General features: G+C 40.3%; 4 protein-coding genes across 6 annotated transcripts in view; 3 read left to right on the top strand and 1 right to left on the bottom strand.

Annotated features, from left to right (window-relative positions):
* dnal1 (dynein, axonemal, light chain 1) overlaps positions 1–2898 on the bottom strand; it is a 5686-nt gene extending 2788 nt beyond the window's left edge. Inside the window, exons 1-6 of the mRNA XM_085767808.1 lie at positions 2821–2898; positions 2263–2301; positions 2023–2132; positions 1447–1502; positions 1294–1349; positions 688–814 (exon numbers count right to left, since the gene is read on the bottom strand). Of these exons, the coding sequence (XP_085623934.1) occupies positions 688–814; positions 1294–1349; positions 1447–1502; positions 2023–2132; positions 2263–2301; positions 2821–2823 (391 nt within the window). The 5' untranslated portion in view covers positions 2824–2898. The remainder of the gene's footprint in view (positions 1–687; positions 815–1293; positions 1350–1446; positions 1503–2022; positions 2133–2262; positions 2302–2820) is intronic.
* An 11145-nt stretch (positions 2899–14043) lies between these two features.
* Positions 14044–65562, top strand: gphna (gephyrin a). Of its 2 annotated transcripts, XM_085768296.1 has the most exons (24): positions 14044–14203; positions 22944–23022; positions 23128–23185; positions 25888–25980; positions 28175–28269; positions 28382–28448; positions 30731–31051; positions 31822–31923; positions 34085–34222; positions 37593–37635; positions 39488–39625; positions 41642–41734; positions 41958–42013; positions 47160–47279; positions 47386–47444; positions 48158–48311; positions 48404–48525; positions 49678–49765; positions 49866–49939; positions 50301–50365; positions 59623–59726; positions 60858–60954; positions 61082–61220; positions 62271–65562. In XM_085768296.1, exons 1-23 carry the CDS (start codon positions 14140–14142, stop codon positions 61213–61215), a joined length of 2364 nt encoding a protein of 787 aa, XP_085624422.1. In that variant the 5' UTR covers positions 14044–14139; the 3' UTR covers positions 61216–61220; positions 62271–65562. The 2 variants fall into 2 exon arrangements, with proteins under 2 accessions (XP_085624422.1, XP_085624423.1); XM_085768297.1 differs by lacking the exon at positions 31822–31923.
* A 2565-nt stretch (positions 65563–68127) lies between these two features.
* pals1a (protein associated with LIN7 1, MAGUK p55 family member a) lies at positions 68128–114307 on the top strand. 2 transcript variants are annotated; one of them, XM_085766636.1, is made up of 18 exons: positions 68136–68358; positions 92014–92345; positions 94983–95160; positions 96146–96246; positions 97713–97820; positions 99339–99416; positions 101659–101799; positions 102689–102850; positions 103785–103862; positions 104060–104243; positions 104350–104421; positions 105375–105446; positions 107956–108123; positions 108230–108319; positions 110025–110137; positions 111783–111893; positions 112014–112190; positions 112221–112239. In XM_085766636.1, exons 2-17 carry the CDS (start codon positions 92154–92156, stop codon positions 112188–112190), a joined length of 2025 nt encoding a protein of 674 aa, XP_085622762.1. In that variant the 5' UTR covers positions 68136–68358; positions 92014–92153; the 3' UTR covers positions 112221–112239. The 2 variants fall into 2 exon arrangements, with proteins under 2 accessions (XP_085622760.1, XP_085622762.1); XM_085766634.1 differs by having other exon boundaries at positions 68128–68358; positions 112014–114307.
* A 4119-nt stretch (positions 114308–118426) lies between these two features.
* LOC146964502 (protein Daple-like) overlaps positions 118427–144179 on the top strand; it is a 26571-nt gene continuing 818 nt past the window's right edge. Inside the window, exons 1-5 of the mRNA XM_085768130.1 lie at positions 118427–119084; positions 121347–121459; positions 126576–126684; positions 142202–142271; positions 143887–143945. Coding sequence (XP_085624256.1) covers positions 119025–119084; positions 121347–121459; positions 126576–126684; positions 142202–142271; positions 143887–143945 — 411 coding nt within the window. The 5' untranslated portion in view covers positions 118427–119024. The remainder of the gene's footprint in view (positions 119085–121346; positions 121460–126575; positions 126685–142201; positions 142272–143886; positions 143946–144179) is intronic.

Genomic DNA, 144179 nt, shown 5'->3' on the forward strand with positions numbered 1-144179 from the left:
GTTACGAGTGGCCGTTATAGGGAACTTTCACAGACAACAGGACGGTAAAAACACGAGCTACGGGTTACCTGGAACGCTACCAAGTCGTAGTTGTGACTTGAAGCTGTAACTTACGGTTTCAAAAGCCTGCCTTGAACACAGCATTAGCCAAAACGGCCGTGCCGCTGTTATCTGCTTTAAGTATGGATTTATTGAGTTATTAAAGCGACTGAGCGTGATGCAGCTGCAGCAGCGCACAAAAGTCGCACTGAACGAACCTGGTCAGCTCGTATTCAAGGGTGGTGGTGAGTTTAAACTGACTTCAGTACTGAGCCTTTCCCCTGTTGTTGGCCATTGTCCTTAGTTTGTCATCTCTAATCTTACACACATCTCGTCATGTTTTAGTCGTCAAAGAACCGTGTTTATCTCGTCACCGTCTCGTTATCGTCATGAAAAAAAGAGGCGTCAACGAAATAATTTTGTCATTGTCATTGTTGACGAAAACAACACTGCTACTAAACCTTAGAGAGCACTGCAGGCCTCAGTTAAGCAAGTTACACTGTGAAACACATTTCCTCAGGTCACAGGTCACTTAACCACATAAATGCACTTTGAAACTATGACTAAACACAACATAGCCATTTTCATATCATTATTACTGTTGTCTGCTTCATGTGTTGAGTACGTATATTTATGAATGTATCTCACCCCATTCTTTCACCAGGTTATTGGACATGTAGAGGACTTTCAGATTCTTCATGCACTGGATTCCCTTCAGTTTCTCTATCGAGTTATAGGAGATCCATAACTCTTCCAATGTGTCCCCTACTGCCTCCTGTACACACACACACACACACACAGTGAGAGAGAGAGAGAGAGAGAGAGAGAGTGAGTGTTGCATCACTGAGGCAATTTTATTTGTATAGCCCATTTTTACAAACAGTTTGTCTCAAAGTGCTTTACATGGTCATAACAACATCCTCTGTCCTTAGACCCTCACATCCACTGAGGAAAAACTCCATAAAAACTCTTTTAACAGAGAAAAATCTGAGAAAGCTCAGGGTGAGCAACAGAGGAGGGATCCCTCACCCAGGACGGACAGACGTGACATACGTAGATGTTGTTTATAACACAGAATATGGAAAACACAGAAATGTTAACAAGAGCTGATGGAGGAAGCTTCTGGTGGGAGGAAAGGCAGGGCAGGGAAGGCAATGCATTTTCAAAATAGCATCATAGCATGTCTTTGTGTGAAAGAAAGTCACACTTGATCAATGGAACTAGTCAGTTAATTGTACCTCATAGGTAACTTACCAGCCCAGTCAGTGCCTTTATATTGTTCCTTCCTAATGACAGTATTCTCAGGTTCTCTAGACAGACACAATATAACACTTCATTACACCACCACATTTCTGTTGAGTATGTGTGTACTGTATGTCTGTAAGTGTTTATGAGGTCAGTACTCACTCAGGCCATTGAGATTGGTTATTTTCTCAATGCAGTTTGTGGACAGAGACAGCTTTCTGTGGTGAACACAGGACAATAACTGATCAGGTATTTCAATGATGATATACTTATCTGCTTTAAAACTTAGGTGATCGAACACTTTAACTGTATTGACTGTATAGTAGTTTGCTCTTGGTTTATCTGCAACTAAATACATTGAGAAATCAGTCTGTTAACTTCATTTTTAAAGTTTTAGCCAATTCACAGAATTGATTTATTATGGTGTTGGCTTCAGTATTACAGCTCAAAAAATTTGAAAACATTGAAGGCAATGCCCTGGATGTGTTCTGGATGATGTGTTGTCATCTAGTTTGCCCATCAGTGGAGTTTTTTTTTTTGGTTCACATAGTTTATCTCATTAAATATGATGATTTAGTTTGTTAATTAAGCTGCTGTCAACACTAAATAGTGACGATAATCAAAAGATATCCGTCTGCACAACACTGTCAAAGACTGTGTAATGCTACCCTGCTTTATATGGAACATATCAGACTATATAATAAGTCATTTAAAAGAAAAAAAAACAGCAGGGCTTACTCGCAGTTGGAGAGTGTGGAGAGAGAAGCATCCATCTTCTCTATAGGAGGAATCTGACCGTACAGTTTTACTGCTTCAGCTTCGCTCGCTTTAGTCCCTGACTTTTCTTCCTACACACACACACACACACACACACACACACACACAAAGATATATATATATATATTCCAACTAAATAACTCTCAATCATGGCTTCTATAGACTACACACAGGATTGCATGGTGTGTGTGTTTCTCTTACCCATTTGGCCAGTGCTTCTCTCACAGTGGTTGCTTTAGCCTGGAGACATTAAATAACATTAAATCAGACAGGGAGACAGTCAGACAGTCACATGGGCTAATGTTATCATGTGATGAAGACAGAATAACACACAGGTACCATACACACACGCTAGTGAAGACATCACATCCAACATGTTATATTTAAGAATAACGTTACACACTCATTTCCATTCCATAGTTTTGGCTTCAACACTCATCGTTATGATTAACTATCGATTTACTAGTTGTAGTGTGGTTCCCAGTAGAAGAGTTAGCCACAGGACAAACCACAGAACGGACACAAACATAATATGGAACAGAGTTGATGTTAGCCAGCGATTCAACGATGGTTTAACTGACAGTCAGTGTTAGCTTACAGGCTAATTAAAGTTAGCCAATATTAGCGCACAGCCATAACAGTGTGTCATGTAAGGTCAAACGTGGCTCTCAGATACGAAGTCACTGCATGTTGGGACAGGTGAGTCCACTTAAAGTTGTTTAAATGAGCTGAAAAACATCGGAAAACATCCACACTCACCATGTTGATGGTTGACGCCTGCTCTGGTTGCTATGGCACTGACAGGAAGCTACCAATCTGCGCCTGCGCACATAATAACATTTATCCGCAGATGGACAGAACAGCAATGGGCTGCTGGTTAATTACCTCTGTTGATAGTTTATATAAATGTAACTTGTTTTATTGTGGAAAAATCCATTGATCTTGCAAACGTTATAGATTAAAATGAGATCTACATACATCTAATGTAGCCTGTTGTATTGTCAATCTACATGGGAGATTAACCCCCCCCCCCGTGTATCTACTAATGGTTCGAGCTGACATAGATGTGAAGCTGACAGAACTGGGATAATATACACAAAAAGTGGATGCAAATGGCTAAAAGAAAACAAAACCCTCCCTGCAAATCATATGCTTCTCTGACTCTATTCCTGTTGTAGCTACACCTGCTAGCTAGGCCTGTGTAAATGATGTAAAATGATTCAGGTCAAGTATGTGCTTGGAGATGGGCTCGGTATCTGACAGCAGCTGATGCCATTTGTACCGCTGGTAAATATCGCCACCCAGTGGCAACTTTTCAGTATTTCATCCAAATCTGTTGCAAGGCCTTTGACTCTTTGACTTTAACCTTGAATTAACTTTGGAGATTTCATCCAATTTCAACTCTTAATGTGACTATACTTTGAATGGCTTCTATACAGTACACCTGATTATGTAAATAATAGAATTAATAGTTTTACATTCAGGAAATAATATCCTATTGTACACATATTTTATATTTTCAGCATTAGAGATGAAAATAGTGTCAAAACTAGGGAAAACATTTAGTAGCAATAACAAAACAATACAAAAAATTGAAATTGACAATAAACAGTAGTATTTAAAGTAAATGTGTCTGATATCACTCTCATGTTAAATATGGGCAATAAAAACACCTGAACAATGCTTGTAAATACAGTAAATCTGCAATCATTGTAATATTCACAAGAAAATACAACTCTGCTGTATTTTGCTTCAAACATGTTTGTGCTGTTGTCATGTTTGAATGGCATTGTATGTCAAGCATAGCCTACTGCATGAAAATATACTGCATTAGAGTAGAGTAGAGAATACTTTATTCATCCCTAGGAGGGAAATTCAATATATATATTATATGCAGTATATCTGCAGTATAATGCAACTAACAATGGCTCTGACTTTATATATATTTAACAGTTAAATATCTTCCTCTTCCTTCCACAATGCCCTCAATTAACCAAGTCATTTTGTTGCCTGAACTTCACCAAACTGAAACTCTGCAACTGAAAACTGAAGCCAGAGAGTCTTTCTGCTAGCAGAGAGTTTTTGGCAGAAAGCCCTAAAGGTCATCTTATCCTGACAGTTGTCCCAGAACATCTAGATCATTCCCGGGTTTCCTTCCCTACCTGTTTCACTAGCTTGTATCTGTGATCTGATTCCTTCATTCACAATCCAAAGCTTGTGACCTGAATCTAAATTTTGAACCTTCTCTTGTTACACGTGCACATGCATCATTGGCTGTCAGTGGAAGAAGTGAGCTCATCATGACCGCTCGTCTAGCCGGCATGTGTTGGGTGTCACAATGTGACAGACCAAAACACACAGCTCACAATACATCCATTGCAACTCTAGAGCTGATACCCATCTCAGAGGCGTTGTTGTCTACAACATTAACATGTTTGCTGACGTACATGTCTAAACAAACTGAAGGAAGAGATATCGTCTTGACTGTGAAGCATTTGTCAGTACATTTGAGAGCTACAATGATGACCGAACCAACACCTACCAGAAATCTGTCAGAACTGTTTCCTATTAAAACCTGTCAGAGCTGTTAAAAATCCTCTCTTCCATGTCCATCCCATGTTCCATTTGGACAGAGCTCTAATCAAATAACCAGGAGGTGGATTTAGATCAGTCACAAGGCGCTCTTAAACAGAGAACGTGACGTGTAACTGAAACCTCAGGTTTAGGTTTGCAGTCATTTCCTGCTCTGACGATCTTGTCCTATATGCATAGAGATACTGTATACTCTCTGTGTCAGTATTTCACGGTTAATTAAATGAGACTGAAGGAAATTCAGATCAAAGTTGTGAAGGAACAACTAGCCTAAAAAGTACAGAGATAGAGAAAGGAAACTCCTTAGACATTTTAACTATAAACATCTCCACAAACATCAGAAATGTATAGTGACATGAAAGATGAATGCATAGTTCTCCTTTGTATACAGTAGTTGTGTGGAAAGGGATATTTGGCCCCTCACCAACTGTGACCGGTTTTGATCCTTACGGGTAAGAGGGAAAGAGTACAGTTTCAGCTCAAGTGACTGCAGTGTGTGGAGAGGGTGGGGCCTTGAATGGTTAAGCAGTATAAAAGAAGGTTGACATGCATCAAACATGAGTTTCCCTGACTGAGGATACAACAAGCTGCTGAAGCAATGAAAAGTTCACACACAGTTTCTCCCAGCAAGCAGGACCAGTCAGATTCAAATAGGACTGGAAGGTCAGGACGATGGAGACCGAATGTTACTGAGAGTAAAAGTCGAACTTTGGGGATCAGCGTCCAACGGATTGACAGGCCATTTGCTGGAGAAATCAAAATACGATCGTCCATTTATCTCCAAGCAGCTGCAAAAGTGGCCGACACTGCACGTGCCATGACCAGATCAAAACATCTCCTGGGGCTGGCTGCACCAAGACAGATGACAAGCCTCCTTCTACCACCTATCACCAGATCAAATGCCATCCATGGCAAAACGGAACGCACTGCTGCTCTAACTGAACATAGGAAGGGTTCAACAAAACCAACATATAAAATCAATTTACCAACTGGACATGTGGTAATAGGGAATGCAGTGTTGGATACACAGTGTGGCAATGGAAATGAAGAGTCCAACAAATATGACACAATCAATGCTGCTCTTGCAACAGGACAAAAAGTACCGTACCTTGACTCAGAATCCAGTTCCAGACCGATGAAACAGACTTCAACCCCAGCAACAGTGGACCTTCCAGGACGTCCAAAGAAGAATGACAGTAGTGATCCCGGTGCCAGCGACAGTGGTACAATGATGGCAGTCAAGGTTAAACATGATGCCACTCTATGTGAAGCAGTAAGGAAACAAAGAGTTTTTTGTTCCAGCGACTCGGCTATTGAAACAGAATCAATGGGCTCTGAAGACAAAGGTCATACAGAGAGGATGGAGGAGGACAGTGATAATGAATACTACACTGGACAGAGAATCACAGAATGGGTCCTTAAAGTCAACTCCAGCCTCTTCACAACAGAACATGATGAGCTCAAACACTTAAATCTTGCAGAGGAGCAAGATGTGGCAACCGTGAAGATAATCTACACTGGAGATTGAGCTGATATACTGGTGTAAATGCATCATTTCTGTTCATTTTCACTTCTAGTCTCTTTTACAGATATGACTGTCATATGATTATCATGTAAGTGAAGTATCTTGGACATCAAGGAAGATACTTGGTGAACTATTATACAACCTCAAGAGTGTACTTTCATGCTCATGAATTATTTCTTCTAACCACTGCTGGACTGGTAATGTCAGTATCACAATTTCATCAAGTATATAGTATATAGTCTGAATAAAATGCAAATCTTCAAACATGTACATCATTTTCATTTACATTAATCAGTAAAATATGGATACATGGATATGGTTAATGAAAGGTTAATATAAGTCTAATGGTGTATAGGGCTGTAACCTCTCAGTCAACTGGTCAATTTATTGGTCGATACCATAGGTCGATACGTTCTGGCTCTACCAAAATTCTGATTGGTCGATTTTTTGCCATGTAAATTTCATCAGGAGGACCAGCAGACCCGGCCTTTCTTGATTTCTAGTCAAAATTTCAGGGCTTCAGTCGACCAAGAATTACTTTGGTTGATAACAGCCCTAAATGCTGGTATTATTGTTGAAAATCTTGTATGCACAAACTTTATGTGCGGGGCTATTCAACTTGCTCAGGGCCATATTTTTTTAAGCTAAAACCTTTTTTTTTTTTTTTTTTTTTTTGCCACATTGCAAAATTAACCTCATCATTGGATAAGAAAGAGAATAAATAGGCCTCCTTTAAGTAATCAGGTCAGGTGGTTCATTTGATGTTCTGTGCAAAACAATCTGTTAACAAATGTGAACATGTAGAGGCAAACAACAGCAATGAGAAGGCAAAAGTTGAGTCCCCTCAAAAGTTCAAAGTCTGTGTGTGTAGTATAAAGTTGACAGTTTGGAAAATTTTGACAACAGGGACTACTGCCTGGACTGGTCAAAAATGTCTAGCAATAAGGCTGGCGGCTTTCAGCCTCTCTGTGGTTAGAGGATTTTTGTTGAAACAAAATAAACTTGAGTGACCGGTTGGAGATGATTTGCAGCTGCCAGTTGAATAGCTGTGCTTCAAGGTGTGTTTGCGTGATTTCAATCCACCCATGGGCTATATAACTCCACTTCATTAAAGTAAAGACATGAATGAGAATGCAAACACACTGGCTGACACACTTCACAGGCACCAAATGTTGCATGCTGTTAGCTTCTTTCCAAATAGGCCTACTTCAAATTTGTACTACTGTCCTAAAAGTGCAGACCATTAAGTGAGCAAAGAACCATAGAGTCAAATTGAGGAGGCTATTGTATCTCATTAGATGTGCACCATCAACTTTTAATTAACTTTCCTCCTGGTTACACAGAATCACTGTCCTGGACTCCTGGCTAGTGTGCAGCAGTTAGCATGCCAGCTACAGTCATTTGAGTGGCCACAAGACCAGGCTTCTAAAACCAGATCACATGGCTTCAGAAACACCCACCCCCTTAAAGGGATAGTAGCATTTTTTTTAAGCCCCTAAGTACTTTAATTGCAGTAGAAGACTCTCTGCACTCCTCCCGTTAGCAACACCAGCCCATAATAGCCCTGCTCAGAGATTTACAACATACATTGTTGTGAATGGACCCAAAGAAACAGCCTATTTTCGTGGCCTAAAAGAGGTTTTACGTGAAAAAAAATACACAGTTCCATTGTTCGCTATAATATAATTTTTTCCAGCCCTTCAAAGTGCAAGAAAAACGCAGTTTTTATTTGGACCTAACCAACTGCTGATCGGCGGGCGCTAACCCTGGGCCGGAGGGATATGTGAGAGGCCGTTTCTTTGGGTCCATTCACAACAATGTATGTTGTAAATCTCTGGGCAGGGCTATTATGGGCTGGGGTTGCTAACGGGAGGAGTGTAGAGAGTCTGCTACTGCAATTAAAGTACTTGGGGGCTATTTATAGATCATACAACCCCACTTTTAAAAAAAATGCTACTATCCCTTTAATTCAGCATGCACCTCTTTGTTTGGTTAAATTAAGATATAATTTTCTTCAAGATCTTGTTTATCCTCAGTGCCAAAACTTGATTCTGGTTGGGCTCCACAGGGTTCTGTATTAGGGCCGATACTGTAAGGCTTTTAATGACAAAGCTCCATCTCATCTGAAAGACTTCATTGTTCCTTATTGTCCTACTAAAACACTCCGCTCCCAGAAAGCAGGTCTGTTAGTGACTCCCAGTATCTCTAAAAACAGACTGGGAGGTAGAGCCTTCAGTTACTGTGGAACCAGCTCCTCTTGACTGAACAATCCCCATTTATCCCATATTACATGTAGTAAACAATGTTCCTTGTCTGCAGTGGTGGACAGTAACGGTAAATTTACTTGAGTATGCTACTGTACTTAAGTACATATCCAGAGGATTTGTACTTTACTTGAGTATTAGATTTATTTGGTACTTGGTACTCTACTTGGTATTTGGTACTCTTACTTGAATACATTTCCAAGACAAATATTTTTACTTTTACTCGAGTTAATTTCTAGGAAGGCTGAAAAGTAGGCCTACTTGTTACTTTCAGGTCTGCGCTTTTTTTTTTTTTTTTTTTAAATAGGCTACTATTAGACACAAGCTGTGTTTGTCAAAGAAGGAAACCCTAACCCCTAAAAGCAGCACATCAGTGCAGGTGGTTTCAAAGAGTTAATTCTCAGAAACAAGAGTTAAAAGGTCCTTAAATTCATTTAGAAAAAATTATAGTAATTCACTGATGTGAAAAATAAGAAATGTACTCTTACTCTTATTTTTACTTAAAGTAAATTTAAAAGCATGTACTTTTTGATACTTAAGTACCTTTAAAAGCAAGTACTTTTTTACTCTTACTCAAGTAACATGTCAACTGAGCTACATTTACTTATAACAGAGTAAATTTTGACCAATAGTATTTGTACTCAAGTACTGGGGTCGAGTACTCTGTCCATCTCTGCTTGTCTACTACTGCATGTCTGTCCTTCCTGGGTGAGGGATCCCTCCTCTGAGGGTCTAAGGACAGAGGATGTTATGATACTGTGTGTGTGTAATGTAACAGTGGACAGACAGCGGAGCACCTTCTCACACAGGCTGCTCCAGCTCCGCTGTCGAAGGGACAGATATAGGAAATCTTTTCTGCCACATGCCATCACACTGTATAATAACAGCTAAAAAACTCTGGTCATAACTTACAGTCACTACGCACTTTATTTTTCTACACACAGTTACACACATTGCACATTTTCTACTTTGCACTAAAGTCAACGCTGCCAATTTGTTGTTGTATATACTTTTGTACATCACATTTTATTTTATTTTCTATTTCTATTTTATTATGTATAGTTTGTTCTTTATATTTTACTATTTTATGTATAGTATGTTCTTTATATTCTTATTCTTTATATTCTTATATTATATGTTGTTATCGTCACTGTGTGTCTGTAATGCTGCTGCTGCACTGTAATTTCCCAGCTTGGGATCAATAAAGTCTATCTATCTATCTATCTATCTATCTATCTATCTATCTATCTATCTATCTATCTATCTATCTATCTATCTATCTATCTATCTATCTATCTATCTATCTATCTATCTATCTATCTATCTATCTATCTATCTAAAAGAACTTTGAGACAAACTGTTCGTAAAAATGGGATACAACCATACTTAATTGCTATTCCAGTGTTGTTGTTACACGCCGCTCTAAATCCTGTGAGCGCCATATGAGCAACAGTCAATTATTTGTTGGATTGTCATGCCTTTCAATGTCCACAAGTGTCTTTAATGTTCCTCTGTAAAGCTCAGGATAATATTTCTAATAAACAGTGTATATACCTGTGACACCAAACTGAGGAACTAAAAAGAGTGAAAAAGAACAACTGCCACAACTTATATGACAGTTATTTATTTATGTCCATTTCTTTTATTGTCCCTAATTGTACACAGATATAGAACGTCTTACCTAAAATGGCAACATTGGACATTCACATTCACAGTAGGCTACAGTCACGAACACATGGCATACCAAACAATTGGACACTGCTGCCCCCTCATGGACAGCTATCAATTAACTCCTCCTGGAGTTACAACACCTTGTAAATTTCAACATTTCATTTCATTTCACAGTTGTGTTGTGAACAAGTGATGTCTTAGCAAACCTAGAACTTCAACTGTGCATTCAGAGTCATTTTTTCTGAGTTAGAGCATTCATGAACTTGACCAAACCAGCAAACATTTTCAGGCATTAAGAAAAGTCTATTTATCTAAAAGTCCAGTCCAGGTTTGGGTTACACCCATAGACTGTAAATGAATCCATCACTTGGTTTGAATGCAAAGTCTTCCCTAAATTATATGTTAATAAAAGTGAGTTATACCACTAAAGTTTAAGTCAGGTAGTGAGGACTACGCAAAATGTATCACAAAACATAGTCAAACTACAATTTCATGTGCCCAGTGATTTTTCAGATATTTATTATATGTATTCCTATATTCCTTTCCTTTTTATTAATGTCAGTATACAGTACAGGGAGAAATGTGCCTCACAGACTGGTACAACTACAGTTTGTTTAAAGTGAAATTGATTATACTTTTTGTGTAGTGTGCAATAGAGTGATTTATGGTAACCTAACTGGCATTTAGCCTACTCATTAAGGCACGTTTATTAGCATAATGTTTCAAAATTTAAGGTATGTGTGTTACGTGGTCTAAAATATTCACAAAGAATCATATAGGCTAGATTTAATAATGCAACTTTATGCAACAATAAGCAAGTCGTATGAGTTCTTGAGCAGCTTTGATGACCCCTTAGAGGTAAAAACATACTGACCCAGAGTCACTGAGTTAACTCAGTGATGCACAGTGATGTTTCTGACTGACTGAAAAGAGAAAAAGTGGTAAGGGCACCATGAACAGTTTTTTTTTCTAGTAAAGAATAGTCTGCTTCACTCACTTACATACAGTATTACATTATTATAATAAAATTATTATAAAACTACAGAGGTAGCTAATCATACCAATTGGAATTTTGATCATGATCATACAGTCAAGTAAATCATCTTATTACGATAATATGATTTGGTTCATCTTTAAAATACAAACCATGTGATCGTCACATGGCAATCATTTTCTGTAGTGCTGACAACTGAATGTATACTGTAGGTTATTGTGTTTAACTTTGCAGGCTACCACCCGTAACCATGTTCTGTCACACATCCATCACATGACAGAGCCTGTGGTTCTTCACTCCAAGAAATATATTACACTACTACTCAGTCCCAGGACTCTTGTTTGTGAAACTTGTCTTTAAAGGGATAGTAGCATTTTTTTTTACAGTGGGGTTGTATGATCTACAAATAGCCCCTAAGTACTTTAATTGCAGTAGAAGACTCTCTACACTCCTCCTGTTAGCAACGCCAGCCCATAATAGCCCTGCCCAGAGATTTACAACATACAGTGTTGTGAACAGACCCAAAGAAACGGCCTATTTTCGCGGCCTAAAAGAGGTTTTACCTGAAAAAAAAATACACAGTCCCATTGTTCACTATAATATAATTTTTTCCAGCCCTTCAAAGTGCAGGAAAAACACAGTTTTCAGCAGTTGGTTAGCTCCAAATAAAAACTGCGTTTTCCTGCACTTTGAGGGGCTGGAAAAAATTATATTATAGCGAACAATGGAACTGTGTATTTTTTTTTTCAGGTAAAACCTCTTTTAGGCCGTGAAAATAGGCCGTTTCTTTGGGTCTGTTCACAACACTGTATGTTGTAAATCTCTGGGCAAGGCTATGGGCTGGCGTTGCTAACGGGAGGAGTGCAGAGAGTCTGCTACTGCAATTAAAGTACTTAGGGGCTATTTGTAGATCATACAACCACACTTTAAAAAAAAAAATGATACTATCCCTTTAATATTTTAGGAGGTTCCCTCTATAGAAAAAGAGTTTCCCAAGTGAAAAGAATTATAGGTGAATGTTCATCCAAATGATAGTTACAACCTCCTCACAATTTCACAATTTCATATCCTAATCCCAGTCATTGTCTGTATTCACAGAATGTATATAAGGGTGGAATTTACTTAGGCTACTTGGAGTAGCTACTAGAGCAAAAATGAGCTGTGGGCTCCTACTGAGTATAACTTCCTTCCATCAGGCCTGCTGGAATACTTGATGTGGATAATAGTTTGTCTGCAATGTTTGATTGCAGACAAATACATAGCAGCTGCAATATAGGAAATTGAGTAATTTTTTATTTAAACAATGGAGACTTTTGGAACCATTTACATTTACTTATTTGGTGGACATCTTCATTCCCAATTGTCCACAACAGTAATGCTTCAATAGACTACAACAAACTTTATATTGCTGTGGATGCCACAGACCCCAATTATCTATGTTGCAGTAAATAATCCTGGTGTGAGATAACATGACTTTCTTCTGTTGTCAAATGCCATGACAGTGATAATCTTTATGATGAAGACATTTTGCTGACATTGTGTAGGCCCACAACTCATTTAATAGACATACAGGGAACTAAGAGGGAACTGTAACTTTAAACAATCCACCATCCATTCTACCCTGAAAAGTTTTAGCATCTATTTTTGTGGTGTTAAAATGTGGAATAGACTAGATGAGGATATAAAAATGTGCAATAACTTAAAACAATTTAAAAGTAAGTACAAACATACACTCTTGGACAGCTATAAAGAACTTGACAGCTAATTTTACTCTTTTTATTTATAATCATGGTCTTATTTCATATTAAAGCAATATGTTTTTAATCATATGGAACTATATACTGTATGACATGAATCACAATGTAAGGGGGGGCTGAACTTGATAAGCTTTGCTTCCTTCAGCCCCATCTCAAACTTGCACAGTTATCATGATTGTTTTGTTTCTTGTTACATAGATTGTTTGTCTTTTGATGTGCTTGTTCAGGGCCGTTGTATAGGGGAGAAAGGTGATGATAATTCTAGGGGCCCAGCGCCCAGTGGGGCCCATGAAAAACCCCAGTAGGCCTAGTCTAATCTTTGTATGACTGATTTATTCTGCGTAAGACCCTGACAAATACTCTTAGTACACTGTAAAAACTCAACATCTTTCCAAGAATATTTGTCTTATTTCTTGTCCAAATGTCTCATTTCTAGTCAAAACTAATCTCTTTCCACTTAAAATAAGACTCATTACCTAAAAATTTACTTGTTTTTAGATCATTTTCACTTAAATTCACAATAAATAGAAAAATCTGCCAGTGAAAGTAAGTTTTTTGTGCTTGTAATAAGGAAGAAAAACTTGTTCCACTATCAGATTTTTTCTACTTATTCCAAGTGAAAATCTGCTTGAAAGAAGTAAAGAGTGTCTAAAAACAAGCTGCTTTTAATATGATGTCTTATTTTAACTATAATGAGATTTGTTTTGACTAGAAATTACATTTTGACTAGAAATAAGACAAATATTCTTGCTAAGATACTTGAGTTTTTGCAGTGTAATGCTGCATTAGCATCAAAACAAAGAAGGCTAAATAAAAAATGATAATACATAGTAGTCTAAGAAAAAAAAAGGAAAAGTTAGGGGGAGGGGCCCACTTTAGTATTCTTTAAGGGGGCCCAGAATTCCTAGCAACGGCCCTGTGCTTGTTTGAGACAAATAAAAATCAAATAAAAATCAAATCAAATCAAATCACAATGATAGCCTAACGTTAGATATTTCCCCCCCCCAAAAAACTCTATGTGGGGCTTCCTCAAAATACTAGTAGCCTACAGACAAGTCTTTTGGGGGGTGTCCCCAAATTTTCACAAATTAGTTGGAGGACATTTACACTAAAGGACACAAGTAGGCTACACATACACACACACACGCACACACACTCACACACACACACACTCGCTCTCTCTCTCTCTCAGAGTCGTCCTCCAGAGGTGCAGCAGCCCGCACACCACATTGTTTCTATGTACGTGCAGTCACAGTGCAGACAGAGGTTGTAAACATGGCGGCGGACGGGATGGTGCTCACCAACCACGACCATCAGACCCGAGTGGGCATTCTGACGGGTAAGTTTAAGGACCTCGCTGTTTGATATGATAAATGCGATTGAATTGAATGCATCTAATCTTGACAGTTCATCTCTGAGAACGTTTTAGCCGTGGGCTGCTTGATACGAACCAGTCGGGTATCACGATTACAAGTTGTCTTCGCTGCAGCAGCAGCAGAGCTAGCTAATGTTTGCCAGAATGCTAACCCGGTGCCGTTGACTGTCATTGCACTAACCAACGGTGCTCGGTGCCTGCAAATGTCTGACATGTCGGACAGATGTGTGAGGAAAAAAGCTCCCTGGACCGACTTTATTTGCAGTTCTGTATTGCAGTTTGACACATTAATGTTACCGTGTAATAATGGCTGGCTGGCTGGCTGTCATGTTCGGTGTTTTAGTTACTGGATATACACGACAGACAGTAGCTACACTGGAATATTTGATGTATCGTCAAGTAGGAAAAAAGACCCACATGCAGAGACTTTCAAAATTAGGGGGCTTATTCCCATGCGAGCGTGCACTGCAACGGGGTTTTACACCGAAATTGCGCTTTTATTTTGAAAGTTAACCCAGCTTTCTTCCGATTTTGTTGTTGCATGTTGCAATCTTGACGCAAGGGAGCGTTATTTTTCCATCAATGTGCCCGTTACCGAGCCTATATATATATATATAACGTTATATCAGTTGCATTATTCATGTCCCATTGCAGATATCCGATATGTTGGCATTGGCAGCTAGTAATGGTGCTGTTAATTAATTAACATTTCTTCTGACAGGCTTCTGACAGCCATTTCGTTTGGACCCAATGTGTGTGTATGTGTGTGTGCGTGTGTGCGTGTGTATTTATCCAATGCAGAAAAGTAAATACATCGCACGACTAGTTCTACCTATTATAAGCACATCAGAAATCAAAGGGCATGCACTGCAGCGCTAAATGCTAAATGAATTGTGTTGCTACAGGCCGATTCTGCAGCTGCACTCTAGTTTGCTCAGCGGACGTTTTATCCCTGAGTCGTGCAGCGGATACTGTAGGACTGGGACTATAGTGTTCAGTCAGTATGACAGTCACCACCAGCACTAGCCGTGGTGAAGCCTATATACTTGCCTAGGCAGGGGGAGTCAGACGTGAGGATAATGCTAAGAGAGGAAACGAGCCAGCAGCAGCTGACTGGGACTGGGAAGTCTGCCGTGGGTTTCATGAGCTACAGTAGCGTTTCAGCTAACAGCAGCTAACACCTGACAGCCACCACCAGCTGCTGTCACCTCACCTGTTTATGGACCTGCTTAATAATCACTTCATGTGTCTGCATGCAGGGCCGGCCCTAGGATTTTGGTGCCCCCCCCCCAAACAAGATTTTTGTTTGTGGCCCTCCTGCACTCTAAGCGCAAACACCAAATCACTGGTTAAAACTACAATACAGACATGTTTATGCCCTCTGAGGTTTGAGGCCATTTTCTCGACTTTTACATTTACATTTTCTTAAATTTATCTTTTTATACTTGCAGATGTAACAATACTCAAGTGTTTTATGTCTAAATATTAGAACCTCCGCTCTAAGCACACTGAGGCCAATTTATCCTATATAGAACACTGTATAAAGAAATAATTTAGGCCAAATGCTGGAAATTTGAGGTCTGCTTTTTGAAAGATTTCAAATCCCTTGTGAAAACACACCTTCAGTCATGAGAATTAACTGTTTTTTGGTGCTTGAAATAGGATATGAATACAGTAATAGATAAGTGTAGAAAACAATTCTAAAATGAAATTTTGTAAGATTGCTTTTTGAGCACAAATGTTGTCATTCTGCCATTCTATTTTCACCAAATGTGAGATAAAAAGAAGCTGAATATTGACTTCAAATTACATATAAAGCTCATAGCGTGCACATGCAGACCTCAGGATGTTTAAATGACTTGAATGAACCCCGCTACTTTTCTGATCATGTGGACCCCCACCTAACGGCTGTGGCCCTAAACAACCGCATAGAGTGTTTATGACAGGGGCCGGCCCTGCATGTGATGGTGTGTGTGTGTGTGTGTGTGGGAATGTGAGGGGGCTGTCGAACAAAAATGGGAAATAATAGGCTACTGACTGACAGTGAATATATTAGAGCTAGTGCTTCCTTAAGCCAAATTACATGTAGGCTAATGGTTCAATTAGCATGGGAGAAAAATTTATAATAGGGGATTTATTTATTTGGCCCGCTGAGGTAGGCTCACTGGCTCACTACTGGGCAGAAGGAGCCTTGATCCACCAACCTACACTGGTGTAACACGGTCTAGTTAGTAGAAGCTAAAACATCACTGGCCATCACTTCACCAAGAAGCTGTGACCAAATGAGCAAAGAAAAGGAAGATCCTACTCTATAATCTCACATCTCTCAACTATGGCCCATACTTTTGCAGCATCTCCATCTCCTTAAGGCCACTTTATTTTGACACTGTACTGTTGTTTTGAATACTCATTAAAACAGGAGCAGGAATATGGTTTTTTTTTTTTTGATAGTTTGTTTGACCTGCCAATTTTGATTTTGGCTGATTGTGATTTTCTCTCTAAAAAAAAACATTGTTCACAGTTATGCAAACATTTTGTAATATTTTGGACTTTATGTAATGGAGCATTCATTTGTACTGTATGGGTGTCAAAAAACTTAACTATAGCTAGATGAAGGTCTCTCTCTCTGAGCAAGGATGAACTAAAATCACATGACTGCTCTCTGGTTACAACTCCTGACAGTGCTGGAGATGTGGATGTGGACATCTTAAAGGGATAGTTCAACATTTTGGCAAATTGGCCCATTGCCATAATCGCTATAGTCATAGCAGTAGGTTCGTTACCTTTAATTATCGGTGTAAGCTATTTTTAGAACGGAGGAGCGGAGCGGCAGGCGGCTCAGGGCTATGCTATGGAGGCTAAGGGAATTTCTTGGTTTTCCTCATCAAACTCATCAAATACACAACCCAACAACTCCAAAACGCTGTCGTGGACAAGTTGTGACCTGCACATTCACCACGCTATGAGATAATAATGGAACGTTACGAGACGGAGCTGTTTTAGAGGTAAATTCATGCAAAACCGCTGATGCGCGTTGCGTTCAGGGACACTTTTTCAGCAAGCAGACTCTGTATTTACCCTGTATTTACCTCGAAAACGGCTCTGTTTCGTAACGTTCCATTATTATCTCATAGCGTGGTGATTGTGCAGGTCACAACTTGTCCACGAAAGCGTTTTGGAGTTGTTGGGTTGTGTATTTGATGAGTTTGATGAGGGAAACCAAGAAATTCCTTTAGCCTCTGTAGCGTAGCTCTGAGCAGCCTGCCGCTCCGCTCCTCCGTTCTAAAAATAGCTTACACCGACAAATAAAGGTAACGAACCTACTGTTATGATTATAGCGATTATGGCAATGGGCCAATTTGCCAAAATGTTGAACTATCCCTTTAACTTGACCTTAGAGGTATTACTAAAATTCACTCACAGATGACTTCCCTGAAAAGCAGCCTTTTCTGATCACCAGATAGATTGGTGCATCTCTCCTCGCTGGTGTAATATCACCTCATGTCTGAGTAACGTTAGTGAAAACCACATGCCCTGTTCTCAGTTTTATAAATATATTGCAGTATTTTAAAACTGACAAATGACAACCGACAAGAGAAAAAGGTGTCTTGTGATCTTGTTTTCCCATTTGCTCTATGCTTGTTTTATACAACACAAGTTAAAATTAAAAGGAAATTAATTTGTTTTAAAATAAATATATACTTTCTGTATTAGTTGTTAATCGATTCATTTTATTTTATTAATTATTATTATTATTATTATTTTTCACTGGCTTCTGGATAGTTGCTCTGTGTTGACTGACAGGTTTTCTGTCTCTGTGCGAGTTATAGCTTGTAAGGGTTTGGTCATGTTTGTTGATATTATCTTGTTCAGTGTGTTTCCAGAGCAGGTCACAATGATCTCACTATCACATTTGAATCATCAGTAATAAACCTTTCCGTGAGCCAACCAACTCACTATTTAGTCGCCTGAACATTTTGAAATTCAGGGACTTAGTTGATTACATTACAATACAAACCATGTACAAAGCAAAAAATAAACTTCTTCCTCAAGATATCCAGAATCTGTTTAAAATGAAGGATTCCAGTTATAACCTGAGAAGACCACTATTATTTGAGAAACCAAAGACTCGAACTACTGTAAAAAATCACTGTCTTTCTGTTAGAGGGGTTAACATCTGGAATAATTGTCCTGAAAATATTAAATTATGCTGTACTCTAGTCAGCTTTAAAAAACTTTATAAGAACAACATAATTTCTCGTTACAGTATGGAAAATTAAGTTCAATGATTTTGTACTATTTTGGGTTATGCGCTGTGTACAATTCTTTATTTTGTTGTGATCAGAAATTTAAGTGTACTGATTAATTTCAAATGTCTGTGATCTGATCCTATTGTATTAATGCGTATATATATTATATTATTTTATTTTATTTAAATTTTTTAAGGTAAAAGGGGTAGGGGTATATAAACTTTGGATTCAACCTACACCCTTTCGGTTATATAAGCTTGATATACCGAAATAAATACATTCATTCATTCATTCATTCATTCATTCATTCATTCATTCATTCATTCATTCACATCATACTTCTAACTGATGAAATTTACAGTGATTGCACCTTTTCAAATACTTGTGGGTATGTTGTAGTAGGTGCTGCCAAACCTGGTTCAGGTGACATATCTATATATATTTCATTTGCACACACTTTACATACCTTTACATTTCTACAGTACATTACATGTTAACAATATCAGTCTTTATTAGGGACTTCTTGTTTAGCTCGGCTATTAGCATGTTTGTTTGAATTAACAGCAATTAGCAGTGTAGAAAAAATATACAAGATACTTTGAGGTAATTTACAAACACTGTCTCCATTACATAGTTTATCCTCCACTGCCATTCAATACGTCATTTGGTCAGTTATTTAAACCAGCACTAAGGAACTTTTCAACCTTCATAAAATATTTTCATAACTTTTGTGATGATACATCGACTTACAACAAGTTGAATGACACCTCTGTCGTGGTCTGAGGGGGTCTGTATCATTATGGTCTGTATCTCCTTCTCTGGCACTAAGCAGCTTTGAGGAGCATGGTAGGAACCCGGCTCTCACTTTACTTTCACTTTTGCGAGTCACAACAAGGAGGGAACAGGCAAAACGGCACTTTAGCAATGGATTATGTTTGTGTTTTCACTTTGAAATGATCCACTGGAAACAGAAACTTAGTTTTGATGTCTTCTGTTAATTTTAATGCAGGATATTTACAGGGCTTCACGCTAGTGTTCATGGGAAATGGAGTCTTCCTTCAGGCAAAACACTACCGCTTTGGTCCACAGGCGCCGCCAAACTCAACCAAAACTGAAAGTTCTTTAGTACTGCTTTTAAAATCATAATTTAAAAACATTGAAATATATAATAAATAGACTTGTGCTATACATTTAAGAGTATATAAGAGTACTTACATTATCTCAAATGTATTAAACTTGTTTTAAGAGAAATCTGTGGTAATCAAATTAATGGGATGGGTTAGGATTTGGTTGCCTGTGACTGACATCATATCCATAAGCTCTGAATTGGTACAGCAGTAGTTGGTAAAATGGAAGTATAGTAGCATATATACTGCCTACTGCCTATTAAATAAACGAATTACTACTGTAGTATGACTTAAAAGCTAAAAACTGTTTTTAGGTCATATTTTTTCAGGTGAGAATTTAAAGGGACAGTTGAGAGAGAGTAGGTTCATTAACTTTAATTGTCGGTGCAAGCTATTTTTAGAATGGCAGAGCAGAGCTGTGAGCTGCTCAGAGCTACGCTATGTAAGCTAATGAGATTTCTTGGTTTCCCTCATCAAACTCATCAAATACATAATCCAACAACTCCAAAACGCTCTGGTGGACAAGTTGTGACCTGCACATTCACCACGCTATGAGATAATAACACAACGTTATGAAACAGAGTTGTTTTCGAGGCAAATGCAGAGACTGTTTGCCGACTTCCCCCGACAAGGCATCAGCGGTTTTGCAATTTACTACGAAAACAACTCTGTCTGGTAACGTTCCATTATTATCTCATAGCGTGGTGAATGTGCAGGTCACAACTTGTCCACCAGAGCGTTTTGGAGTTGTTGGATTGTGAATTTGATGAGTTTGATGAGGGGAACCAAGAAATGAGCCTCCGTATAGCGTAGCTCTGAGCAGCTCACGGCTCCGCTCGGCCGTTCTAAAAATATCTTGCACCGACAATTAAAGTTAATGAACCTACTACCTAAAGCCATGGATTGTGGCAATGGGCCAATTTGCCAAAATGTTGAACTATCCCTTTAACTACGTAGACTTACAATACTTGGTCCATTTGCAAACCTGCTGCAATGATATTCAAGATGTCAGGACCAGTCTACTACTGTACAGTGATGTTAGGAACTGAAAGCTCCACCTCCACCATTGTATTTTGAAGAGCTGCAGTGCATCATGGGGCAGTTCAGGATGAACCGTATTCTCACAGCACATGCTCAGAAATTCTTGCTCATCTACTATGCATCTGGATATTTCTCACATACACAAATTCATGCACCACGGCACATACTCATTTTAACGTCACAAGTATGAATAGTACATGACATGAGTAAGGTGGTTCCAAACACAGTCCTGCTCTTCAGAAACCTATTAGTGGCTGACCATGGGGCTACATGCTTTTTTAGGTACAGCCTGTCATGGTATGGTATGGTATGGTATGGTATAGATACTGGAAAGAGAGACTGACAGCGGACGCTGCCCAAAAGGTACGGTAATACAGTATGTAGCGGCATCTAATAAACCCATTATTGTTGAATTTCTACAGTCTTTACCTTCAGACAGAGCCACACTTGCTGTCTTATCCTGCCTACAAGTGTATGCAGTGTCAAGTTTTTACATTGAAAATTCATAATGTCTGTATTCTACCCAAACTGTATACTACCAAAACTCCATATGATTATGTGATCATGGATTACAACTGCAGTTTTCTTTTTGAACATGGAATGATGGGATTGCTTTTTCAGTTCAAAAAACACTGTTAAATTGTAATTGGACACAAAAAATGCTAAATACAAGATAGGCACAGTTAAACCAACACTAAGGAACTTTTCAACCTTCATAAAATATTTTCATAACTTTTGTGATGATACATCGACTTACAACAAGTTGAATGACACCTCTGTCGTGGTCTGAGGGGGTCTGTATCTCTTTCTCTGGCACTAAGCAGCTTTGAGGAGCATGGTAGGAACCCTGCTCTCACTTTACTTTCACTTTCACTTTTGCGAGTCACAACAAGGAGGGAACAGGCAAAACTTTAGGCACTTTAGCAATGGATTATGTTTGTGTTTTCACTTTGAAATGATCCACTGGAAACAGAAACTTAGTTTTGATGTCTTCTGTTAATTTTAATGCAGGATATTTACAGGGCTTCACGCTAGTGTTCATGGGAAATGGAGTCTTCCTTCAGGCAAAACACTACCGCTTTGGTCCACAGGCGCCGCCAAACTCAACCAAAACTGAAAGTTCTTTAGTACTGCTTTAAAATCATAATTTAAAAACATTGAAATCTATAATAAATAGACTTGTGCTATATATTTAAGAGTATATAAGAGTACTTACATTATCTCAAATGTATTAAACTTGTTTTAAGAGAAATCTGTGGTAATCAAATTAATGGGATGGGTTAGGATTTGGTTGCCTGTGACTGACATCATATCCATAAGCTCTGAATTGGTACAGCAGTAGTTGGTAAAATGGCCTCTTAGTGCTGACTCCAAAAACTCCAGTTGAATCAAACTGGGCTGTGATCACACTTCAACAAGTATAGTAGCATATATACTGCCTACTGCCTATTAAATAAACTAATTACTGTAGTATGACTTAAAAGCTAAAAACTGTTTTTAGGTCATATTTTTTCAGGTGAGAATTTAAAGGGACAGTTGAGAGAGAGTAGGTTCATTAACTTTAATTGTCGGTGCAAGCTACTTTTTTTGTCTTTATTGCCTTTTCAGTTAAAAAAACACTGTTAAATTGTAATTGGACACAAAAAATGCTAAATACAAGAGAGGCGCAGTTAAAAGTCTGGATAGTAAAACATTAATGACATTTCTTTTTTTGTTGTCTGTCTTCTTTTTTCTTTTCGTTTTTTACAACTTTTTTTTTCCCATCTTGAAAATATGGACATCAATGGTTAAACATTTGTTACATAAGTTGTAAACCCACCCCCCACCCTCCAGGTGGCATCCCTCATTTCAAACATACAGTCAACCACACAACCAAATAAACCGGCAACAGATAGACACTTAACTCACGAGTGCATATAGATAAAGCCAGGCATACATGTCCTCTTCATCTGTTGGAATATACACTGTTTCCAAATATCTGAATACTTAAAGAGGAAACCAAATACAGAAATAAATAGACATAGACACACACTGAAGCCTCAAACCAATCTGCTTTGATTGTTGTGGCGATAATAGCAACATTTTGGACCTCTGGTAAAAAAGATAAAAATGAATCCTGATAATCATAATTCAGGTATTTTTTTAATTTTATTTAAGTATCTTATGAATGTCAACTCTTTCAATCAGTGTGTCACGGATCAGTGTTAGTGTTAATATGTGATAATGTGTCCCATCCGTACTGCCAGAGGTGGTCTGTGGTGTAACCTGAACTTCTCTCCTCTTCAGTCAGTGACAGCTGCTTCAGGAACCTGGCTGAGGACAGGAGTGGAGTCAACCTGAAGGACCTGGTCCATGATCCCTCACTGTGAGACTATATATGAAATCTATGCATGTCTGCACACACACACACACACACACCAGCATACACACACTTGTATTACACTTACTGTATGTGTGTCACCTCCTGCAGGCTAGGAGGAGTCATAACAGCTTACAAGATAGTTCCAGATGAGATCGATGAAATCAAGGTATGTATTTTTTGCTTTGAGCACCGTCAACAACATCACACACAGGTTATGAGACGCAACAATATGCTGTGGTAACAGTCTTGACTTAACGCTTAAAGGGATAGTAGCATTTTTTAAAAGTTTTTAACTTTTAAAGTGGGGTTGTATGATCTACAAATAGCCCCTAAGTACTTTAATTGCAGTAGAAGACTCTCTGCACTCCTCCCGTTAGCAACGCCAGCCCATAATAGCCCTGCCCAGAGATTTACAACATACAGTGTTGTGAATGGACCCAAAGAAATATTTCCACGGCCTAAAAGAGGTTTTACGTGAAAAAAAATACACAGTTCCATTGTTCGCTATAATATAATTTTTTCCAGCCCTTCAAAGTGCAGGAAAAACGCAGTTTTTATTTGGACCTAACCAACTCACGTATCCCTCCGCCCAGGGTTAGCGCCCGCCGATCAGCAGTTGGTTAGCTCCAAATAAAAACTGCGTTTTTCCTGCACTTTGAAGGGCTGGAAAAAATTATATTATAGCGAACAATGGAACTGTGTATTTTTTTTCAGGTAAAACCTCTTTTAGACCGTGAAAATAGGCCGTTTCTTTGGGTCCATTCACAACACTGTATGTTGTAAATCTCTGGGCAGGGCTATTATGGGCTGGCGTTGCTAACAGGAGTAGTGCAGAGAGTCTTCTACTGCAATTAAAGTACTTAGGGGCTATTTGTAGATCATACAACCCCACTTTAAAAAAACTACTATCTCTTTAACTTAACGCACTCCCACTGGCACTAACCCTAACCCTAATCTTTTTTCGCGGGGCGGTGTGTGGTGTGGCGCAGTGGGTAAAGCGGCCGTCCCATGTAGAGGCTCCTCCAGTCCTCACCGCAGGCAGCCCCGGTTTTGAACCCCTCTCTCTGCCTCCCCCTTTCCTGTCTATCTCTACTGTGAGCTATCAAATAAAGGCAAAAAGCCAAAAAATATACTTAAAAAAAAAAGTTTTTTTGCTAGTTGGCAGGGCTGTCTGACATCATCCAACATTTAGCCAGTGAGGATTTCTCAGTTCAGTCCTCATCTAGTCCCTGAATGCAATGAGAACATGATTTTGTGTTGATCTCGTACAAGGCAGCTTGTAGTGACTTGTAGAGTCTTCATTTCTTATTTCTTTCTTTAGGCCTTGAATAATATTATTTGTTGAGGTTTCCCTCCATTTGAAATGATACACAGAGAGTTAGAAATTCAGAAGAAGTTAATAGTTAGTGAAAGCATTTATAAACTGTGATTAACTATAAACTCTGAAGTGCAGTGATGGAGGTTTTTTATTATTATTATTATTATTATTATTATTGTCCAGGATCTTCAGAGTGTAGTTCACTGTAGATAATCCTATGTTTTTGGTGAACAAAAGCTAAAGGCAGAGATTCAAGATTCAAGATTCAGAAGTTTATTGCCATGTCAACAAGTAGAAACAAGTTGATAGGAATGTGTCTTGGTTTTTGCTCTCACAGAGAAACAATACAATACAATACTCCCACCACAGGTTCAGAGTAAACCTGTGGAACTTGAATCAGTAGTCAGTTAGCAGAGCAAGTACTGTCAGGTCTTGGGTTCCTGTCCAGCATTGGGTGGTGAATATCCAATAAGTGTTGTATGTAGGGATGTCACGATTATAGATTTTCTTTGTACGATTATTGTCAGAGAAATAATCACGGTGTTACGATTATCATGATTATTATGCATTAATTAATTTACATCATATGAATGGGTAAAATCAAATACAGTCAAAATATAATTACAATACTAATTTTTTACTCTAAATATTTTAAGTCTCTCTTATTAATATATAACCATTAACCAGTTATTAATCCTGCAGGGGAAGTGTTTTAAAGGTGTACAGAAATGGCCGTTTGTCCCGTTTGTCGCGCCGAGTTGTCACGAGCTGCAACACGAGTTTACCCGAGTAAGGAAAATGAATTTGATTGGTCGTTATCGAGCGGGCGGGATATTCAAAGTTTGGGGCGAGCCCGAGCTCCGTGTGTGTGTGCGTGTCTCAGACGTTTGAATGACGGATTACGGATCCAATATCAGTGGCTAGTGAATCGTGTACAGGCTGACGTATAATCCGTGCGCCTGCATTATCCAATACGAAAAAAAAAAACTACACTAAAATACACACTTTCATCACGGATTTACTCAAAAATAGAATTTTGCACAAAGTTTGGCCTACATCGTCTGATAGATGAGTTATTACACTAATTTTATGACCCAGAGTGGGCTCAAATTCAATTTTCTTTTCTGTACACCTTTAAATATTCAAGTCATTAATTGTCACCAACACCAAATGTTGAAGTTTGTCATTGTTTTTTTTAGCACAAATGACTCGCTAACATTTAAATTCCTACCAATCGTATGTTAGGTTAGGTAAATGGACCAGTATTTCTTAAATTTTCCTTTACTTTGGTGCACATCTCCCTCTGTGTTTCCAACATAATCTTTTTTGGAAAGTGACGGTATTTAGGCATCTTTACGATTAATTAATTGTGGCGTTTAATACCGCGATTAATTGTGAAAACAAGTAATTGTGACATCCCTAGTTGTATGTATAAAAACACTTAAGCAGAATGTAGGTATTTGTCAACACTAGGATTAGAACCCAGGTTCCTTCTTTGTTGAGATAACATGGTACAGACGTTAACAGTGTGTGTCTTTACTTGTGTACAGGACACTCTTCTGGAGTGGTGTGATGAACAGGAGCTGAATCTCATTCTTACTACTGGAGGAACTGGCTTCGCCCCACGAGATGTTACACCTGAGGTACACACACACACTGACTGCAAGAGTTTATAAAATGAAAATATGAAATATATACATCAAAAAGAATTTGACTTGACTCAAAGTGATTGTGAAGTCGACCATATCATGACAAACACATAAAGGAGGATAAGGATACCAAGAAGGGTCCGATACGCTATAATAATAAGACTAAAACAGAAATGTAACTGGCTACAGCAGTGGTTTCCAACCTTTTTTGGCTCGTGACCCCATTTTGACATCACAAATTTCAATCAAGATACGTCAGCTCAGATATTTTTATATACTTCATTTCATTTTATTTTAAAGCAGAAGTAAGCGATCCGGTCGTTTTGGCTAATGCTGCGTTCCAGGCAGGCTTTTGAAACCGTAAATTACAGCTTCAAGTCACGACTTATGACTTTGTAGCGTTCCAGGCAACCCACTCGTGTTTTTCCGACCTGTTTTACCTGTGAAAGGCACTATAACGGCCACTCGTAACTTCCGACCCGTGAACTCGCACCAGATCGAACTGGTACGACTTCACAGGTCGGAAAAACACGAGTTACGAGTTGCCTTGAACGCACCATAACGTCTTGTCAGCCGATGGAGTCAGCAGCCCCCCGCCCTCGTCATGGATCTATTGGTCCTCGTCCCTACGTCACCACATTCAGGCGCATCCCTTGGCTGCACACACAGCCCTTCATGCCGTTCTCTCTCCTCATTGGATAAAAATTGTAGGATACAAGAAAAGTTTTCTCCTCGGCTCAGAGCAGAGCAGAGTGACTGACAGACCCGTGTTTCAGACCAAACACTCTATGTAAGTGATTGCTGTCGGAAGATACAACTATTTAAGACTTATATTAAAGGGACAACGAGGAGTTTTGGAAAAGCAAAGTGTTTTCACACTACATTTATGAGCCTCCGCGCGCACCGTAGAATTCTTTGACCAGCGCAAGACGGACTCATGTTGTCATTCATCAATAATTAAAGTCAGAGGTTCAAAGAGGTTCAGTTACCGTCGTAGTTCCGACCATAAACGGCGATTCCGCGGCGTTATTCTCATTAAGGAAATGCTGGTCGAGCCGCCACCACTAATAATAACAAAATAACGATAGAGACAGAACGATATATTTATCGAAAATGGGCCCATTAACAAGTGTGGGTAGCGGAGATTCATCCACATTAACGTGAGACTTTTTTATAACCGAATAGAAACTCCTCGTTGTCCCTTTAACACAAAAATATCGCTTACTTCTGCTTTAAACCTAATATTGTGGGGCAACATTATTTGCAGCCATATTAATCTCTGTGGAGGTTCCACAGGTTGGTTTCTTCATTGCCCAGGAAAAGAAGGATACCCTTCTTGGCTGCCTTTGAAACAAGACAGTTTAGTTGCGCTGCTGTGAAGGAATGGGTCTTGGAAAGCAGCCCTCAGGGATGCTACAAGGAAGCTGCCCCTGAACAGGGACACAGCTACTGTAGTGATGACACAATAGTGACCAATCAGCAGTCTGCACTGTTTTGCAGTCACCTTTTAGCTTGGAAAATTATACTTATTTATTTAAAGGTTTAAAAATCAGCGACAAAGCACATTAATAAAACATTTTAACAAATGTAAACATGCCAGAATTAGCCAAAAGGCTATCTGTTGTCCCTGGACTGATGTTAAGAGAGAATTCTAAGGATTCACTTAGAATCTGATACCAGGTATTGTGTACAATGTAAAGCTGAAAACCAGAAAAAGGAATAGAGTGGAGTTGAGTGGAGGCAACATCATGCTGTGGGAAAGGTTATAGAGGCTAAATTAGCAAGTACAGTATCTCTGTTGAACCAGAGCCAGAAAACATGAGAACCAGTTGTGTGAACATTTTTGCTATTATTGATATGTGAAGTTTTGAGTAATTACTAAAAAAGTGAGTTGACCTTTGACCTTTTTGAACCAAACTTGAAGAAATTCCCAAGGGGTGTTGCATTGTCATTGCGTTTATTAGGCCCAAACTACGTTTTGTGCGGTCAGGATGACACAAATCTAATAGGTTGATCCTTGAATCCATCTTAACCAGGGTTCCCATGTGTCCTGGAAAACCTGGAAAATCGTTGACCAGGTCAGAGATACTGGGCTGGGATACTGAGTCCTTGTGTGTGTGTGTGTGTGTGTGTGTGTGTGTGTGTGTGTGTGTGTGTGTGTGTGTGTCTGTGTGTGTGTGTGTTGCAGGCCACCAGAGAGGTGATAGAGCGAGAGGCTCCGGGTATGGCCCTGGCCATGCTGATGGGATCACTCAACGTTACACCACTAGGCATGCTGTCCAGGTGAGGACTTGATGTTTTTACTGCTACCGAGCACTAATCTGTCTCATTCTAATGAGATTATTGTGCTCGGTGTCCCCTCCTGCTCTAATCTGCTCTCTGCTGCTGTTTCCAGGCCGGTGTGTGGTATCCGTGGTAAAACTTTGATCATCAACCTGCCAGGGAGTAAGAAGGGCTCTCAGGTACAACTCTTTGCCTTAATGCTTGACTCACCTGTACCTTGTCCTTGTTAGAGTGCTATGGGTCATTACTCATCTGAAATGATCAAGAGCACACACTCAGTACGTTTACATGACACTTGAAAAAACGGAATTATTGCCTTAATCCGACTTTAACTGGACAACTGAAGTGCATGTAAACACCTTAGTCCGACTGAAATCGGAGTTGGAGCACTCCGATTAAGACACCCAGATAATGCGATTGGAATTCGATTTTCTCCGTCATGTATACGCCTTAGTCGGAGTATAACTGGACAATGCATGTGCGCATGCTCCACAACCGTAGAGTCGGCACCAAGTGGAGCAGAGAAGCCGCCTGAATCCCGCAAAGTAAAGAAAAAAACCCAACAACAGCGCTGATTCAATGCATTTCACACAGCGCAACCAGCAAGAGGGTTTTATTTAAAAAAAATAAAAGAGAGAGAGAGGGGGGGTGGGGGGGCTGCAGTTGAGAATTTATTATTACGCTCACTAAGTTGTTTATATTCAGTTTTTTACAAGGTGACCCCGTCAGTTATTCGGTTTTCTCAGTTGCATGTATATTGAGACAAGGACAGAAGTCCGACTTGACGCCAAAATCGAATTTTGAGCATAGCTCGATTAAGCTCTGCATGTAAACGTACTGACTGACTTTAAGATCAGAGATTAGATATATGGGCCTGGAATTCCTGCCCTGCAGTTAGCAACTAGCTGCTTAACATAAGAGAACATTTAGCAGCTGAGGATATTTTACTCAAGAGTGGAGACCAAAGAAGAGCTAGTAGAGAGAGCACAAACAGATCAGTATGCATCCAAATGCATGCTAATGTAGCTCTGTGGCAGCTGCTCTTCTAAAGCTAATAGAATGCCAGTGTTATAATGTCAATGTTCTGCTGGATTCAACTAGCCACAAAATAGTAACAACAATAAAAATAAACTTGTGTTGATATCTACGGTATATCTTGATTATATTAACATAGTTATGTTATAAATAACAAAGCATGGATCTCTTATAGTCCAGCTACTTCCACAGAGCAGCAATGAATACATCAGTGAGTGGATGCACCTCATCAGCCTAGCTGCCTAAGGTGTAAAAAGGATTCATCACACGCACATTACACCTGTTGAATATTTTCTTTTTTTTTAGAACTTTTAATTTAAACATTTTAGTCATTTTACAGAACATATCCTGACATATGGTTTCATATAATAAATGATTGACAGGCTGTATAGCGATATAAGTTACAATTAAAATTAATAATTTAATAAATACATAACAAAATACAAGAATAATAAAAAAATATATATAAATCAAATTAAAAAAAAGGGAAAAAAGGGGAAAAATTAAAATAGTCTTTTATCATTTTCAAATTATACTACTTTGTCCTTGGGGTTAAAGGACAATTCCAGGCGAATTCAACTCAGGGGTGTATTTTTCTATCATTTTAGGTCTAAAAGAAGGAATCTGAAGATTTTCAGTTTAATCGCTCCTGTTTTGCGGTAGTTGCGTCTGTCCCTGCATCGCCACGGCAGCAATGAATGGGAGTGGATGTAAGTTCTGCTGTTTAGGCTGTTTCCAGAGTCTCGCGTGAGCCCGAAGTTGCAGTGCTCGGTGTGTTCAGGTGCAGTGGGAAAAGCTACCGTTTGTGTCATAAACACAGGAATATCAACTCTTTACTTGCGTCAAGTAAAAAAAACTTCTCGGCGCATCTTTGAGTAGCCATCTGACACTGTCTGTGGAAAAAAATGTACACTTCAAGCAAGTAAAGAGTTGATATTCCTGTGTTTATGACACAAGCGGTAGCTCCTACTGCACCTGAATACACCAGCACTGCAACTTCGGGCTCGCGCGAGACTCCGGGAGACTTTGAATTAGATCTAGTTTTACAAACATGTCGGCTTGCTTGAAGTAAATAAACTTCTCGGTGCATGTTTGAGTCGCCATCTGACGCTGTCTGTGGAAAAAAAATGCGGCTTTGAGGGCTGTAAACTGCCTAAACAGCGGAACTTACATCCACTCCCATTCATTGCTGCCGTGGCGATGCGGGGACAGACGCAACTACCGCAAAACAGGAGCAATTAAACTGAAAATCTTCAGATTCATTCTTTTAGACCTAAAATGATATGAAAATACACCCCTGAGTTGAATTCGCCTGGAATTGTCCTTTAAAGATGTTACATAATCATTGCCGACTAGTGTCATTTGTAACTGTCAAGTCATGTCCTGTTGAATTTGTCCTAAATTAGATTGAATTTGTTTTCTCCAGGAGTGTTTTCAGTTCATCTTGCCCGCTCTGCCCCACGCCATCGACCTGCTGCGAGAGGCCACGGTGCGGGTTAAAGCCACACACTCGGCCCTGGAGCAGCTGCCCTCCCCCTCCCCTCTGCTGGCCAACACGCACACCAACACCAACACCCACGCCAACACCCACACCCACACCCACACCCACACCATGGAGCGTGGCACCCAGTGCGAGGAGGAGGAGGAAGACGAGGAGGACGACCGGAGGAGAGGTCAACATGCACACAACCACCATCATCCTCAGCATGGCTCTTCCCACATCACTGCAGCTGCCATCGCTGCCAAGGTAACTGGATGTTGAATGAAACTTTAATTGATCATTGATCACATTGTAAACATTGGATCATTGCAGCTACAGGCTCCTGTATTGTAGATACTTACATGCTACAGGCTGCCACAGGACTGCAAACAAGAGTAAAGAGTAGTAGTAGTAGTAGTAGTAGTAGTAGTAGTAGTAGTAGTAGTAAAGAGAAAGTATTAAAAGTAATAGATAAGAAATAATGATAGACAGCAGATCATTCCAGGGTTTATGTCTACCCCTCAGATTTCATGTGAAAATGTTACAAGTTTTAAGTTTAACTGACAAAAGCTGCTGGTTTAGGAAATATTTTAATAGTAGGCTACTTGGAGACATTTCCTTGGAGATTGATTGGATCACAACTTGTCTACCAGAGTGTTTTGGAGGTGTTGGAGTGTGTATTTGAGGAGTTTTGAGGGAAAGGCGAAAGTTCCGTTTTGTGAGCAGCTCATATCTCTGCCCGGCTCGCACCGACAATTAAAGGTAACGAACCTCCTGCTAAAACTATAGGGATTTATGGCAATAGGTGAATTTGCCAGAAATGTTGAACTATCCCTTTAATGGCCAATATAATGCTGGCAGGATTTAGAGTATCATCTTCAGGTGCAGTGGGTATTTCATTCAAATGTGAATATTCTTTGTAATCACATGCATTTCATCTCATTCACCTGTCTGTATATACCCACCTGCATCTGTCTGTCTGTCTGTCTGTCTGTGTGTGTGTGTTTGTGTGTGTGCATGCATGTGTGTCCCATCAGACAAGCCATGCTGTGGTCATGGCTAAGGGGGGTCCCTACCTGCCAGACAGTTCACCCACCCCACCCTCTCATTTCACCTGTTCCTGCACTCATGACCAGCAGGTGAGACACTCGCACACAAACCCACCTTCCTCCTGCCATTCATCACTTGATCAGTCCTCTGTCAGAAACACAGGGCTGAGCCCACAAAGTCTTTTCAAGGTGAAGCCCATATACCTTTAAATATGAAGCATGATGTAGTTATTTTAAGGGTCACCGATATGTAAATACTGATGTGATTTATGGTTTCAGACGAGAGCATCAAGCTTATGGAGAGTACTGAAAACATGTTTGATACCTCCATTATGAGAATGAAGACATAACATTATGAGAAGTTGTACTTTTTATAAGAGAAATGGTTTAATAATAATAGAATAAGGTCGTAATTTAATAAAAAACAAAGTCATAATCTTGCCATCAAGCAATCAAACAGGTGAAAGGACAGTCAGAGCAAACTAAGTATAGAATCACAATCTTTTCAATGTTCCAGTGCTGATGATAATGATCAGCCAAAACATAACGCTTTATCTATAACCTAAGCTAAAGTAGAACTTCACAATATGTTCCATGTTCCTCATGTTGATACTGTACATCCCCCAGTCATATATCGGTTTTGTTCTCAAAATGTCTCTTTTCCCTCATTGTGGTCAAATCTCCATTCAGCATGTACATGTTTAGAAAGTGTAATTAGTGCACCTAAATCTGTGCTTAATCAGTATTCTTATTTTAACTATTGATCAAATGCCTGCATGGAAGATGTGGTAGTCAACAGCTTATCCTTCAGCTCTGTAGATCAGGTGGCTCACAGCTTCAGTGTTTTGGTTCGTCAGGCTGTCAATGTAAACACTTTGATTAAACCCACTGTATCACTGGCCCAGCACCAAGCAGCAGTCAAAGTTAGTAGCTAGCTGGCAGCAGATATTTCTCTCAGGAGTTGATGGAGACCAAAACATTGATCTTAATTTCATTTGATCACCAGAAACACTGGGAATAGAATCTAATATTTCTCTTTGTCAGTGGGCTCCAGGCGTCAAATGATGCAGCTTTAACACTCAAACATCTTTAGTAAATGTACAGTGGTTTCTTTGCTCTTACGTACTGCTGTGCACACACAGTAAAGGTCCTGGTTACTGAGAGGAGCCACTTGTTAAAGGACACGCTGACATCACTGTAATATATGATAATATATAATATATATTCAACTGATAAGAACTCATGATCTCATTTTTACTGTCCCACTGTGGTGAACAGGAGTTGAATCACATTTGATTATAAGAGGAAAACACTACACAGATTGCACATTCACAATGAGCTGTGTGGATCTCATATAAAGTGATGCAGACCAGCTACATACAGTATGTCATCAATAAAATTATCCATATTTAAATAAGGCAGTTTTACCCATGATGTCATTAATGATGGAATCAAATAGGGGTGGGCAAAAATATCGATATGGCAATATATCGCGATACTTTATACCGCGATACGATATCGATATTCAATATTTAAATATCGATATTTTTTTTCAAAAAAAAAAAAAATAATAATAATTTTCAATTTTTTTTTTCAAATAATAAATCATGTTTCAGACGTAAATCCAGTACGTCTTCCGCACCTCTGCTCCGCGAGGTGTCACTGTACTGCTACCTCAGACAGTGTGTTGTTCATGCAAATACAGTATGTTGTTGTAACTTGCACTTGTATAAAATGGCATGGATAATTTGAATTACATTGTTTTGACTTTGATTGTTTTGTCCCATGAATTATCACTATCGTCTGATGTACTACATACAACTCGGATTTTAAGATGCATAATGCCTTTTACATTTTTCAGTGAACTATGTAGAATATCGTAGAATATCGCAATATATCGCGATATATCGCAAAATGTGGATATCGCAATATCGTATCGTATCGTGACTCAAGTATCGTGATGCGTATCGCATCATGAGGTCCTTGGCAATGCCCACCCCTAGAATCAAATGTTGGCAGCTGATTTGTCTGTCACAACACTGTTATCCAGCTCTGAGGGGAAGGAAGGGCTGTCTGTGTTCTCATCAGTTGTAAAGGAAACAAACATTCCTGTCATTCCTCCATTTGCATTACCAAAATCCAAGTGTCATGTAGACACGGCTTTAGCTGAGAGTAAAACAACTGAAGGAACTTCTTTCAGTAGCATTAAGTGTGTATGTGTGTGTGTGTGTGTGTGTGTGTGTGTGTGTAGATCCCGGACTCGATCATTTCTCGAGGCATTCAGGTGCTTCCACGAGATTCGGCCTCTTTAAGCTCCACCCCTTCTGAGTCACCACGGGCAACACAGGCGACCTCCCGCCTTTCCACCGCCTCATGCCCGACACCCAAGGTACACACTAATCTTTGCACACGGCACGCACACACACTAAGGAAACAAAAAACCTTGATCTTGATTTTCACCTAAAGCAGACAAACACCTACAGCCCTACAGTAACAACACACAAGCTATTATGATCTGTTGTGTCAGTCATTAAAGCAGAAGTAAGCGATATTTTTGTGTTAATATAAGTCTTAAATAGTTATATCTTCCCACAGCAATCACTTATATAGAGTGTTTGGACCGAAACACGGGTCTGTCAGTCACTCTGCTCTGCTCTGAGTCGAGGAGAAAACATTTCTTGTATCCTACAATTTTTATCCAATGAGGAGAGAGAACGGCATAAAGGGGCGGTCCTCTCTGTGTGTGCAGCCAAGGGATGCGCCTGAATGTGGTGACGTAGGGACGAAGACCAATAGATCCATGACGAGGGCGGGGGCTGCTAACTCCGTCGGCTGACAAGACGTTATGGTGCGTTCAAGGCAACCCGTAACTCGTGTTTTTCCGACCTGTGAAGTCGTACCAGTTCGATCTGGTACGAGTTCACGGGTCGGAAGTTACGAGTGGCCGTTATAGTGACTTTCACAGGTAAAACAGGTCGGAGAAACACGAGTTGCGGGTTGCCTGGAACGCTACAAAGTCGTAAGTCGTGACTTGAAGCCGTAACTTACGATTTCAAAAGCCTGCCTGGAACGCAGCATTAGCCAAAACGACCGGATCGCTTACTTCTGCTTTAAACATGCACAGTGCTGATGGATTTTATAATTGGTCAAACCTCCTCAATCACAACACTTCCTGTAGCTGTCCAATGTGCAGGACCAGCTGTGGACCATTCACCTCAGACACCTCAGTCTGGTGTGAGTGTCTCTCCTGGTTTCAGGTCTGGCCTCTGACCAAAGTGGATATCTCGTCTGTTTTAAGTGATTCTGTCCGTGGCAGCTTCTCTGCTGAGCTGCAGCAGGAGGACACGGGGATGAACGTGGGAATTAATTTCCCCCCTTGTTGGCGTGGAGCTGTCCAGGCTGAAATCATGACGCTCCCTCCACCACACCTCACCTCACCTCTGGGGGGTTTGGGCGTTGGTTGGCACTTCTCTTTTCAGCCTACACTCTACACAGTGTTGCATGTCAGTTTCATCAGTCCATGGATGAAGCTCTGATGCTATTTTTCATACTTTTTCTTGCCCATGTATATGTAGTACATGACAAAAACCAGTAATGGACAGTTCCTGTGTGATTCGAGTTTCTGCTTATTTCTTGGATTCCCAAACCCTTTTCTAATGTTTTTTTTTTTATTTTTTTTTTTTTTTAAATCTCTTATCATAACAAACTCCCAGTATGTTAGAGGCTACGAATTGGATTTCATGACTTGAAAAGGAACAAACAATTAATTTGGTGACGTGCTTGGACCCAACTTAACAACAACATGATCACCTACACGCAGTTAAAGGTTATTCAGTACGCCTCCTGAATCTCTGTTCAGCACTCATGCAATAGCAATACAGTAAAGCTGCATACAGAAGGTTGTAGTTGAATTCCACAGCAGTGAGCTCACCTTTACTTAACAAATTAAAAGTCTTGGGACTTGTGTGATGCTTGGAAATGAATGGGCGTGAATGGGACTGTGAGGTTCAGCAAACTGAAATATAAATATCTTCAGTTGTTGTACATTCAAGTAAATAATTGTCCCAATCAGTGCACATTGAAGGATTCTCATTAGGAAAATCTGCAAAAACTCAAATTATGCTGGAATTGTCTTTGAGGTCAATTTGAAATTACCATTATTATTTGATTTACCTCAGTTTCAGAGAAATCCATCTTTATGTGAAAATTGATTACATAGAGGACAGGTCATTTTTTAATAGCCTCTGTCATGTTAGCATTTCTTTTCTTTTCTTTTCTTTTCTTTTCTTTTCTTTTAGTTCTAAGTATATTTTTCATTTCAGAAACCACCCAATTTTATTTTTGTGACCTGTTTTTAATTTGCTGTGACTTTGTCTGTGTTTACCTGTTGTCTTGGTACGAAAATAGTCCAAAGTTCAAAGTGAGTACGGTATGTTGATTATGTTGGCTGAGATGATATCATAGCAGTGATGGACAACACACACTGACACCTGATCATGTGTCTTAAGGACAGATTTGTACTGATGAGACTTCTCACTCATTCCTGTTTCTATTACAGTTTTTCTCAGTTGGTTTGGCTCATTTCTCTAAACAGAAATTACATTCTCAAAACTAGATCATTTGCAGTTCAGCACAACACCATAGATCACTTGCAAAAGCTCATCTTTCTCTTAAAACAGTTCACTCATGTGTCAAAACTAAATTTCCTTCTCATACAAATAGTCAGTTTCCCCAAAATGCATCGTCCCGTTGGCGTCGTGTGAGCACTGCAAGTCAAAATGTTTAGATGTTTTGTCACTATGGCAGAGGACCTCATGTCCTCCTCTCAGTCTGAGCCCAGTCCCTCAGTGACAATAGTTAGTGTACAGTTTTGTTTGTCTAGCTAACAGAATACAATTGTGTATAAAACAACAATTTTATAAATTTAGGGTAGTAGCCTACAAGGTTTGACATCACACATTGCACTCCTACTGTCAAGGAAAGGTAGCCATTTTATTCACATGTAAAGTAACTTCCATTCATCAAAATGTATACAGCATAATATACTGTAATATAAACACATAAACAGAAACAAGGAAAATGATGAGTAGCCTACAGTGCTGTAAATAAATATATGGTATTCATGGTTTTTGTAATAAAAGTCAGGGGCCCACGTTGGTATTCTTTCAGGGGCCCCAGAATTCCTAGCAACGGCCCTGATTATATAACTAATTACCAGGAAAAGTAATTATTGCGTTCTGCTTTTTTTTTTTTTTTAATAAAATGCTCAAGTATGTAAAATTAGTAAGTAAGTAGTAATGTTCTTGACAAATTTTGACAACTGAACAGACTATTGTGCATGTGATGAGATGATCAGTTTAGATCAATAAAATCTATTCACTTGGACATTGTGCTAACTGCAGGCTATCTGTACTTTATCATTTGCAAAGATGTACGAAGACATTTGCAAATTGATGAAATGAATGAGAAATACAATTCTGTTGTGAACAATTGCCAAGTTATTTGGAGGTTTGTCTGTGTTGTTTTGAGAAAGTAATTTCTGTTTCGAAAAATGAGCCAAACCAACTGAGAAAAACTGTAAATCCTGTGTTGCATTGTTCTGTCAGGGAATGAGAACAAACTTAAGACCTGTGCTCGTGCTGGTTTTAAATGTCACAGTTAAACTCTCTGTCTCTGCATTCGACACTAATGGACATGAAACCCTTTGCTGGACTGTCCTGTCATGAAGACAAATGTAGAATATGTGTTTCTCTCTGCAGGTTCAGTCACGATGTGGCAGTAATGAGAACATTCTGAGAGCCAGTAAGTCCAGTGTGTGTTTGTGTGTGTGTGACTTGTATGTGTGTTTCATAGGGCTGTCCCCGTCAAGGTGTTGTTGCAGTTGACTGAATATTTTTTACAGAGTACACAGTAGAGAAAAGCAGCAGCGACAATGTGACTGTGACCTAGTGAACTGTAGACGGTCCACTCCTGAGATGAAAACCAAAGCACAGTGGTGGAAGTAGGGAGAGGTGAAAGAAGAAGAGAGACAGACGGGCAGTCAGGCAGGGACCACAGGTCTTTAGATGTCATCTTTGTGTGGGTGTGTGTGGGATTATTTGGGTGGATTTCCTCAAAGAAACATGCAGCTTGCAAAATGTGCAAACTCAACTGTGAAGCTATACAAGACTATTACAACTCATTAGAACCAGAGAAACCCTGGCCTGTCTGTACCACATGTGTGAAGAAGTGGTGGTTTGGCGATAATGTAAAGAAGGAGCACACCCACACCTTCAAAGTGGCCAATAGGAAAGCAGTGCATTTTTTGATGACCAATGACAAAATTACAGAAAACGGTGAACGCTCAAAAAAAAAGAGCTAAGACGGTGATTTTTTTTCAGAGTTTTCATTGGATGGGCAGTTGATGCCTCTGTGTGCCTGCCTATAACCAAGATACCAACTTTAAAGGAGAATTCCAGCCATTTTTGACCCCTAAATCGTTGTCCTGATGGTCACCCGGTGTTGGGGGGAGCAAAAAACGCGACTAAAATTGATGCAGGCAAACCAGAGTTACACCATGGCTAGACGACGCTAGGGATAGCTACAACGCTAACCCATGGGGGCAATTCTTTCAACCACAACAAACACTCAAAAAACAATCAAATATCTCTGGTACATGACTGGAATCCTTATGACACACCACTGAACTCATATAGCGTACAGTATTAACAGTATAAACTTGTGCCTTTGCATGTAGCCAGCCACTCACCTCAGATAGCCGAACTCTGAAACATCCTGGAAAGACATTACTATCCGATCACAGAGCGCCTGCTCTCCCCGCCACAGAAACAAACACTTTTTCCTTCTTGTGATGATTTCTTTACAAAAATAAAGGGTCGGAGATATTTTGGACATTACCACTGCACTGCTCCACCGTTTATTTTTGTAAAGAAATCATCACAAGAAGGAAAAAGTGTTAGTTTCTGTGGCGGGGAGAGCAGGCGCTCTGTGATCAGATAGTAATGTCTTTACAGGATGTTTCAGAGTTCGGCTATCTGAGGTGAGTGACTACGTGCAAAAACACAAAGTTTATACTGTTTATACTGTACACTATATGAGTTCAGTGGTGTGTCATAAGGATTCCAGTCATGTACCAGAGATATTTGATTGTTTTTTGAGTGTTTGTTGTGGTTAAAGAATTGCCCCCATGGGTTAGCGTTGTGGCTATCCCTAGCGCCGGGTAGCCATGTTGTAACTCCGGTTTGCCTGCATCAATTTTAGTGGCGTTTTTTGCTCCCCCCAACACTGGGTGACCATCAGGACAACGATTTAGGGGTCAAAAATGGCTAGAATTCTCCTTTAACTTTCACTGCTGCATGGACATCTGATGTTTGTACAGTTCAGACAATGAACAAAGACATTACAGCTGTTTAGGTGAAACATTAGTCATGAATCAGACGTGACTGTGCTCAGAAACTGAACCCCATCTTCATGATCCACTCCACAGTAGATTTATCAGTTAGTGTCAACTATGAAGATCTGCTGTACGTCATGAACCTGCCAGCCTTGCAGCAACAAGTTGTATCACCATGGAAGGTTTAGAAGGTGGTGTATGCTAGAGTTTATAGTAGTATTTATTTACCCACTGTGTGTGTGTGTGTGTGTGTGTGTTTAGGCCACAGTGCGGTGGACATCAGTAAAGTGGCACGTCGCCATCGCATGTCCCCTTTCCCACTGACGTCAATGGACAAAGCCTTCATCACTGTTCTAGAGATGACGCCAATTCTGGGAATTGAAGTCATTAACTACAGAGGTCAGTCTGCTCTTCTTTTCTTTTTAGTCTACTTGCCAGCCCATAGGGCCCCATTGTGAACCCGGAAATGTTGAGTACCCCAAAGTTTTATGTTAGAAATAGATAGTATGGGTCCCCAGTATTCAGAAACTGCTGGATGCTAACTTATATATATTGGGCAATTAGCATAACATATATAATTAGCATAAATTAGCATAATTGCCTATATGGGCAATATTTCAACAAAATTGACTTGGCTGATCTGGGCAATATTGGAGTGGTTTTAGGGGTTATTGATGATGCTGAATCCATTTCTGACATTTTCAAAATTCAAAATGGCTGTCTAAACCGGAAGTGACCAGATTTTAACAGCCAGTGGGCCGATTTTGATGGATTTCAAAATCTGGTCACTTCCGGTTTAGACAGCCATTTTGAATTTTGAAAATGTCAGAAATGGATTCAGCATCATTAATAACCCCTAAAACCACTCCAATATTGCCCAGATCAGCCAAGTCAATTTTGTTGAAATACATGCCCATATATGCAATTATGCTAATTTATGTTAATTGTGTCAATTATGCTAATTGCTCATAAGTTAGCATCCGGCAGTTTCTGAATACTGGTGATCCATACTATCTATTATTTCTAACATAAAACTTTGGGGTACTCAACATTTCCGGGTACTCATTGTTGGCAAGTAGACTATTTCTTAACACGGGGAAACTAAATGTACAGGTCAACTAATATAAACCTTTAAATTGTGCCTGTGCGTGTGTGTGTGTGTTTGTGTTTGTGTGTGTGTTTTTTTGTGTGTATGCATCCGTCCCACATTATAAGGTGGAGGTGTCTCTCTCCAACAAGGAGAAAAGGTGTTGGTGGTAAAAGGTGCAAATACTGATACTAATAACACAACATAACATAACTAATACAAATAATAACAATGTCGTGGTGGGAGCAGCATGAACCAAGCCCCACAGGAGAATAGGTGGTGGTGTATGTTGCAGTGGAAGTTTTGTTTCAATTCACTAAATATTCAGAATATTTGGAGAACAATCCAATGAGTTTTTTCCTGCAATGATCAGGGAGGGTGCTGCAGGAGCATCAGTATCATCTATCTCAGATCTTATAATGTGTGTTAAGTGTGGGATTCCTTTGATGCAGCTTGATTTGTTTCATAAGAAGTAATGCTGTTTTAATTGCTTTTTTAAATGACTGTTTTCTAAAAAAAAAACATGTTTATGTGTTATGTGAGACTAATCAAAGCCTCCTGAAAGGACCGAACTGACGTAAAGGAGGAGGCAACAGTTACTGGTGACTGTAGCTTGAAGCAGACAAAAAGCAGCAAGTTGAAACTGCAAGAATGTTCACAGTTTTTAAAGGGATAGTAGCATTTTTTTAAAGTGGGGTTGTATGATCTACAAATAGCAATAGCATTCACAATAATGTATATTGTAAATCTCTGGGCAGGGCTATGGGCTGGCGTTGCTAACGGGAGGAGTGTAGAGAGTCTTCTACTGCAATTAAAGTACTTAGGGGCTATTTGTGGATCATACAACCCCACTTTAAAAAAATGCTACTATCCCTTTAAAGTTACTTGATTCTTCTTTTTTTAATACAAATTATTATTATTATTATTATTTTTTTACCTGGCCTGAACTTCACATGTTGCTGCACAGGATTGTCAGGTGGCATTACATTAATACACTTTGACCCCATAATAAAGTGTGGTCTCAGTTTTTGTTCCCTAGCCACTGTTGAGGGCTTTTTTGATGGTGGGTGTCTATGATGGTTTGTGTTATTTTTATAATATTTACACAGCAATGTGCATGTGATTCTTCTTCTGTTTGACTTTGTTGTCTGGAGCTATTTTAAAGATGTAGCAAAAACTGAAAAGGCATGTGTAGTCTCCAGCAGTTTGGTGCTCAAGTAATCAAGTAATACACTTATTATAGTCATTATTATTGTGTGTCTAATGAAATGTTTCCTGGTACTGTATGGCTGCTACAAAATGTGACGTGTTTGGGCTGTTCTCTGCAGACGGTTTAGGTCGAGTGCTTGCTCAGGACATCTACGCCAAAGACAACCTTCCTCCGTTCCCTGCCTCTGTGAAAGATGGCTACGCTGTACGAGGTGGGATCACTGTGACCATCTTGTATTTTACACCTGATAAACATCACATCAGAGATGCAAATGTCAAACAGGATCCATGTCAGGAAAGTCTTTACTTAGGGCACTGTTTTTAAACTAACTGTCATCAGGACTGCCTCTTTTGAGATAAGAAGGTCAGAATGAAAAGTCATTGTCTACAATGTCCATAATTAACATGATTAACATCATTATCATTGACCTGTAGCTGCTGATGGCCCAGGAGATCGCTTCATCATGGGAGAGTCACAGGCTGGACAACAGGTCAGCTCTAATACACTAACAAACAGTACCTGGTACCACACACACAGTCAACAGCACTGTTGAAGGGATATTTCAACATTTTGGCAATTTTTTGCCATAATCCCTATAGTCATAGCAGTAGGTTCATTACCTTCAATTGTCAGTGCAAGCTGTTTTTAGATCGGTGGGGCAGAGACGTGAGGTGCATGGTATTTCCACAATCCAACAACTCCAAAACGCTCTGGTGGACAAGTTGTGACCTGCACATTTACCACGCTATGAAGTAATAACGTATAATTATGTAACATTACGACTTATGAAGCAGCAGCTGTGTCTGGAATGTAGGTCTGGCCACACATTTGCCTTGAAAACAACTCTGTCTGATAATGTTCTTCCATTATTATTTCATAGCGTGGTGAATGTGCAAGTCACAACTTGTTGGAGTCGATTGTGTATTTAGTTTGATGAGGGAAACGTGGAAATACCGTGCAGTTCGCGTCTCTGCCCCGCCGATCTTAAAACAGCTTGCACCGGCAATTAAAGGTAATGAACCTACTCCTAAAACTGTAGGGATTATGGCAATAGTCAAATTTGCCAAATGTTGAAATATCCCTTTAACAGCACTGCTAATTCAAACATTATCAGTAAGTTTAGTGTGGCCATTACTGAAGCTACTGACAGTAAGCCTGCTGGTTGCAGGACTAATAATGGCTCTAATGATGTTACTAGAAATAAAAGTGCAAACACCATACCAATGCTTTGACACATCTGCCATGTAGAATAACATCTATACCTCTACACCTGGGCAGTGACTTACAGAGCCAACCACACACATTAAACAAAACACATGTGTTCAATATCACAACTGATCTGAGAACAGAACAGTGGAATCCTTTAGCTTGTGTTGGCTCTCTGCTGGCCTCTTACTGGTCAAAGATCCTGGGATTATGCTTGGCACACGCAAATGAGAGTGGCACGGTGGTAAAGTGGTAAGCACTCAGCCTCTCTGCAAGAAGATCCACGGGCCCAGTTGTTCAAAGGTAATCCAATCGGATTTTGGATAATGGATCGGATCAAACCTTGAAAATGGGTTGTTCAAAACCAAAAACGGATTCTGAAATCGGATTAGATCACGTAATCCAATCTTGGTTTTGATCTGGATAAAACCCTCAGTTTGTGTTGTTCAAAACTTTTCAGTAGGATCGGGATAACTTTGATCCAAAAAATCAGGATTATTCTGATCCCAGCAGTTTGGTGGATTCAGGGGGGGGAACTGGTCAAATAAACAATATTCATAAAGTAGAACAGTGTAGAACACTGTACAACAGTGATTAGTAAATAATGTTAACTTTTGAATATTCTACAACTGAAAAACTTTTCCCCAAACTGAATTTAATGAAATTTGAAGTTTGAATTTTGAAATTTGAAGTTTGAATTTTAAAATTTGAAGTTTGAATTTTGAAATTTGAAGTTTGAATTTGAAACACATGGGGAAATATTCACAATTTCACTAATGAACTGTATATTTGCTTTTTTCAATTTATTTTAACAGCCCAACCAGATGAAGTCTGGCTGTTTAAAAGACATTGAAGAAACAACAAAGAGCACAGAAAACAATACATACACTCCGTTTTCAAATAAACACACTTTGAGAGACCTCATGCTGCTGTTCTACCTGTTGTTAACAGACCAATCAGCCTTCAGTGTGATGCACAGTCCCATCTAGAGCACTCATTATCCGAATTTGGTAATCTTGAAAATTTGGATTTGGATCAGACTGATCCAATCCAACTTTGCTTTGAACAACTGGGATAAAAGTAAAACAGATTACGTGATCCTGGATAGCAAAAAAGGGGATTTCAAAATCCGGATAATTTTTATCCAGATTACACCTTTTGAACAACTGGGCCCTGGGTTTGATTCCTTTTTGGGTGGAGTTTACATGTTCTCCCCATGCCTGGGTTCTCTCTGCCTTCCTCCAACAGGGTTAGGGTTAGGGTTAGGGTTCACACATGCACACTAGGTTGAATGGTGTCTCTAAATTGCCCATACACCTGAATGTGAGTGTGTCATTTATCTCTATATGTGGCAGCTGGGATTGGCTCCAGCCCCTCTGCATGGATAATCGGGGTAGACAATGGATGGATGGATGAATGTGCACAGGCCCATAACATGCCCCCCCCCCCCCCCGCTGGACAAACCTCAGTGTCAGAAATATTAGATGATGTGGATGATAAATTAATCAACCTCCCAGAGACAATAGCAGAGTCTAAATCACAAGATGAATACCAGATCCTTTATGGGGCAGAATGCTATTTCAGATGCAAGGAGAGATATCGCTTCCCCTTTGATATTATTTTAATTGATGTCTATTTTTAGCTTTAGCTGGTCGAGCACTACTTGCCTTGCTTGTCCTGATGGCGCACCACTGCTCTAAACCAGTTACATCACTGGTGTCGCTGCTCTGAATCGGCTCATTCACTCACATTTAAGCCTGTCGGCAGCAATTCAACGAATGGAGAGAGCTCCTCCAGAAAATCCTCCTGTTTAATGGAAGGTGCAGAGTGACAAGATGTGAACACACAGCTCTACACATCTGCACCCAGTGGTTGTTTGTTGGCTTCAGAATCCATTCTCTCCTGGTCATATTTTTAACCTAATTTGATCAGAAACAAGAGACTACTAGTCCAAAGTGAAACAAATGTATGAGGATTCCTACCTATAGAAGTGTATTTCCCACAGCACATTTATAATGTACATAAAAAAGAGTCTGTAAGATAAATAATGCACTGCAGCTGCACAGTTCACACATGCAGACAGTGCCTAGAAATGAACGGTCATATCAGCCTGAATCACTCCTCCTGTGTTGGCTTCACGGTCCATCCGTTCTGTGGGGAAGAACTTTCCCCTCCTCCTCAACCAGAGTTCATCCAAGCAAGAAGCTGTGAGGTCAGATTTCCTGTAGAAGTATAAGCTCAGTGTCCATGATTAACTTGGAGTGGAGTCAGGAGCAGGATCAGCTGAATGCTGCCTCTGTTCTCTAGTGTCTGGTGCACTTGGTTGCATCTTTTTTGTTTCTTGAAGGTTTTTTGTCACTTTCTACAATTTCAACACTTGATGATGTGATTTTTCACCACATGACTCAAATGATGTTGTGGTGCAGTTGTTGTCCTCTGCACCTGAGATGCACTCCTCTCCTGCAGATATATATATATTTATTTATATATATATTTGTAAGTATATTTTTTGGCTTTTATGCCTTTATTTGATAGCCATAGTGAGATAGACAGGAAAGGGGGAGGCAGAGAGAGGGGGAATGACATGCAGGAAAGGTCTGCCCGACGCGGGATTCGAACCGGAGACGCCTGCGTTGAGGACTGCAGCCTCTACATGGGGCGGCCGTCTTAACCACTGCGCCACGCACCGCCCCTCCTGCAGATATTTTGAATGGAATTTGAATTAAATTGTTTATTTCGGTCACACAACACAAACATCAAAGTCAACCATTTTGCATGGACAGGTTAGCCAGCACATATTATCATACATAATTACACCATACATTTTACACAAAAAAGTCATACAGTGACGGAAAAGGGAAGCCCAAGGCTTATATTTACCCATCCTATACACTCCTATGTGACGTGATAGACGTGAATACAATCGCGCTAGACGCTCCATTCGCGCCGCCTCCGCCTGAATCGCGTGTCATCGCGCCATTTACATTGATTTTCAATGTAGAGTTGCCGCTCCTTTCGCGTCTATCGCGTCCGGTGTGAACGCCCCTTTAAGATTAGATTACCTAGAATATCAGTACAAAGTTGAGACGAAAAGAATGATTGACTAATGACTAATTTTACATTTTAAGGCTTTGTTAAAACTCAACAGAGAACTACATTCATCACTGAGCCTGTTCCATGTGTTACCTCCCAGAACTGAAACACATTTGTATTAATTAGGTCTCACTTTACACATTTTGAAAGTCAATAACCCTCTCAAATTATAACATCTTTTTCTTAATTTAGATAAAGGAAGAATACAAACCGGAAGGCTGTTATTCTTTACTCAAATATAATTTCTAGGGCTGTCAGAGTTAACGCGTTAATCGCGATTAGATTAATTAAAAAAATTAACGCGATTAAATTTTTTAATCGCGGTTAATCGCGGCCCATTTTGTCCTCTGTCTGCTGGACTGGAGGACTGGAGTGTGGGACCTCCAGTCCAGTAGGTGGCGGTAAGGCACCTTCAAGTTGGTTGCTACACAAATATACACAGTCTAACATATATCCACAGCTCCATCCATTGATTTTTTGACGGCTTTGTTGTCAACAAATGCACATGGCCATGTATTGATTTTTTGACGGCTTCTGTTGTCAACAAATGCACATGGCCAGGCAGAGGCGTAGCAAAGTAAAGGGCAATTTCCACTGGATGCAATTCGTTTCAATTCTGTGTGAGTTTCATGCATCATGTGTTATGATTAGGTACTAGGCCTGCTCTGGTCTAAAAGTTGTTTGTCTAGAGATTATAACACTTTGGAGGGTTGAAAGTCCAAAGCGCCATATATAATATTTTTAATAGAGATTAATCGCGAGTTAACTATGGAAAAAATGCGATTAATCGCGATTAAAAAAATTAATCGTTTGACAGCCCTAATAATTTCCACTGTTTTTAAGAAAACAAAATCTTATAAATAGTAAATATTAGTTTATTAAGCTTGCTAAGATCAGATGAGACCATCTCAATCTTCCATCTAAAAGCATTTTCCCCACGGGGGAGGGGGGGGTTACCTCTGCCAGGACTACATTCTAGCTTATTGTTAACTTCTGTGAGATCTTTTTGGCTTTGTTGTTCAGTTGAACTGAGATAGATGGAACTTACTTGTTGAAACAACCATGAGTATAACACTGGCAACAAGCATGGATTTCAGGTCCAAGGAAACACCCACCTGTTGGTCTGAGCACTGCCGTTAAAGCTGTGTCATGTCAACATTGAGTAATTACACTTTCTGCAACATAACTATGACCACAAAAAGTAGTACTGCTATTAGTATTCCTGCTGATGCACAGGGGAACAGTAATGAAATTTCACACATTTCTGAAGTAATGTATTATCCCAGCACCGTTAAAAGCCATCAGTCTCAATAATGTGTGTGTGTGTGTGATTGCAGCCCACCCACACAGTGATGCCAGGTCAGGTGATGAGGGTGACGACTGGCGCTCCGATTCCCTGTGGAGCCGACGCCGTGGTGCAAGTGGAAGACACGGAGCTGCTGAGGGAGTCTGAGGATGTAATTACACCGCTCTGGATGTTGATCGCTATCAGTTTAACCCAGTGCTGCACAGTATGTGTTGTGAAGCAGGTGTGTGGCGGTACTGACAGTGTGTCTGTCACAGGGTACAGAGGAGTTGGAGGTGAGGATTATGGTCCAGGCCCGGCCCGGACAGGACATCAGGTAAAAAAACAAACAAACAAGTGGACCGCGCGATATTTTTTTTCGTAGGATGAGTCCGGGAAAGTCCCGCCTTTCCCGCCGTTCCCACCTCTGATTGGCTAGATGGGCTCTCGCCTGATTGGTTGTTTGTTTTGGTTGTGAAACGGCTGTGAAACGCAGGCTGTCGGCAAAGCGTGATAAGTGCCTAGATCTACCTGGACTCAATGGCACAATTACACTTCTCACTCAAACTCAAAATGTAAACCTGGACTCTCTCTACTTATCTGGCCTGTCTACACTCTACCTGGTCTTTTTACTAAACTTAACCAACTCCTTTCTTCATTGCCTAAACCTAACCAATGGCACAATTACACTTCTCTCAAACTCAAAATGTAAACTTGGAATATAAATTTTAAAAAATTAATTTTTCGGAATGTGAAACCAGCGGGGATCGAACTCGGATTCACCACACCGCAGGCGAAAATGCAAACCGCTACGCCATGGCGTCTGATTACATATAATACTTCAGTTGTGTGTATTTTAGTTTACTACAGTACTGTTGTGAGATGACGTCAATCGGAGGAGAATTCATCCAGCCAATCAGAGGCGGGGAAGGCGGGACTTTCCCGGACTCATCCTACGAAAAAAAATATTGCGTGGACCGCAGTGTCTGAAAAAGCTGCTGTCTGTTGATTATGAATATAAAATATTTGTGTATGTGTGTGTGTGCTCAGGCCAATAGGTCACGACATCAGGCGAGGGGAGTGTGTTTTGGCTAAAGGAACACACATGGGCCCGTCAGAGATCGGCCTGCTGGCTACAGTGGGGGTGACTGAGGTCAGCGTGCACAAGTTTCCTGTGGTGGCCGTCATGTCCACTGGAAATGAGGTAGTTAACGATTTAACAAATGCAAATGCCCTCTTTTCTATGTACACACAGTATATATATGCATTAGACTTGTGGTGTGTTTGTGTTTGGAGCTGTTGAATCCAGAGGATGACCTCCACCCAGGGAAGATCAGAGACTCCAACCGCTCCACTCTGCTGGCCACCATCCAGGAGCATGGATACCCCACCATCAACCTGGGCATCGTTGGAGACAAGTAGGACCTTACTCTGCTCCTCTTACATAGATAAAGGCAAAAGTAATAAACCCTTTATAGTGTTGAGGAATAATGTGTCAATGGAAAAAATATTGTATATCAAATAATATTTATTCTTTTTCTTTCTTCTTCTGTATCTGTCTTTATCTCTGAATAGTGCTGAATTTTTAATTTGACCAGTCTTTACAATTCATGTCAGACTGTGCAAAAGGATTCTCCTGCAGAGATACCCAGACTCTTTGTCTTCCCATACAGTACCTACTAGGGATGTGCACGGTTACCCGAGTACCCGGGTACCCGAGTAGGCAATCTGCTATCCGGTTATGAATTTATTATCCGGTTAACCTAGGATTAAAAAAACGGCACGTTAGAGCGTCAGTCTAGTGTCGGATCAAACTACATTATCATGCCGTGGTTCGGCTTTTTGTAGTGTTAAACAGTTTCGGATCAAGCAACGTGATTTTCTGCTGTGTAAAAGCGTTTTTGGATCGAGCCTCGGACTTTCAAACCTTTTACAAGAATGTGGTGGTTCCCTCGACGTAAACCGTCGGGACGGAGACGACAGGTGTCATCAAGTCTGTTAGAAAATCTGCTTTCAGTTTACAAATATTCTGAAACCTTCCCAGTTATTTCCTGAAACGATGCGAGGCAGAGAGGAATGAAGGCACCAAAATGTAGTGTGGACTAATAAATAAGCACCGCTCATGATTTAGAAAAAAAAAGAGTGCATGCAGCACCTTTATTCCCCGGCATAAAGATGCACATCTGCCCCATGTGTGCATCTTAAACTCCATCTCTACTCTTATTATCCACCTGATATTTAGTCTGACGACGCTGTGTGTCAGTAATGTGACTGTCTGACGGACAGAGCGCATTTATGCACCGGCTGCGCTCTGTCCATCAGACATGACGTCATTTTATTTTTTATTACAGTAATCGGTTACCCGGGTAACACCAGGTTAGGTTACTCGATTAGGAAATTATTCGAAATGCCCATCCCTGGTACCTACATTTCATATGTTTCACTGCTAAATACATTATTCAAATTGCACATCTCCGGTTTGTAACACAGTTGTCCGTTGTCTCTGTGACATCACCGTAGAGAGCCGAGTGGCACGTGAGCTTGACGTGTCCTGATCCTTGTGTTTGCAGCCCAGATGACCTGCTGTCAGCTCTCCATGAGGGAATCAGTCGCGCTGATGTAATCATCACCTCAGGAGGCGTGTCCATGGGCGAGAAGGTATCTCTAAAGAACGGCTTTAGTTGGTCTGTTGTTTCTTTCCATGAGAACAGTGTGACAGTTGTATTATTCCCCATGTGTCTGTGTGTGTGTCTGTCAGGACTACTTAAAGCAGGTGCTGGATATTGACCTTCATGCTCAGATCCATTTTGGACGAGTCTTCATGAAGCCAGGGTAAGGTGTTTGAAATAGAGGGGACGTGATTTTGGTTTCTGGTGAGAAATATGAGAAATGACACTCCTTGTTTTGATCATTCATATTACTTAGAGTGCTGATGTCGCCATTACCACTGCTCCATCTCATTCTACTGTCACTACTAACTGCTATTGCTGCTATACAGTAGTTACTATCAATGATACTGCTCTCACTATTATTTTCACTAATTTGTTTCACTTTTCCTGTTCATATATAAATGATATGCATTCAGTGTCAGTGCTACTGCTGCTGCTAGTATTGATGATAGTACTACTACTAACACAATCACTGCTTCCCATACTATAAATACTGACCTACTGTATATGTTTCTGTTCCTCAGTCTTCCTACTACCTTTGCCACTGTTGACATTGATGGTGCACGGAAACTCATCTTTGCTCTGCCAGGTACTACATGTTAAGTAATGGTGTGTGTGTCGTTTGGGTGTCTCCTAGACGCTCTTCCATCAGTGTTTCTCTGCCTCAGCACCTGGCCAGATTATTCATGTCAAGCAATGTCCCATTGCTACTGTACAGTATACTGTATGTGAGATTTAATGTGGCAGCAGAACAGTAGACACACTGTAGAAGAAGAGCAAAGGACAAGGATAGCACATGAGACATCTGTGTACAAAAAGACAAGGTAGTTGTATATCATGTGCTAAGTGTTGGTTCAGGCTTGATCTGTTCCCCAAGACTTCATTCAGGCATTTACATGACTGAAGCACGTTTTGGTCCTTATTTCTTGACAGTATCCAACAAAAACTAAAGCCCCCTTTCCAGCTGTCAAACAGCTAAGACCCTCTAACATCAGGCAACACAACACTTGGGTGAACCCTCCCCTTCACCTGTGTAACGTCTCTCAGATCACACAGACACTCAGTACGTTTACATGACACTTGAAAAAAACAAATTATTGCCTTAATCCGACTATAACTGACAACTGAAGTGCATGTAAACACCTTAGTCCGACTGAAATCGGAGTTGGAGAACTCCGATTAAGACACCCAGATAATGCGATTGGAATTCGATTTTCTCCGTCATGTATACACCTTAGTCGGAGTATAACTGGACAATTCATGTATTCATGCTCCACAACCGTAGAGACGGCACAAAGTGGAGCAGAGAAGCCGCCCAAACCCGGCAAAGTAAAGAAAAAAACGAACAGCGCTGATTCAATGCATTTCACACAGCGCAACCAGCAAGAGGGTTTTTAAAAAATAAATAAATAAAAAGAGAGAGAGAGAGAGAGAGAGAGAGAGAGAGAGAAAGGAAGCCCGTATCCTATTCTCAGCGCGCATCCAGCCCAGACTGGTGCGTCTGGTCGGGAACTGCAGTTGAGAATTTATTATTAAGCTACTAAGTTGTTTATATTCAGTTTTTTACGAGTTGACAGAAAAGTCAACAGGACAGGCGGCGTATTAACCCACTGAAATGACGGGTGACGCCGCATGAGGGGGCGATGGACCCCGTCAGTTATTCGGTTTTCTCAGTTGCATGTATATTGAGACAAGGACAGAAGTCCGACTTGACGCCAAAATCAAATTTTGAGCATAGCTTGATTAAGCTCTGCATGTAAACGTACTGACTGTGAACACACTGGTCACCACAGTGCTGGTAAACCAGGAACACTGCCTACTCTGAGCTCACAGAGACTCCAACACTTTTACATTTGACAGATCTGTTTGTATCAGTCTACACGGTGGCCGTCAGCTCACTCCACTGTGTCCGTGCGTGTGCTCTGTACCTCATGTAATGTCTTCACTCCTTGCAGTTGTGTGTCCCCAGTGTGAACAGAAAGGCAACAAACAAAAAAACACTAATTTTGGCGGAGAAGGGTCTAACAGCAGTTGAAATTCTGATGAACTTGTGACGTGTGCATACTGATGGCCGCTACACTTTAAATTTCATTGGCAACAGTGGTGCGATTATTAAGTATTTTGCAAATAGAGAGATAGGAGTCCTGTTGCCCTGCATAAACACTGTCATTCATGGAGACCACTAAACCTCCAGCATGTGTTTGTAGGTAGAGCCTGAGAGGTGCATCATAATTGGGTGGTTTACCATATTGATATAGTGCTGACATGGGTCAATAGCATTTTATGAGGTATTTTATTTAAAGGTAAAGGTCAACATTTTTGCCAAATTTGCCTATTGTCATAATCCTTATAGTCATAGCAGTAGGTTCATTACCTTTAATTATCGCTGCATGTTGTTCTGAGACACAAGCTGCTCATTGAACACAATGGAGGTGAACGGTACAGGTCCCCTGTCCCTCATCACACTCATCAAATACACAATCCAACAACTCCAAAACGCTCCCATGGACAAGTTGTGACCTGCACATTCACTACGCTTTTTGAGGTAAATGCGTAGCCGGAACTACATTCCAGACACGGCTGCTGTGCGGAGTGATTTCAAAAGCGCAAGTAGTTCCGAATATTTGCTTCATGTGTCGTAATGTTACATCATTATACATGATTATCTCATAGCGTGGTGAATGTGCAGGTCACAACTTGTCCACCAGAGTGTTTTGGAGTTGTTGGATTGTGTATTTGATGAGTTTGATGAGGGACAGGGGACCTGTACCGTTGCAGCTTACATCTCTGCCCCACGGTCTCAAAACAACATGCACCAATAATTAAAGGTAATGAACCTACTCCTATGACTATAAGGATTATGGCAATAGGCAAATTTGCCAAAATGATGAACTATCCCTTTAAGCAGCCTCAGGCCGGGGCTGTGTGACATCACGAGACAAAGGTCTTTGTCAACATATTTTGACCTACACACCAGTTTAAGGCGGCTGTGGCTCTGAAGGTTGTCTACTAATACTGTAACAAGGCAGCAGTTTTTTGTTTTGTGTGTGTGAATGTGGGATGTACAGTCATGGCCAAAGGTTTTGAGAATGACATAAATCTGAATTTCACAGTGTGCTGCCTCAGATTTTATGATGGCAATTTGCGTAGAATGTTATGAAGAGTGATCAGATGAATTACAATTAATTGCAAAGTTCCTCTTTGCCATGAAAATGAACTTACAGTAAAGAGAGAGGTTCAGGTGTTGTGCAGAAGGCTTCAGGGTGCCAAGAAAGTCCAGCAAGCACCAGGACCATTTCCTGAAGTAGATCCAGCTGCAGGGTCGGGGCTCCACCGGTGCAGAGCTTGATGCTCAGGAATGGCAGCAGGCAGGTGTGAGGGCATCTGCACTCACAGGCTGAAATCCACTGGGAACAGCCGCGACGCGGAACGTATGTCGCGCGACAGCCGCAGCAGCTCGCGCCCATTCAGTCAATGGAAGCTCCTCCACCGGCCATGTGAGCGACGCGCACTGCAGCGGCCGTCGCGCGGCGTTTCTCTTCTTTTTCGCGCCGAGTCTATTTTATTTCCTCGTCTCGTACTACGCGGCCCTCCAACAGGTAGAAAACTACAGAGAACTGTGTATAAAACGAATATATTACGTTTAAAAGTGATTAAAATAAATGTCTCATGTACCAGAGGCAAAGCCAGTAGCAGTGCAACATTATGGGGTTTGTTTTTTTACATTGTGGATCCATGATCGTGTAGTTAAACAGTTAATTGATACCAGTTAATATAGTCTGCACTTGCAAACCCTACATAGTCAGCAAATTACCTGTGAAAAAGGTACTGTCAATCCATTTTAACAGGAAGGATGTAAAAATGTGTTGAGATGCATAAAGTCACTCATTTACTGCAGCTTGACAAGGTGAAGTTGTGACAGTGAAGCCGTGTCGCGTCGTGTCCGTGCCTGGTGTAGCAGGTAAAGAACTCCGCTCCGCCCCGCTTACGTATCGCGTCGCGGCCGTTCCCAGTGTACTCCTGGCGTTACGGGGCGGGGGGCAAAAAGGGGCAACATAAAGAAGCCACTTCTCTCCAGGACAAACATCAGGGACAGACTGATGTTCTGTAAACGGTCCAGGGACTGGACTGCTGAGGACTGGGGCACAGTCTTCTCTCTGATCAATCCTTCATCTGGGGCGTTTAGAGGAAGCGTGTCCGTAGAGGAAAGGGTGAGCGCTCCCATCAGTCCTGTGTCAGGCCGACAGTAAAGCATCCTGACTCTGTTCATGTGTGAGGAGTGGGCTCACTCACAGCCATGAATAAAGAATGGTACCAAAACATCCTTCAAGAGCAACTTCTCCTAACCATCCAGACACTTGATAAACTTGATGTAAATGTCAATAACAACCATTGGCACTTATGAAATGCTTGTAATTATACTTCAATAACCACGGTAACAACCGACAAGAAGATCTAAAAACACTGAAGCAGCAAACTTTGTGAAACCCAGTACTCGTCGTGTCATTCTCCAAACGCTTGGCCACGGCTGTAGTGTAACGTGTGTGGCGTGGGGGATAAGACCAGAGAAACTCTGCATCTGTGCAGTTCATTCACCATTTTAACCCTGGGCACATTCTGCTTCTTTAACACACTGCATGCTCTTCACACAGGTTCTACATCAGCCTGGAGACGTATTGATTGATTGAATTTATTTATTTAAAACAGGGACAATGCACAAAAAAAAACATTAATCCTGTAAAACAAGAAGAGATGCTTTGAGCCAGGTTATAGCAACAATTGCTAATTTCCGCCTGTAGTCCCTGGGCAGGTAAAGTGCTAAACAGATACAATATTAAGATTAATTGAAATAAGACATGATAACCATAATATTTAAAAAATTAACAGAATGCACTAATAAAAGCAGGGAAACAAGAGCGCCAAATCATAAAGTGCACACTAGAGACCAACAGCACACTCTCTCTCACTCTCATCACACATTCAAACACATACACATACAATACACAGATAACAATCATCCTCCTCTAATAACCACACTCATAGCCAGACACATATATCTATCTCATGTTAGCTCATGTTAGCACTGTTCAGGAGCGTTGATGCAGATGGACACACACAGATCACAGCAGCATAACCTACTGGGTTAAGATGCTACTGGTAATCTGCCTTTGAAATAAAGCTGCAGTTACCATCTCCCCCCTCATTGAAAACCATCCACATCTGGAGGTTTCCATGCGTGAGCTCTTGCGGGTTGCGTCCTTTTCAGATCACACGCTGGAGCCAAGTTAACTGAACAGAACACAAGCTAAAGGTCATAACATTTCATCAGCATTTGTGTTTTAGTTTAGTTGCTGCAGTTCTCACCTTATTTGATGACACTAAGAAACTTTATTACCCATAGTAGCTGTCAGTTCACTTTGTGTTTCTAGGACACCTTGTAGTGTACTTGACCTCTGACCCTTCTGCACCTGGTTTAAAAACCTCTACTCCACAGTGAAGCAACTGATACTGATTTTATTCGGACCAACTAATAACATGGTAAATACTGAGAAGAAATAGTCGGTACTGTCGTCTGAAGAGCTGCCACAGTCAAGTGACCAGTATGCACTACGCTGGCAATTGAATGAAATTGAAGATATGGAATATCTGCAAGAACAAGCCCCTGCAGAAAGTGTCAGTCTGTCTGCTGTGCTGGGGTCTCATTTATAAAACTGTGCGTGGGATTAGGACTGGATGCTTCATTCCATGCAGCCGCGCCGTCCTCTCCTCCTCCTGCGCTCCAGGAGTGGACAATATGACGGTGGTAATGAAATATAGAGAAGGAATTTTGATTTAGAATTTTCTGTTAGATTCTAAGAAGATGTTTCCAAAACAATTATTCAGTCCAATGCAAAATAAAACCGTTGACTTAAATCATTCTGATTACATGGATTTAACGCATGATACGGGTTGAAATTAAAGGGACAACGAGGAGTTTCTATTCGGTTATAAAAAAGTCTCACGTTAATGTGGATGAATCTCCGCTACCCACACTTGTTAATGGGCCCATTTTCGATAAATAAATCGTTCTGTCTCTATCGTTATTTTGTTATTATTAGTGGTGGTGGAAATGCTGGTCGAGCCGACCAGCGTTTCCTTCGTGGCGAGTCATGAGAATAACGCAGCCAAATCGCCGTTTATGGTCGGAACTACGACGGTATCTGAACCTCTTTGAACCTCTGACTTTAATTCTTGATGAATGAAAACATGAGTCCGTCTTGCGCCGGTCAAAGAATTTTACGGTGCACGGAGGCTCATAAATGTAGTGTGAAAACGCTTCGCTTTTCCAAAACTCCTCGTTGTCCCTTTAAATGTGCGAAGGGCGATAAAAACATTTGTTCTTCTCACACTACATTTCTTCAGTCTGACTTCAGAGACGTTTTATATTGCTTCAGCTCACCCCGTCTGTCGCCACTTCCCCTTTTCCTCCAGACTATGTGTACGCATGGGTCAGAGTTTGCTTAGAGGTGCGCATTGTGCACATTCTCCCGTCAAGTTTGTTTTTTATAGATCCCAACCTTTGCATTTCAGGCCTCGTTTTGTGCGTACGTCACGTTTATAAATGAGGCCCCTGATTAAAACTGTTGCAGGGATCCTAAAGTCTAGTATATGTCCTGTGGCCTTGTAATGTGGAGTGTGTTGGTCTGTGCTCCACTCTAGCATTGTGTATGTATTGCTGTTGTTATTAAAGGAAACTTCAGCTTCAGAGAAACTGGGCCCTCCCTGCTGGAGGCCGTGGCTCCGAGTGAGGCGGAGGCCAGACAGCCACAAAGCCCTGCACCTAGAGGAAGTAGGTCCTGAACCCAGAATGACCCATGATCGACCTCTGTTCGCACAGATCCCCTTCCATTGTGCTTGGAAGAAAGACATCCTGACCTTGATGCCCAGATGCCTTTCTCTCTGACCTTAACCCTTAAAGGGCTATTTCAACATTTTGGCAAATTGTCCCATCACCATAATCCCTATAGTCATAGCAGTAGGTTCATTACCTTTTATTGTCAGTGCAAGCTGTTTTTAGATCGGCGGGGCAGAGACGTGAGCTGCACGGTATTTCCACGTTTCCCTCATCAAACTAAATACACAATCCAACAACTCCAAAACGCTCTGGTGGACAAGTTGTGACCTGCACATTCACCACGCTATGAAATAATAACGTATAATTAACATTACGACACATGAAGCAAATACTCGGAACTACCTTTGCTTTTGAAGTCAGCAGCCGTGTCTGGAATGTAGTTCCGGCTACGCATTTACCTCAAAAACAACTCTGTCTTACATTATTATTTCACAGCGTGGTGAATTTGATGAGTTTGATGAGAGAAAGGTGGAAATACTGTGTGCCCCGCCGATCAAAAAACAACTTGCACGGGGTGTAAGTGTTGGACGGGTTGTCGTTTGGACATATAGAGGCTATAGTCCTCGCTGCAGCCGGCCCTGTATCGAATACCGACTCAGGTGACCCTATGCTGCGTGTCATACCCCCTCTCTCTCTGCCTCCCCATTTCCTGTCTCTCTTCACTGTCAATTAGATAGATAGATAGATAGATAGATAGATAGATATACATACTTTATTGATCCCAATCTGTAAAGTATTGGGATCAATAAAGTATATCTATCTATCTATCTATCTATCTATCTATCTATCTATCTATCTATCTATCTATCTATCTATCTATCTATCTATCTATCTATCTATCTATCTATCTATCTATCTATCTATCTATCTATCTATCTATCTATCTATCTATCTATCTATCTATCTATCTATCTAGGCAAAAAGCCCCCAAAATATACTTTAAAAAAACAAAAGAACAGCTTGCACCGACAACGAAAGGTAGTGAACCTACTCCTAAGACTATAGGGATTATGGCAATAGGCAAATTTGCCAAAATGTTGAACTATCCCTTTAAACAGTACTGCATAGTATGACTGACTAACATTCTAAGTGTCACAGGTCTTTGACAGCAGATATTTCTGTGATAAAACCTGAGTTGTCAAAACAAACTCTCTCTCACATACACACACACACACACACACACACACACACACACACACACACACCAGTAATGACCTCAGTTGTATCCCCTGACAAATCCTCCCATCCATACATCCAGCACTGGTAATACTGGTTAACTCTCCTAACCCGAGTGTGTCACCTCAGCTGACTGGCAACATGAAGAATGAATACACTGACTGTAAGCTGAGATATTGTCCAGCTCCCTGTCTTTGTGAGCCCCCCCCCCCCTCAGTCACCTCTCTCACCACCTGCTCCACCACTCTCTTCATGCTGCATCACACTGTGGTCGAGGGGGGTTACATTCATTGGAGATCTCACAGATATGAACATCTTGGACACTATACAACTTGTTTTTGTTCACTTGGGGGTCAGTGTCCCGCAGCTCAACTCACAAGCCTCATTGGACCATGATTACTCATTCACCACTTAGAACCATCTTTTAAAGGGGACATATTATGGAAATATCACTTTAGATGTTGCCCCCAAAATGTGAGAATTGACTCCCTAGGTTGAAATCCATGTGGTTTTATGAGCTGTTCCCTTGGTTGTCTGGCAGTGATGTAACTAGTTTTCTAATTTGCATAATCCCACCCCTACCTGGTACCAGTAGAAGGGGCGGGGCTAGCAGTGGCTCATTTACATTTAAAGGGACAGGCACTGAAAGCAGCCGTTCTGAACAGGGCTGTTTTGAGAGGATGAAAAGAGCTGTGATGTTTGATCCTCGGGGGATTTTGACTGAAGCATGTCACAAACATGTCTTCAAGACACATTGGAACTATTTTAATTTGTGGAAAAATGGCATAATATGTCTCCTTTAAGACATACTGTACTGCAGCCTCCACTGTGCTGACTAGGACACTGTCTTCACCAGCTTGTAGTTTTGGAGGTGCTTGAGCTCATCAGACACTAAAGTTTTAGTAGTGTTTCTTGTTCTTCTCTGATCTCCAAATTGAAAGGCCTGAATTGCTTTGTGACTCCTTTGATAATTACCAGAAGTAGAGACATATTTGGTGCTGCAATGGGAAACAGTTGTCATAAGTTATTGTAGCTTTGCAGACATCTGTTTCTCTGCTTCCTCTTGTTCCTCAGTGAAAAGGCTAAACTGAGGAGCTGGAAGCTCCACGTAGCCTGTAGTCTTGTTTGTACCTTGGCTCTGCATGTCTTTATTATCTGGGATGAGCTTCAGGACAACACACTGGATATTGAATGTTTCCAATTAAATTAAGACGCATATCCATTACACACAGTAAAAGCTGATTCCGTGTCCTTCCTCAGATGTATTACACCTGTCACACTGCTTTACCTGAGTCTGTCTTTACCCACTAGCACCCTGGCAGTGGCAGTGTCTCACAGTTGATTTAAAATGGTCCAAACATACACGAGAGAGCCTGTAGCGCTCTGGCACCAGGATGCACTCCAAACAGTTTTGCTGACACAAAGCTCTACTGTCTTTGTACAAGGTCTCCAGCTTTGGTTGTGACTGTGACCTCAAGATAAAATTTGTTCACCAAGTACAAGAAATGCACAGGGATCTGTTTGGCTTCTATCAGGCACATACAGAGTACAGTACACAGACATGTTTCATGGACACTTATTAGACACGTTGCACTGTCTGCAATCACTTATTGTATTGTACATGGTAAATTTCCCCAACATGGGACGAATAAAGGAATATCTAAATGTAGACAGAGTCATATAGATTGGTAGTAATTAGCTGCTCATGATGTAAGTCAGTTGTTACTATGTCCATGTGTTCCTCCTGACTAACTGAATGTTGTGTTGTTGTGAAGGGAACCCAGTGTCTGCAGTGGTGACATGTAACCTGTTTGTGATTCCTGCTCTGAGGAAGATGCAAGGCATTCTGGATCCTAGACCTACTATTATTAAAGCTAGGGTAAGAGACACACACACACACACACACACACACACAGCACAAAGATCATCTGGCTCTGTCCAGAGTGAACAAAGTCTCTGAAGCTCTGCTAATTAAAACGTTTTATGTTGTTTGAAATACTTAAAGCTAGGGGTGTGACGAGATCTCGCGAGATTAAACTCGACGATATTTCTCGTCGCGTTTAGATTTTTTTCCTTTTTTTTTATGTTAAAAAATGTAAAGCAGGGTTTCCACTACCAGTTACCATTACTTTGCACCCCTTTCCACTGCACAGTTATAACTCTACTCGACTTGGCGCTGCCACTACTCCTAGAGGAAACACTGCACATAATATTGTTTGCACTTGAAAAAAAGAAATAAATATTTAATTTTATATAATTTATTTTAACTTTTATAAATTTTAGTTTTAGTTTCAATTTGTGGAAGAAGAAATGTATTTAAAGCTCATGCTTACATTATGCATGTAAATAGTTACAATAAAACATTTCAAAATGCATGTGCAACTCGGTTAAATAAAAGTCTGTTGGTCCAGTCATATTTTGTCAATGTAGTTTTCTTAAAATCTCGTCTCGTCTCGATCTCGTGAACCCAATCTCGTGTCTTGTCTCGTCTCGTGAGCCGAGTGTATCGTCACACCCCTAATTAAAGCAGAAGTAAGCGCAATGTTTGTGTTAATATAAGTCTTAAATAGTTATATCTTCCGACAGCAATCACTTCTATAGAGTGTTTGGTCTGAAACACGGGTCTGTCAGTCACTCTGCTCTGCTGTAAGCCGAGGAGAAGACTTTCCTTGTATCCTACAACCTTTATCCAATGAGGAGAGAGAACGGCATAAAGGGGCGGTCCTCTCTGTGTGTGCAGCCAAGGGATGCGCGTGAATGTGGTGACGTGGGGACGAGGGCGGGGGCTGCTAACTCCATCGGCTGACAGGAAGTTAGACAAAACCACCGGATCGCTTACTCCTGCTTTAATGCTATATACATGAGTGTGAATTAATCATCTCAATCTCAGGAAATAAACACATTTTTTAAACATTTAAATGGTTCTTTAGAATATGAAGCAGTTGTTTTAATAGGTATTTAACAGGCTGGTAAGTTTGTGTGTGTGTGTGTGTGTGTGTGTGTGTTGCAGCTTTCCTGTGATGTTAAGCTGGATCCCAGACCAGAGTACCACCGCTGTATTCTCACCTGGCATCACCAGGAGCCACTACCCTGGGCACAGAGCACAGGTACACACACACACACACACACACACACACTTCTGTAATCTCCCCCTGTAACAGCGAGGACACACACAAACACGGGCCTTGTGTGTGACCTTCTCACTCACACATGCTGTGTGTTGTGTCGCTCCAGGCAACCAGGTATCCAGCAGGCTAATGTCAATGCGTAGCGCCAACGGCCTGCTGATGTTACCCCCTAAAACAGAGCAGTATGTGGAGCTGCATAAGGGAGAAGTCGTGGACGTCATGGTAATTGGACGGCTATGATGCAGGTACATCGTTCTCTCATGTGTCTCACTGATGTGTCTTCAGCCAGGACACCTGGGCCCTCATTTATCAACCGTGCGTATGCACAGATCTGTGCGTAAGAACATTCCCACGCAAAGTATGGAATTTATCAACTTGTACTTGTGCTTAGGAACGTGCGTAAATTTAAGCACAACTCTGACCATGTTTAGCGTACACACAAAATCTAGTGGTAGAACAGTGAAACTACAAATAGAACCAGTGGAGGAGTCACAGTGTTCAGAAATCTCAAACTTCACACATGTTCCCTGTTTCCTAATTAAAAAAAATTCTCAATTAGTAATTTAGCAGACATTTTGAATGATTGGTGTGACAAGCTATAGAAGTATGCAGGTAGATTTGTGTCTTTATTATTCTTTAAAAAAAAGGGTTGCTTCAATCAAAAAAATATATCTTCAATAAAAAAAAACACTTTTTTTCTTTGATTGCAAAAGGTTTTTTTGATTGAAGTGAAGGTTTTTTTAATTGAAAATATATTTTTTGATTGAAGAATAAAGACACAAATCTACCTTCATATAAAAGACAGCTTTTTTTTTTATTTCTCAGTGATCTTTCCTCTGACCCAACAGAATTAACAGCAGTTGTTACTTTCTCCTACGCCGCATTTTTTCTTTTGTTGGTCACACAGCATTTAGTGTCCCAACAGTATTTTTTGGTTTGATTCAACTTCTCCTACAAGTACCTCAATCTCGGTATCAGAGAAACTCCTCTTCTCCGCCCTCTTTGCCATGATTTTGGTGTGGGGGGAAAAAAATCCATTCACGCATTATTAAAGGGATTGTTGCTACCATATATGGTCAATTGGAGGCGTTACTGAACGCAAATGACCCTAACCATGGTAGTTAGGAACAGGTGGGATTTATCATCACTGATTACTTACTAGTGTGCGTACGACCGGTGATTTCATTCCTACGACAGAATTTAGAACCTTTTCTACGCACGGTTGATAAATGAGGCCCCTGGACAGGTGGAGTGGAGGAAAAAGGCCAACAGTAACCAAGTGTTTTTCTCTCCAGAACTCAGTGTCAGTCGCCAACAGTTACCATTGCAGTGCCAGGACTTCCTGTCTGGACAGGAAATGGGCGGAGGCAGGAAGTGGTGCATGTCTACCTGGTCACCATTAGCTGTGATGTCATATGCAACAGCCAATCGGAGCCAGCGCAGGCTGAATCCTCATTGGTCTGCTCTGAGGAGATCACTGTATTTCAATGGAGAAAAAAAGAGAAAACAAATATATAAAATATGAGATTTATTCTGTAATATTATTACTATCCTGATGATAATGATTATTAATATTCTTAATTAATATTCTATTTATTATTATTGATTCAATATTATCATCTTAGTAGTAATCATGCCCTCGTCTCTCCTGTTCATTTGCTTTGTGCGTTTAACATGTTTCCCTGGTAGATATAGAGATGTAGAGACTCCCCTGACTTCTTCCATCTCTCCTCACCCTCTCTCCCCCTCCTTTCTCTCCTTCTTCTTTTTCTACTTCTTTCTCTGCTCTTGCATCCTTTTCCAGATACTCCTTGATAACCCATCCCTGCAGTATTACTATACCTTCTCCTTTATCACACTGACCCTGACATAAATATTGACAGATATGAACTAAATACATTATAAAGACATCTTTTGATTGAAGCTGCTGATATCGTTTGTGTCGGTAAAGTATATATGACTTTTTTGCCAAAAAAAAGGAAAAAAAATACAAGGATCCTTTGTATTGTTTTTTGTTTTTTGTTTGTTTCTTTTTTGTCACTGTCAAAACCATGAGAAACTAAAGTTCATCATGACTCTCAGTGAAAGCCATGAACCTCCAGTGAGTGGGTTACTGGCTCTGCCTCACCACACTGGAACGCTCCGCTCTGACATCCCATAGCAACAACATCATTATAATATAATACATAACGACTTTTATGATGGGTACTTATATCAGAGGTGGGCCACACTGGAAGTATTATAGTATTACGCTAACCCTGCATTCAAGTGCTGTTTGATTTACATGAGTTTAAGGTTAATAACACTACTTTTTTCTTTTTTTTACTGTTGTAACAGAAGGCTGACTTTGTTCTGTATGTTTCATATGGTCAGAACATCCCAACATGTTAGTGTTAGTGTGACTCCTACGCTGCCTGTGGTGCTCAATCACAACCCACGTTGAGAATCTTTAAAGGGATAGAGTTTGACTTTGTCTGGAAAAAAAAAAAATTCACTGTCTTACTGAGAGTGACATGAGAAACTGGTCATGTCAGTTACACACTGGAAGCATCCTGCCAGACTCTGTCCAGAGCGAACAAAGTCCACCCCCTCATTTTAAACAGCTCATAAACACACACATCATTAAAACTGGTGACTGGTCTGAAGGCTGTGACTAATTGGTGTCCAACTCTCCTTTTTAAAGGCTCAGTAATGTCCTAAAACTAAAGCTGGGCAGTCTAGATTTTAGAAGATATTACTTCATAAGTTAACAATGAATTTTTTTGTGGACTGTGTATGTGTGTGTTTGTGTGTTTATTCATTGTGGTGAAGGAAGAAATCACCCAGTGCAACAATGTGCCCCACTGATATATTTTAATAGTTTGTATCAGAGATATTTATCAGGCTTTGGATTCGCACTCAGTGGGATACATTTATTTTTGGTTTTGGTCTTTTCATAGGAATTGGTAACTTTCACAAAAATGTAGAACAATCTGTTTCTTTGAGTAGCCAAAGATGACTGTGTCTGACCAGGAGCCTCCATCTTCTTTCCAGTTTGTACCACATAAACCACACCAACGTGAACACAGGAGCATGAATGAGTTGTGCCGTATGATATTCCTAACTCAGAGAAACTCTGACCTGACATCACTTGAAAGCAGGGTGTCGCATTCAGGTGCTCATGAACTATACAACTGGTGTATTTCTACCATGACAGTATTAAGGTGCTTGTTAAAGTCAAAAATATCAATTCACTTCAAGGCTGTAAATCAAACTACGTCGTTTGACTGCTGTTCTCTCTGTACTGTATGTAGACTGAGCAACACTGAGAAACATAGAAAAACCTTGTGTGATGTTATCCCACGACGAGAGCTTAGTTCACCCCGAGCACTAACACAGAGTAGAGCGGTTGGATGCGGCAAGTCGACACAGACAGTTAACGAGGACCATCCTAATGCATCTTATGCGGTCTGTGTATCCCGAGCATTCACCAGTGCACCATACCTGAACCCCTCTGGTTCCTCTGATTCTTCCTGTCAGTGTGGTCAGTGCCAAACAAACCCACATGCTCAAAGGTCCAATGCTGCATTCAGGTCATATTGGAATGACTTGTACTCTGATACCAAGATGACATTATTGATAGTTTTTCCTAGATCTTCTTCTCCGTTGCCAGTTAAATGTAAATAGAATATCGTTTCCTGATAAGAAGCTCGTCCCTACTGTCTTTCCTCTATGGCCTGAATATTGTATTTCAGTATTTCTGACCTTTGACGTCTCCCCTTATCGGCCAATACCTCCACCTCTCCCCACGTCCCCCCCTCTCCTCATCTTCCTCTTTTCCTCCCCACCGTCTTCACACTTGCATGCCCATAAAGGGGGGCGTGTCTTTCTCTTTGGGCAGGACAAATTCCAGGTGTGAAACAAAAGGTGCAGCACCAGGTGTGGCTTCTAATCTGACTAGCTGGTACGTTTACGATCATCCTCGATGGGATTATTGGTGCGTTAGAGGAGTTTTTAAAGTCCTGGCTCTGTTACTAACACTGTCTTCTCATTTATTCCTTTGGCTCAGATGTCAGAAAACTTCCCAGTTACCTCAAATGCACCAGATATATCTATACATGGCACATGCTGGGTTCATGCCATGTAATCCAAAGTGGGTGATATTTTTTAAGAGATTGAAGACGAGCATCAATTGACTGGAAGGCCCACGTGTCAAAGAAACAGAAAGGATTGAATTGAAACACTCACCACATTTATACTTTTCCACATTTGGCAGCTCATATTTACAGTAAACCCATTATGACGTGAACGCAGCATCAGAGCATATCCTGGCACCTGCCCAAGGAGGACCAATCAAACCCAGATAGATTCATTTAAATAAGAAGAAGCAGGTTATTGTGAAACTGCCTTTGTACTGAGTGATTCGTAACACTGGACTGAACTCAGTGTCACACTGCACATACTATAAACTATGACCAGCACTTGTAATGAAGCAATGACACACCATTCTACTACTAATGTATAAATATGATGAAGAGGATGTTTTTTCTGTAATGATATCATTGAAACTGAAGATGAATTAATAAAAATAATCCTGATTATTCTGTACCTTTTGTTTGGGAAGCTGCTTTTTTCACAAACGAAAAGTCAGTAGCCTAGCCTATATAATGACAAATTATCATCAGTGATGACTATTTGTCTTTGACTATTTGATGACTATTTGTCTATAGTGATGACTATTTGTCTTTGTGATACATTCAAGGTAGAGAAAGAGCTGCTGATCAGTCTGACGAGTCTATTTGCTCCCCCTCATCTTCTACTCAGGTTCCCAACTAAAGAAATGACAATGAAGTTGTAATCACCATGTGGAGGTTTATCATATTCTGTGATGCAGTTATTGATGATATATAAAGTTGATGTGGCATGAACTACAAGTAGAAAAATGGCAACCTGCATGACTCTTTCATACACACTCTCATCAGACTTCTTTTAATGAGACAGTATTTGAAGCTGACCTTTTAATCTATCCATATAATCCATCCATTGGCAATACACAGTCACAGGGTGAGGGAGGCACCCAGAATAAATGTTAAATATGCACATTTCCTTTTTATATTCAAAAATATCACTATAAAGTTTAAAAACTGGGATTGTCACCATCCCAAAGCAGTCAGTTGAAAAGTTTAGACTAAATGAAAACAAGGAAGTGAGATCATATTACTTCACTTTGAGGAAGTTCAGCTTTTAAAATGATGGTCCAATAAATAAGGAATAACTTGTCAAGAGAGCTACAGATAGCCTACATCCTGAACAATTTTAAATGACAGATGGCAAGTCCAGAAAAACTGCTTTCTCATAGGCTTTTTTATTTATTTATTTACTATTCTGACAGTTTTCTTTCTGTCTTGCGTATTTTATCATCTAACTGCTGTCTATTGTATTTGTACCTCAATGTGGCCTTTTGTTACTTTGGCCAACTATCTGTGAATGGTGATGGTAGGCCTACTAACGGTGCTACTTTTTTCAGTAACCAGTAATCAAAAAAGTTACTACAAGTTAGTCTCTGTTACTTGACTCAAAATACACTTGACACTTTTTTCAGTCCATCAAAGCCTTGTAGCGTCGCGGAGCCTGCCTGTGCGGAGGAATAGCCTACTGCGTGATTTGGTTACCGTTAGTTCCAGATAAACGGGAGGTTAGGGTTATGGTTAGGGGGGCGAGTCCAAGTAATCTGATATATTTCAGCATTTTATAAAAAAGTAACTTAAAGTCCCCCTCCTGCGACCCTTTTCGGTTATTTTAAAACCCACAGTTCATTAGCAATGCACCTCTGGAGGGTGGGCGGAGACTGCACTGCCCCCTCGCTGACAGCTGGACATTGTACAATTACCGATTACAGCTCGCTTAGCATAAAACTGCACACTGGTATTTGATCCCAGACTGGAATATAGTCCTTGTTCATGGTGCAAGCTGCTCTACCAGGTGAGCTATACCTGTTATACCTTGACAGCTACACCTAGCTGTCCAGCCTTTCACCTCTGAGCCAGATGCAGAGCGGGGCGGGAGCTTGTAGCACTAGTGCCCTCCCCTGGAGTTGTGACGTGTCAACCCCAGTCTCCCTGTAAACGGCCAGTTTGTGTCTGCCATTGGTTCACAGCAATTTGAAGGCAGAAAAACTCAGAAATGCAATTTTGCACTTCTTTTTCTGCTGATATGTCCTCTAACACACGAAAAATGCCACAGGAACATGTGAAAAGCATGAAAAACACAATTTTCATGGGACGGGGGTCTTTTAGTTTTCCTGGTAATTAATTCCTTTTTAATTTAATTAATTACTCAATGTAGTAATTCAGTTTTCTTTTGGAGAAAGTAACTGGTAACTTTACCTAATTTTCTTTTTAAAGTACCGTGCCCAGCCCAGCCCAGTCTGTGCAGCACTGAGGTAACAGTCGGGGCCATAAACACTCTATGCGGTTGTTTAGGGCCACAGCCGTTAGGTGGGGGGCCACATGATCAGAAAGGTACCGGGGTTCATTCAAGTCATTTAAACATCCTGAGGTGGACACGCATGCTATGAGCCTTATATGTAATTTGAAGTCAATATTCAGCTTCTTTATCTCACATTTGAGACATTTGGTAAAAATAGAATGGCAGAATGACAACATTTGTGCTCAAAAAGCAATCTTACAAAATTTCATTTTAGACTTGTTTTCTACACTTATCTATTACTGTATTCATATCCTATTTCAAGCACCAAAACAGTTCACAGTGTGTTTTCACAAGGGATTTGAAATTTTTCAAAAAGCAGACCTCAAATTTCCACCATTTGGCCTAAATTATTTCTTTATACAGTGTTCATCTAGGACAAACTGGCCTCAGTATGCTTACAGCGGAGGTTCTAATATTTAGCCTAGACATAAAACACTTGAGTAGCCTATTGTTACATCTGCAAGTAACTTAAAAAGATCAATTTAAGAAAATATGTTAAATTCGAGAAAATGGCCTCAAACCTCAGAGGGCATAAACATGTCTGTATTCAGTTTTAACCAGTGATTTGGTGTTTGCGCTTAGAGTGGGCCACAAACAAAAATCTTGTTTGGGGGGGGGGGCACCAAAATCCTAGGGCCGGCCCTGGTCGGTGTGTTGGCCCCGCCCCTGTCTGGAGCTGGAAGTGACAGTCTGGAGGAGGAGCAGGACACGGAGCTGCCTGACTGCTGCTGCTGGCTCCAATAAACGAGTAGCAGGGCTGTCAGAGTGAAACTGGGAATTTTTTTTTTTTTTTTTAGAAACAAAGACGCAATTACAAGCGGTTGGATTAAAACTAGCACTTCTTGAAGAGCTCCCGGTTGGATTTAGCCGGTAACGGTACCAGAGGAGGACGTGGACGTGGACGGCGCGGACACGGTGAGTGTTGTTGTTCCTGTGTTTTTTCGCTCGGGTCTGAACTGAAGTGGCTTTGTTATCAACAGGTGCTGCCTGCAGGAAGGCGCAAGTTAGCCAGCTAGCTGCTAACGTTAGCCCGATAACGTTCAATAAAAGCAACAAAAACCCACCGTTGCTAAATAAAGTAAGTTTGTTTTGTGTATCGATGGCTTCTCGCTAACTGAAAGGAAAGGGCAGGACAGTACCAGCGGAAGAAGCCACTGTGTTTCTACTACTGAAATGAAGCCAGTTAACTTAGCTTCACGTCAACTCAACTGCTGGACGACTTTGATAGTAAGTTAGAAGTGGCTGAACAACACAGTAACTTCTCTTCGTTAGTTAACACGATCAGTAAGTTTCAGGCTACATGTTTCAGGTCTCTTTCAGTTCTTTAGCTGTCAAATACACAGAGAGAAACTAACTTATATTCGATCATATTAGCGTTACATGCTGACGTCGTGTAATTGTTAACAACAGAATAGCCTAACTGTGTTCAGTGTTAGTTTTGTTATCTGATCTGAGTGTTTGGTTAACGTTAATGTAAGTTATTGTAACATTAACGTACATTTTCACTAGTTTCTACATTGTAGATTCAAACTGAAGACATCAAAACTGAAGAAACACAGTCTAAACCTGTAGTCAAATTCAAAACAGGTCAGATTTTGTTTAGCTAAAGCCTGGAATAGGTTGCTACCAATAAACATCCAAAAAATGTTTATGGTCAGAGAAAGCATATATGATTTAAGAGGGAACTGTAACTTTAAACAATCCACCATCCATTCTACCCTGAAAAGTTTTAACATCTAGGCCTATTTGTGTGGTGTTAAAATGTGGAATAGACTAGATGAGGATATAAAAATGTGCAATAACTTAAAACAATTTAAAAGTAAGTACAAACATACACTCTTGGACAGCTATAAAGAACTTGACAGCTAATTTTACTCTTTTTTATTTGTAATCATGGTCTTATTTCATATTAAAGCAATATGTTTTTAATCTTCTGAATTGTATGGAACTACAGATGTACTGTATGACATGAATCACAATGTAAGGGGGGGCTGAACTTGATAAGCTTTGCTTCCTTCAGCCCCTTCTCAAGCTTGCACAGTATCATTATTGTTTTGTTTCTTGTTACATAGATTGTTTGTCTTTTGATGTGCTTGTTTGAGACAAATCAAAATCAAATCAAAATCAAATCAAAACCTGTATGTAGTAAACAAAAAAGTCTTAAATATTAGAATATGTTTTATATCTTAGATTCTTTGAAGTATCCATATTTTTGCTTTGACGGCAGCTTTGTAAACTCCTGAACCTGAACAGTTTTCCAACAGTCTTGAAGGAGTTCCCAGAGGAGCTGAGCACTTGTTGTCTGTTTTGTCTTCAACACCTCAGGTGACAGATAACACTTTGGTTTTAATGAACACTTTTGTGTTTACAACATAACTCTATATGTGCTCCTTCATAGTTTTGATGTCTCTCCAGTATGAATCTACTACTCTAATGTAGAAAGTGACATAAATAAAGAAGAAAACCCACTGAATGAGAAGGTGTGTCCAAACTGGTAGTGTGTGTCTTCTCTGGGCTTATCAGAAGTTTAGACTGGCTAAGAATCGACTAAAAGGATCTAATGTGATTATTATAAGACCCATCTGAGGAGACAGGAACACACGTCCTGCCCACAGCTTTCTCCAAATATCATAGAGTTACAGATGACACATTCCCTTTACAGTATACAGTATTCCCTTTACAGTATACAGTATATCACTTTTTTATGTTCATTTCTTACATTTTCAAAATGACAATAAAGCAAAGGGGCCCACAGCAAAGGTTTGACCACCCTGCATAGTTAGTAGCTAGTAGCCTCCCCTTTGGAAACTATCACAGTGTGTAAATATCTTGTCTGATACCTTGGTCAAAGTTATCTGAGAGCTCAAGTCTCCTGGGTTTCCCTTTTTCACTCTGAAACTATAGAAAAACTAAAATAATACACTGAAAATGTTTCAACTTGTTTAACTTTCTGCCTTTTGGAGATCATTTATTTTCATCTTCCACTTGCTGGACTGTTCACATTAACAGAAATCTTGACCAGCAGCGCCCAGACTCTTGTATGCCACTGTGTACCGTTATGTTGTTTTCAAGTGAAGTAACCTCGTCTCTGTTAGAGAATGGTACTGTATGTGTGGAGCTGTGGTAGCATAAGATTGCACCAATGATAACAGTATTTAAACCGTTTTCCTTTCTGTTTGCTTTCTCGTTTGTAACCTTCACATTGTGGATATTACATAGGTGAAAATTAAGCAACACTGTTACTTATACTGTACACTAGGGATGTCACAATTACTTGTTTTCACAATTAATCGTGGTATTAGCCTAAACGTCACAATTAATTTATCGTTAAGATTCCTAAATACCGTCACTTCCCAAAAAAACATTATATCTGAACCTTATCGGCAGATGTGGCGCCAAAGTAAAGGTAAATGCACAGATACTGGTCCATCTACCTAACGTAACATTGAATTGGTAGGAGTTTAAATGCTAGAGTGTCATTTGTATTTAAAAAAAGATTCAAATAAACTCAAACATTTGGTATAGATGACGATTAATGACTTGAATATTTCAAACACTTCCCCGGGGGGATTAATAATTGGTTATATTTTAATAGATTCTTAAAATATTTTGTGTAAATAATTAGTGATGTAATTATATTTTGACTATATTTGATTTTGCACATTAATAGTGTAATTAATGCATTATAATCGTGATAATCGTAATACCGTGATTATTTCTAAGACAATAATCGTACCAAGAAAATCTATAATCGTGACATCCCTACTGTATACGTGAATCAACGCAAAACACGTTGTTCGCCACAAATAAATCACAGTAGGGTCCTAACAGTGTGTGGTGGTTGCTTATTTTTTTTTACCTGTGGCTATGCAGCAGAATATTTGATTTATCTCGTGTGTAAAATCTTCCAGTATGACAGATGATTCAGGGTGAAACCTAAGCCTTTTTTGCCTTTTGGATACAAATCCTTTGGCTAGAGAGCAAAGGAAGGTGGAAGGACGTGTTTGAAGACGCACCGACACACCGATGGGTAGAGATACCGTAGCAGAGAGGCACCAGTCAGTGTGTTATCAGTGACGAGGCGCCGTCTTGAAGAGCACCGACACTGAAACGGCCTGTCGTCAGTGAATGATTCCCCCTCTCTGCTGTGTCATGCTGTGCGCTGGCCGGGGGCTGTCGGGCCGGATTTGATGATAACATTATGCTGCTTTGGCACTTTATCTGAAACATTGTGGTGGCTCAGTGTTTTGTGTTGCAGATGATTCTTTGTAATCTGCTGGATCAGGAGAACAATAACCAGTCAGGTTTTGCATAATAAACTTGGGAGTGGATAACTGTTAAAATAGTTTAGGAATACACCCTTCACTTTGGTTTGCATATTTGGTCTCGCGCTGAATTCCAGATAGTGGGATGAATATTTAGCATGTGGTTTTGCACACTGTAATACATAAAACATTTATGGATTGGGGTTGATTTAGGTGTATGGAGTGCTTTGTGAATATATGTGAGTGTAGGTTTCTTCTGTGTGCCGTAGAATAAGGACTGTGTATGTAGAATTTAACTCAAAGGTCGGGTTTAACTTGTAGTTACTGTGCAACAGCCCTATATAGACTGATTCGGCGACGTCACCGGAAATCGAACGGCCGCCATTACTGCGGTGACAACTCACAGTCAGGCAGCTGTTGGCTCTGTGCGCGAAGCGGGCATTTGAATGCAAGTGGACCTTTTCTCTTCCCTTTCTCTTCTGCGAACATGTCCAGGAAGGCTGGGAGGACATGTGCCGTCCTCGACTGCTCTAATATCAGCAAAACACAGCCCCTTACTTCAGGAGGAGTGTCCGTGTTTAGACCGTAACGTTACGTACAGCGTGTCAGCAGCAGCAGCAGCAGCAGCAGCAGCAGCAGCAGTCACAGCTGACCTGTACAACCTGGCTACCCTCCCTTCTCACCGTTACCTTCACATCGTGTGGACAGTCTGTGAATGTCTCACTGATCCCTTCAATATGATGTGATCATGGTCGTCTAAAAGCCGGTGTAAAATATGTCCGACCCATCCGGAGCTCAGGTAATTTTGACCATAAATCAGAGACCTGTAATTGACGTTTTTTCTGATCATCGGAGGCCAGCTGGTCAATAAAATATTCTTGAATATCTAAAACAAAGGACAAGTTGTTGTTGTTTTTATTCATGTAGCCTGTCCACATGATTAAATATCCCGCTGCTGGCTTGCTAACGTCAGCACGCATAACGTACCGGTATGTTATATCGTTTATGATAGGCCTACAGTCTCTTATCTCCCTGTTACTCTAATCTTTCCTGCTAATCGCTCAAACAAATGATTAATTACTAAATTAATATTGGTATTCATGTAAGATACCTTAATCAGTTACTGGGGGGCACTAAACATCACAAATGCAGCCTATTTATGATGCTGTCATAGAGAATCAGTTTACTATGACTGACACATGTCACCGCAGCAATGGCGCCGCCGCAAGATGGCGGCATACACAAAACGTTCTCCGAATTCGTCTATAGTGTCATGAAAAAGTATTTGCCCCCTTCTTGATTTCCTAGTTTTTTGCATATTTGTCACACTTAAATGTTTATGATCATCATTTGTACCCAAAGCTTTAGAAATGTATCTGTAACAAGACTGATAGATGTCAATGACTTTTTATCTTTTCTTGGATTTCTTTAGATCGTGGCATGATCCTCAGCTTCCTTCACTTCACTCAAACAGGTTCTACTGAAGTGATTTCTTGATTCAACAGGTCCAACAGTGATCAGGCCTGGGGGGCTTTCCAAAAAATTAGGTTTATCACAGTTAGTTTATGATTTAACAAGGGAGGCAAAATGTAAAAACTGTAGATGAGAATGTTTGTGACTATAACTTAGTAAGTCAGTGGCACGGTTAACTATCCCCATCGGTCGTCACTCTCTCACAGTGACTTGGCACCGATGGGCTGTGTTGCCAACTTAGCACCTTTTGTTGCTGACTTTTCAGAAACACTGAGCAACTTTTTTCTTTTCTTTTAAATTCTGAAAAACAAAACACCTAGCAACAAGTGTAGCTGCTTTCACCAGCATGGCCCTGTGAGCATGAGGCTGGGCTCTCCCTCCAGCAGACACACCTTTCTATACTGACTGGCCACACAACAGCTGACATGAATACGCTTCATGTTTCCTCTGTGAGGGATCAGCGAATGTACCTGACATCAGAACACACATTACCTTAAACTTAAATGTGGGGATGTTGTAATAAGTGAAGGATTTCAGCTGTGCAGACAGCAGCAGGATTGAACTGACTGCTGGTTAACATGTATAGTCTAAATGGACCACATGTCTAACAACAGAAACAGAAGACCTGGCAGTATGAGAACAGCTTTATTGGGAATTGTCTTGTATTAAAATAGAGCTGACGTGGGCACGGGGATGAGGAGAGAAGCTCGCAGACACACACACATACTGAAACCAGCTGACTACAATGTGGTCCAGCTACGAACTGGCTTTTCACAGGTGAATGTTTTCCATTAGTCTCCAGTTGTATAGGATACTGTAGGAGAGTATGTGAACTGATGCTTAAACTCTGAATTGACTTTGAGATAGGTGAGGTATGAGATAGGTGAGGTATGAGGTCACGTGGCTAACGGTACGTTGATAAAGTCAAGGCTGACTTTTACTGACATGCATCATAAACACACAGAGAGCTGGTGAAGCATGGAGGTGAGGACAGTGGGGGGAAAAACAAAACAGAAGTCCTCTGTTCTCTGGAATGCTCTCTCGCTCGTTCTCGCTGCTTCTCTGACCTGATTGGGACCCAAAGCTCAGCTGCTGCCAAATTAACGTTTGTCACTAAATCAGGGTGAGACTGATACATCCAGGTCCAGAGGAATCTGGTCATCTGCTCAGCAGGGTCCCTTAATTAACATTAGTTAACACATTATTAAGCATTAATATGTATAATTAATGCTGAGTAATGCATACATAATGATAACTAATCACATCATTATGCTTTATAATTTATGAACTAACTTTGAGTAGTAAACATTAATTAACTGCTTACTAATAGGCTACATTAATTAGTGTGTTTCCTAATGCTAAATAATACATTATAATGATTGTTAATACATTTTTAAACAGTTAATTAATGCTCAATAATGTACTAACTAGCGTTAATTAAGGGACCCTTATTGTAAAGTGTTACCGGTTAATTAATACGTTCTGTCTTTCAGTGATGTTTAGAATAGATAGGCTATTGTAAAAACTTGATGTTTTTGAGGCTTTTCTGCAATTCAAAAAAGAAGCAATGAATACCTGTTGGAAATGTAATCTTGAGCTTCTTAACATCTGTTCATCCTCTCTCATTCAGTTCATCTACGCTCCTTCTCTTCTCCTCCGTTTGGCAGGGTATTTCTTAGTCTGGTACAGGCTAGTACAGCCCTTTTTAAGAATGTGCATGTATGTTTAAACATGTGTGTACTGTTAAACACCAGATAAGAGTCGGCTCTGCTTCTGCTCCCAGGGACGTTCACTCTTCACACATGCTCCCTGCTTTACTCACTGTGTCATTCACAGGGATAGGTGTTTCCCAACAGCATCGTCATGTTGTGGCTACAGTGGTGATCTTGACTAGCCTGATGCATCAGCCGCTTATTTCATTACATTTCATATAGCGTCTGAACACGAGCCGTAGGGATTCGTTTGCTTCCGGGAGGCGGTTGCTTCCGTTTGCTTCGACTAATCGCTGCTGCTTGGCGGTGACGTATGCGCCGGAAGCCGGGTGGTTTAGCATTGTAGTCTTTTCCCAAACCCGGTAGGAAGAAGTCCAAAAACGTCTTTGCCCTCCAAAAAATTCGTCAAACATGCTTCTTGTTCTGGCTTTAAGTCTTCAATATCCGGAATAGTTTCAAGCACAGAGCGTATAGCTTCGCCGACATCCATCTCGTCAACTGTTTACCGCAGCTTGGGAACTACACCGGTATTTAAGTTTGGGCGCTTCAGTTCAACGTCATCGCCCGTCATCGCCACATCTGCTCGCTGATTGGTCCTACCGTTTTGGAGGACGGAGCAAACCGAAACGCATTGCTAGTTTCCTGACTACATGGTTGAGGCAAATGAAATTCGCCGGAACCAGTAGGCGGCGCCAGCCTGGCTAGATCTTGACTGAGACTGAGAATGGATCTGCACAACATTTCCTCTTTTGTCTTCCTCCCAGCTCATCATAACACAAAGTAATAGTACTGTTCCTTTTTTGATTGTTGAGGATGTAGTCGTCTTTTTTTGAATAATCTTTATTGGATTAATGAAGTTACCAAATTGATTCAGTGTATCTGTTCAGAGTAAAGACTGTCAGCCTTGGTATGCAATTAAACCACTTTAATCCCTATCTTTCTGTTAGTGTCTGTTATCAAAGCTAGATGTGTTAATTAGCACTAACAGGTGCATATCACTCTGGCTCCTAAGACTCCTCAGGGCGATGCTGCTCTTGTTTATACTGCTCTAATGATCATTATGTTGTTTAGAGGTCACTGCTGAAAACTGAGCATTTGAGACAGAATCACAGGCTACTCCCTGGTATGAAAATATGTACACTTAGGTACTTATTTTTTTTTTTAGACTGTATGATACTCAACTTGTGCAATCAAATAACTCGGCCTGTATTTAATTTAATTTGAAAAGTCTTGGTTCATAGATAAAGGCACATCCAGGAGGACAATCACCAAGTTCTAAATTAGATGAGACTCACATTTTTCTAATCACTACATTTGAGTTGTGTCTGCACAGTGATTGGGTGAGGACTAAAGGTTTCTCTGTGTGCAGCATCTCCCACTAACCCCCACTTATTGTAACAGTGGAAAATAACCTCTCTCTAACCTGCATGAATACTGACCGTTCCATCCCAGTTGGAGGACACATCCAGTGACACATCCTAACTACCGGTACATTCTGTAGCACACGGTATCACTAGCCTAATGCCCCAACAGCACAGGTTTAGTCTTTACTTCCCCAGGAATAACTCTATCCTGTCTGCACGCTGTGGCTGACATGAATTGAGCTTGTAACTTTCTCTCAGTGATTATTTTACAAGTTGATATAACAAAAACACAACTATGTCTCTAACCTGTGTGTATGGTCAGTTCAGTGTCTTGCATAGTTTTGGTTATAACAGCAGAGATTGTCCCTAGTTTTAAACCACTATTAAGATGATAATTTTAGACAAGGGAACAAAATGAAAAACATATATTTGCTTGTTTATAGGAACTTCTGTAAACCAACAATTTAAACGTTTTAGTCAAATGCTATTTATTGTAATATTAAACAAAATATGAAAATAAAATATATGAGCATTCCAATAAATAGAATTTTCTCAAATAAACAAAACCAAATAAAACATATTATAAAAATACATTTCTCACAGCTTGTTGGCGCAGATGAACAAAACTTTTCCACATGTGAAGTGCAGCACTAACAGTTTCAGGGTTTAATACAAATACATGTATTGTTACACCCCTAGTTATACCTGTTTTCAGTGTTTAGATGTTTGTCATGTTCTGTCCCACTTACAATTACCTAAGCTGATATAATATAGAAATGTAAATGATGTGTCTTGTATCTGAAGTGTGTTGTCGGGGCTGTTGAGGCATTGATCAGAGGCTACAGTATGAAGCTGGTGACTCTTTCTGACAGGACCTGTCAGTATGTTGACAGTCAGCTCAGCTGTAAAGAGACTCTCTACTCTACTCTACCCTACCCTACCCTACTCTACCCTACCCTACTCTACTCTACTCTACTCTACTCTACTCTACTCTACTCTACTCTACTCTACCCTACCCTACTCTACTCTACTCTACTCTACTCTACCCTACCCTACTCTACTTTACTCTACTCTACCCTACCCTACTCTACTTTACTCTACTCTACTTCACTCTACTCTACTTTACTCTGCTCTACTCTACTCTACTCTACTCTACTCTATACCCTACCCTACCCTACTCTGCTCTACTCTACTTTACTCTAGTCTACTCTACTCTATTCTACTCTACTCTGCTTTACTTTACTCTACTTTACTCTACTCTACCCTACCCTACTCTACTCTACTCTACTTTACTCTACTTTACTCTACTCTACTCTACTTTACTCTACTCTACCCTACCCTACCCTACCCTACTCTACTCTACTCTACTTTACTCTACTCTACTCTACTTTACTCTACTACTACTCTATTGCTGTTTTTCCAGAGTTTTCTGTCTGAGGGGCACGTTGAATCAATAATTCCTTTTTTTTAATCATAAAAATGATTTCAATCTATATATTTACATATCTTCTTCAATATTATTTTGGATCATAAATCCTCTTTCCAATTCCAATTAAGTTCCTGGTTTAGAGGTTGGTAAATATGGTCATCTGTCGACTCGTCCTGTTGTCTAAAGACAGAAACAGAAGAACCTGTATACAAGAGAAGCAAACAGAGTAGGAGGGAAGCAAACAGATAACCAGTGAAACCAGCTGCAGGAGACAGAATGCAAATAGCACACGGCCCAGCCATGTAAAAAGTTCTGACCTAGTCCTGTTAAATGTTTGTTTTAGAGATATTTTCACCTATAGAGGCTCACTGTGGTGCTCCATCATCCTCCATGCTTAGAATGAATGAAACAAAGAGCTGAACACAGTGGATGTTGTTGTACTGAGGTGATGTGTCTTATCTCTGTGGATGTGCGTTTGCCACAAAGCCTCTCTCTCTTCTCTTCCTTATTGGTGTGTGTCTCACTCCACAACTCCATACATCTTCCTATAGCTAGAAAGAGAAACATATGGTTGGGGCTTGTTATGGTTCCTATCACTGTTCTTGGAGGCAGGCCCACAATGAGGAAGTCCAGCTCCCAATCTAAGCAGGTTGCTAAACTCCTCCAGATGACATCATCTGAAGCAATCATGCAGCTAGGAGCAAGGAGTTATTCTAATGCAGGGAAAGCACAGTGATGTCATATGGTGTTCATTAGGGTGGGGCAGTATGCAAGTTTTGATACTGTTAGACCTCCTCCACAGTTCCGGGGGTATACCGTATTACTGTGACCAGTTAAGAGTCATGTTTGTCAGACAGAGTCACCAAAATGTGGATAACTGTGAAAAGAGGTCAGATGAGCTGTCAGAGGAGCTCTGCTCTTCCTCTCTTTGACCTGGTGTTTGGCTGCACTTTGTATAAAAGAGTTCAACATTGAAAGATCTAACACCATCTGAGCACCGATCAGCTGAGCCAGAGCACAGTGGATGTGGAGCTGCACAGCTGTAGCAGCATGTGTGTTTGTGTTATAAGATTAGCAAGAAAATAAACATCTTTGATCGTCCTCTCAGTCGCCAAAAGGAAAACATTATACTATTGGAGTAAAATTGAAAACTTAACCTCATACACTCATTATTAACACATTAAATAAATCATATTTGATATTATATCAGACCTTTATGAACGCATTGCAGTTTTTTCGAATGACCACTGCTATTTTTAAGATCCTGCGGGATACTTTATTACCACATTACCACCCGACCCTACTGTTCATACTGTTCAAAGTGGAGCCATGGGAAACAAGTTGACAACTTGTCAAGTTGCCCTTTAACACTGACTTGTGCCAGAAGTAATGGTGCACTGCACCTGCTGGCTCTGTTTTCGTATGCTCAAAAGAAGCCGGTTGGTGTTTGTCAGTTGCTTGTCAGTTGCTTGTAATTGTATGTAACACATCTTAAATAAACAAGTGCCACACTCAGATGATCCTACAGCACACATGAGACTTTGAGTTTACACTTTGGTCCTGCCTAATGCCCCAAAGGCAGAAATGTTGAGGAAATACCATAGGATTATCACCTATACAGTATGTTTCCACCTGAATGTTATTGTCATATCCCTGGTCTAACCTTTTCCTTCGCTGCACATTTTTGTTTTATTTTTTTTATGTCAGGTTAAAATTAGGTCACTAAAAGCAAACACTGTTCATTGGGTTGGGACATTTTGGTAGATGGCAGCCGAGTTAAGAACTGGTTCTTGGTGTCAGAGGTTGTGGGTTCGAGACCAAGCAAGGGTGATGATGATGATGACAGATTAAAATGTCAGATATCCTCAACATGAAACACAAGGCAATTGTCCTGATGGTGGCATCTCAGCAAGCCTCTAAATTTAAAAATCCAAATAGCTTGGACCGGACCATGTGTGAAGGCTCCTAACATCTCAGAGTCATAGTAGATGTTTGACAAATACATATCAGAACTTTACCTCAAAAACGGATTTTTCTTTTTACAGTGATTTCAAATCTGCCTTTGATTCCAGAAGTTGCGGGTTCAATTCTCAACTGGTGCAAAATGAACATTATAAGGTCAACTGTCCTGTCTTCCTATTTGTTGCTCAGAATTTGCCTAAATTTGTCAAAAAGTAGCCCAGACCCGACCCATCGCTGCGCAGCAGCTATACGTTATTATTTCATAGTGTGGTCTGGTGGTGAATGTGCAGGTCACAACTTGTCCCCTGAGAGCGTTTTGGAGTTGTTGGATTGTGTATTTAGTTTGATGAGGGAAACATAGAAATGCCCCCCTAGCCTCCGTAGTGTAGCTCTGAGCAGCTCACGTCTCTGCCCCGCCGATCTAAAAACAGTTTGCACCGACAAAAGGTAATGAACCTATAGGGATTATGGCAATAGGAGAATTTGCCAAAATGTTGAAATGCATGAAGAGACAGAAGTCACTGAGACAGCCTCAGTCCACACAAGAACTAAGGCAAGTTCTCCAAGATGCTTCAACAACCTGCCAGTCAAGAACCTTGAAGAACTGTGTGTGAGTGTCTGGAGGACAAAAGACAAAGCCTGGTCACACCAAAATCAAGTCATGATTTAGGTCTCTGCTGTTGCCTGAACTCTGTATGAAGTTAAACCATAAATAAAGCCTGTTCATGGCATTATTTTTGAGCATCTTCACTTTACTTATAATACCTAAAACCTTTGCACAGTACTGTATTTACCCTAAATATAGAGTAATGACAGTTTGCACATATCTTGTAGCCGTGGTCTCCAGCCCTTTATTGGAAGAGTGTTTTGTTTCCCATAGCTTTGCCTTGAACTGTTGCCTCAGCAAGACACGCATGCTTACACACATTCATGCATACACACCAGGGGGTAAGCTGTGGTGGCAGATGGTGTTGTGTGTGTGCGTCTGTGTAATGGGGGAGTCCTTGTTTTAGGTTATAGTTCTATAGTTCTATCTCCTGTGTAGCTTTCCTCGGCATTGTGCACAGTCCAGAAAGATGGGAGCTTATTTAACCACGTTACCAGAGAACAGGAATCCATAGTTGGAAAGATCAGCACATTATTCATAAGCCAGAGTACAGGCCTTTCCAGCCAAACCTGGGGTTAAAGGACAATTCCAGGCGAATTCAACTCGGGGGTGTATTTTTCTATCATTTTAGGTCTAAAAGAAGGAATCTGAAGATTTTCAGTTTAATCGCTCCTGTTTTGCGGTAGTTGCGTCTGACCCCGCATCGCCACGGCAGCAATGAATGGGAGTGGATGTAAGTTCCGCTGTTTAGGCTGTTTACATCCCTCAAAGCCGCAATTTTTTTCCACAGACAGCGTCAGATGGCGACTCAAACATGCACCGAGAAGTTTATTTACTGCAAGCAAGCCGACATGTTTGTAAAACTAGATCTAATTCAAAGTCTCCCGGAGTCTCACGCGAGCCCGAAGTTGCAGTGCTGGTGTATTCAGGTGCAGTTGGAGCTACCGCTTGTGTCATAAACACAGGAATATCAACTCTTGACTTGCTTCAAGTAAAAAAAACTTCTCGGCGCATGTTTGAGTAGCCACCTGACGCTGTCTGTGGAAAAAAATATACACTTAGGCAAGTAAAGAGTTGATATTCCTGTGTTTATGACACAAGCGGTAGCTCCAACTGCACCTGAATACACCAGCACGGTAACTTCGGGCTCGTGTGAGACTCCGGGAGACTTTGAATTAGATCTAGTTTTACAAACATGTCGGCTTGCTTGAAGTAAATAAACTTCTCGGTGCATGTTTGAGTCGCCATCTGACGCTGTCTGTGGAAAAAAATTGCGGCTTTGAGGGATGTAAACAGCCTAAACAGCGGAACTTACATCCACTCCCATTCATTGCTGCCGTGGCGATGCGGGGACAGACGCAACTACTGCAAAACAGGAGCGATTAAACTGAAAATCTTCAGATTCCTTCTTTTAGACCTAAAATGATAGGAAAATACACCCCCGAGTTGAATTCGCCTGGAATTGTCCTTTAAAGTCAACCCCCCGTTTCATCCTTTCTACTGCACCAACAGCACATTCAGCCAGAAACACTGGTCTTCAAATACAGCTTCAAAAAGAAGGTGTGGATCACCACTGACAGCAGGACATGGGTCTGTTCCATGCTAATGAGTCTGACTCTGAGTAGGACAGGATGCATGAAGGCACCTGTTAGCAGTACTGACCGTGCTGTCTCAGTAACCCACCGCCTTCACTGCTCTGCCTCAGGGGCCAGTGGTTAGTCAGTCACACAACTACTGAGAATGAAGTTTAAAAGCTCGTCTGATCAATGACACTCAGCTAGGTTTAACCCTCTATGGTACGCATTATGATGCCAGTGGGGGAAAAAATGTTTGGAGTGTTTTTATGTCTCAAAATAGACTAAATAAACATAATCTAAAGAAATTTTTTAAAATTAATTATTTTTGGAAGTTTTGGGGATTTGTTGACTGTAGGCAACATTGTACCATTACGGTTCATCATATACTGTATTAGAAACACCAGTCTCTGTAGACTTTCACCTTCACTGGCCTCATCCTCATCCCAATTCTCATTCTCATCTTCCTCATCATCATCATAATAGCCTGATGTTTACTTTACTGCATCCAAAATCACATTTATTAAGGATAAAAACCAAAATTATGATGAATTATATGTTTTTGAACATTATATTTACACCTAAACACACTCGGCCATAGTCTCATAATGCAATTTTGATTCCATAATGGTCCACTGTCGCCTCAAGGCAACATTGCAATTTTCTATAATGGTACGTTGTTGCTTTCGGGCAACAGGTGCATTTTAACAAGTTTCCATTATTTAATAAGTAAATAAATTGCATGGAACTATTAAAAATTAAACTTTACTAATCTATTAGTGTAAATATTTTTTTTTCCAGATGAAAAAGGGCCAGGAAGTTATGTTTTCAGACCGTTTTAGTGGAGCTAAATGGCAAACCTGTTTCCTTTGAAAAAGTCTGCAAAAAAGGGTTTCAGTATGGCTTCTTGAAAGTCATGTGATAAATTAAAGCATTGTTATTGGTTCTCTAAGGTCTCCTCTCTTTTTTAAAGTATTACAGCATTAAATGGGATGTGGAGATGTGACAGGCCAAAAAGTGGTATGTTGCCTGAGGGCAACATGGTACCATAGAGGGTTAAGTAGCTGCATGTATGAAATGAATTCTAACACTCCAACATACATGTACTGTACTTATTCAAAAAAGGTTTGACGGTTTGGTAATTGCTCTGTCAGGTGTGACATGCAGCCAATCAGATGTCTTTGATGATGTCACTCTTACTCACAAAGGGTGATGGCAGAGAGCAGAAACACACCAAAGGCTTTGTATAACTGAGCCATGCCGTTCTTATGTTAATGTCATTTACGTTAATGTGAGGCCCCGACCTGGTGGTTACCATAACAGCTGGTGTCAACACTGTAACTGGGCTAGATTGTAGTGTAGTACTGATTAGTGCTGTTATTACCGGTACTAACCCCTGGTGGACTGTTCTTCCCTTTCTGCTGTACTTAGAGCAGGATAGCCTTCTGATTGGAGTATTTCTATCCTGTGGTAGCAGAGCTACAGAGTTACTGACAGAGCTGAACCCTGTCGGCCTGAGGCAACCACATCATGAGACATGATATGTTAATGCGTCACTAATGTAGGAGGACCCGTCAGACGGGACACACCTTTACTCCAGATGAGTCCTGGTTGTTAACTGAATATCTGTTAGTTCTGTATTTGTTTTGGGAGCACTTTGGTGGCCATTGTCACATTGTGCTATGTTGCGTGATTATTTATTTATTACCTGTTGTCCTGCCATGTCTTCAAGGGCTGAGAGCTGTGGCAAATACATTTCATTTCATTTGAATATACATTCATACAACTTGAACTTGGGTTCATGATGTAGGAAGTTCATACCAACATAGTCTCTAACAGTGGATTTTAAAGGCTTGTAGGGCCCTATAAAATCTGTTTTATTTTTTCCCAAATTCTGTGTTTTCCGTTTAAATTTTTGGAATTTTTAAAAAACTTTTTACTTTTATCTTACTACCAAAAAAGAGTGTGTTTTAAATGTTAATGACTGTACACTAATTAAATAGAAGTTACTTACAATTTATTGAGGTATTAACAAACAACACTTTATCCTCCATACCTTAAGAACAAATACTGCACTATAATGGCGCTTTTCCACTAACGCAGTGCAGTACGGCACGGCCCTTTTGTTTTTGCTTTTCCACTAGCCCCTAGTACCTGGTACCAGGTACTATTTTAGTACCGCCTCAGCCCTGGTTCCAAGTGAGCCGAAGCGATACGTGACCTCAGCCGACTGCCTTTCACCCACTGGGCAGAGCGTCGTCACGACTGCAACGTCCGACATGAGAATCAAACCCGGAAATATCAAAAACAGAGCGGCAACAGCGGCCGCTGATCTGTATCGAGGCTGTTGTTGTTCCTTCACCTGAGTCAAATGTTGCTGTGTGTAAAACCACTGTGGTCTGTTAACGAGGTGCAGACCAGTGAGTTTGGAGTAGAGATGTCACGATTATAAATTTTTCTTGGTACGATTATTGTCAGAGAAATAATCACGGTATTACGATTATCACGATTATTATGCATTAGCCTAATTAATTTCACAACACTATGAATGTGTAAAATCAAATATAGTCAAAATATAATTACATGGGGCGGTGCGTGGCGCAGTGGATAGAGCGGCCGCCCCATGTAGAGGCTACAGTCCTCGCCGCAGGCGTCCCCGGTTCGAATCCCGCGTCGGGCAGACCTTTCCTGCGTGTCATTCCCCCTCTCTCTGCCTCCCCATTTCCTGTCTATCTCTACATCACTATCAAATAAAGGCAAAAAGCCAAAAAATATACTTAAAAAAAAATATATATATATATAATTACATTACTCATTGTTTACACAAAATATCTCAAGTATCTTTTAATATATGACCAATTATTAATCCCCAGGGGAAATGTTTGAAATATTCAGGTCATAAATTGTCATCTATACCAAATGTTTGCGTTTATTTTAATCGTTTTTTGTTTTGTTTTGCTTTTTTTTTTAATTAAAAATGACACACTAACATTTAAATTCCTACCAATTTAATGTTACGTTAGATAACTGGACCAGTATCTGTGCATTTACCTTTATTTTTGCGCACATCTGCCAATAAGTTTCCAACATCAAATTTTTGTGAAAGTAACGGTATTTAGGAATCTTTACGATTAAATAATTGTGGCGTTTGATACCACGATTAATTGTGAAAACAAGTAATCGTGACATCCCTAGTTTGGAGCTGATGAGCGGATCAAAAAAAGAGAGAGATGGACAATGCGGCCCCGCGACGACCCCGCCCCCGCTGAGGAGGAACTAGAAGAACTCGGCTGTAGTGGAAAAGCACCTTTACCGAGCCGAGCCGTACCGAGACTGTGTAGTGGAAAAGCGCCACAATACTTCAAGTACCAACAAAATATGTTTGCCACCCAGATTTGCTTCCCTCTAAGCAGTTTCCCCAAGACATACGCTCCTCCTTCCATATGAAAACAGCATTACAGTAGGTTTGTGCCTGTAGTGTTGCTGTGTTTTTCTTTTCATATCCACCACTTTATTTTCCCATGATCCATTGCGTCACACCACAACAGAAGTCGGTTTTAGTAGCATTCTAGCTAGCGGCTAACTGGTAGCGTTAGCGGCTAACTGGTAGCGTTAGCCGCCGGTGTAGGCACCAAATGTGGGGGCTCTGGGTTGCCAAAACCGTTTTGACTAAATCTGATGTTTGTTAAGTCTATAAAACGAATTATTGAACAAACATTACCATTTCTGTGTCCACGTTTTTGTAATTAGTCATGGTTATCATAGTTGTTAGCTTTGCTGCTGCTGACAGCTAACAACAGCAGTAGCTAAGCTAATCAGGACGTCAGCTGTTAAAACCCTCCCGTTGTCGGACACGACATGAAACTACTCCAGTTAGCTCAGTCATGTTGTAACTAGGAGATCCGCTGGAAAAAATATTTTTTTCATGGGCCGTTTATTGAGTTATTTAAGACACTGCTAACGGCTAACAGCTAACGGTTAGCCCAGCTATGGTTAATCTAAAATGTAATGAATGGAGTGTCATGGCGTCACCCAGCGTCGTTCTCCGGAAAGTGGTGGATAGCTAGACTTGACATTTGGAGTGGTTGTGATCTGATGCTTATCCCATGGCTGTTTGTCTTGTATTCCTCGTAGTGGTGTTATAGCTTACTGCTTGTTGTTGTAGGAGGGAGACTTACCCTCCAGTTGAGCCTCTTCCATCCTCCTGTACTCGGCCCTGTTAGTGATGTCTGAGCGTCAGACTGCACAGCCTCGATCCCAGACAGGGACCTTATCAGATCCTGGCTTTGTTTCCATCTGCTGCTCACTGTACTGTTGTTTTTAACATTTGCTCAGTCAACTTATTTCTTGACTCAGTTTCATCAAGACTATATGAACCTGAACAGATGTATTTTTATATATATTGGAATGATCTGAAAGCAATATTAATTCTCAAATTTCCACATCTGTAATTTAAGATGTTGTCTATTCAAAACATTATTAAGATATTGTCTTCTTTTTTTGTATCATTACATCATTTTGGATTGGAAATATATCTTCCTCTAAATGTTTAGATCTTCTTCCAAGTTTCAGTTTTGAACGAGCACCATCTATTGTAACTAATAACACAGGTGGCTAGGGCTGAACAATTTATCGTTTTCTGATCGAAATCGCGATTTCAAACAGCGCGATCACGTGATCGTCAAAGCTGCGATTTTTTTCAGTGCTCCTGACTGACCTAGGATCTGTTTTCGACTATTTCACACATGCATGCCGTCTCCGTCCCATGCCATGTTTCTTAATAAATAATTTTCTAATCAATGCTTAACTTTAGTTTTCATTCTTGCATTAGAGTAATGACATTTATTTTGAATGGAATGATGTAATATCTGTTAATGTTACTGTACATTATGTATATTGCACTGAAACATGATTTGAAGAAAATCGTGAAACAAATCGAAATTGAAAAATCTGCCAGAAAAATCGCAATTAGATCTTTTCCTAAAATCGTTCAGCCCTACAGGTGGCTGTATTTTTCTCATCCATAATGAAAACTAGTGATGTGCGGATCGATACTGAAATATCGATACTTCCGATACCAGGTCTGTGTGCTCAAAAATCGATTCTCAAATGAAAATATCGATACTTTTGATACTTAATACTTGTGGTAATGTATATCATTAACAGGAACATGGTGGAAAGTAACTAAACTATTGAGACCTTGTCTAAATGACATGCAGTTTTTAGGAACTACTTTTCCTTCCGCCTGGGTAAGTGCGTAATGCGTAACCCGCTGCTCACTCAACAGTCAGTCTGTCTCTGTGTAGAGTCAATGGCAGCTCCACAAACAGCGAAGACAGATATCTGTGGGAAAATTATAAATAATATTTTGGTTTAATGGTTTTATTATTTTACAATATGTTCTTTTTTTAGTGTTTGAAACACCATTTTCACATATTTTGTATGATTGTGTGAGTCCTCTGTTTTTTCTGTTGTTGTACTATTAGCTTGGCTATATTGTAAACGAGGCCGCTACCTCAATATACTACTATTAAAATAAATAGATATATGTTACTCTGATGTCTTGTATCCTTAGGAAGCTAGGACTTGAAATACACTACTTTTTTTTTTTAGATTTACCAGGCACATTAGGTGTATTTGCACAAAGTATCGGTATCAGATCGGTATCGCCGATACCAGCCTGAATTTTACTCAGTATCGGATGATCGGAAAGCAAATTTGTGGTATCGAACATCACTAATGAAAACGTCACTCAAACATTCACAGTGTTGGCTGAGAAAAGTACAACACCAACCCTTCAGCTAATGGCAACAAGAAAAACGAACTGGACTCAGAAGCTCCTTTGACCTATAAAGCATAGTGTGTTGTAATGGCTCACACACACACACACACACACACACACACACACACACACACACACACACACACACACACACACACACACACAGCATACATGACACACTCCCTTCCCCCATCTATGGAATTTTGTTCCCAGGACTACTTGGCATTCCTCACTGCTGCATCATGGGACCTCTGCTCTCGCTCTCTCCCTTTCTCCCTCCCTCCCCGTGTGTGTGTGTAGAGATAGGCTAGTTGTTATTGTGGCACTCAAAGATAAGGCATCCATCCATCTTACTGTTTATTTTTACCTCCTCTCTCTCTCTCTTTCTTTCACTCTCATTCATTTCTACCTTGCTTGCCCTCCTCCTCTTTTCACTGTTTCTTCAATCATCCATCTACTGTTCCCTTCTACCATGTCCCACCGTGAGTGTGTGTGTGTGTGTGTGTGTGTGTTTGTGTGTGTCAGGGAGACCACCCGACAAAGCTGTTGTCATGGTTATGTGTGGAGAGTGGGGGACTGTCATGTGTGAGCTACTGATTTGTAGAGAGAGGTAGAGTGACGGTCGTTTTATCTTGTGTTTGACAAAGGTTAAAGAATATCTGGACCCAAATCCAGAGTTCAAAGGTTATCTTATCTAACAAATGAAAACATAAAAGTGTTGTTGAGATGAAGAAACCACGCCCAGTCAGGATGGGCCAAGACCTGGGAACATCAAGTGTAACTGACAGACACAAAACAGACAAGCTGACAGAGACTTTAGATACAGGTGAACACAGGTGAAATACATCAGGGCACATAAATATGGAGTAAGACCACTTCCAAAAAGATCTGTCCATGATTCTAACTAGGGATGTCACGATTACTTATTTTCACAATTAATCGTGGTATCAAACGCCACAATTAATTGATTGTAAAGATTCCTAAATACCGTCACTTTCACAAAAATTTGATGTTGGAACCATATCGGCTGATGTGCGCAAAAATAAAAGTAAATGCTCAGATACTGGTCCATTTAACTAACGTAACATTGAATTGGTAGGAATTTAAATGTTAGCTTGTCATTTATAATAAAAACATAAAGCAAAACAAAACAAAAAACGATTAAAATTAGGGCTGTTTTCGACTAAGGATTTTCATAGTCGAATCTGATTCGTCAGATTTTGCCGTAGTCGACTGATCGTCGAACCTTTTTTTTTTTTTTTTTTTTAGATAGCAGCAAATTTGCGACTTTTTCCGTTTCAAACAAAAGAGCTAAAACACCCCAAAAATATGGTAGGTGTAAAACAAATACCTTTATTTATTTTCCACACTTTGGATGATTTTTAGTAGCCATTGTGAGCCAGGGTATGCGTTTATGTTACGTTGCCCTGGACAACGCTCCTTTTGCTCGGACTGTGAGTCATCCCTCATCCCTCAACGTGGTGAAGGATAGCGGTGGTCGTGGACACAGAGAAACCGGGTAAAACATGTAGTATCAAAACAAACGGAGGTCAGAAGGACTCGACAATCCGTACATTACGTTAATCAATCCTGTAACACACAGTGTGACCGCGGCACCGGCAGAGAGACAGACAGGCTGCAGAGGGACGAGATCACAGCTGTGACTCCCGACACTGATGGTGCGTTCATGACAACTCGGAAGTCGGAAAAAAACAAGTTCCTCTTCTGAAAAACTCTGACATGTCAAACTTTAGGATGTGTTAGAGACTAATTCATCTGTCTAACCATCAGAACTATTGACACTTGAAACGGTAAACACAGCTGATCCATCGAAAAAAAAAAAAATCACCGCTGGAGTTAATTTATTTTCCGTGACTGAAAGCAGGTTCTTGAATGTAACTCGGTCAAAGTCAGATGTATCCTCACAATGTTTTGCTGTTCTGTCAGGTCATGCATGATAAATGCTGACAAAGTTAGACTGTCAGACTTCCTTGATTTTAAACTTTGGCGGCTCTGCCCCTCGTCTTTTTGCCACTCCGTGAGTGTTCTGCAGTGACTTCTTTGACGGTCCTACTGCTCACCTCCGCTCATTTGAAAAAAAAAAAAAAAAACCTCCGCTCATTTAATTGTGCAACTGCAGTGGGTGATTTATTAATATGTAGTAAGAAGCTAAGACTACCGTTTAAACGCACACATCATTTTGAACTCTTTATTAACAGAAAGTAGGCAGATTTTGTATCAAAATAGTATTTTTATAACGAAAAAAGACATTCTATGTAACAATTTATGCTCAGCAGCAGTGGGCACCCCCATATAGTCAGAATGGTAGGGTCTTGGTTAGATTCGACTACGAGGTTCATAGTCGAATCAGACCCCTCCGAATCGAATCGTCGAATCGTCGACTTTTGGAGGTCAGCCCTAATTAAAATAAACGCAAACATTTGGTATAGATGACAATTTATGACCTGAATATTTCAAACATTTCCCCTGGGGATTAAGAATTGGTCATACATTAATAGATACTTGAAATATTTTGTGTAAACAATGAGTAATGTAATTATATTTTGACTATATTTGATTTTACACATTCATAGTGTTGTGAAATGAATTAGTGCATAATAATCGTGATAATCGTAACACCGTGATTATTTCTCTGACAATAATCGTACCAAGAAAATTTATAATCGTGACATCCCTAATTCTAACCATTCGTATTCGTAATGATAAACATTTGTATGTCAATAAAAAAGTTGTACCCAAAATTCTGCTGTCATACACATGAGTCTGAGAAATTGTTAGGGTTAGGATTGTTTTTATGTGAGTATGAATCTAAAAGCCGTGAGTGCAAAGTCTTGTGATTACAACTCTAATTTCTACAACTACGAAGTCTTCACTGTGAACACGAATTCAAGTTTGTGGGTACGAGTAGAAAAAGTGTCGCAGGGGAAAGTAATCGAACCCCGATGCGGGTCATTCTATGAAAATGGTAGCTTTTTTAACAGCAATTTCATGTTTCATTTGTATTATTTTAACAACTTAAATATGGTCACATAACAGTTAACCACTTACCATTATAAATCAACATAAATTACAGCTTAATGTATTTTAATATTTTTATTATATTATATTATATAAAAAAATGCTTATGATGGTTGGTGTTAATGATCATCATTGGTGATACCCACTGGTCACAGCTTTTAGATTCATACTCACATAAAAACAATCCTAACCCTAACAATTTCTCAGACTCATGTGTATGACAGCAGAATTTTGGGTACAACTTTTTTATTGACATACAAATGTTTATCATTACGAATACGAATGGTTAGAATCATGGACACATCTTTTTGGAAGTGGCCTTACTCCATACATAAAGACTGTCCCCGGACTGCTGGTCTTAGGTTACGTATCTGATCATCACTGTTACCAGGTGACCTGTCTGATGGGATGCTTCAGTTAAATAGTTATTGAAGGTTTGTTTAGGCTAGTTGTTGATTAGTTTGTTTGAATGAAAAGTAAAGCTTCATGCGTGAATTGGACAGAAGAGCAGCGCTGCCTTGGAGATGTACACAGATCACCACCTACAGATCAATAAATAAAACAATGAACCGATCGGTCTATATATAGCTATTCAATTTAATTTACGGAGGGAAATTCAGTGATGTGGTTGTTTTTTCATGCACGTCCGCAGCACAGCTTGGTAGGAAAGAAGGAAAAACATGCCCGTAAGTGGTCTGGAGTGGTCTTGATGGTTTTGATGATCAACCTGCACTTCAACACATGTAGGCCTGGATTGTTTTGTTATTATTTCTGTTGGAGGATATATGCAAGTCAAGTGGCCTTTTTTGTGCCAAATTTGTTCTTCACAGGAGAGGAACTGTGTTTAAGGTTTAAAGAAAGCCATTAAAATAGTCTTTGAATTTAAATATACTTTGTCTGTGTTTATTCTACACTAATTTGATGATTATAGCCTGCAGTCTAATGCATTACTCGCAAAAATTGTGAGATTAATTAGTTAATTTTTTTCAATCTATTGACAGCCCTAATAATTATACATGACTATTTCATAGCGTGGTGAATGTGCAGGTCACAACTTGTCCACCAGAGCGTTGTGGAGTTGTTGGATTGTGTATTTGATGAGTTTGATGAGGGAAACCAAGAAATCCCATAATGAGCCTCCGTAGCGTAGCTCTGAGCAGCTCACGGCTCTGCTCCGCCGTTCTAAAAATAGCTTGCACCGACAATTAAAGGTAACGAACCTACTGCTATGACTATAGGGATTATGGCAATGGGCCAATTTGCCAAAATGTTGAAATATCCCTTTAACATGACTGCTGAATGACTATGAGAGTGGCACCCATCAAACTTGATGAATGACACCGTGTTCTCTGTCTCTCTGCAGGTGAACTTATCATGGCTGTCCTGTTTGCTGAGCTGCCCTCCTAGACCTCTGTGAGACTGAGATACATTACCCAAACATCCTTGGAATCTACACAAACACACACACACACTTTTTGACTTTTGGGGGTGTGTGTATGAGGGATGACCACCTCCCATTTGAACGGCCATGTTGCTGGGGAGGGAGGAGGAGGAGGAGGAGGAGGAGGAGCAGATGAAGAGCTGAGGGGAGGACAGCAACACAGAGAAATGGCCGTCGACTGTCCAGGAGAGCTGGGCAGTCGAATGCTCCCGCTCCGACGGTCGGCACAACTGGAGAGGATACGGCAACACCAGGTACACACACACACACACACACACACACACACACACACACACACACACACATACACACACACACACACACACACACACACACACACACACACACACAGAGTTATTACATCAATACTCCTTTCACTTTGGATTGCTATACTTGAATATGCCTGAGTACAAAACAATATGCTTTGTCAAAATACCTACGTAGCCAGTGGCTGTCTTTGGACGACTGACTTCAAGAGCTCTAGCAGCCATACAATAAAACCTATATGACCATATTAGGGGTGTGATGATACACTCAGCTCACGAGACGAGACGAGACACGAGATTGGGTTCACGAGATCGAGACGAGACGAGATTTTAAGAAAACTACAAAATATTTAGTTTTAACCGAGTTGCACATGCATTTTGAAATGTTTTATTGTAACTATTTACATGCATAATGTAAGGATGAGCTTTAAATAAATTTCTTCTTCCACAAATTGAAACTAAAACTAAAATTTATAACAGTTAAAATAAATTAAATAAAATTAAATATTTATTTCTTTTTTTCAAGTGCAAACAATATTATGTGCAGTGTTTCCTCTAGGAATTTTTTAAGTAGTGGCAGCGCCCCCCCCCCCCCCCCAGTGCCATTTCACTACCCGGATCCTCCCTCCCTCCCTCCCTCCCACGTCGGACAGTCTAGCGCATATTATCGTCACAACGCGACCTGTCCGTGTGCCCGTGTGCGTGTGTGTGCGCCAGCGAGAGAGAGAGAGAGAGAGAGAGAGAGAGAGAGAGAGAGAGAGAGAGAGAGAGTCGCGGCAGCCACAGAGTCGTTAATTAGCGCTGGATGCGCTGTTTGATAAGTTTCGTTTTTACTGAGGAGGAATGAAGAAGTCAGCTGTGACTGAAAAGCACCTAAACCAAGTTGAGTAGAGTTATAACTGTGTAGTGGAAAGGGGTGCAAAGTAATGGTAAGTGGTAGTGGAAACCCTGCTTTACATTTTTTAACATAAAAAAATAAAATAAAATCTTGCAAGACAGATTTTTAACGTGACGAGAAATATCGTCGAGTTTAATCTCGCGAGATCTCGTGGGACCCCTAGACCATATACACAGGGAAATCCAGTGGGTCTCTCAGCTGAGAAGTTGTAGTGTTGTTTGGTGTTGTATTGTCTGGTTATAGTTATGGGATGTCAGCAAATTTCCACCACAATTTCAGACACCATTGAGCATAACAAAAATGGAGGCGAAATATTGAGATTGTGATACTTTACCGTCAACTAAGTGAGATGGAGGAGACTCGTCAACTAGGAACAACAGGCTTAAGAAGAAGAAGAGGAAGAAGATTTTTTTTACTTTAAAACAAAGAAGGAAAAAAATGGATAAGAATATTCAACAGTAACAAACAGGAAGTGGATTCTCCTGATTTCTTCTGTACCAAGAGAGAAGCAATAACATTTGACTTTTTATTCCCTTGGGCCTGCAGGCTGCAAATCTTTAAATATCACATAATTGGGGCGGCGTATAGCTCCCTATATGCTGAGGCTACAGTCCTCACTGCAGCCGGTCCCGGTTCGAATCCTGAATCTGGTAGCCCTTTGCTACAAGTCATTCCCCCTCTCTCTGCCTCCCCATTCCCTGTCTCTCTCAACTATCCTATCAATTAAAGGCAACCCCCCCCCCAAAAAAATAAAATAAATAAATAAATCACATAATTTCATATTAAAGTGTATAAAATGTTCAGCTTCGTTATAGATTACAACTGGCCAAAATTAAAATGATTTCCATTATGGTGCAGCAGAATCTTGTTCTGGGACAGTGAACAGGAGGAGAAGAGTGTTCCTCCGTCTGTACATGACAAAGACAAGGAGAAACATGAATTTCTCATAATGCTTACCATTTGATTAGATCCCAATCCTCCCTGAATTCCCACTTCTATGTAAAGTAAACTGACCTCATCCATGGGTTGATTACCACCCCCTGCATAGAGGAAAGCTGGAGCCCAGCTCCTCTTTGTGACAATGAAGAATTCCAGCTTCATGAATATAAAAAAAACAGGTTTATATTTGCAAACATTCAGTGCTGGTGCTGTCATGTAGACCGGTGACATCATCCCTGCTACCTCCTGTTCAGTCACTGGCTGCGTCCGAAACCACTCACTCATTCACTATGTAGTCCACTACTGAGTCACCTTAATGAGGAAGGAAATGTGTAATTGCTCCAATTTAGCCAAGTCACTGCAAGGGAATAAGAGCTCACACATGAGGACATTAGCTGGAGGAGCTGACTGAGAGTCAGTTTAAAGGGACAGGACACCCGCTGTATGTTGCCGTGCCTTACTACAAGCCTGTGTGACTTCTGACTGAGTCTGTAGTGACTAGAACAGGTTATTGTTCAGAGCAAGTGAGTGTGTTGACACAGTTGATATCCTGCCCCCTGCACCCTCTGGTTAGAGCACCAGCTGACAATGTACCTGACATGGATAGTCTAAAAGAGCAAATCTGGGCAATAGAGGGTATATGACAAATGGCTTTCAATTCAATCAATCAATACAACTTTATTAATCCTGCCGGGGGCAATTGGTTCCAGCAGCTGATACATGTAATAAAAAAAATACCATAACAATAAAAATCTGTCTTCCTGCCTGTGTGTGTGTGTGTGTACCAGGAGGACCTTCGACGTCGTAGAGAGGAGGAGGGTCGGCAGCTGGACCTGAACGCCTCACTCCGGCTCAGGAAGCTCTCCCAGAATCCCCACATCGGCATCGACAACCCCACATTCCTGGAAGACACATACACACCACAGCAGCCGTCGCTGGGCAGGCAACACTCACATGTACCTCTAGGTAAAACACACACACACACACAGCTAACAGCAGTACAACCGGTCATTTCAGTAAAGACCTCAGAGCAAATCATTTAGAGCTGAAGGTAAAAGAGATGGTGAAGTTTGATTGACACAGATTTGACACAGATTGTGAACACGATCATCCTTTTGGGGAAAATATTTATTTTCAAGACCCAAACCAAAACACTTTTGAATTTGGTTTTTTTTAGAAATAAAGTGCGACGCCAATTTCTTTTGGAAAAAATTATCGCATCCAATCAAGACAAGATAGAAATGCATAACAAAAAATGGGAAAAACTTACTTTTGAGTGAAGGTATACTAAGTAGTTACTGTTAATTTAATTTTAGTAGTTTCACATCCTTTTTTTGTTGTAGTTTTGTTTTTTAGTTTAGTTTAGTTTTATTTTCTTGTGCGTGTATTTATTTTTATTTTTTTTATTGTTCTGTCCTGTTTTGGTCATGTCTTTGTTGTGTTGTTGAGTCTGCTGTGTCTTTTGTCTTCTGTCTGTTTGTTTATTGGTCAGTGTATTGTCGGTTTATACATTGTATAAGCCTGTTCCCATTTAAAAAAAAAAAAAAAAAAAGTTTGATTCAAATTTGAAAAAAAGAGGCACAAAGAGGAGGGAAACAAGAGGGGAGGGTGAAAATAAAGAGATGGAGTCAGGAAGCTGGGAGGGACAGGAATGTGAGTAAGACATGTTCCCTGTCAGGGAGGGAATTCCTGCCGGAGGGAGAGAGGGACATGAGAGGCTCTTGAGGGGACTTAATTAAAATGTAGTCGGGGCGGTGTTGTTTACACACTCACAGAATCACACAAATAGGAACACACAGGAGAAGTAAGGACCTGACTAGGAATGAGACACACATTACTTTGAAGCCAGGATCTGGGATCATATGGAAGAAGATGTGACTGAAACACTTTGACTGTGTCATCTCTGCTGTTTGATTCGGACACTGTGAATGTGTGTGTGCGCTTCTTGCAGAGTTGGAAGAGTTGTTCCTGTCACTGAAGCAGGTCCGGGGCTGTCTGTCCGACCAGCAGAGTCAGAATGACATCGAGCTGGTACTTGCACTACTAAACAAGGTAATATGAAGGGAATTAGATGGAAGGAGCCTTAGGTCAATACATAATTGTGGAATTTTCAATACTTTCTGACCTCCGAGGTAAAAAGAGATTTATAATGGTTTAGCAGTGTCATCACCGCCGTCTGAGCTGGAGTATCCGTGACAACAGGGGCCTTAGCAGATTCCTGCAGCCTGGTGAAGAGGGTGGAGACTACAGTTGGACAATTAGAATATTTTTGAATTGTAGCAAGTGAAAAGCTCCATTTGTTCTAGTATCAGCTTTTATTAAATTGGATGATTTTATTTTATGCAAGAAATAGTAATGATAATTGAGATCTTCTCCTGGTACATTATAGCCCTCTAAATGGTCCTTGTTAAGAGACACAGTTTTAGCTTAGTTTAGTTTTGGTTTGGTTTCTGAGGATTTGTCCTTATTTGTAATAAACAATGACATGAGTTTACACTGTAAATGTTACTAACTACTAACATGAACTAGGGGTGGGCGATATGGCAAAAATATCATATCACGATTTTTTAAAAATGAAGTCACGATTTCGATTTCATCACGATCTTAAATCGAAAAAAGGAAAAATAGAGAATTTAGGCCAAAGAACCTTTCTGAACAGATTTTAATCTAAATAGTTGCAGTTTTGCCAACATGTGCAAACAACAACACTCTGATAAAGTGCACTCTTGCAACATAAAAGGTAGCTTTCAATAAACATGAAAGTAAAATATCAATGAAGACATTACTGTTTGTTTTATTCAACACAGTCATTTTAACAGGATTTTAAGTGTATCAAAACACTAAAATGCTGATTGAAAAGGGTCAAATAAAAATACAAACTAAAGTAACTGTTGTTATCTCTTTTAGCAAACTTTGCAAATGTCCTTTGTGCTTTGCAGCATAGAACTGCAGTTTATAGAATGAGCCCCAGACGATCCTACGATCTCTGCACTTGGGCAGATCGTCTACACGATCTAATATCGCCATATGGCCCACCCCTAACATGAACATATGATCAGATGTTTCACCCCGGTACATAACTGCACAGATGCCACTGTGTTTGGGACCAAAATGTTCTTGAAATGTTGCTGTTGTTTGCACCGCAAACTGTGAAAATAAGTTACACCTGTTAATCCAAACTGTCAGGTCTCTTCTGTCCTAAACCCTCAGTTACTTCAGTCAACATGACTTCAGATTACTTTGTAATAATAATAGCCGTGTTGTGTGTGGATTAGGATTATTATAGTTGACTAAAACTAGCAGTGAAAAAATAATTGAGTAAACTGAAATAAAAATGAAAGTGAGACTTTTTTCAAAAAGGAGAACTAAATAAAAACTCCAATGAACAATGTAAAACTAACTAAAACTAAACTTACCACACTGTATGTGCCTCATTTGTAACTGATCTGATAAATGGTCTCATTAATTACTATGAACTCAAAAAAAAAAAACCTCCTGCTGTTGTTTCTCCCCTTCAGTCTGATTTCCAGTCGGCGCTGAAGATCCATAATGCGGTGGCCACCAGCATGCACCGACCCTCTCCTCCATACCCACACACACACCAGGCACTGCAGCTGGCCGTGGAGGTAACACACACTCATCCAAGTCAGATTTTATTTCATTCTTCATTGCATCATGGTTAACTGACAAAAGGCTACGCACATGCACAAACACACTTACACAAAATATCAGTCCAGGTCAATGAGTGTGTAATAATGGGCTTGGAGACAGAGCAGCTCTGTTCCAGATCAATTAGAGATGAAACACTAGTGCTTAGGGTTCATACACATAAGCACACACACAAACACACTCTTGACAATTTTTGCATATACACAACCATTCTTATCATCCAAAGTGCTTTATTTTTTGATACTTTATCTTTAAACCCAAACAGTTTGACCGGGCAACATAAAGGATCAAACCCTGTAGAGTTTCAGCATTTTAACGACCACAGTTCAAGTGAAGCTAATAAATAAGTTTCCAGTTCTATCAGGGCTGCAATTATATTCCTGCTGCAGCGCTGAGTTGGCTAGCTGCTGGAGCTATTCATGGCTCATTTCAGTGGAATCTCATTAAAGACCAACACGTTATTTGTGCTTTGTGTTGGCCTCCCCTCTCTCAGCTGTGGTTCACACTGTACTCCTAGAAGCATTTCCCTTTGTCTTTGTGAAAGAAGTGGAAACAAAATAATAGAAATAGCTGAAACAGTGGACAAGAGAAGAACTCAAAACCACCTTTAGTTGAAGTCCAGCTCATTTCGTTAGTCTTGCATTTTGTTTTAGAGTCTAAACTTTAGACCATGGTCAGATTGAAAGACACCTGGGTTTCACAGCATGCAGAGGGGCACTACATTTTCCAGCTTCACCTCTGTTTAATAAGGTACATTTTCATACTACAAAATTATTAAAGGGATAGTTCACCCAAAATTCAAATTTCACTCATTACCTACTCACCCTCATGTCGACTAAGGGCAGAAGTTTCAGAGTCCTCTGAGTTACAGCGGGGCTCCGTGCAGCAGTGCATGTCCATATGACGGTTGCGAACGGGGCTCACTTTTCTTCGTCCAAAAAGACACACCAAAAAACATCCAAATACCTCCATAGTGCTCGTCTGTAATGTCCCTCTTGTATTGAAGCCCCGACATGAGAAATTGTTCCGAAAAAAATTAAATAAGTCTATATCTTAAGCTTGTTTGTAGCTGAAGCTCCCAGTGTTGCTCTGCCAGAATCTTGCGCGATTTGCGAAGCCGTGAACTGGGTGTCGATGCAAATCGCGCAAGATTACGGCAGAGCAACACTGGGAGTTTCCGCTACAAATGAATGAAATTTGAATTTTGGGTGAACTATCCCTTTAAATGTTTCAAAACACATCCATCTAAGCTGAGATATTTCTAATATTTCATAAGATTTACCTTGTCTCTTTGCCAGCAGTATTTTAACAGTTCTTTTCCTTCCTTTCCTGCTTGCGTAACTCCTCCAGTACTATACGTACAAGAACTGAACTATGTTAAGGAACAGTTTAGTTGCAGATGCTACAGAAATAATGTACGGTGTATTAGCTGTGGTGATGATACTGATATTCTGTGTTGTTGCCCTGGTTTTCAGGTCAGGAATCTCATCCAGTCAAGTCAGAACAAAGAGGGACTTGAACTCCACAGCCTACTGTCAGACACACACATCCAGGTACTGACACACACACACTTTCAAAGTTGTATTAGCAAGTAAAAATGATATCCACAAGTGGAGAGAACACCTTTGTTCTCAACAGAGAGAAGCAGCTGAACTGTACTTTATGCTAATTATGTGAATGAAATGAAAACCAGTTACTGTGGTCTCTGTCACAACAGGCTTTTGGTAACGTTGCCCTTTAGGTGTGAGATAAAAGTGATAGTCAAAATCATCTGCAATGTGCCGATGGCAACCTCTCACCTCCTGCTCACTTTTTCTGTTCATAATGCCACCACAGGGTTTCTATGGATCCACGTTTATAAAGCATTTGCACGTAATTATGATGCCAACTATTGTGCTTCTGACTCACTTCAGTGCTGCAAATTGAGCAAAGGCTGCTCAAAACTGATGTTAATGAACGTATCAAACAACATGGCACCTCAGCTTTTAGTTAATACTCTCACAGAACCCATGTACTAAATCTGCTGAGATTCTGTTTGTTATTTATGGCACCCCCTAGAGGTCAAGCTTAAACTGCTTCAGTAGACCTTCTCCACTTATTATTATTGAACACCTTTTTGATGAGTTATGGGCAATATTCAGGGCTGTACGTTAACTTTTTCAGCGCATAGCACTAGTGCTACAGAGGCTGACAGTTTTTTAGCACAGGACCAGCAAGTGTAATTCATAATGTAATACAATTATAGAATAAGAACTCGAAATGTTTTCAGATACAGAAGAAGCATCTTTAAACATCACTTTAAACATCGTTGTTTAAAGTGACTTAAGCATCACTTTAAACAACTCATTTTTACATAACAGGCGTGACATATTTACTAGGGGTGGAACGGTTCACAAAATCCACGGTTCAGTTCGGTTCACGGTTTTGTGGTCGCGGTTTTTGGTTCGGTTCGGTTCGGTATACGTTGATCATTGGGAAAATCAATCATGTCTTCAGTTAAAACTTAGTTAAAATGAGGCAGTCTGACATCTGATCCATCATTGTGACAGTCTGAGGTTAAAAGTAGGTGAGAATCTGGCTGCAAGAGAGGAGACATTAATAATTCCAACATGATTTTAATTTATTGGGCAAAGAAAGTTATCTAACAAATGCTAAGAACAATTAGTTAATCACTGAAATATCTATATTAATTGTGGTACAAAAAATATATCTTATAAAATATAAAAAGCAAAAATGTCTCTTATGCTCTGCCCCTTGAATTAGTGCATACAAAATAATTTAACTTTAGCCTACTACTTTTACAACCACATTAGTTACCAGCAACATAAAGTGAAACAGAGGCAGAGGTGTCCTGCCACAGTCTCGTTTGGGCTCTCACCGACATATATGTCGCACTGTACAGCCCTGATATTTGATTCAATAAAGACATTTTGGTAGATGGCAGCTATGGTTCATTTACTGATCATACTCATGTACAATAGAATTTTGTATCCAGTCAAGGCTGTATAAAAAGTTAAAGGGATAGTTCAACATATTGGCAAATTCACCCATTGCCATAATCCCTATAGTAGGTTTTTAATTGTTGGAGCATGTTGTTTTGAGATCCGCGGGGCAGAGACGTGAGCTGCTCAGGTAACGGTATACAGTAGTCCCCTGTCCTTCATCAAACTCATCAAATACACAATCCAACAACTCCAAAATGCTCAGGTGGACAAGTTGTGACCTGCACATTCACCACGCTATGAAATAGTCATCATGTAACATTACGACACATGAAGCAAATACTCAGAACTACTTTGCTACTACTACTACTACTTGTTAAATCACTCCGTGTCTGTAATGTAGTTCCAGCTACGCATTTGCCTCAAAAACAACTCTGTCTTTTAACAATACATGATTATCTCATAGCGTAGCGTGAATGTGCAGGTCACAACTTGTCCATGAGAGTGTTTTGGAGTTGTTGGATTGTGTATTTGATGAGTTTGATGAAAGACAGGGGGATTACTGTATACCGTTACCTGCTCGCAGCTCGCGTCTCTGCCCCACAGATCTCAAAACAGCTTGCACCCACAATTAAAAGTAATGAACCTACTCCTATGACTATAGGGATTGTGGCAATGGAAGTGAATTTGCCAAAATGTTGAACTATCCCTTTAAAAGGTTCTTTTCATTCATTGGAATTTGAGCAAATCTTGCCGAAACATAACAATGAACCCCGCTATGACCTGCAGTGATCCTCACTGATTCAGTCCTGTTGCTGAGTGTGTGTTGTGTGTGTGTGTGTGTGTGTTTCAGTCATTACTCCTGGCACATGACAGCATAGCAGAAAGGGAAATGGAGCCTGAACCTCTGCCTGCCCAAGGAGAAACCCTGACCCAGTGGGGAGGCGAGACCGTCAAGATAGTTCGGATAGAGAAGGCCCAGGATATCCCACTGGTGAGACACATTTACATTCACTGAAAATCAAGGCGAAGGCAGCTGGACCGAGAGCTAACCTGCCGCCACACTTTTAGTTTAGCTTGTGTTCCACCAGCTCTTAAAGCAAACATGGTGGATAGCAAGACTGCATTTGTGAATCACGTTATTTATAGCATTTTATCTCTCCATTGAGGGTACTGTAGGAACCAGGCTTTAACAAGAGGAAAATACATTAAATTAAAGTAGATGTGTATTTTGTGCTTTGCTGCATTCATTCTGATGTGTTATCTCTCTTAGCCGTCTTTTAATTGCTCTCTGCAGTATTCAAAGAATAGCACACAAACCCATTTGGATGATTGGCTATAGGAAATAGCAGTCATTTGTAAACTACACCAGACATCCATCTACTGTGAGTCTGGTCATATTGTAGTCTGGAGGGACATCCATCCACTACTACAGGGTTAATGTATTTGAAACTCTTTTTGTTAAAGGGGTAGTTCAACATTCTGGCAAATTTGCCTATTGCCATAATCCCTATAGTCATAAGAGTAGGTTCATTACCTTTAATGTCCATTATTATTTCATAGTTTTTCTGTTCTCTATTGTAGTGTAAAAGTATATAACTACTGATTATCTTCAATAAACTCATAGCCTTCTGTTTATTGTTCAATGCAACAGCTCAGTAAGCGAGGAAGGACGACGCTGTGCAATTTCTAAAGAAAACATTTAAATTTGTTCTGACAGAGGTCAATGAGAAAGGTGTTGTGATGGACTACAGGTCATTATCCTCAGTCATATCAACAACACTGGTTCCTCTCAGGCTTTGATGATGCCTCTACGACTAACACTCAGAGCAGATGTCACTAATTCAAATATTTGTGTGTGTGTGTGTGTGTGTGTTGTGCAGGGAGCCACTGTTCGTAATGAAATGGACAGTGTGGTGATCAGCCGTATTGTTCGAGGAGGAGCGGCTGAGAGAAGTGGACTTCTGTCAGAGGGAGATGAAATCTTGGAGATAAATGGCATCGAGATCAGAGGGAAAGATGTCAACCAAGTCTTTGACATTCTGGTGAGTATATTCTTATCTCCAAATATTCAACACAGCTCTTCGTTGCAGATTATTCTACTGTCGGTTTCACAGCTCATGTTACAATTACCTAGAAACTGTGGTCATTTTAGAGTATTTTACCCTCCAACATTTAGACTGTTGCTCCTCCCACTGATCTGATGCTGGCTGATGAGAGTAATCTGATGCTTTGGCTGTGGCTGAAAAGTGTGGGGGGGAAACAACTCTGTTCCTCACCACTGTTCCACAGCTTGGATGGAAACGAAAGATGAAGGAGAATTCAGAAAGACACCAGAGAGGATCCAACTGCCGTACACAGGATTTTCTTTTTTAAATTAATAATTTTATTTCTAAAACATGTGAAACACTTCTTTCCCAAACATATACACAAAGCAAACATGGAAACATGTTCGGTAGACCTGTCTAAATCATCTTTGTGATTTTTTGTAAATGGTAGATTTATTGAAACAACATTTGTGGATATAGTATTTGGTTATGTTTATGTGACAGTGTTAATCATCAATTCAATATAGTTGTTCTTTATGATGACCCTTCTTTAGAGATTTGGCATTCAGCCAGTCATGCGAGAACTTCCATAAGGCTTCCATTGATGGTCCTGGGTTTAGCTAGTATCTTGTGTTTATTTAAATGTTCTTGTGGTAAGAGAATTGTGGGATTAGATGGTATTTCTCATTTCTCCTAGTTGTAAAGCAAGTGTTTCCTATGCTAAAGGAGATAAGATAGGAAGCACTTAGAGGACTTGACCAGCTCTGATAACGGCTGCTCATGATTAACTTCACCTCTTAAGCAAAGGATGTTTCCCACACAGACCCTGAGTACAACAACCGTTTAAAATACACAACAGTTACAGTTTAGATGATGAAGACAAGCTGATGAATAACAAGTGCATGTCTCTGTGTGTATGTGTGTGTTTCAGGCGGACATGCATGGCCTGTTGACGTTTGTGCTGATTCCCAGTATTCAGACCAAACCTCCTCCTGTCAAAGAGACTGTGGTGAGTGATGGGAAACATTCATGTTTGGTCTGGAAGAAGAAAATGAGTTTCTTTGCCTTCACCAAACTAATAGAAATAATTGGCTTTTATCGATAAACGGTTATTAAAAAAAAAACCCTGGCCCGTAATTACTGTTGGAAATGTCTCAGCAGCCCACGGTCTTGTTGTCTCATGTCTCTCTCCTTTCTGTCGCCCAGGTTCATGTGAAGGCTCATTTTGACTACGACCCCTCAGATGACCCTTACGTGCCGTGCAGAGAGCTGGGCCTGTCCTTCCAGAAGGGAGACATCCTCCACATCATCAGTCAGTCAGACCCCAACTGGTGGCAGGCTTACAGGGATGGAGATGAGGACAACCAGCCGTTAGCTGGACTGGTACCAGGTATGTGTGTGGCTGGGATCTGTGGCTGCTGTTTCTGGTGGAGCATGTGAAGAATACTTAGTCAGACAGACTCTTGTGGGTATATATTCTCTCGTTTTTTCCACAGGCAAGAGTTTTCAGCAGCAGAGAGAAGCCATGAAACAGACCATAGAAGAAGACAAGGAACCTGAGAAGCCTGGTCAGTTTCTCCACCATATAACCGCATCACACTGAATAACCATTCTACGGTTCTCTTAAGTTTTATCAACGTTTTATTATAATTATACACCAAAAGGATTACTTAGCACCAACAAATCCACTCTTCATCAGTACCAAAACATTGAAATTCGAAGACCTGGTTAATTTAAACACTGCCGTAATAACTTATAAAGCAATAAACAACCTACTTCCACCCTACATACAAAAGCTGTTCTCAACTAGAGAGTCTCAGTATGACCTCAGGGGGACCTGCATTTTAAACAAACCAAAAGCAAGGACAAACTCTAAAGCCAAATGCATTTCTGTTATTGGAGTAAAATTATGGAATAGCCTTGACAATGAACTAAAATCATGTACAACTATTACCCAATTTAAAAGAATGTTTAAAATCAATGCATTGAATAAATATTTAACACTAACATAAAGTAAGAAAATTATTATTACTAAATGGAGGTTCTGTTTGTTTCGTTTTGATACTGTTCACCTTACTTACTCTCTTCGAGTGTAATTTTCCTACAAATTTTGTTTTGTTATTGTAAATTTTCTTCCTGTGAACACGGTAGGCATTAATAAGCTTTGCTTCTGCCTTTGCCCTTTCGCCCATATTGATTATGAAATTTTGACTTGTTTGTGTATGTTAATGTTTTGTGGAATGGACGAATAAATCAATCAATCAATCAATCAACGTAGTACATTGCTCGTAGTTGCCCAACACCCCCAATAACCTCAGTTTGTGGTATCATCGTGTCAGAACATTTATTGGCAGAGTTTGTAGTAGTTTTCACCCAAAGTTCACACTTAAATCCAAACAAGACGAGAATGAAAACCAGAGTTTAAATCAGAGATTTAAATTTTGTAATTTGTTTGTAAAGTAAGCCCTGCATCTCAAAGCAGAGTGAGTTCTAATGTGTTTGTTTGTTTGTTTGTTTCTAGGAAAGCTGTGGTGTGCGAAGAAAAACAAGAGGAAGAGAAAGAAGCTGCTGTACAACACTCACAGGAATGATGGTACGATGGTGACCTGGTGACATCATATTGACTTGCCAATGACATCATATAAAATTGACACCTTTCACTAGTTCAGTGTGTAGGCTCAGTCTGAATAAGACACAGATGTGAGAATACTTTTCTATTTTTAGCAACCACATGTGGAAGCTACGTTGCATTTAAGTGTGATGGACGGCCAGCTGCGTGAACAGATACCAAATGTTTGATCCTTATTTGGCAAAATATTTGTTCAAAAAGCCATAAACTCTATTTTTTTCTCACATTAGGGTAAGTGTACCTATTAAGCCCATGTACCATATAAGCCCACTTGTGACTTCTGAGTCAAAAAAAAAAAAAACTACATCACCATTTTTGCTGGTTCATGGTTCTTCCAATGAAGCAGCTTGTTACATAAATTATACTTTTTATTCCAAGCAAATCAGATTTGTCAATCTTGAGTTATCGAAGCATATGTGTGACATGTGCCTGCTGCTCCCGAAGAAGTTGCAAAAAAACTTCAGTGATTTTGATGCCCTGAAAAAACAATATTTATTCCATATTTCTACTCCGACTTTAGCTAAGTACTCATTTGTTACCAAAATTTAAGAGATTAGTGCTTTAAATAAAACATGTGTTAGAATTTTACTAGAATTAGAAATAGTTTTTCTTTCGAATTCAAAATATGCATTTTAGCATGCTAGCAAACAGCCCACATGCTGCATCTATGCAGCCACTGCATAGCATTGTTCATTGCCATGACATAAAGCATGATAAACATGGATAGTTTACATTTTTGTATGCAGAATATCTTATTATATTGTTAAATTGATAATACATATGAATATTTATCTTTATTTATTTTTTGATTAACATTTTTACCAAGTGGGCTTAAAGGGGACAGTAGCAAAAAAATCACACCATTTAGGGCAGATGTAAATGAGTATAGCTAATTACTTAAATACATGATCAATTAATACTTTTCATGTTATGTTAGTGCAGCTTATATAGATTCATGTCATGTAGTTTTTTTTAAATGTCATGTGTGTAGAATAAAAATATTCTGATTTTTAACCAATAATTCACTGATGTTCCCTTTAAGCCCACCTGCTCCCATTAAGCCCACTGGCTGTGTTTCAATGGAGAGTTTCTTCCTTTCGACTTTTGAACCATTTTCCTGCCTAAGTTTGACCTCACCTAATCAATCAGCTTCATAATTCAGATAATTAAATACCCAAATTTAAATATTAGTGATATTGCATCGGCCAATTCATTCATTTTATTAATTGTTTCTATTTAAGCTGTGGTTTTATGTTTAAAAAGTTATTTGTTTAGTTGTAAATACTGAAATTGATTCATTTATTATCCTTAAAATAGTATTGAACCAGGAAACTGTCTTTCTCTCAGTCATTGGGTCCTCAGAAATCTAGATAAAAACACTTTCAACCAGCTGGCTGGACCAGAAAATTTGGCCAAATGTAAATGCCAATTGTATAATGTAGGATAGAGATACAGACAAAATGACAACAGATATTGAAAGCATAAGTACTGAAGAGTAATTTCCATTCTAATTTTTATTTTGTTCATGAATAGTTTTTTGGCTACATTCCAAAGAAGACATGTTGTAAGTTTAGCTTTTTCTGTGTTGACAACACAGCAAATAGGCCGATCATGCCTATTTCAAATGCCGTTTACAGGGCCAAGAAGAGGAGTGGAGACAAAATGAAAATAGCTATTGAGAGCTAAGAGATTACATATTTTAATAGAATAACTTTGGATTTTTAAGATTTTTAAATATATATATGTATTTATCAACAAATCATGAAGTGGGCTTATTTGGAACACCCATGGGCTTAAAGGGTACATTAAGTACCCATTAAGCCCATGCCAGATTTTTGGTATATTTTGACAAATTAAACAATAAAAACATTAAAAATTGGTATAAATGAATGATTGACACTTCAAATTAGACATTAGACTATCATTTGAACTAAAATGTTTTCACTTAAATTGGGGTGGTATATATTAAAAATGGCTGAAAAGCAGATTTGGTGGGCTTAATAGGTACACTTACCCTAAATGTTGAAAAGCTTCTAAATGACCAAGATGCAATTAACTTAGTGAGTGTTTGTAAGTGTACGTAGGAATACACTGTTTGTCCAGGATGTGTGAATTGTGTTTTCAGGAAGAGGATGGTGTGCCACTGGTTCTCACACTGTGGCCTGGTTAAACTTTTTTCTTTAATTTGTTTATTTTTGCAGGGACGGTGCACATCAGTCGACATTTCTGTAAATGTGCCAGGATTAGCTAAGTAGCTAGTTTTCAAATGTATAGTCCCTGGGCAAGATGTTAACTGCCAGCCTGTAACAAAACAAGATTAAATACATTACATTTAATACTGTATACATTATACATCCCTAAAATAACATCTAATGTACAGTAAGTGTGTAGCACAAAGAGTTTGGATTAAGTGTATGTTGTAATATACATCACATTCTTTCTCTAATTCATTCCCCTCTCTCCATTGGTCCAGATCTTGATAATGATGAGATTCTCACCTATGAGGAGATGGCTCTGTACCACCAGCCTGCCAATAGGAAGCGGCCAATTGCCCTGATTGGTCCAACCAGCTGCGGACAAGGAGAACTTAGGCAGCGACTCCTCAACAACCAACCAGAACGGTTCGCTGGAGCTGTACCTCGTAAGACTTACTCACACACACACATACACACATAGACACACACATACGTATATATATTCTCTTCCATTTGTTTGAGATTTAACAAACTGTTTTCTGTGTGTTGAAGACACCACACGGAGCCGTCGTGAAGGTGAGCTGAGTGGTCGAGACTACCACTTTGTGTCCCGTCAGACCTTTGAGGCCGAGCTGGCAGCTGGTAAGATCTGATGGCTTGGCTTCAGTCAGTGTCAGGGGTTTCCTGTAGAAGTCTTATCATGATAACCAAACCTTACGTACAGTAGGTAAATGATGAGATGTTGCAACTCGGCAGCTCATCTGAATGAGAGCAGATCAGTAGCCAATATCTACTGAGGAAACACATTCAGTTGTCCAACCTCAGACTCAGCCCATCATCATCCCCGTTCACCTGGGATGGATTGTAAAACCAGGCCTGAACATTTGACATCACTGAGACCACATTCAGAGGTGGTCTGGACCGCATGAGGCCACATACCTTCAGCTGTGTGAATATGAACGTGTCCTCACCACATGTCACAGTCTCTTTAGTCCCATAGTTTCATCTCAAATGAAAAATATTTTACTCTTTCAAATGGATAAAAACCCAGCCTTCCTCACACACACAGACACAAACATATTTACAATGGACCTGTCTGTCTATTGACTAAAAAAGCAACACATGCCAGTTTATTTGCATATGAAGCAGGAAGTACGATCCACGTTGTGTCTGCAGAGGCAGTGAAGCAGAAGACCTGGATTTAAACAAAACTGAACACATGTGTTTTATGAGGAGAGAAATAGTTTTAGGAGAAAAGATGTCCGCACACTGCTGTTGTTGCTCCCAAAAGGATACATACAACGTCTGGCCCCACACCGGGTCTTCTTCAGGTCTTAAAGCAGAAGTAAGCGATATTTTTGTGTTAATATAAGTCTTAAATAGTTATATCTTCCCACAGCAATCACTTACATAGAGTGTTTGGACCGAAACACGGGTCTGTCAGTCACTCTGCTCTGCTCTGAGCCGAGGAGAAAACTTTTCTCGTATTCTTCAAGTTTTATCCAATGAGGAGAGAGAACGGCATGAAGGGCTGTGTGTGCAGCCAAGGGATGCGCGTGAATGTGGTGACGTAGGGACGAGGACCAATAGATCCATGACGAGGGCGGGGGCTGCTAACTCCATCGGCCGACAAGAAGTTATGGTGCGTTCAAGGCAACCCGTAACTCGTGTTTTTCCGACCTGTGAAGTTGTACCAGTTCGATCTGGTGCGAGTTCACGGGTCGGAAGTTACGAGTGGCCGTTATAGTGACTTTCACAGGTAAAACAGGTCGGAGAAACACGAGTTGCGGGTTGCCTGGAACGCTACAAAGTCGTAAGTCGTGACTTGAAGCTGTAATTTACGGTTTCAAAAGCCTGCCTGGAACGCAGCATTAGCCAAAACGACCGGATCGCTTACTTCTGCTTTAACACGTGTTAGGGGTGGGGTATATAAATAGAGTAGGGAAATGGGCAGGTATCATCAGAGCTCATGAAAGAAATAGTTTTTCCATGTTGGTACGGCCAATCCATTTTGGTGACAAACACGAGTGTAAGCATAAACTTAAGTTTGTTTACATGACTAATCCAGAGGGCTTGCTGTTGGTTTCTTCAGTTGTTGTTAGTTTAACATTCACTGGCAGACATAATTGTTTAATTTCCTGTTAGTGTAAAACATACACTATTTGTCATACACTTGCCTGACTAATTCTGAATAAAATAACCCAGTAATAACATGTCCAACTAAGACACATGATGACTTTGCCAGAGACCCATCAGACCGCTTCCTGCTCTGGTCCACAGCTCCACACTCCAAATACAAGTTAACACTCTGTGATCAACAACATTATGGCTTGTGTGCTTCTCCCAGGAAAGCTGATAGAGTCTGGTGAGTTTGAGAAGAACCTGTACGGGACCAGTACAGACTCAGTGAGACAGGTCATCAACACTGGAAAAATCTGTGTGCTCTGTCTGCACACACAGGTTAGTAAACACACACACTCACACACACACACACGCGCTCACAAAGACAGAGCAGGGTTGTGTAGTGACATGAGAGAAAGTCAAAGTAGTATTATCAGTTCAAGACTCGACTATTGTAATGCATTGTATGTTGGCCTCAGCCAGTCTTTAATCTCGCGTCTTCAACTCGTCCAGAACGCTGCTGCACGATTTTTAACAGGCACATCCAGGCGGGAACATATTACCCCTGTGCTGTCGTCTCTCCACTGGCTTCCTGTTTGTTTTAGAATTGATTTTAAACTTTTATTGTTTGTTTTTTATGCCATCAACGGCCTGGCTCCCTCCTACCTGTCAGAGATTTTAACTATCCGCGATCATGGCAGGGCCCTCCGTTCTTCCGGCCAGCTTCTGTTAGAGGTCCCAAGCTCTAGATACAAACAGTGGGGCGATCGTTCGTTTGCTGTTGCAGCTCCCAGGCTGTGGAACAGACTGCCACCCGACATTCGCACCATTACTGACCTCAGCCTTTTTAAAGCGGAACTATGCAGGATTTGGGCTGTAATTATTGTGGCTCAGAGTCACTGTGATGGTTGAGTGACCTGTTATGAAGTGAATGGGGTCTAGGCCAATGCGCTCACCCCCCCCACTGGCTGAAAACCGCACTTGCAAGATCAGTCGTCCGTCTCGGTGTTACAAATCTCGTCAATGGATAGAAGTATCGCGAGAAACTGCCTTACGGCAGTACGAGATAAGAACGCACATGACGTCATGCATGTCACGAATCGTGATTGGTTTGAGTTCGGAAAGTCGGAGGAAACCATGGAAACATGAAATGTTTACTGATGAAGTTCAGCTTGTGGCTAACGGGGAGCTAATGCTAACACAGATACACACACCATGGGTCTTTATAAGATAATGTAATACATCATGACACACACACACACCTTCGCGTTTTGGAACCTTTATTCCTGTGTGTGTATGTCTGTGTCTTTGTGTCTTTGTGCCTTTGTGCCTGTGTGTGGCTGTATTAGCGTTAGCTCCGTGTTAGCGTTAGCTCCGTGTTAGCATAGCGTTAGCGTTAGCTCGGTGTTAGCAGGGCTTAGCAAACAGCAGTAAACACAAGCACGTGTAGGGGGGGGTGGAGGAGGTGGCGGCGGCGAGTTTTTTTTTTTTTACGACAGTGACATGTGCCTCCCAGAACTGTGGGGGAGCTCCGGAGAGGGAAAAAAAGAGAAACCAACGAAGGAGCGAGCTATTTCCGGCCGACTTGCATTGTTCTGCTTTAAATCGAAGCTAAAGACGCACTTTTTTAGATTAGCATTTAACTCTGACTAGGGAAGTCCTGCTCTTAAGTGTACTTATTTTTTCCTGTTTTTATTCTACTGTATGCACTTTTAGAGGGCTTTTAACACCCTGCAGCACTAGTAGCACTTTCTTGTGTCTTCTTGCAGCACTGTGGCACTTTCCTGGGTTTTTATGTATTGTTTTTATGTATTATTTTTATGTATTATTTTATTGCCTTGATGTAAAGCACTTTGGGTACCGTCTGGCTACTGTAAAGTGCTATACAAATAAATTTTGATTGATTGATAGTTTGAACTCATAGTCAGATGTTGTCGTTTGAATCCGTGTGTGTGTGTGTGTGTGTTTGTGTGTGTGTGTGTAGGCTCTAAAGGTCCTGAGGAGTTCAGACTTGAAGCCTTACATCATCTTCATAGCTCCACCCTCCCAGGAAAGACTGCGAGCCCTATTGGCTAAAGAGAACAAGAATCCCAAGGTTCCTGCCCGACCGTCTGTTTACACTTGGTCAATGTTAAATACCACTGGTGTTTACACTGTTTGCCTCACTAAATACATGTTTGTGTGTGTGTGTGTGTGTGTGTGTGTGTGTGTACAGCCTGAGGAGCTGCGAGACATCATAGAGAAGGCCCGGGAGATGGAGCAGAGCTGCGGCCACTTGTTTGATGCCGTCATCGTCAACACAGACCAGGACAAAGCCTACAACGAGCTGCTACGACTCATCAACAAACTGGACACTGAACCTCAGTGGGTGCCCTGCTCCTGGCTGCGCTGAGAAAACACACACACACACACACACACACACACACACACACAATAACATATAACACACAGAGTAGACACACACAGCCCACAGAGCCCGTCTCTACAGATGTTAACAAACTAGACCCGGAAACACTTGTGTGGTTTTTACACAGTGTGCTGTGGTGAGGGACATGACAGAATATTAGGGTTGATGTTAGGGAAAAGCTAATGATTTTGAGAATAAAGTTGCAATATAATAAGAATCAAGTTCAAATGTAATGAGCCAAATATTGCAAAATGACTTTTAAATTCTACAGGAGAGGGTCATAAAATAAAAGGCACTTCTTTTGCCATAACATCATGTGATCAAGTATCCCAAAATGATGTAGTCAAACTATTACATTAAATAGCACACAACACACAATACCGTAATTTAATACAAAAGCTGCATTAAAATCAAATGTTCGTATAAATTGACATTTGAAAAGGATAAAATGATAGACATTTGAGAAAAAGGCTGTAATTTCATTAAAAGAATGTCATATTTCAAGACATGATATATTACAAGGAAAATATTATCTTGAGAACTGGATGTGGTGATATTGTGTAGATAAATTGTGTGAGCATGTTTTAGCATTTACAGTGTACTCCTTTCCCACGACCAGTAATGGTTTTATAGTCTGAGTTAGCAACACATGAGCAGAACATTAACTCTTCACTCCAACCGTTGTGTTCATTTCATTTCAATAACACCTGTGATATAAAGATACTTATTAATCATGCACATTCGCTCAATTTACAGGTCAAAGCAGACAAACTGACCTCAGTGGTTTAATAATTCTCAGCATCAAGATAAATGTCTCTTGCTTCTCCAACTTCATCAACTGTATTGCTTAAATTTCTCAAAACATTGCATAAGCTTTTTATAGTAAAATGAGGAGTCTCTCATATTATTAAGTTTTACCAGAAAATGTTACCAATCCCTCACTGCTTTACTCACAAAATAACATACTTGTGATTGTGAAACTGGAGCATACCTCTTCAACTGTAATCATGACACAGCATTTATTTGATTCCAGAATACAACAGCTTTTTTTTGTGTAATTTGACTTAACCTTCTACTTAAATTGACTTCATTCTTGTACTTTACAGTCTCTCATAAAACTCTGACTTAATTCTCTTTGTCTTTAATCACAATGTAAGATTTGATCTTTAAAATCACCTTTTCTACTATGATTTAATTCACAGAATTCTATTATCATAAAACCCTGACTTGATTTCTAAAATAGCCTTTTCTCAGAAATTACAACTTGACATTGAAACACTTGGACGTTTAACTTAATTCTCATAACATTATGACATTTTCTCTTAACATTGGCCCTAATACTTGTTTTATAGAGTAGATACTCTGCACACAATCAACATCCTCTAGAATGTATAGACCTGGTGGCACTGGTAATTAGAAATACAGAGCTTGTAAACATTTGTGTATTGACCGTCCTGAAAGGGAGGAAATCCTCAACAAACTGATGTTGGATGGTGCTGAACTGATCCATGATGTTTTTATTCAGCAGATGTTTTTATGACAGACCTCTGTCGTCATCATCACAGTACCTTATATACCGAGAAGTCTTTTCTGGTTGTTGTTTTATCTTTAAGAGTTGTTCTTTCATAGAGTACTCAGATTTTTGTTCATTGTCATTATTTTTTCCTTTGAGAGTTGTTTATTCCCAGAGATGCTGGGCCTCTTATTTGATGCATCTTTGCCTTTTTCCTGTGATCATTTAAATTATGATGCCCAAATCATTTGAACTTTGACAGTGCCGAGGATCAGTGTAAACATTTGATTTTCAACTCAAGCTTCTTGCACACAGACACAAACACAAATATTTAGTACAACTTTAAATAAACACTGAGCCACCACATGTATTGCTATGAAGAACACTCACACATGTCCCGTTTGGACACACTGCGACAGTGCATTAGCTTCTGACTTTCCCCTGCACTGGGGGGGCTGGAGCCCTCTGGACCTTGTCTGACTGACCTATGGACTGACTTACTGACTGACTGGTTGAACGGCTGGTTTCTATCGAGCTCTCCTGTGCACATGATTGCAATAAACACTAAAATAAAGGACACAGCACTTGATATCTCTTTCTACTGGCTGACTGTTTTATTTTCTGCCTGTTTTTTCTGACTGACCAATCACAGATTACCTGGTCAACTGACTCTTTATGTCCTGTCTGATCACATTTAATTAGTCCTCTGAGCCTGAGCCCTGAGGGGCGAGTGGGTGAAGGAAAGTTGTAGTTTTTAGGTGTGTTCCCGAGCGACCCATGATGCTGAATTTAATGTATATTTAGTGTGTGCGTTCATGAGTGTCTTTGTATGTTTGTATGTGAAAAGGCGTGTGTGTGTGTGGGCGCATGGGTGTGTGAATGCTCATGCCTGTCTTTGAAGACAGTTAAGTATTATTATGACCTGAAGTAGACCTGACACAATATCACTGTTATCACTGTGTAGACCTTATATATATATATATATATATATATATACATATAAATATACTGTATATATATATATATATGTAATGCTAAAAATAGAAGTCCAGAATGCACCAATAAAATTGCAGGTTTCACCCCTTTGCCTCCCTGCCATTGGTCCAGGAGGAAGAGGGGGGCAGGGAAATGAACTGTATTGAATGTAAAGTTAATTGATACCAGTTCCTGTGTATCAGACATCACATCTTCCTGACAAAAATCTGCTTTTTGTATGAATATTCACAATGAATAAACAATAGATGATTGATATAAAATGACTGACCTCAATGGTTTTATTTATGGTTTCTTCAAATGCATTTCTGAACATTTTTTCCCCCCAAGAAAATAGTTCAGACAGAAAATTACTAACATTAGCAACAAACAAAATAGTTGGAGCCTTGTATAAATACTACTTAAAGCCAAACATATGAGGGAAAACGTTGCAGGTTTTCAACTGAGTCTAAATAAGTGAAAAAAGAAAAGTTTCAAGATTTAAGTCACATAATTGCATCAAAGACATTTTTGTTTAAGGAAGACTCTGAGCTGTGGTTGAATGCAAAAATGTGTGAAGTATACTGAAGATGGCAAGATGTATTGAGGCCACGTTGCTTTTAATTGGAATGGAGCACTCCAGTATCAGGGCTGGAAAATAAAAACTATAAACGGAGGAGATGAAAATGTATGTTCAGTGACAAATGGAGTGATTAATTAGATTAATTAGAAAGTGACCACAATGTAGTTGTGAAATGTTGAAGTGTTTAATAATGACTAGTGTTATTAACAGTGATATCCAGTGTTGGGAACGTTACTTTTAAAAAGTAATTAGTTATAGTTACTAATTACTTCTCCCAAAAAGTAACTGAGTTAGTAACTCCACTACTTCACTATAATAGTAACTAGTTACCAGGGAAAGTAACGTTAACGCGTTACTTTTTCTTTCTTTTTTTAAAGTTTAAATATGTCGAAGAATTTTGATTTAAATTTCAACTTTGAAAAGTTAAAATTTAAACTATATTTAATTGCTGTTTTTTAAGTAGCCAGGAATCAAAGAAAGTTTAAAATGACAAGAAATGATGTTGTGCCATCTCAGGCTGTGAAATTATAATATAAGCATTGATTGCCCACACTTCTTTACAGTTTAGTCTATAACTACACTATCTGCTGTCTTACTGTCTTACACTGTTAGAGAGAGAAACAATTACTAAGATGTGGTAACACGAGGAGACCAAGAGGGGGCACCGTTTCCCAGATTATAGTGGGATGTTGTGGGGTCCGGTTCACCCCATGCTGAAGTGTGGGACACTCCACCATCTCCCCGAGCAGAGCTTCGCAGAGCCGCTGTAGTAGGTTATAAGCTTCCCATCAATTTGCTTAAAGCTGATCTCCGTTCATGGTGTTTGTTGCAACGTTATTTTGGGTTACATGCTTCTACCATAATGTATTCAGCTTTAGTTTTATGTGCTTCTTCGATTTCTCTTTCAACTCTTGCAAATACAGAAAAATGGCCTCCATCCCCTTAAATGACAAGTGGCGACAATTATCAGTTATAACTCACATTTCATGAACAATTTATAAAACGACTATTTCTATTATATGGACACAAACTATAGCCATATACTGAAATGGTAATCTATGCTGCTTTCAGAAACGGTTGTTAACTCACTAAATAGAAAAGTAAACATTATGAAATGGTTTTTTTTAGAGGAATATGTAATTTCCTACCCAGGGCCGGCCCTAGGATTTTGGTGGCCTTAAACAAGATTTTTGTTTGTGGCCCACTCTAAGCGCAAACACCAAATCACTGGTTAAAACTGAATACAGACATGTTTATGCCCTCTGAGGTTTGAGGCCATTTTCTCGAATTTAACATATTTTCTTAAATTGATCTTTTTAAGTTACTTGCAGATGTAACAATACTCAAGTGTTTTATGTCTAAATATTAGAACCTCCGCTGTAAGCACACTGAGGCCTAGGTTTGTCCTAGAACACTGTATAAAGAAATAATTTAGGCCAAATGCTGGAAATTTGAGGTCTGCTTTTTGAAAAATTTCAAATCCCTTGTGAAAACACACCTTCAGTCATGAGAATGAACTGTTTTGGTGCTTGAAATAGGATATGAATACAGTAATAGATAAGTGTAGAAAACAAGTCTAAAATGAAATTTTGTAAGATTGCTTTTTGAGCACAAATGTTGTCATTCTGCCATTCTATTTTCACCAAATGTCTCAAATGTGAGATAAAAGAAGCTGAATATTGACTTCAAATTACATATAAAGCTCATAGCGTGCATGCAGACCTCAGGATGTTTAAATGACTTGAATGAACCCCGGTACCTTTCTGATCATGTGGCCCCCCACCTAACGGCTGTGGCCCTAAACAACCGCATAGAGCAGAGGTCTTCAACAGGGGGTCCGTGACCCCTAGGGGGTCCGTGCAGGTGCTGCAGGGGGGTCGTGGAATCTTTGGTTGAGTAGACAATTTTTTATATCTTTTAGTCTGCATATTTATGTTTCAAATATATAAAAAGGTCCATTTGAATAGCTTATGTGCATGACTATCATGCAGTTGACAGGCATAGTTGATATCAGCATTGGTATCAGTTAACAAGGTCTGTTTATAAATAGCAGAGTCATGGCTGCCCTACTCACTGTACGAAATAGAAACATTAATATATAAACCTGTGTATTATTTGAATAGCTTAGTAGTGAACGCATAATAACAAGGTACATTTATTATGTGGCACTGGGCCCAGTTAAAGGGATAGTTCACCCTAGAATGATATTTCGCTCATTATCTACTCACCCTCATGTTGACTAAGGGCTGGAAGAATTTTCAGAGTCCACCGTCCCTTCTCTGAGTTACAGGGGGTCTTGGCGTAGCAGTGCATTTCAATGCAACGGTTGCAAAGGGACACCAGAGCTCTTCGTAAAAAAACACACACAAAAAAACATCCAAATACCTCCATGATGCTCGTATGTAATGTCCGTCTTGTGCTGAAGCCCCAAATTGCGTAATTGTCCCGAAAAAAATTAAATAAGTCTATATTTTAAGCTTGTTTGTAGCGGAAGCTTCTCGAAGCTCCTCTTCCTGGTCCGTCCAAATCTCGCGTGATTTGCGCCGGCGTCAGTGCGGTTACTGCGAATCACGCGAGATTTGGACGAAATATAGACTTATTTAATTTTTTTCGGGACAATTACGCAATTTGGGGCTTCAGCACAAGACGGACATTACATACGAGCAGCATGGAGGTATTTGGATGTTTTTTTGTGTGTGTTTTTTTACGAAGAGCTCTGGTGTCCCTTTGCAACCGTTGCATTGAAATGCACTGCTACGCTGAGACCCCCTGTAACTCAGAGAAGGGACGGTGGACTCTGAAAATTCTTCCAGCCCTTAGTCAACATGAGGGTGAGTAGATAATGAGCGAAATATCATTCTAGGGTGAACTATCCCTTTAAGCTTAGTAGAAACAAAACACTATATTTGAAATCCCGCTCCGGGACGGTCGTGTCCTGCTCCGTCTGAACTCTTTGGTTGGTTTGACCTGCGTTGCAGTGACGTCGGCTTGATAGAAACATCTACCAAATGATAGCGCCGTAATTTATAGCAGGGGGCGTGACCCGCGCCTCTGGACGCAGCGGATTGGTCGATGCGCCTGTCAGTCAACTCCCTCTCGCTCCACTGCCTCTGATCTCCGAGTCCGGTTGATGAGTTTGAAGGAGGGGAGAAAGGTAGAGAGTCGCGGGGAAGATGTAGCAAACAACGGAAATAATAAACTCAACTCTGCCCGTCTCTCATATGTCGTGTATTTTACCCTGTTTTTTCTTTGTTCATTTTTTGTTTTCTTATTTTACGCTGGTTTCGCCGCTTTACGGTCCGAGTGGAGTGGTGTATCCCTGGTAACGGCAGTAGCCTAACTGTCCTGCGAAGTTTTGGATCAAGTGTTTTTCACCTTTGGTCGGAAAATAAAGTGGATAACGACCCGCCGAGCACACGGAGCGGGGTCTGGGCTGCACGGGAGCCCGCGGGACAGTAGTCCGGACTGTCCTGGTCCACATTTCACTCGGTTTTTTTTTTACTTGAAAACCTGGAGTTGAAGGAAACGGGACAGCAGCGCGAGACAATAGTGGTGTGAAAGGCAAAGGGAGCTCGTGCAGCCAGGGAGGAGGTGAGTGGATGCCTCGCGGGGCCGCCGGGGCTTTGTTCTTCTGACCGCGAGCGAGCCCGCAGCGGAGAGGAGAGGAGACCCCGGCTGATTAATTGGTGGATTAATGATCAGTTATTGGTGATTAATAAGCGGGAGTGGGAAGCCGTGGGAGCGAGCAACCATGGACGTAACTCTGTCGGAGTTACTGGCTACCTTCATGGAGTCGCCGCTGGTGGTGTGGGTAAGTAGGAGCAACACACACACACACACACACACACACACAGTTGTGAGGATGATGCACGCTGGTTGACTTTCTCTTTCTCTCAGCCAGCTGTACGATTAGCAGCTTAGCACAGTTTGATCCATGCATTTCATCCACATGTCTAACTTATAGTCTTGCTGTAGTTAGTTAGTAGTTTCTGTTACATGTGGTGGTCCATCCATGGCTGATTTTGGTTGGTTTTTCTGGGACTTTCCAACTTTACCTCTCACATTGTAACCACCAGACGCTCTAGTTACTGTCCTGCCTCTCTACAATACCAACAGCTGGTGAACCTCTAGTTTTTTCCCAATAGCCTATTTCTATTCTTCTCCTTCTCCTTCTCCTTTTGTAATTGAATTGCCGATGCACGCAAGACCCCCACCCACCCTCCAGTCCAGTCCCAATCCACCACAGTGATGTGATGATCTCAGCAATTTGTAGTTGGTATCAATGAAGTGAATGAATGAAATCCCACGATTCTCACAACAGCAAGAAACAGAAAACAGACGACTAGGAACTCCATATGTGCAAGCATGAGTTTGAATTGACAAAAACATGACTGCAACACTTGTGTTTTTAATCCTCTTTTTCATGAGTTCACATTAAAGATCAAAGGCAACTCTTATTAATCCATGTTAGTCAGCCAAGATCCCAGAAGCTAAGATCATCCACTCACCTGACAGGTGTGGCATGTAATATCATGTTGCCTTGGGCTGGTCGTCATCCAAGCTGCTTTTAAGATGTGCAGTTTTATTCTGAAAAGACATATTGGACTGTGTCTGTCCACATCCCTACAGTCCCCCACATGTTGTCACGGTATTGATGTTTTGGAATATCTTGCTGATGTGTAATGTGATCATAGCAATCATCATAGCAAATAGCACAACAAACAAACACCAGAGTAGTGTCTGTGTGCCTCATTATCAGGCAAATTCAACAATACAACATTTGATTTATAGCATTTGTTTGTCTAGATAAAGATGCTCCACAATGTTAAAAGAAAGTAAAAAAGAAAAGAAAAGAAAAACACTGGGGAAATTGTAAGGTGAGCTATGAACACTTGTAGCTTTATAGATACTACAAGTATCAAAGTATCTTCTACGAGACTTATCTTGGATAATCTCCGTCCTCCCAGTGTGGGCTCCTGGCCCAGACTGGGACAGCAGTGGAGCTGTCAACAGGTTATTAACTTTGTTGTACTTCCTGTTTCCCTGTGGCTTCACATCCTGTTGACCTGACTGCTCCACCAGCAGTTGTTCCCATCGCTGTTGGACAGACAAAGTCCCTCAGGTCAACGCTCGTTCACCTGACTGATTTCTCTGTTTTTATCATCGTCAGCGTTTCTTAATATTCACATCCATGGGTTAAAGAAATGTACAGTACTTGGCGATCTCAACATGGCTGTAGGGATGTCACAATTACTTGTTTTCACAATTAACCGTGGTATTAAGAGCCACAATTAATTAATCGTAAAGATTCCTAAGTACCGTCACTTCCAAAAAAAGATTATGTCTGAACCATATCGGCAAATGTGCACCAAAATAAAGGTAAATGCTCAGATACTGGTCCATTTAACTAATGTAACATTGAATTGGTAGGAATTTAAATGTTAACCTGTCATTTGTATTTAAAAAAAACAAAACAAAACAAAAAATGATTAAAATAAACGTAAACATTTGGTATAGATGACAATTTATTTCAAACACTTCCCTTGGGGGATAAATAATTGGTCATATATTAATAGATACTTGAAATATTTTGTGTAAACAATGAGTAATATAATTATATTTTGATTATATTTGATTTTACACATTCATAGTGTTGTAAAACTAATTAATGCATTATAATCATGATAATCGTAACACCGTGATTATTTCTCTGACAATAATCGTACCAAGAAAATGTATAATTGTGACATCCCTACATGGCTGGTACCATAACTGGAGCAGGTTTGAATCCAGACCAGATTTTAGGGCAGATCTGGGAGGAAAATGTAAAGAGCAGTTATTGCAGACCACACTATGTACTGTGCACTGTGGTGTTTTAAAGTGTGGGTTTCAACATGGAGTTCGCTCACAAAGATCTCATTACAACAACAAACCCCTTAATGAATAAATGAAGAGGGGGAAATTACACTGTACCATATATCACCCTTTATAGCGTGTGTATTTCTGACTGTGTGGCAGATCAACTGTCCCTGACTGTCCCCTGTCTCTGTCTCTAACCCATCTGTCCCTATAGGTGCGGACGTTGGGCCCGTTGAGCTCCAGTAACAGCGTGGGCTCAGAGGAAAGGGTCAGCATGTTTATGGAGCTGGTGGATGGCGTCTTCTTGCACAAGATCATGACACACATGTAAGTCGCAGCTCACAGACTGAAAGTGTGATTTGACTGAGTCAGTAAGAAATGCTCCTTCCTTGGTGTGTGTTTTCTGTTTGTGCGACTGAACCGGCTGTATGAGCAGCAAGTGAGTTCATCCAGCGTTTCCTGTGTGTCTGTGTGAGTGTGTTCGTGCGACCACATCCTGACACGCTGGTATCAGGTTGTAAACGTCACAGCACCAGATGTGCTGCTTCAGGTTGCAGAAAGAACTGGTGTACACAAGAGTTTATCGTTTTTTTAGAGCTGAGCTGGAGTCAGTTTGTGCTCAGTAACAGGTAGGCAGGGCTGTGGTCCAGATGAACTCTCAGCACATGTAGAAACAGGTCTCCAGATAGGAGACTCAACATAGCCAGACTTTTGCTCTGTGTGGCTTTACATCAAAGGAGGCGTTTGGTGTCATATGATTGTACTTCCGCACAAAATGGAGCGACAATGGGCTGATTTCAGCCAAGAGCAGCAGGTTGTTTTAATGGAGAGAGTATGAGCGCTACAAAAAAGCCTGATCACAGCCTGAGGCAACACAAGAGAGGAGGCTGCTTTCATTTCTGACAGCTGAACATTGAAACAAAATAAACTGGAGCAACAACAACTGTCATTTTCACTGATCGCCATTTTAGAATATGAGTGTGTGTTTTATTGAAAGCAAGGCTACAGTGAGTTGTTTTAGTGCTGTACAAGCAAATCTCATATTGTCTCTGTACAAAGACAACAGACATATTCAAGATTTGTGTTTGGGCAACACTGCTATATAACAGGTGAAACATTGACAATAGTTTATTTGTGACCACATCAAAGTGAAATTATTCACTTTACCTGATATATCTGATTATTTGTCCTGCTGCGAGCGGACAACTTCTTTCAGTGGCCTCCATAGTAAAATATATAGCCTATAGCCTAATATATAAGGAGCTCCTGGCGCTGGGCTCCACAGCTGAGCAGCGTATTCCCTCAGCTGAACATCTGCAGGCGGAGACGCTCAGAGAGAAAGTCAACAGCAGCGGATCAAACGCTCCGTTCTGATCCAGCTCCACTGGACTCTCAAAGTAAAGGTGATGCAGCTCTAGATGAGTTAAAGGGACAACGAGGAGTTTTGGAAAAGCGAAGCGTTTTCACACTACATTTATGAGCCTCCACGCGCACCGTAAAATTCTTTGACCGGCGCAAGACGGACTCATGTTTTGATTCATCAATAATTAAAGTCAGAGGTAGGGATGTCACAATTACTTGTTTTCACAATTAATCGTGGTATTAAACGCCACAATTAATTGATCGTAAAGATTCCTAAATACCATCACTTCCCAAATAAGATTATGTTGGAACCATATTGGCTGATGTGCGCAAAAATAAAGGTGAATGCTCAGATACTGGTCCATTTAACTAACGTAACATTGAATCGGTAGGAATTTAAATGTTAGCGTGTCATTTGTATAAAAAAAAAACACAAAATAAAACAAAAAATGATTAAAATAAACGTAAACATTTGGTATAGATGACAATTTATGACCTGAATATTTCAAACATTTCCCCTGGGGATTAATAATTGGTCCTATATTAATAGATACTTGAAATATTTTGTGTAAACAATGAGTAATGTAATTATATTTTGACTATATTTGATTTTACACATTCATAGTGTTGTGAAATTAATTAATGCATAATAATCGTGATAATCGTAACACCGTGATTATTTCTCTGACAATAATCGTACCAAGAAAATTTGTAATCGTGACATCCCTAGTCAGAGGTTCAAAGAGGTTCACATACCGTCGTAGTTCCGACCATAAACGGCGATTTGGCGGCGTTATTCTCATGACTCGCCACGAAGGAAACGCTGGTCGGCTCGACCAGCATTTCCGCCACCACTAATAATAACAAAATAACGATAGAGACAGAACGATGTATTTATCGAAAATGGGCCCATTAACAAGTGTGGGTAGCGGAGATTCATCCACATTAACGTGAGACTTTTTTATAACCGAATAGAAACTCCTCGTTGTCCCTTTAAATAGTGACACAGTGACGCTTTTATAGCCGGTTTTAGGATGAAAATCTGAACATAACATTATAAGCTAAGCATCAGTTACTATGGTGATCTAGCTGGGTTAAAAGAGAGCCACCTTTGTAGTACAGGACAGCCTGGCTTTAGACTCAACATAGCTCCTAACCCACCGTGATTATTTTTTATTATTATTAGTTTATTTGGGAGGGACAGTGCATGCTAATGAACATTTCTTCACTAGGAATAAAATGTAAGCAAGCCGGAGTGTAGCCAAAGGCTAATTTCCATCCGTTGTCCCCTGATACAGGCCTCAGGTTGAATCTGTGTAGCTCCAGTTAACATGAGTAATATCAAAGTGATGTACTAACTAATGGACCAATATGTAACGGACAGGAAGAGGGCTATGATAAGATCCAGATTAATACACAATACATGTGGTATTATATAGGGAGTATTTCTGCCACAAAGATGGTGTATGTTAATAATGGAACATGTTCCCCAGGGCAACCAGCACATTATCATCAGACTTTATCATCAGGCTTGTTTATAAAAGCTGGACAAAAACGCTGTCTATCGAACATACATACTTCCATGCATATACATTCATGTATGTGTGTGTGTGTGTGTGTGTGTGTGTGTGTGTGTGTGTGTGTGTGTGTCCTGCCACCCAGACTGCCTGCAATCAGACCACATGTTCATATGTTAGTTATTGTCTTTAGAAACAATGATAATCACGCTATTGTTCTCGGCACACTGCATGTAGGCTGGGCCGGTGGGAGGGGGTGGGGGTGGGGTGTCTGGGGTGTGTCATAGGGTTTTATAGGGGTTTATAGGGAAAGTGGGTTAGAGAGGAGGAGGTCAGGATGTTAGAGGACAGCCACTCAGAGACGGTTGGTAAACCAGTCAGTCAGAGGAGCAGTCAGCTGTTAAATCAGTCAGTCTGTAAACCCTATACATACATACAAATTAAATTACACAACTACACAGAGGGCTTTTAATTTGAAACTACACACGTGGCAACACCTGACTGTAGTGAGAGAGAAGAGGAGAAAAAGAAACAGGACAGACAAGTTAACACTAAGCTGGTGTCCTCGGCTGGGGACAGGTTTCAGAGGCCCAGTTAGTCTCATACTGTCCCTCTATCTGCTCTGGTCATTTGGGGTGGACAGTCAGACTCAGGACAGGGCTCGTCCCACCGTGTCCACCAGGCTTGAGCAGCCGCAGAGAAAATGAGATGCAACCACAGGCCACGGGTCTTGATTTACTGGCCCAGATCTCTGTTCAGCTCCTAGAAAAGCTCCTATTACGCCAAGCTGGCGTTTCAGATCTACACTCTGGAGGCTGTCGTGGAAAAATGTTTCAGTCTGGACGGTGGGCGAAGGAGATTTGGTACTAAATCAGTGCATCATCTGACAGAAGGTAGAAGTGGATGAGTCATCTGACCTGGAATCACTGAAAACTGTTGAAATTTTGCAGATGAAAAGCAGAAGTTGTGGGCTATTTTAAAAATAGTCAGTTAAAGTGTAAAGAGGTTAAACATCAGCTGAAGTTATGTGAATCAAATGAACATGTGGTTAAAGAAAAAGAAATGAAAGCAGCGAGGTGAAACTGTTGGTTAATATGTAAGCTATAAAACAAGGGCCTGTCAATGATACACAGTATGTATCACAATATTTAAAATGCCAAAGTGTGATTTAACCCTTTGATGTGTAAAATAAAATCACACCAACATGACCTGATTCTAGTCCAGCCTTCGTTTGTGTTCAGTCATTCCTGCTCACTGTTTATTTGTCAGTGTAATGAAGCTGTTTTTAGATGAGCACACAGAGCACACAAATCAGAAGCAAGTTCACAACTTGACCTTCAACCAAAACACAGAGCTCAATGGCAAAGAAGGTGTGTGTTTGACAAGAGAGTGACATTTAACCCAGTGTTGTCTCCTCTCTGAACCAATCATCCTCCTCCATCCTCAATTACCGTTTCTGAACACGTAGAAACTCGCTTCAGCGCTTCATTTCTTTCATTCTCTCCCGGCTGCCTTCACTCTGCTGCAGTTAAAAAAACAACACACACACGCCCCTCCTATGTCACACACACACAAACAGCCAGGATAGTTGTCTGTGAGAGGGAGACGGGCATTGGAGAGACAGGAGTGTTTATTGCCTAAATGAATTTTATGCCAGCAGCTTAAACAGCCTTGGCTATTCACTCTTTTAATTACTCTCTATGCATTATTTTATTGATTGGTTATGCAGCTGAGAAACTGAATTTACTTTGGGATAAATGAAGTATCCATCCATCCATCCATCCACATGGACCAAGCTGTGATACATTGACTGTTTGTTCTATTGATGTGAATGTTTTATTTTTTTTATTTGTTTTATTTGTTAGGATCCCCATTAGCTGCGCTCTAGAACGCCACTAGTCTTCCTGGGGTCCACAGTTAAAACCAATACATTTAAACATAAATCTGCAATCACAACATAAAGACAAGTCAACAAAATTTTACATTAAATCTGTACCATCAGATTATCATCCACATCAAAGAACCTGTGTAAGACAACTCCGATGTACAGCAGTTATAAAATAAAATAAAATAAAATAAAAAGAATAAAATAAGAGGGTAAAACAAATGAAGATGACAACAAGAGATTCTATTACGCTACATAAGACCCTTTATGTGTATGTGTGTGTGTGCATGTGTATGTGTGTGTGCATGTGTATGTGTATGTATGGATGAAGTCTGTTTATAGTTAAAAGTAGTTGTGTGAAATTAGCTCAGCCAGGACATAGAGCACAGGTCAGACCAAGTGTGTTTTCAAGCTGCTTTATGTTTGGATTAGAGGTGAACTGAGCTCCAACCTCAATCTAACGTCATGACAGTCATAGTAGGTCAGCCAGACTGTTCAGATGCATATCAGTCTGGCACGGCCTCCACAGTTGATGTGAGCATAAATCCTTCCCCAGCACAATAGTTTCCCTGGACCGGGGACGTGTGAGTATGTGCAACTGTAATGATCTTTGTCTACAAGGCCCCAAGAACGTCAATGTAACTGCTCCTCTGCTCTGTGTGTGTGTGTGTCTCCATAGCGACCCGAGCCCAACCAATCAGAGGCTGAACAAGAATGTGAACAATGATGTGTCCCTTCGCCTTTACAACCTGACTGTTCTCACCAGACACATCAGGACCTACTACCAGGTACACACACACACACACACACACACACACACACACACACACACACACACATACACACACACACACACACATACAATGCCAACAGTGAGCTCACATTACAAACTGTACCGTAGGGGGAATTCAAGTGTCCACTTGCTCAGTGTTAGAAATGAAACACATGAACACAGAGTTGTTATTAATCACAGCACTCAATCAACTAGAATAAGTTTATCTGGAATAAAAAGGTGACCTGACATACTCAGTACATTTACATGCAGAGCTTAATCGAGCTATGCTCAAAATTCGATTTTTGCGTCAAGTCGGACTTCTGTCCTTGTCTCAATATACATGCAACTGAAAAAAACGAATAACTGATGGGTCCGCCCCCTCATGCGGCGTCACCCATCATTTCAGCGGGTTAATACGCCCCCCTGTCCTGTTGACTTTTCTGTCAACTCGTAAAAAACTGAATATAAACAACTTAGTAAGCTTAATAATAAATTCTCAACTGCAGTTCCCGACCAGACGCGCCAGTCTGGGCTGGATGCGCACTGAGAATAGGATACGGGCTTCCTTTTTCCTCTCTCTCTCTCTTTTTAAAAAAAAATAAAACACTCTTGCTGGTCGCGCTGTGTGAAATGCATTGAATCGGCGCTGATGTTGGGTTTTTTTCTTTACTTTGCCGGGTTTGGGCGGCTTCTCTGCTCCACTTTGTGCCGTCTCTACTGTTGTGGAGCATGCGCACATGCATTGTCCAGTTATACTCCGACTAAGGTGTATTAATACATGACGGAGAAAATCGAATTCCAATCGCATTATCTGGGTGTCTTAATCGGAGTTCTCCAACTCCGATTTCAGTCGGACTAAGGTGTTTACATGCACTTCAGTTGTCCAGTTCTAGTCGGATTAAGGCAATAATTCGTTTTTTTCAAGTGTCATGTAAACGTACTGACTGGCCACTGCAGGTGTGGATTTTGTTTTACTGGTTGGCCCATCAGCATATCCCATCGTTTTATACAAGTGTCTGTCATTAGGACTGAACGATATGGACAGAATTTCATGTCTCGATATTTAAGCCAGATATCTCGATATCGATATGACAATGGTTTCAGGGAGAACTGAGCATTCTTCAATAAATAAATAAAGTGGCATTATCCACCTTTTTTTTCCAAACGTCAAAAACATGTGCCTGTTTTTCTCTTCCGGTGGGATTTTATGTTTACGTTTCCATGGTTTCGGTAGTCGCGGTAAATGCATGGATTTTTTTTTCTCAATGAAAATCTGTAAAAGACATGGATCAGCACACTAGCTTTTAACAGTGGATATCAGCCAGTGTTAATAGCTCATGCGTTTACCGCAACTATGACAACGACTGAAAGCCATGGAAACACAAATGTACAATTCCACCGGAAATGCAAAACCGGCTGCCGGTTTTGACCATAGATGACGTGAGGAAACTTGTGGATAATACCAAACGAAGTGAAAAATGCAGTTTTATTGAACAGAACAGACCAATCAACCAACCTGACTTACAGTCTCACAGTCTTCTCCAATTGCTCATCAGAACCAGCAAACTTCTCACCGCCACCAGCTCACCTCAGTTTTTGTTTGTTTGTTTTTGGGCTTTTTATACATTTATTTTGAAAGGACAGCTGGAGAGAAACAGGGAGGGGGAGAGAGAGTGAGACAAGAGACGAGAGAGAATGACACGCATGCAGCAAAGGGACGGCCAGGTGGAATTGAACCCAGGTCGCTGCAGCAGGCGAGCTCTAGTACCAAGTGAGATACAACCCTGGCTTCTCAGCGTATTTAAAGCAGAAGTAAGCGATCCGGTGGTTTTGGCTAACTTCCTGTCAGCAGATGGAGTTAGCAGTCCCCGCCCTCGTCCCTACGTCACCACATGCACGCGCATCCCTTGGCTGCACACACAGAGAGGACTGCCCCTTTATGCCGTTCTCTCTCCTCATTGGATAAAGGTTGTAGGATACAAGGAAAGTTTTCTCCTCGGCTTACAGCAGAGCAGAGTGACTGACAGACCCGTGTTTCGGACCAAACACTCTATATAAGTGATTGCTGTCGGAAGATATAACTATTTAAGACTTATATTAACACAAACATTCTGCTTAGTTCTGCTTTAATCAGAGATTCAATCCAGCGTTACAGTGATGTGAGCAGCTGCTGCTTCAGAGTCAGGGCAGACACAGTACTGACCACTATCTATATCCTAAATATTGTTGCCTTCGTGATATTAATATCTTGCATGTTTATATCTAGATATAGATACGATAGCGATACATCTTTCAGCTCTAAGTCATTCACTTATGGACTGTCAATCAGCTGATTACTGGATGCATTTGGGTTGGTGATACTTGAGTCAGCAGAGCTAATGAGCTAGGTGTGATGGATAAGCAGCTGTTGTACACATGACCAAGGAGAAGAGTGTTGAATATTGTGTCTATTATAGCATTTCTGTCATTCTTATCCTCCTGTTCTTGGTTTGTTTGTGTGTGATCATATCTTCAGCTGATTTGCCTAAGGGGTAAATGTATGTGTGTTGTGTTTGTCTTTTGTCCATCACCACTGTCATGTGTGTGTCTTCTGATGTGTCTATTTTAGCTCCAAGTTGACAACAGGTTCCCTGCAGGCAACCACACACAACACAACACTTTCAGTCCACCACTAAACCACGTTAGTGTGTGAATGGCTCTGTATTAACCACAGTATTATTGGCTGTAATATTGATGAGGGTGCATCAGTATGGATCAACCTTGAACCGGCCCTGGTGTGCTTGTTTGAAAACTGATTATCAGCAGCGATCAATAGCGGCAGGAAGTCCTATGCAAATGTCACAGTACACTCAGTGTTGAGCATTTTGCTGCTGTGATGTGCTGTGTTACGCTCTGACATCTAACACTACTGTACATGTTGGGATGAAGGATATTTGAATATTTTCTCTGATGTTTGCATCGGTTTTGGTTTTGTCTAAAGCACAGTAACTCTTTTAAAGGTTTTTTCTCATAATGGAGGCAGAAGGTCAGCCCTCAGTTAACCATCTTAGGTTCAAGTAAACAGAAAGAAATGGTGAATAGCATCCTCATTGAACCTGTTTGCCCAGGAAGACGTAACAAGATGAGCAGCCTCTAGTCATTGACTGGCTCTAAAGGCTTGTCATGCAGCCTGACCCCTGTCACAGAGAAATCACTCACTCTTCTGTCGGTGCACGGTGCAGAAGTGTAGAGAGCAGTGACTCACCCAGGTCTGGCCTACATGGAACAGTACGAATCTGCTGATGTTGGAAAACTGCTGCATAATCTGACACTTGATGCTTGGCACTTGATACCTGCTGTGGGATTATGGTGTAGGAGCAGAGATGGGAACTGACAAGTCTTTATTGATACCAATGCCATTATCAATTCTTCTTATCGACCTGATTCTTTATGGATTTCCTTACAATTTCTGTGGATTGTCTCTGTAGGCCTGTACAGGTTTTCAGTGTCACCAACTCTCATCATCATATTATGAGTCTGTGAACACTGAAGATAGATAACTGCTGTCACAACAGATGTTACTGCTCAGAGTGTGTGTGGCTCCAAACCCAGGACTTTTCTAATGAATGCTGTAGTGTAATGATGGACTGACACAGTGATTAATGTAGAAGACATTCATTCATATCTGCTGCTAGATTATGTAGGGATAATCCCTGACAAGGTGTCCATTATCAGGAAGTAATGGACGACGCAAAGTCCATTAATTGCTGATAATCAATTATATGAGGGATATAGGCTACTCAACATATTTTAGTTGGGTATATTATCCCTTACTTAATGGACACCCTGCAGCCAATCAGAATTGTTATTCACCCCCAGATCATGGTATATAACTAACAGTACTTCACTCATTCATCGATATACGATGCTTATGGTTTTAGCTGACATTATCTTGGAAATTGCACGATGACAGCTGACATTATCTTGGAAATATTTAGAGTCATTGACAAGATTGTAAACTTCCCGTTGCTCTCATCAGCTGTAGTGAACATGACCGTGGCAGAAAAGTGATGGAGTCATGTGTCACAAACTCCGTCACCACTAGAGTCCAACAACCTCATGAAGCAGTTCACTACAAACTAATAAGAAACAGTTCAAGTGATGTGTCCAAAGTTTTAGTTTAGTTTAGTTTAGTTTATTTCGGTCAATACAATAATGTCATTAAAAGAAAAGTAACAAACCAGAAAGAAAAAAGTAAATAAAGAAAAACATCAATCTGAATAAACAATAAGTAAACAGAAAAAGAAAATTTGGACCGAAAAGGCATAGGCTGAAGCATAGCTTATTACGCCTACCCTGTTACAACTCTGATTAATTAAAAAAAAAGTTAAAATGAGCAATCACAAAACAGTGAAAAGAGAGAAGCTGCTTGATTTGATTTCCCTTTCTTCTTCCTTTCCTTTCCCTTCCTTTCTCCTCTCCTTTCCCTTCTTCCACCCCTACTTCCTTCCTCCTCAAAAGAAAAGAGGAAAAAAAGAAGACAATCAAACATACAGAAAACAGAACAAAAATAGCAGCAGCATAGCACGTGTCACCACTCATTACTCTAACTTATATAAATGAATCATCCTGTTTTTAAGTACTTTTTTAAATAAGATTATGGTATTGCATGTTTTTAAGTCATTCTCCAATTTGTTCCATAAATTAACAGCTGTTACCGTAGTGCATTGTAATTTGGTGTTGGTTCTGGTTTTTAACTTTCTAAATATACATACCCCTCTGAGATTGTAATGGCTTTGTCTTAGATTAAACATTTTCTGAAAACAGTCGGGCAGCAAGTTGTTGTTAATTTTGAACAAAGAGGAACAGACAACATGAGAATCCTATCTTATCATAGTATTTAATCATTTGTCTCACCCACCGTAACCTTCACAAACAGAATGAGTGAAATAACAGTTAATACAGTCAAGAACACCCTGGAGTGTTTCCATATCACACACCAGCTGATCAGAGGCATGATTAATGCATGTGTGTTTTTACACCGGAGCAGTAAGGAGCTCCGATCCAGTTGATTGGTCAGAGCAGCAGCCATGTCCTGCTGACTGGCTGATTTTTTATCTCTATATTATCTCCAGGAGGATTCTGTGACTGCACATAGTTTGGTGGCTGATATTATACATGGCGAGCTATAGATCACATTTAAATAGTTTAGATGTATTAAGTCTGTAAGTGATGCTCAGTCAGCACATCTGATATCCCATAATCTCTGACTGGGTTTAGCTAGTTTAGTTAAAGAGGGTTGCTGCCCAGTGCACATTCAGGTCATGCAGCATACAGTGTTGAGCTATTGTTATATAACAGCTTTTGTTACAACTCCAAGACCTGGTCACAGTAAATCAGCTAAAAGCTCCTTGTTTCAGAGGAAAATGAAAAACTAACACAGTGGGTAAGACAATAAAGATCACATCTGCTGTGTGTGTTGTGTTTGTGGGAAGTGGGTCATTCTGGGCAGTATGGGGTTAATCTGTCTATAGTTAATCTCTAACAGCAGTCAAAGACCCCGGCCTCCACCTAAACACACTGCGCCACACGTGCACGCATGCACCTCACAGTGTAACCTTCAGTCAGTGAGTCAAATGACAGTGCAGTGGTTTCAGTGTTCAGGTGCCTCCACTTCACTGACTCCAGTTAGACTTGAAATCGACATAACATGAAGACAAATGAAACATTTTCATTTCTTTTAAACGCATGTCTTTATTGATATTTAAACTTGGTACATCATTCGTCCAAAAATAATTTGTTACATCCTTCAAGTCTTCAAACAACTTCCCTCCCTCCACCCAACCCTGAACATGGAGCCATCCGTTTAAGAAAACAGTAATACTTTGATCCTTTGGAAAATTTAAAATGAAAAACAAAAACATAAAAAAAAACAATATGTACAGCACGCCTGCATGTCATCTCCTAAAAGTGGATACATAAATAATCAACTGAATAGGAGAGAGAAGAAAGAAAGAGAAGAAAAAAAAGGAGAGAAACATACAGTATATGCACAGAATATAAAAATAAGAAACACAAGAAACATTTTCATTTCTAACTTTAAACTTGTCTCATGGGTAGGGATGTCACGATAATAGAATTTTTTGGTACGATTATTGTCAGAGAAATAATCTCGGTGTTACGATTATCACGATTATTATGCATTATTTAATTTCACAACGCTATTAATGTGTAAAATCAAATATAGTTCAAATATACATTACTAATTATAAAATATTTTAAATATCTATTAAAATATGACCAATTATTTATCCACCAGGGGAAGTGTTTAATTAAAGTCATTAATTGTCATCGATACCAAATGTTTAAGTTAATTTTAATCTTTTTTTTTATTACAAATGACACTCTAGCATTTAAATTCCTACTAATTCAATGTTATGTTAGATAAATGGACCAGTATCTGTGCATTTAACTTTACTTTGGCACACATCTGCCGACATGGTTCATACATAATCTTTTTTTGGAAAGTGACGGTATTTAGGAATCTTTGCGATCAATTAATTGTGGCGTTTAATACCGCGATTAATTGTGAAAACAAGTAATTGTGACATCCCTACTCATGGGGAAAGTAAACCTCTGTGAGCCCAGTCTGGTCTGTGAGGTCAGACAGAGAGCAGGAGGTGTGTGGCTGCTGGGAGTTCATCATGGTGGTTGCAACGTTCTGTCATGGAGATGCTGCTCAGCTGCAGGGACAACGTCTGACTCTGAGTCAGCACGGTACATCTGTGGAGAGACTGAAGGTTGTTCACTTCTCATCCGATACGAATGAGGAAAAGTTCCCTGAATAATGTACACACATACACATACAGAGTCATGCACTTGCACACATATGTCCAACTGGGGCTGGGTGTTGGCTTTCCCCTAATTAGATGATCCCCCAGTAGACACGCAGGCTGCCCCAGTGAATCCTACCAGTCTCCCCAGTGATAAAGCAATTATTATTATGTGTGTGTGTGTGTGTGTGTGTGTGTGTGTGTGTTTTAGAGAGAGAGAGGAGGGGTGTCTGTCACCTCCCTTCTGTCCCCTCTCTATTGAACAAAGCACAGTAACCTGACACCACAAGCTGTGGATCCAAAGCTGTTCACTGGTCTTGTCGGGTTTCCATCCAACTGTCCACTGAAGCAATTATTTAAATAACAGTATATCAACTTTACAACTTCAGAACATCATTAGTGGATGTTGGTCACAGCTTAGCTGAGCGGTGGCAGCTCGTCTATGGTTGTAAATCTCAGTGTTTTAGAGTGTTGGTCAGACAAGCTCAGCTAATGCTACTGATACAGTTTACAGACTGGTGGAAATAACTCTTCATTACAGTCACAGAGGGATGTGGTGTAGTCCAGCAGCTGATTTGTTGGTTGTGATTGAACCACACCAGGGTTTTCACTGATATTGAAGGTGTCAATGTTTTTGACTAATGACGTTTAAACAAATGGGTGTATGTGTCAAAACACCAGTGTGCAGTAGGTCATGTCACAGGAAACAACACAACTAAGCTGCAGTGAGAATGTAAAAAGCTTTGTGACCCAATAAACTGCACCGCTTCCTTGTTTATGATGTCAAATCTACAAAGTTGTGTTGTGTAAACATCTGAAACGCATACAAAGTGCCTCCAACACAACCAGGGCTGTAAACTAACTTTTTGGCTCACCTGCCAAGGGGAGGGGTAGATGAAAAAATCTACCGGCCAAGGACATTTTTTACCGGCCAAATAATAAGTTGCCTCTTTTCGTTACATATACATCAGTTTCAGCACTTTTCATTGAGATAACAGTATTTTATAGCAATACATGCTTAGAAAAGAAGCCAAAGCCAAATAAATTGTAATCTTATTGAATAATCAAAACATTCCAAATTGGGAAACCTTAACATTGCAAAACTAACAAACGAAACACTCCTTCTATTCTATTCTGTATTCTGTTACTCAGAGATGTTCACAAGTCTTTTTTTGCAAGTCCAAGTCAAGTCTCAAGTCTTTGTGGGGTGAGACTTCATCAAGTCTCAAGTCTTTGGTCACGAGTTCAAGTCAAGTCTCGAGTCTCTAAAAAATAAAAGTCTCCTGTCTCTTCTGGTTGTAATGACCCTTCTATCATCTGCTGCTATCCGGTCTACTAAGAATACTGCACAGCTAAATCTAAGAAATTCAAAGCATTTACTGTATTATTATCACTCCTTTATTAGCACACAGTAGCCTACCTATTGATTAGTTGTTTGTGATCACTTTAAATAGGCTATTGCAATGCAATATGAAGAAAACACACAATGAAAGCCTTCCTTTAAAGAAAAACTGTATTAAACTAATAACAGATCAGCCAATCTCAAACGGACGTCTTGGTAAAAGCTATTCAGAAAACTGTGATCCGACAGTCTCAAAGGAGTTTTCAATCGAAAGCAACTGGACTTGGAGATACTATGACCTGGACACAATGAGAATATGTACAGGCTGTGATCATACAGATGAAGCCACAAGTTTCTATTTGTCTTCATTGAAGAAAGAATTGGTTCTGGTGGTTCTGGTGGTTCTGTCCTCTGGTACCACACCCACAGTGTCCAGACTAACAACACCTGATGCCAGTTTGTGTATTTACCAGTGTGACAGATAGTGTAGCTCATGTCCAGGAACTTCAGCACAACTTTCTCTCTTGCTCTCTTCCTCTCTTCCTCTGATCCCTGTACCACTCACTCAACCCCTCCTTGGTTACCGTGGGAACTACAGAACAAAGCCCTGAGCCTTCATGGGATGTTTTGAACTTCATATCCTCTGCCCTACTTTGCACACACACACGCACACACAATACAATCCACCCTGCCTGCCTGCCTGTGTGTGTGTTGACCCTGGTCAAACCCATTGACAGAGTTTTATAGCCCAAACTAAGTGTGAGTCCCTGTCAGGAGTGTGTGTGTGTGTGTGTGTGTGTGTGTGTGTGTGTGTGTGTGTGTGTGTGTGTGTGTGTGTGTGTGTGTGTGTGTGTGTGTGTGTGTGTGTGTGTGTGTGTGTGTGTGTGTGTGTGTGTGTGTGTGTGTGTGTGTGTGTGTGTGTGTGTGTGTGTGTGTGTGTGTGTGTGTGTGTGTGTGTGTGTGTGTGTGTGTGTGTGTGTGCTGAATGGGTGAGGTTTCACTACAAGGTTGGAGGTTACAAGACATCAGTGCTGCCTTCTGGTCTGGATTTCACTTGATGTCCTGTGTGGTGGCGGTGGAATGAGTTTTTAGATTACTACTACTTATGTTCTCTGTGTCAATATGAAATAATTTATGATTTATATCTAATTAGGGGTGGGCGATATGGCAAAAATATCATATCACGATTTTTTAAAAATGAAGTCACGATTTCGATTTCATCACGATCTTAAATCGAAAAAAGAAAAAATAGACAATTTAGGCCAAAGAACCTTTCTGAACAGATTTTAATCTAAATAGTTGCAGTTTTGCCAACATGTGCAAACAACGTAAAGGTAAACAACAACACTCTGATAAAGTGGACTCTTGCAACATAAAAGGTAGCTTTCAATAAACATGACAGTTAAATATCAATGAAGACATTACTGTATGTTTTATTCAACACAGTCATTTTAACAGGATTTTAAGTGTATCAAAACACTAAATAGCTGATTGAAAAGGGTCAAATAAAGTAACTGTTGTTATCTCTTTTAGCAGACTTTGCAAATGTCCTTTGTTTGCGCTTTGCAGCATAGAACTGCAATTTATAGAATGAGCCCCAGACGATCCTACGATCTCTGCACTTGGGCAGATCGTCTACACACTCTAATCCTTCAAGATCTAATATCGCCATATGGCCCACCCCTATATCTAATCAATTATAAGTCAGGTCTGACTCTGACTATAATAAACACAGCTGACATCACAGCTCGGTGCTATTAACCTGATGTGTTTGATGCTGATGCCTATTAGGGCTGAACGGTGTGGACAAAATGTCATATCTCGATATTTATGCCAGATATCTCGATATCGATACAATATAATATGACCATGGTTTCAGGCAAAACTGCATTCTTCTTCAAAAAAGAAAATTGGCAGCATTATAATACCAAAGTGGAAAGTGCATTTTTAGTGAACAGTTACGTTCTCACTACACACTGTTCTGGCTGAGCGGGGGAAACTCTATCTATATTGTCAATATTGTGGCCTTTGTGATATTAATATCTTGCATGTTTATATCTAGATATAGGCTAGATACGATAGAGATATATCGTTCAGCCCTAACGGCTATGCAGCTGCACAGCAGTGAAGTGCATGTCCTGTTGCCTGACAACAGAGTGAGATAAATGTGTGAATGACAGCAGCTTCATTTGTGATTCAGTTGTATTAAATGGCTGTGTACTCATACTGTATATGGGCACAGGAAAGAAAAAACGATGAGGTGCTGAAGCCAGCTGACATGAGGCCCAGTGCAGATGACTGGAAGTAAACGATTAAGATAATAACAGTCAGATCTCTGTATTAATTCATGATATCCCAGAAAAAAAACAGCATTATATGTTTTACTATGAATTCCTTCTACAGACTGGATTGTTGTGAAATCATCTGTCAGCTTTTCTGACTTTGTGTGTCATTGGTCGTATTCAAGTCCTGTTGTCTTTTTTTTTTTATCCCAGTACAAAGTACAGCTGCTTTTTGAACTGGTGGATCAGGAAACAGTTGATCATGAGTTGTGTCATGTGACATTTGGCTGTATGAATAGGTATGACATCATATAAAAGGTCTTAGGCTGTAATCTCCCAGTCGACTGGTCGATTGGTCGAATGCCCGACCAAAATTCTGATTGGTCGATTTTTGCCGCGTTAATTTCATCAGGAGGACCAGGGCCTTTATTTACAAAATTGCCCAGGAGACCCTCTGTTGGGGGCAGAGTCTTTTATGTGAGGGAGGCTTTTATTTCTAAATCCTTCCTCATCGTTCAGTAGCTCATCTTCATCTTCCTCACGTGCCGTTTTGAGGTCGGATGAGGTCGGCTTCACTCCCGTCAGTCTTCACAGACAGTCCACAAAGTTGAAAGACTTTCTGATCAGATCCTCGTCAGTTTGTTCCATGCGATGGAGTTTTTTTCTATTCATGTCTCAGCCGTAGGGATGTCACGATTACTTGTTTTCACAATTAATTGTGGTATTAAATGCCACAATTAATTAATCGTAAAGATTCCTAAATACCGTCACTTCCTGAAAAAAGTTTATGTTGGAACCGTATCGGCCGATGTGCACCAAACTAAAAGTAAATGCTCAGATACTGGTCCATTTAACTAACTTAACATTGAATTGGTAGGAATTTAAATGTTAGCGTGCCATTTTTTATTAAAAAAACCCAAAATAAAACAAAAAATGATTAAAATAAATGCAAACATTTGGTATAAATGACAATTTATGACCTGAAACCCGTCCCCTGGGGATTAATAATTGGTCCTATATTAGTAGATACTTGAAATATTTTGTGTGAACAATGAGTAATGTAGTTATATTTTGACTATATTTGATTTTACACATTCATAGTGTTGTGAAATTAATTAATGCAGAATAATCGTGATGATCGTAACACCGTGATTATTTCTCTGACAATAATCGTACCAAGAAAATTTATAATCGTGACATCCCTAGTCAGCCGTGAAGCTGAGCTCCTGTGTTCAGTCTCGCTCTGTGCGAGGACACAGAGTGTCTGTTGATTATTATAACATGACAAAAACAATTGTCTACATATTCCTCAACAGTTCTTGTGCTGATACCACTAGTTAAAATCATGGGCTATGATATTGCGCAGATGCACGTCAGAGCCGACAGACTGGAGTGTGTAATTAATTTCAGTTTCTCTGCGATTAGTTGATGTGAGGGTGATGTATAATAGTACGGTGGTCAACATGGTGAGAGAGCAGTGCAGGACAGAGGCTCATTTCAAGTCAGATCTGCTGTTAGCTGCCACCATTTATTGATCTTGGATTAGTAATGAGAGCCCAATGTGTTAGTGGGACATGGATTTAGGCCTGCTATGCTGTGTGTGTGTGTGTCTGTGTGTGCTGTGTGTGTGTGTGTGTGTGTGTGTGTGTGTGTGTGTGTGTGTGTGCTGTGTGTGCGTGTGTGCATGTGTCTAAATAGGTCAGTGTAGCAAGCTGTATTGATCCCTTTCAGTCATAAGTGTTTGATCCTGCTGGTGATAGAGCCACAGGAGAAAAGCAATCACCAGTAATCCTACACACACACACACACACACACACACACACACACACACACACACACACACACACACACACACACAGCACTTGCACACACAATTTTCAGACACTTTTAGACATTGGCATTCACTTTGTTCACACAACCTTAATTTGTGCAAACATAACAAAGCACTTGCACAAAAACACTATTCTTGTGGACAAAGATATTATGTACAAAGTATTAATATAATCAGATTAGTGTTTAGTTTGTTGTGTGTATTGAAGCACAAACAATAACTGAAATAAACAAAAGCAGGCTAGTTGTTTAAAAGTTTTTTGTTTTTTTTCATAGGTTATATGAAATGTCCTCCACACTGGTAATGTGTTGCTCTCAACTTCATTTATGATTTTTCTGTCCTTAGAAAAGACAAAATGAGTGTGGAATCCTTAGTTTCTTTCACAGTCCTTCTATTAGACATGATAAAGTATACAGGCAAGGGCAAGGTAAGTCAATTGTATTTGTATAGCCCATTTTTACAAACAGTTTCTCTAAAGGGCTTCACTCAGACCCTCACATCCACTGAGGAGAAACTCCCAGGGAATTTGTTTTTTTTGTTTTTGTTTTTGTTTTTCTTTTGGGGGGGGGGGGCAGTTATTGCTGTCTTTTGTCATTTCATCTTTTTTGTTACATGTTCAAAATTAATTCTAAAAAGTGTAAAGAACACTTACATGAATTATTAAAACTAGAAAAGGCTCATTTCTATTTCCCACATGTCATATGAACTAAACCGTGGTTTGTCACACAGTCTGCCCTTTTAATAACAGTTTATACTATAGTCACTGCAGCACCACCCCCACCCCCACCCCCAACCTCACCTTGTTGACATATGGTGGCTTTTGTTTTTGATAGTATAAAAGAGCTAGCTACCAAGCAACATAAAGAAATGGAAGATGCTAATGCTAACCGTTCTGATCTGTGTGCTGGTGTCTCATCATATAACAGTTTGTTTAGGCAGGCTACTGTTGTGATGGCAGTGTGTGTGTTTAAATTGCGGTCATTTACAGCTAGTGTGACATATCAGACGTGGCTGAGCAGCATTGATTTACATGTTGTAAAGCTCACTCCCATTCTGCATGTTTGTCATGATGTCTGTCGTGTGTGTCCGGTCACTACAGACTTGTTATTGTGGCAACTCATTCTGAGGAGAGACTCACACTGTCGTCCTGCTGCACACAGCTTCTGTCATCAAAGTTGTCAGAGCTCACAATTAGTTTAGTGTAGTTTAGTTTATTAATACAGGACAGTGTACAATACCATTAATCACTTTTAGAACAGAGAAGAGATGGTTGTACCAGATTTAGCCACTAGGGCTAATTTCCATCTGTAGTCCCAACATAAAACTCACAATACAAATCACAATAAAATACAGATCGCAGAAAAATACAGATCACAGTAAAATACAGGAGAAACCCAAGACATAGAACGTCACAGGTGAACTCTTGGACGGTACAGAGGCAACACACACACCAGAGCACAAGTAGCCACATGGACAACAGGGGGGCAACATTGAAAACACAGACGTACATCTCCTCATTCAGAATGGAGGAACACAGAACACCAAAAAAGAAATTGTAGGCAAAGTGCTTATAGCAGCAAGATGTTGATTGTCATACACTATATGTGCGGTGGACATATCAGTACAGTAACTGTTTAGTGGACAAAGTGCAAAGTGCTCATAGCAGCATGATTATTCACAGTATTGATAGTAATAAATAAAGTAATAATAAGTAAAACATGAAAGTGGCAACAGTGGCAGATGTAATACCAACGATGGTAGTTCTCAGTTACAAAAAATAAAAAGTTACCAGCTATGGTAATGTGACAGGTGAAAACAGAGACAAGAAGTGCTAACGAAAAAGAGAAACAGCCCAATGAGTCGGGCAGAGAGCCCAATGTCTCTGCCTTGGTTCATTTTAAATCCCAGACTATAATGCTGTGCAGTTGTATATAACCAAACGCTGAACTGTTTTTTTCTCTGGTATCACTAGTGCAGTACTTGGAGTAAAACTATCTCTCCATAATATGCATTCATTTTCATTAGTTGGCTCCGTAAATACAGTAGTTTTTAACCAGTAACACTTGGCTTTGTTTTCTACATGTTGCCGGCTCTTTGACTGGAGGCTTCAGCTTAACACTAAATATAATCTCAAAGTGCAGCTTCTCCTCAGAGTCATCTGGTAGCCAGCTCTCATGTTTTATTCACACTGTCCTGTGTGTGTGACTGTGTGTGTGTGAGGTGGGCAGAGACACAGGGACTAGTTTGGTCTCTCATTACAGTACGTCCTGGTTTATAGTTGGTGTAACAGTATCTGCACGTATTCCTCTACCTCTGCAGCTCAGCTGTGGCGGGGCTGTAAGCTGATCAGGCTTTTATTTGCCTGGTTAGCAGGTGACACTCTAGACCTGAGCCCTGTCACACAGGCTAAACACTGCACATACACCAGCACTGTTTCAGTCCACAGTTACTATGGAGATGACTCCGCCTCACTTGACTCCTTCCAACACACCACAATCTAACACGCATTCCTGTCAGTCCATTTCCCATCACAGTGTATTAAATCATTGAATACCCCCTCAGGTCTCTTTATTGCCCCACCGTGTTTCCTGTTGTGGCAGGCAGAGCTTCTTGGCCCGTTGTGATGGTCAGGTGTGTTTGGGAGACAGGAGAGGATATTCAGGAATGGAAAGCATTCCCTCCTAGTGGGGTGTTTCTTTCCTGACACACACACACACACAGACAGACACTCACACACACACACACACACACACACACTCTTTGTCGACAGGAGGGTGTTTCCTGTTGGCTGCCCGCCTATACACACATGCACCCACACAAACAAGTAGCACACGAGTCTAGGTCAGTCACTGGATGGACTTTGATTCATTTCCACAGAAAATGTGTTTGATCAAAGTTGAGCAGCTCTTGGAAAAACAAAATCAGCAGAACACACACACACACACACACACACACACACACACACTCACTGTGTATGTCACTACACTAAAGCCCATCATCTGTCAGACTGTTGTACATGTTTATAAAGTATATGAAGACAGAGGACGTTTCACTAGTGACAAAAACCCACACTAACGCTTTTATTGCCCCCTCTTAGCTACTGATTGATAGTTTCTAAACTTTCTAGTGCCTCAGTGTTTGTCATGTATAAGTATGTGTGTACGTATGTATATCAACAACCACTGTAAAACTGAGTACCGTACTTATCTTTTCTTTCTCTTTCTCTCCACCACTCCTCCACCCCCTCCCCACCTGTGTTACAGGAGACTTTACAGCAGCTAATAGTCATGCCCCTGCCCAACATCCTTTCCATCGCCAAGGATCCACTATCAGGTAACACAAACATGTACAAAACGTACTGTACACCCTGTCGTGAATCAGCTCCTACACATGAAATGAATTGAACAGTTTCTTCTTGATAAATACAGACTCAGATCAAAATTCCTCTGAAACTAAAAACACAGAAGACACAAATACCATTCAAATAAATTATAAATAATAAAAATTGCGGCCTCCCCCCCTCACTCCTGTGCCACCAGAACTGTAGGATAAGAGCTAAATATAATTTTCACACCACAGCAGTAGCAAATGTGTAGCTGAAATACCCCGAAAATACTGTCTAAGCCGTCCAAACAAATAGTGACAACACCTCAGTGGGCAGTGTACATCATCATGTATTTTGATATACAATGCAGGTGTATTTCATGCATTTTGATTGTTAGCCATCACGTACTGTAGAACTTTGAGGTTTCCCTATTTTAATATGAAATAAAGGAAGACAGGGGAACAGAAACAGTATATGCGGGAGATCTCTAAAAAAAAAAAGAAAGAAGTAAATATTGAATATTTTTGCAGTAGCACCAGTTGCAACAAATATTGTAGTTCAGTGGTTGCCATTAAACAATAAGAATAAATTATTCAGGCCTGTGCTCACAAAGATGTCACACAAAAATATTCACTGAGGTGTCATCGTTCCCATACTCCTGATTTCCATATATTTAGTTCTATTCTGCATTAGGGATGTCACGATTATAGATTTTCTTTGAACGATTATTGTCAGAGAAATAATCACGGTGTTACGATTATCACGATTATTACGCATTAATTAATTTCACTACATATGAATGTGTAAAATACAGTCAAAATATAATTACATTACAAATGTACTAAATTACTAAATATTTTAAGTATCTACTATTCTATGTAACCAATTATTAATCCTCCAGGGGAAGTGTTTTAATATTTTCACACTCATTCAACTTGTCATCCTATACCAACAGAATAAAGATTTTTTATTTTAAATTGATATGTTATTTTAATCCCAAACGAGACACTAACATTTACATTTCCACCCTGTTACGTTAGGTAAATTGACCAATCATTTCTTACATATACCTTAACTTTTGTGCACCAATCTGCCTCTGTGTCTCCAAAATAATCTTTTTTGGAAAGTGACGGTTAAGAATCTTTACGATTAATTAATTGTGGCGTTTAATACCACGATTAATTGTGAAAACAAGTAATTGTGACATCCCTATTCTGCATCCTGCAGTGTTTATTCATCTCCATGTTGAAGAAAGTTCATGTGAACAAGAATCCAAACTAAAGGGAGGAAAAAGTACTGGCACAGTGTGTGATTATTTCTGAGTCTGAGAATGGAACAGTGTGTGTTGGCTGCACCAAGTTTCTCTGTTTCTGTTTAATTGTTATTCAGAGAATGACAACAGAGAGTGTGTATTCAGTGAAAGGTTAGCTCCAGCGTGGCGTGTTTAAACGCTGCCTCCGGCGCCCTGCAGCCTCACTCACTAACATACATTATGTTTAGAACTGGCGGTGTGACATTTCTAAAGTCACACGGTGATGTTGCCTATATGAATCACTTTGTAAACTCTGAATATAAACCTTTGTGATTTACACTCTGTCTCTGTGTTACCCCCCCCTCCCTCAGCCAAGAGCATGGAGGAACTGAATAGACTGCTGTTACTGATACTAGGCTGTGCTGTACAGGTAACACACACACACACACACACACACACACAGGCCCAAACACAGCAGTTGACTGTGCCACCCAGTCTCTCCCAGGAAATGTATTTGTGTGTTTAGTTTTGCATGTCTGAGCACAGCCGGTGCACAGTCAGTGTGTGTGCTGATAAGGTTCAGGGTGAGCTTGGATATGGGCGGGACTGTATGACTGAAAAAAAACAACATGGAGGCGTGTCGTTGGTTTCCTACACTGACAGC

This window comes from Trachurus japonicus, chromosome 22, assembly GCF_045865225.1.
Source record: "Trachurus japonicus isolate A0001 chromosome 22, Traja_1.0".
NCBI classification, from domain to species: domain Eukaryota; kingdom Metazoa; phylum Chordata; class Actinopteri; order Carangiformes; family Carangidae; genus Trachurus; species Trachurus japonicus.

Coding starts and splice junctions, on each gene's coding strand:
- gphna (XM_085768296.1), top strand. CDS start 14,140: ATGGCGGCGGACGGGATGGTGCTCACCAACCACGACCATCAGACCCGA. Junction 31,052..31,821: donor CAGCTGCCATCGCTGCCAAG/GTAACTGGATGT, acceptor GTGTCCCATCAG/ACAAGCCATGCTGTGGTCAT. Junction 47,445..48,157: donor CGGCCCGGACAGGACATCAG/GTAAAAAAACAA, acceptor GTGTGTGCTCAG/GCCAATAGGTCACGACATCA.
- pals1a (XM_085766634.1), top strand. CDS start 92,154: ATGACCACCTCCCATTTGAACGGCCATGTTGCTGGGGAGGGAGGAGGA. Junction 108,320..110,024: donor TGAGGCCGAGCTGGCAGCTG/GTAAGATCTGAT, acceptor TGCTTCTCCCAG/GAAAGCTGATAGAGTCTGGT. Junction 111,894..112,013: donor AAGAGAACAAGAATCCCAAG/GTTCCTGCCCGA, acceptor GTGTGTGTACAG/CCTGAGGAGCTGCGAGACAT.